General features: G+C 56.4%; 6 protein-coding genes and 1 long non-coding RNA gene across 22 annotated transcripts; 1 reads left to right on the forward strand and 6 right to left on the reverse strand.

The window, feature by feature from the left end:
- Positions 1-978: 978 nt before the first annotated feature.
- EVPL (envoplakin) lies at positions 979-25,007 on the reverse strand. The gene is made up of 22 exons (XM_080560790.1): positions 24,177-25,007; positions 18,470-18,569; positions 17,841-17,995; positions 17,091-17,214; positions 16,323-16,448; positions 16,005-16,043; positions 15,160-15,321; positions 14,457-14,564; positions 13,689-13,784; positions 13,112-13,237; positions 12,040-12,186; positions 11,746-11,900; positions 10,390-10,487; positions 9,491-9,672; positions 8,566-8,744; positions 7,990-8,128; positions 7,206-7,399; positions 6,944-7,094; positions 6,433-6,516; positions 6,234-6,344; positions 5,636-5,728; positions 979-4,792 (listed from the first exon to the last, which is right to left on the reverse strand). The coding sequence occupies exons 1-22, from the start codon at positions 24,248-24,250 to the stop codon at positions 1,343-1,345; spliced, it is 6,093 nt and encodes a 2,030-aa protein (XP_080416916.1). The 5' UTR covers positions 24,251-25,007; the 3' UTR covers positions 979-1,342.
- Positions 25,008-32,513: 7,506 nt separating this feature from the next.
- On the reverse strand, positions 32,514-47,592 carry SRP68 (signal recognition particle 68). Its single transcript, XM_080560858.1, has 16 exons — positions 47,430-47,592; positions 45,140-45,206; positions 44,405-44,518; positions 43,236-43,431; positions 42,371-42,453; positions 42,028-42,137; positions 41,572-41,654; positions 41,170-41,310; positions 37,726-37,824; positions 37,350-37,414; positions 36,912-37,071; positions 36,134-36,228; positions 35,760-35,889; positions 35,245-35,320; positions 34,341-34,393; positions 32,514-33,879 (listed from the first exon to the last, which is right to left on the reverse strand). Exons 1-16 carry the CDS (start codon positions 47,548-47,550, stop codon positions 33,652-33,654), a joined length of 1,821 nt encoding a protein of 606 aa, XP_080416984.1. The 5' UTR covers positions 47,551-47,592; the 3' UTR covers positions 32,514-33,651.
- Positions 47,593-49,626: 2,034 nt separating this feature from the next.
- GALR2 (galanin receptor 2) lies at positions 49,627-59,049 on the forward strand. Its single transcript, XM_080560866.1, has 2 exons — positions 49,627-51,856; positions 52,999-59,049. The coding sequence occupies exons 1-2, from the start codon at positions 51,516-51,518 to the stop codon at positions 53,771-53,773; spliced, it is 1,116 nt and encodes a 371-aa protein (XP_080416992.1). The 5' UTR covers positions 49,627-51,515; the 3' UTR covers positions 53,774-59,049.
- Positions 59,050-59,193: 144 nt separating this feature from the next.
- EXOC7 (exocyst complex component 7) lies at positions 59,194-80,506 on the reverse strand. 12 transcript variants are annotated; one of them, XM_080560853.1, is made up of 22 exons: positions 80,292-80,506; positions 79,727-79,792; positions 78,484-78,668; positions 77,893-77,998; positions 77,130-77,352; positions 75,415-75,582; positions 74,342-74,353; positions 69,687-69,779; positions 68,624-68,692; positions 67,151-67,296; positions 66,666-66,818; positions 66,034-66,132; positions 65,402-65,464; positions 65,001-65,067; positions 63,689-63,727; positions 62,530-62,595; positions 61,688-61,808; positions 61,165-61,260; positions 60,808-60,871; positions 60,219-60,260; positions 59,910-60,043; positions 59,194-59,448 (listed from the first exon to the last, which is right to left on the reverse strand). In XM_080560853.1, exons 1-22 carry the CDS (start codon positions 80,349-80,351, stop codon positions 59,346-59,348), a joined length of 2,175 nt encoding a protein of 724 aa, XP_080416979.1. In that variant the 5' UTR covers positions 80,352-80,506; the 3' UTR covers positions 59,194-59,345. The 12 variants fall into 12 exon arrangements, with proteins under 12 accessions (XP_080416979.1, XP_080416980.1, XP_080416970.1 ...); XM_080560854.1 differs by lacking the exon at positions 74,342-74,353; XM_080560844.1 differs by lacking the exon at positions 68,624-68,692.
- An 826-nt stretch (positions 80,507-81,332) lies between these two features.
- LOC308179700 lies at positions 81,333-89,234 on the reverse strand. Its single transcript, XR_013940499.1, has 3 exons — positions 86,205-89,234; positions 84,592-84,816; positions 81,333-83,930 (listed from the first exon to the last, which is right to left on the reverse strand). It is a non-coding gene; the product is annotated as an uncharacterized lncRNA (long non-coding RNA).
- Positions 89,235-90,032: 798 nt separating this feature from the next.
- Positions 90,033-97,554, reverse strand: FOXJ1 (forkhead box J1). The gene is made up of 4 exons (XM_080560252.1): positions 97,405-97,554; positions 97,228-97,283; positions 95,654-96,216; positions 90,033-92,895 (listed from the first exon to the last, which is right to left on the reverse strand). The coding sequence occupies exons 3-4, from the start codon at positions 96,149-96,151 to the stop codon at positions 92,080-92,082; spliced, it is 1,314 nt and encodes a 437-aa protein (XP_080416378.1). The 5' UTR covers positions 96,152-96,216; positions 97,228-97,283; positions 97,405-97,554; the 3' UTR covers positions 90,033-92,079.
- A 1,261-nt stretch (positions 97,555-98,815) lies between these two features.
- RNF157 (ring finger protein 157) lies at positions 98,816-118,810 on the reverse strand. Of its 5 annotated transcripts, XM_080560250.1 has the most exons (20): positions 118,606-118,808; positions 114,687-114,805; positions 110,714-110,802; positions 110,065-110,211; positions 109,783-109,900; positions 109,492-109,558; positions 109,353-109,396; positions 109,157-109,204; positions 109,000-109,071; positions 108,289-108,448; positions 107,977-108,089; positions 107,412-107,656; positions 107,211-107,319; positions 106,829-106,940; positions 106,532-106,710; positions 106,321-106,386; positions 105,984-106,032; positions 104,340-104,450; positions 101,237-101,277; positions 98,816-100,553 (listed from the first exon to the last, which is right to left on the reverse strand). In XM_080560250.1, the coding sequence occupies exons 1-19, from the start codon at positions 118,691-118,693 to the stop codon at positions 101,237-101,239; spliced, it is 1,977 nt and encodes a 658-aa protein (XP_080416376.1). In that variant the 5' UTR covers positions 118,694-118,808; the 3' UTR covers positions 98,816-100,553. The 5 variants fall into 5 exon arrangements, with proteins under 5 accessions (XP_080416376.1, XP_080416373.1, XP_080416375.1 ...); XM_080560247.1 differs by lacking the exon at positions 101,237-101,277 and having other exon boundaries at positions 110,714-110,775; positions 118,606-118,809; XM_080560249.1 differs by lacking the exon at positions 101,237-101,277 and having other exon boundaries at positions 118,606-118,809.
- Positions 118,811-121,896: the final 3,086 nt, after the last annotated feature.

The following is a 121,896-nucleotide window of genomic DNA, read 5'->3' on the forward strand; positions in this document are numbered from 1 at the left end:
GGATATGCTGCTGCTCTGATGGGGGAAGAAGGGGAAGGATATCTACTGATATGTATCATTTTGGATTGTGTTGAATTTCCCCAGCAGCATCAGCTAAAAGCACCCTTGTTGGAGGTGAGAGCAACCAATGTCAGTAAAAAGTCTTTTTTTTTTCTCATCCCACAAATCCAGGGGACTTTCCAGAACAGGGCAGAGTCTAAGGAAGAACACTTCACCTCTCATCTCAACAGAGACACGTGAGAGATGGGACTTGCTCATTGCAGCAAGGGCTGAGCACTGCAAGTGGCAGGGTGAAAGCTCACCTTAAAAAAATAAAATAAAAATAGTAAATGCAGATTTTCAGGTATTGCTGGGTGGATCCCACAGCCAAGGGCTGCAGAAAGCAGTTTCCATCACTGTGGATTGCAAGCATCAGCAGTCTGCTACTGAAGGTCACTCCTTCCCTTGCAACACATCTGCCTCTGCATGGGTGCAAGACAAGCCCCAGAAACACCTACTTCAATGAGGTTTGGCTTGGTTTTGCTCGAGGCGTGGCTTCATCTGTCAGCAGCTCCATGAACCAGCCCCAGTCATCCTACAACCAACACCGTCACTGGCCCGCAGCCAGAGAGGCACCAGGGACAGGGAGCAGGAGGGCCTATGGGGTCTTTTCCATCGGGTAGTTGCCTGCACTAGTTGTGGATCAAAATAACGTGCAACTGCGCCCTTTGGTGACCAAGTCCCAATTTCAGAGGTGTCCAAATGACCAGGGAGCAAAGTCCCATTGGTTTTCAGTTTGAAAGACAAATGTAGCAAAATCTTTAAAAATATGGACTCACACAAAGAAATTTAGGGTGTTCAGTGCTGTGAGACTGGGGGAGCAAGGAGCAGCGAACCCTCTATAGATGGGGCCTCAGGGCACACGACTGCATGGGGGCACCAGCCTTACCTTTGGCCACTTTGCAGCCTCGGGCTGCAGAGAGAACACAGCCACAGAAACACACTTACTACGTTTATTGCATGCAGAAGAATGACCCAGCCTGAAAACACTCTGCCTCTCCCCCCCTTTCTGGGCACAACCATGTTTAACCTACTGCCAGAAGAAGTTCTTGCAAGCAAACCCCCTCTGCAGTCACAGCATCGCCTCGGGGCGGCGGGGACCCCGCGTGCTCAGGTCCTTCCACGATCACGTTTTTCTTCCTCGCACGGCCAAGCTGCGCTGGGAAGCAGGGATAGCTAAGACAGAAGAATATGCAGCCCTAAATGCTAGACGCTCCGTTCCTGTGATCGCTGCTGTGGGGAGAGGTTTTTCGAAGGGATGAACTCCGGAAGGAACCGGGTCCAGTGCTCGCCTGAATCCCATTCAGTGCCTGAACCGTGAGAGCTTGGGGGAGCGGCTCGCCTGGTGGTAGGGCTGGTAGCCCTCCGAGGCGGCCAGGAGCAGCAGGAGGCTGCCCAGCGAATCCTTCTGGCAGAGAGCCATGGCCTCCTTGTAGTTTATCTTCTCCTTCGTGACAGGATCAATGAGATCTTTCTCGTAGTTGGACTCATCCTGGAGCCTGTTGGCCAGGTCGCCTGTTATCATCCCTGTCTGGGCGGCTTCCAGCACGGGGATGCGACCAGTTTTCTTGGGATCGATGAGTCCTCCGGTTAGATGCTGGACCTCCAAGTAGGGGAAAGCGCTGTCCCTGGTCATCCACCCCTTCTGGACTGCTTCCCCCACGGACAGCCTCCGCTTGGTCACTGGGTCCTCAATCCCCGTGAAGGCTTTCTGGGCGTTGAGCAGTCTCTGCATGTAGGTCCTGTCGATCAGCCCCCTCTCGATTGCCTTGTGGACTGACAACCGGTCCCGAGAAATGAGGTCTATGATGCCCCCCGTGGCAGCCTGGGCTTCCAGGAGCTTCTGAGCTGTCATGGGATCAAGCAGCTTCTTCGCCACAGCAGTCTTGATGTTGTACTTGGTGTCAGTGGTGGTGTCGTACACCCCGGCGATGGGGCACGTGTCATCACAGAAGCCCTTCTGCGAGGGTGAGGGGAAGAAGTTTTGGGTTTGGTGGGTGGTGGGTGACTGGAGCGGGGATTTGGAGATGATGGAGCCGATAGAAAGGGATGACAGAGGCTTAGATTCCCCGGCCACCAGCAAGGCGAATTCAGAGATGGGAATCTTGCCGTCCCGGTACAGCTGGTACTCCTCCTTGGTGATCCTCCTCAGCCTTAGCGCATCGTCGATGGAGTACTGCTTCCCGCTTTTCTTGTCCAGGAGAACCGAGACCTCCCCGTTCGGGCCCAGGGTGGTGACTTCCTCCCAGTCACACTCCAGCTCCTGCAGCTGGATATACTGGCCTCTGTCTATGATACCTCTCTTATAGGCTTCGTAAGGGGACATATCCTTCCCCGTCTCAGGGTCCAGTATGGAGATCTTGGTGGAGAGGTTCGTCTCTCTCATCTGGGTCTCATGATTAATTTCTTCCCGACTGACCCTTGACTGGAGATCTCGGATGAACCTCTCCTTGTTGTAGATCTGGTCCTTCTCCCTCAGGATGTCTGCCTCCAGCAGGGAAAACTCATGCTCCAGCTGCTTCTTCTTCTGCCTGTCACTCTCAGTCCGTTGGTTGAGCAGTTTGGACTCCTCCCGCAGGAAAAGGACTTTCTGCTGTTTCTGCCTCTCCAGCTCCCGCAGTTCGCTCTCCAGGTTGGCTCTCTCCTGGATGGCCAGGTTCCTGGCTTTCTGCAGCTCCGTCTCCTCGCGAGCCCATGTCCTCTTCATGCCTTCAGCTCTCTCAATCTTCTCCCTGAGCCTCCGCACCTCCTCTTCAGCCTTTTGCTTGGCCCCTCTCTCCCTGCTCAGCAGCTCCCAGATGCGTGCGCGTTCACTCTCCAGTGCTCTGTCCTTCTCCACTCGAATCACCTCCTTGTAGATGGTCTTCTCCTGGGATTTTGTTTTCTGCAGGACGTCAATTTGCATCTGCAGGTTCTTGCATTCTCTCTGCAAGTTCAGCACCTCCATCTTCTCACGGTCCAGCTCCAGGCGCAGGTTGCTGGCAGACTGTTCGAGGACTGGGTCCTTCTCCAGCTTTACCACTTCTTCCATAATGATCTTTTCTTGCACCGGGGCTGGGCTCTCCTCCAGCTCCTTTATCCTCAAGGTAATTTGCCTCATATCTTTTTCCAGCGCAAGCCTCTTGCTTCGATCCTCCTGAAAGTTGAGCAGCTTCTCTTGCTCTTCCACCAGCGCACGAAGCTGTTGCACATCACGTTCCATACGGCGCCTGTTGCTCACCTCCTCGTCCAGGCTCCGGCTCAGCCTGTTGTGCTCATCTCGGAGCTTTGGATCCTTTTGAGTAAGAATCACCTCTTGGACAATGACCTTTTCCTCTGGCTTCCTCCTCTCCAGGAGCATGTATTTATTCTGCAGGTCGTAGATAGCGTCCTCTGCAGCTCTCCTCTTTTGAGACATGTTACGCACTTCTTGGCGGAGGCGGTCAGCTTCTTTTTCCAAGAGTGGGTCATTCTCATATCGGATGACTTCCTTGTTGACCAGCTTGGTTTCCACCTTGGATCTCTCCCTCTTCCACTCGTCCCTTTCACCCTGCAGCCTAATGAGCTGCTCTTGGGTCCTGCCATTGGTGTTCACTAGTTCATTCAGCTGTTGTTTTAGCCTGTCGATTTCTCTAAGAATTTCTGGACTCTTCTCATGTTTCACCACCTCCTCTATGACCTCCTTAAGCTCCACCACTGGTTTCTGTGACCTGAGGACATTGAGCTCTGCTAAGGCCTCTTCCACTTCACTGTCAATCTTTGTCCTTTTCAGGGTAACTTCCTGCAGCTCTCTTTTCAGGTGAGCAATTTCCTGCTCTGTTTCAGGATCCACCAGGAAAATTTCATTGACCCTCTCTTTAACTTCTACCCTTGGTTTTCGCTTCTCTGCAATACTGTACTGGCTTTGCAGCTCTCCCAGCTCACCTGTAAGCATTAAATTCTTGCTCCTCTCTTCTTCAATTAGGTTTTTAAGCTTGGTAGACTCTTTCAGTAACTCTGGGTCCTGCTCTACCTGCTTCACCTCCTTCACGATAATTTTGGGTTCTGCTGTTTCAATTAGTCTTTCCACCTCCTCAATCTTATTCTTCACCTTCACTATTGCTTCCTCTGCGGACTTTCTCTTGAAGGATTCCTCATCAATTTGTAGCTGCAGGGTCCTAACAGACTTCAGCATTTCTGGGTTTTTCTCCAGTTTGATCAGCTCCTTCACCACCACTTTCTCTCGGATGTTGGGCTGCTTTCGCTCTAGCTGATGCAGCTCTCTCTTACGCTGCTCGAGTTCAGAAGCAGCAGCCAAGCTTTCCTCCTGGAGACGCTTGATCTCCTGACGAAGACTGGCTGCTTGACTATCCAGGTTTGGATCTTTTTCAATTTTTGTTATCTCTTTGGTGAGGAGCTGGGCAGGAACTGCCTTCTTCTCATTCTCCATCTGTGCAAGCTTCTGGTTCATCGCTTCAATGTCTTCTTGCAGGTTCAGCCTCTTTTTACCTTCCTCTTCAATCTGCTGTGTCATCTTAGACAGGCTGCTCTCCAGCTGTGGGTCTCTGTAGTATTCTACCACCTCCTTTTCTTCCACTCTTTCAACAGGCCTCTGAGTCTTCAACATTAGCAGCTTGCTCCTGTGTTCCTCCAGGTCCTCTTCTATCTTGGCCACTTTTCTCCTTTCCTCCTCCAGCTGCGTTTTCAGCCCCTCAGATTCCCTGCTCGACATGGCTTTGTTTTCAGACTGCTGGGTTTGCTCACGTACAACCTGAATATCCTCATGCACTTCCTTCTGCAAGGAGAAAAGAAAAAAGAATTTAAATAAAAATAATAGCCAGGGAAACCAAGTCACTCTCTGAATCAAGCACGGAAGCCTTTTTTATGACAAGGCATGGCAGGAGGCAGAACTGGTACAGAAACCTGACAGCCTCCAGATGAGGCTGTTTGTAAATGACAGATGAGGACACATTAACACCATCTCAAGCAACTGACATCTTAAAGAGTTTCCACCTGTCAGGGAGATGCTGCAGCAGCCCACAGCGGTGCTTTGTGCTGCCTCGGAGCTGCGGGAGGATAACGTGGCCAGTTCGTGCTGCGCAGCGTGGTGATGGTAACAGCACAGAGCATCCCCATTTAATCTCCTGTCCTTCATGAGCACACTGAATAGAAGCCATCCAGACCGGAGAACTTCCCTACAGGTGAATCAAGCCCTAGAAAGGCATAAAAATCCTACTGCCTGGAAGTGATTCCAGAGGTGTCTGAGCACAAAGTTCCAGCCACATTCACAGATGAATGTGAAATTCTCAACCCATGGATGCTGAATAGGCATGGCTGAAAACAGGAGTTAACATTCCTAGTTTAAGTATTATTTTCTAGCAAAAACTACAGCTTCAGTTAGAGTTTAGGGCCCACAGAAGTGATGAATGTCACAAGCTGAGATCAGCTACAGTGAAACTGTTGTTACTTTAGTCTTTGCTCAGTGGTTTCCATTCCTGTCCTTCTTAACGCCTGGATGTGGAGACCTGGAGAGGGGTGGGGGAGATCCCAGGCTGAGCAGATGGTGACAGCTTTGGAAAGATCATTTCCAACCTCGATCTAGAGTACCCCAACCCTGCCACAAGCTCTTAGCTGGTACCTTCTCAACAATCTTCTTGGCAAACTCCAGCCAGCGGAGCCGCTGTTTATTTTCTGCTGCCAGCTCCATGTAGAGCTTGGTTGCATCATTTTCCTGAAAAAGAAACAGCCGTGAGAGCCTTGTCCCACTCACCCTAGCACAGCCCTGTTGGCTGCTTTTTATTCCCTTTTTATTCGAATACCAAGTTATACCCAAATCTCAGGGGATATACAGCAAAACAGCAATGATCTACATTATTCTTGTTGATTCCAAACAGAGAATGCGTAAATAAAAGGGTTTGGAAGGGACCATCAAATTTGTGTTCATCGAGAGATGCCTGTGCAAGCCCACACACCTACACTGTAACATTTATCTTCATGCACAATATATTAAGAAGGCATCATCGGCAACCTCAGCCAAAGGTACCAGAAACATTCCTAATTCCTGATCTCACTTGCTGCTTTGCCCCATAGACAAAGAAATCGCTGATGACATTTGTCCTTGGGCTTAGAATAATGATCAACTGCGGCTGTAAGAGTGGATTAAGGCCTTGCAGAGCACACAGGGCTTGGGTAAGGAGCTAGAAAATATTTTACATGCCTTTATCTTAACATTTTACCTGGGCCTGGATGCTTTCTTGCAGTGGGGTTACACGCAGCCTCTTTGCAGCAAAGTCTGTCAAGGTAGGGTCCAGAGAAGAGCTGTATTTGCCTGCTTGGAGTTCATAGTCCTGTTCAGAGCAGAAACAGAAGAATCAGCTGGGATCTCTCAGGTGAGATGACGATAAGGGAGTGTTACACGGGAAAACCCAACCATACATTGAGCGTGGACTGCACGTTCCGGGACTGTCTGACCACTGTGTTCTTCTCGGGCTCCTTGCTTTCGATCTCCTCCACCAGCCTCTGCAGGAGAGATGCGTGATGTTAAGAACAGGTTGGAATAGCAGCCAGAGACCCCCACATCTCATCACCTGAGCTAGTCAGCTTAGGATCTGCTCAAGGAGAGAAAGATGCAGGGCCTGGGTGCAACATCGCAGCCCTAGGTAGCATTTCAGATGCTATCTTTCAGGAGCTGAGTGTGCCCTCTCTGTGCAGGGGGTATCAACCTTGGGGTGACTACCACAAATGAGAACACCAGCTCTGTAGATGAACACAGCTGGGCAAGATAAATCATCCGTGTGCTGCAAGCCATTGTCTCCTTTTTCCAGCTCTGGGGCAGGTGCAGCACACAGCGAGGAGCTGGTTGGTACCACTTGGCGTGCCATTCACAAAAGCAAACTCCTCCCGTGCTTGTAATGTTACAGGTTGGGGTGCTTGCCCTGGAACACACCTTCTGTGCCTGCAGCTTGTAATTGATCTGGCTTGGCCCATCCGTGGTCTTCACTTGGTGTTTGGGTAGGTTGTTCATCCAGAACATCAGGTTCTCATTGGAGTTTTGGAACTGCTGGTAGGTGAGGCTGATATTTCTGAGGGTCTTCTCTCTGCATGGCACAGAGGTGAACAGGAACATTAAGGGCAAGGGTAAAGATTCATGTGCAAGTTCCTAAAAAGACACCATGGTGAATTTCACCACCAATGGTGATGTTCCTCACCGCTGGTCCAGCTGGTCTGCCACGGCATGGTAGCGATCGTTGAGGAGCTGCACCTCCCGCTTCTGCCGGGGCAGGTCAGGGCAGTACTCCTGGAAGTTGTTCTGCACGGCGCTGCAGCTGTGCTCAGCGTCCTTCAGCCCCCGGTTGAGCTTCAGCACACACTCCTCTTGGGCCACCAGGTCCCGCTTCATCTTCTGCAGGGGAACGAGATGCCTCCAGGTTTGCACCAGTCAGTGCCCCAAACACCTCCTTAGCACCATCCCTAAGCGTGCAGCACCTGGGGGCTAGCCAGACTCTCCAAGACACACGCACAACGTGGAAGAGATGGAGAAATGAGGCTTAGACAGCAAAGAAGGTGGGAAGCAAGGTGGGTTGGATGGAGCATGGAGCAGAAGGGAGAAGTTTTGGGGAAGTCAAAAAAGGATCACTGCAAGTCAAGGGTGAGAGCTAATGATGGAGCAGGGAGCTTGGGAGCAGGAAAGGGGCAGGATGGATACAGGGCAAAGCAATGGACAACACACAGAAGAAAGGGCAGGCAGGTTAGAAGCTAAGGGGTGCGTAGTGGATTTTAAGGACCACAAATGTAGTCTGGGAGGGACAGAGCATTCTGCAGTGAAGTGAGTGTAGGTCAGCGTACAAAACCAACACAGAGCCTTCCAGGAATGAATCCTTAGAAGGGCTCCATCACCAGTGCCTCAGAGTGCTCAAAGCCCAGCTCTCCCCACAAGTGCTAGCAGGGCTCACCGATCTCCCCTCCCTAACAAAGAGCCCAACGTTCCCCTACCTGCAGGTCATTGGCCCGATCCTGCAGGGCATTGGGGGACGCAGGAATGATGCTATCCTGAGCCAGCTTGGCCTCAAACGTGCTGATGATCTTGTCTGTGTTCTCAATCTGAGTCTCCAGGTTCAGGGCAGCCTTAGCCCTGGGGAAGGGAAAAACGACACAAGGTTAGCAGCAGAAGACCCCTTTCTTTCCCTCTTCTCTCTGATTCCGCAGGTTTAAGCTTATTTACCGACAAAGCTCCTGCAGCATGGCAGGGAACAAGCAATATGCACTCACAACCCCACTCTGCTGCCCACACAGACGCGTTGCACTTCCCTGCACACAGCAGGGCTGGGACACGCACCCGTTGCGGTGGGCGTTCCATGCCTGGGGGGGACCGACCACACATTACACACAGAAAATCCTGTGGGGATGCCTCTGATGATGGACGGAAGCTTCCCAACCTCCCCTGGGCTGGATAGGCCACAGCCAATGCCCACACAGACCACGTGCATTTTCTCTCAAGGCCTTGTGTTGACACATCTGCGTGCCATCTTGTTCCCCTCATCCCCGCCAGGCCTTGCCACCGCCACTCACTTCTCGTTGTACAGGCTGGAGAGCATATTGACATCGCTGTACTTGCTCCTGAGGGCATTCAGCGTGACAGGCAGCTGGGAGGCCGAGGTGCTGGTGGGTTTCTTGGAAAGGAAGCTCTCACACTCCTTCTGCAAGGCATCCTTGGCTGCCCCCAGGGTCTCAAGTTTCTTTGTTGTTTCCTGGCACATCAGATGGGAGCAGAGTCACCCAACGTAGTCATAACAGGGCTGTTGCGAAAAGGTGTCTCCCTCAGGGGTGGATTTTGCTGTGGGGCTAAGGGTGCGGTAGAGCCCTCTCATGAGGTGCCGTCCCTCGGGGCACAGCCCCAGCCAGACAGTGGCTGTCTGGCAATGGCAGGGTGTGCGGAAGAAAGATGGAAGAGCTACCTGCCTGAGCCCATCCTTCTGCCAGGGACAGGTAAATACCCATGGACGAAGATGCAATACATTGAACTACTACAGAACAGAGCTTCTCCCAGAGAAAAGGAAGGGGGCTCCAGGGCACTGTGTCTTTTCCTGTGCCCTTCACATCTACCAGGCTGTATTCGCCATCAGGGGAACCAAAGCCAGCCCTTGGATTAATTCCTTCTATCCCTTTATCTTTCAAGCTACAGACTCGAGAGTGGTGGTGACAGCATCCCCATGGCAAGGTTGGGAACTTCCCAAGACTGTCTGGGTCCACTGCTCTGACACGAATGGGACATCCTGCTTCAGAGCTGAGCCATGGGAAAGGGCCGCATTCCTCTAGGGTCTGCCTTAACCAGCCCCATTCCAAGGGCTCAAGCCAGCCCAAAACTCCTGCAACTGCAGCAAGGTTTTCTCCCCCAGAGCACCAGCTGTGTAATTCCCCTGTCAGCTCTGTTTTGGGTACCAGTTACGGTGCTACCATACTCATCCTGCTCCAGCCTGCCTGCTGCAGCGCCCACCTGCTGGTGTTTGATCCTCCTGGCAAGGTCGTCTGTGGGGTCGCTGTAGCTCACTGGAGACCTCACTCGGTTCAGGACCTCCTTCTCCACCTGGACCAGGTCCTTGCCCACACGATCCAGGCTACCGAGAAGCTGATCAGCTTGGGGATCATCCTGGACTACCGGGGGGCTCCTGGGCAGAGCTAGTGAGAGAGCGCTTGGGTTAAGTCCCTTTTCTCATCTGCCAGCCCAGTCTTGGTACACAGCCCTTTTCCCTGAGCTCTCCCAAGCATGATCCCCAAAGCTCCAGCGACTTCTTCTGACAGCCCTGCTGCAAAGCTCTGCCCTGTGTGGGCTGCAGCTCTGAAACACACAGGGGCTTATCCTGAGAGCGGGGGTTTACGCAGCCATAAATTATTCAGTTAACTTTTCTAACTCACACAGCATGATGCAGATGTGTGTGTCTACCTGTGGTAAAGGCTTGGGAAAACAGCTTTCCCTCTGCACTGACCAGCCAGAGCTCGTGTCCAAGGTAGGGACAAGGACGGCCATGTGCTGCCATGCAGACACAGTCCCTTCAGTGGGAGTTTGGGATTTGCAGCTGTAGGAATAACACAGCTCCCAGGGGTTGGGATTCAGCCACTGCTACCTCCTTATTGCACACCCCCAGCTAGTGAAAAGACCCAGACCCCAAAGATTTAATTAAGGCTTCTGGATAGGCACATCCCCACCTATCCCAGGTGTTTGAGAACAGCAGCAGGGAGCTGAAGTGAATTCCCCAAGACCAGGCAGTGAGCCCTTGGCAGCATCACGACTTGGGTTACCCCTTCCCTGCTCTCTTCAGGATGTAAGGCATCCTAACGCCGACCCGCAGGCTGCCAGCCAGCTCTGCAGCGGGCTCGACCCACGAGCAGACGTACCCTGCTGGCTGGGCTGCACCGTCTCCTTGTGGCTGCGTCTCAGGGTGCTCTGAGCTGCTGCTCGCTTCTGCTTCACTGCACTCAGCTCCCCTTCCAGCCTGCGAGCAAGAAGAATCCACATCAGCCGGCAGCTTGGGAAACCACGGCACGGGGCAAGCCCCAGCAGAGCCTGACCCGGCGCAGTGTGGGAGCTCGCAGCCTTTGCAGCTCAGAGAGACCCCTCAAGAAAGGGGAAAGCAACAAGAGTTGGTTTGATTAGCTAATTTCTCCCAGCAGAGCCAGTGTTTCCCAGCTCTCGCCAGAAGCTAACAAAGCTGGAAATGTAGTTCACTCCACTGCAGTGCTTTGCAGGAAGCAAGCACAGGAGCTGCTTCTGTGGCTGCTGATCTGGAAGTCCGAGTCTCGCCTAGCTGTGGTCAGATGAGCCCCTGCAGAACTCCATGCAGAGGCACAGAGGCTGGGAAATAAGACAAATGTTTTTTTGCAGGAAGAGAAGTAAACACTGGGAAATAAAGCAAGGTGCCAGATGCAGCCTGAAAAGGACAGGAGCTTCGGGACAATACCTGCAGAGCTGATAGCTAGGAGAATATTGCAAAGTTCTCCTTTTCTGTTTTAAAACATGAACATGCATGCAGTCCATAAAAACAAAAAAAAATCAGTAACGTGGGATGTGTGAAGAGGGATTTTTGCTCAGCAAGAGCAGCACAACGCAATAATCATGCCTGCATGACTTGGGAACTAAACTCCCATCACGGGCATGCCCAGTGATGCTGGATTCGGGCTGTGGGCAGAGTTTTGGCAGCACATAAGCAGTGCTGGTTTATCTAAGCACCTGGGGACATGATAAAAATGGAACGCCAAAAGCTCACTGCATTATCCCCCCCCCGTCTGTGGGAACCTCAGAAACCGACTGAGCAAACAGGCAGCAAAGTGCACGGTGGTTCGAGGAATGTTTTCCAGTCTCCAGCTGGGGCTGGCGGAGAGGAGATAGCACAGATAATTCCGTCCTGTTTGGCAAGTCCCAAGCTCCAGACTGATTCTGCAATGAATTTAGTCAAACCTATGCAAGTCACATGTTTGGGTGAAGAAATCAGGCCTGTCTGCCAGAAAGCTCTTTGACAGCAAGATCCGTACGGTGTGCAATGCTGACGAAGGATGGCAGGAAACTGGACAAGACAGTGGGGCTTGGGGAACAAGCCCTCAGCAACAGGACAGCCAGGTGGTGTTTCATACGAGCTGATCAATGGCTCTGTTCCCAGCTACTATATCTCTGCAGTTTAGGCAGTCAGGGGATGGCGAGGACCGAGGAGCAAGCCTGAATGTGTCTCTGGGTCAGGCTCTCCACGGCAGACTCACCTGTTGACCTTGTCAATGGACTCAGGGTCTGGTGGAGGGATGGAGAAGCAAGCAGAAGGTGCCTCCTGGACCATGCCAGTGCTGCTCTGCACCACCCACATCTCGGGGTTGCTGTTGTCCTTCAGAATGTACTTGTCACCTCTGGTCAGCTGCACCTAGGACAGACACAAAACCCAAAGGCTTGGCTTTCCAGTGCTAGCCCAGGACCTCTCGCCATGGAAGGAAGATCTGGAGCACTCAGAGAAGAATCCAGTTGCCTGACACTTCGGAGGGTACCGCTAGCCAAGCCCTCACCTCCCCAGCATCCCAGTCACACAGCGTGTCCAAGGAGAGGGGCTGGGAGGGATGCATCCTGCGCAGTTTCAGCGGGCTGATCTCTTTGCTCCTCCTCTTCAGGTCAGCGATGCTCTTCTCTGCCTGCTTCACTGCCTTCTCCTCGTTCTAGACAAAGCAGGGAAGACAGTGGTTATAATCAGGCTTGGATGAGGAGAAAGGGGATTACACTGCCATGGGTACTTTGGGGCCAGTTGTCTGTCCTTGTGCTGTCATTCCTAGGGTGGAGTCAGGAGTTTCTCTGTTCTTGACCCATCTGTGTCCCTTCCTCTCCCTCTGTTACTAACACTCTCCTCTGTTTTCTTCGCTCACAGGAGATCTGCCCTTGAAAGGACAGCCTGAGTTAACCTTAGGTGATCCCACAGTGTCATATTAAATCTCCCGGGGAAGATTTTCCTTCTCAGATGAGGAGCAGAGACCTGCCAAGAGGTGGCTGCATTCCAGTGTCAGAAGTTACCGAGATCCCAGCACCTCCTGGCAGTGAAACGCATGGGAAGACACCGCACCGAATACGTCCCTTCCCTCTCTCCCAGGCAAACGTTCCTTCCCAACCTGTATCTCGCCCCCGAGGTCAGATTTCTCTATTCCCTCCTCGCTCTTGACTCACGGCAGAGCTGAGGAGATGGCAGGACCTCTCCCTGCTGCTTGGGTGCCAGCAGCTCACACTCTCTGCAGGCCCTCTAACCCAAATACCTCACGTTTAGGACAACACAGCTCCTCCCTGTGCTTCTCCTGTACTCTGACAGTGCCCTGGGGCTTGGATACGTGTCCCTGATGGAGACTGCCTCCCCAGGGGTCACTGCCCCACCGCAGGAGCAGCGAGGCCCTTCTGGGGCCACAGGGATCCAGCACAGTATTGCCATGGGCCTTCCCCTCTTGGCACAGAGGCAGGACGAGCTGTCCCAGGGGGGTTATTTACACACCTCTTCCCCTTCTCCACACTTATTTACCAGCACGGCTGTGAGGGTTGATCTGTGCCTGAGACCCAAGGTCCCCCAGGCCTGGCTGGTGCCACCAGCCCCGAAGACCTCACCTCCAGCTGAAGCAGCAGGTCCGACACCACGCCAGGGCTGTCCTTGTTGAACTTGCTGTATTTGGTGTCCAGGTCAGAGTTCATCTTCGTCAGGGAGAGGCTCACAGCCTCAGCGTCATCCTGGAACTGGAGACACGGGTAGGAAAATGGTTAGAGGTGGGAGGACATTAGTGTGTCCAGGTCTGGTGGCGTGCCTCAGTTCCCAGCCACTCTCCCACAACCTGGGGCTCACAAAACCCTACAGACCACCTCAGAGCGTGACCTTGGACAAGGACTGCACCACAGAAATAATCCCTGTCAGCAGACACGTACCAGGTAACAACAGTGAGCAAACGCTCCCCTGCACCTCCGAGCCAGCGCACCAACTGGTCCCAGCAGCAGGGCTGGGAGCCAGTCGTTCACTGAAGGACCATGTTTTGAGAGGCATTTCCCCAGAATACCCTGACCAGGTGCAAATAAAATACCCTGACAAAGCAAAGGATCCCATATTAATCCTTTTGCTGGCTCTGTTCCCATGCGCAGCCTGCCCACTCTGGCCTGACCGTGCAAGCCCCACGGTCTCCTCACTGCTTTTTACCTTCTTATAGTTCTCCACGCTCTTCAGCTGGCTCTCCTGGCAAATGCAGAGATTCAGAAAATTCTGCCACTCGTTCTTCAAGGCTTCCTGGTGAGCCTGCGGTGGGACAGAGCACAACTCAGTGGGCTCCAGCTGGTCCCACCTACCTTACCCCTGGCCTCCTTTCCCCAGGAGTCCCAGAGGTCAGAGGAGGGATAAAGACCGCTGCTGAGCAGAGGCAGAGCTATTCCCAGGCATCGCCTGATCCTGAATTTGAGCAAGGGCACTGCTCCTCAAGGACCTGGCTCCCACACAGCAGCCACCATTTCTCAAGGGGTTTCTGGTGCAGGGGGTCGCGAGTCCACCTCGGCTGCCCACGGTGTCTGCAGCCCTGGGAGCACAACCTTGGAGGCCAGGAGCTGGTTTCACCTGGGAGATCTCATGCCACATCACACCATGAGTTTCGCAGGGTGAACGTGGCTGCATTTGACCAGATATCTGCGCACCAGCCCAGGAGCTGACAGGCCCCAGCACACAGACGTCAGCCACCGTGCCTTGGAGGTTTCTGAAGGGGGTGAAGACCCTGCACTGCCCCCAACCTCCCCATGGGGCCAAAGCAGACAGAGGGGTGCTGCAGTACAGTTGGTACAATGTGGGGAAAAGTGTAACATAGCAGCTCTGCAGAAGACGTGAAGAGGTCTCCTCCAACCCATCCCCTGGCTCTTGGAGCACAGATTATGTAAAGCACTCTTGTTCTCTTCTAGGGAATCCCCCAACCCCTTTCCCCACCTGGATAGGTTTGACAGCTGGGTGCTTTAGTTCAATCATTCTGTCCCCATCATCCTGAAGGTTGTTCACAAACTCCTCCTGGCTGAGCAGCTCTTTGGACTTGAAATCCTAAAGGGGAAGAGACACTTCATGACAGCGGGAGCACGCAGGGAGCGCGGAGCAGCCTCCTGGGCCTCCAAACCCCACGCAGCAGGGAACAGGCTCCCAAAGCACAGACATCTGTTTTGGTTTGTCTTTTTTTTTTTTTTTTTTAAATAGGAAGGTGCTAAGCATAACTAAAACAAATTAGGCACGCTTGGGCCTATGGAAGCATCAGGGCATTTGTTCAAAGTGCATTTTCCTAGGCAATTAACTCTCAGCTCTTCCTGGTCCCGGCAGAAAGCAGTCACTGGGTGTTGTACTTTGGACACCAAGGCTGACACGACGCCAGACCTCTCCCTCCCCTCTGACCACTGACAGCTCTGCACCCAACATCAGACAGCACTCTCCTGTATGATCCCATGTGCCAGCTCAGGGGACAGGAGGGGACGCACTGCGTGGCTCATCCCAAACCCTGGTTCCTCCCAGAGCATCTCTTCTGCCTCCACTCCTGTGCCACCAGGCTCCAGGCTGGTGGTGACCTCCAGGATGCTGGGATCCATCCTGCAAAGCTTGCACACCAGGCTTGGCCAGCCCGTGACAGCTGCTGTCCCCAGGAGCTCACCTCGTACTCCCGCCGCACGCTCTGGACGTCCATCATTTGGTCGCTCCAGTCCTGCTTCAGGATCCTGGTCTGCTGCTCCGTGAGGTAGCCCAGCTCCTTGGTGCAGCCCTGGAGGTGGTGGTACAGGCTGCCCAGGCTCTGCCCGCGCCAGATGGAAGCTTTCTGCCCGTGCACAGAGGAAAGAGAAGGTGTTGGTGCTCAGGCCGCAGAGCCCCTTCCCCTCCTGCTCCCCAGGACCCTGCTCGCCCTGCTACCCCCTAGGAGATTCCCAGAGACCTGGGTGAGACATTGCTGCCACTCGTTCTTATCTGATGGGGCCTTTCCCTGCCTCACAAACAGGACGTGTTTGTCTAACCAGACTCTCAGGTGTGGGCTGATGCCTCAGGCAGTCTGAAAGCAGGCCCAGCTCCGCTGTATTTCTCACCAAAGGTGTTCTTCAGCACTGAACTTAGGGACCCAGCTGGCTAAACCCAGCACCTTCTTCCTGGCCACCTCCTTTGTTCCAGTTGGTCATTTCCTCTTTGCAGTCCTTGTTGAGGATCAGCGCAAGCCTCAACATTTGCAATCCCACAGGAACATCCTGCGGGCTGGGACGGGGTTCTCTGCAGAGGCACCTCCCAGACCAATGACCCACAAAGGGAAGAGGCGCAGACCTCACCCACAGCGTGCCCCTGTTCTCAGCTTGCACCCAGTCCAAGGTGGGGAGGAGATGGGGAAAGAAAATGAGGGACATGACTTCACTGTGCAACACCAAAGGTAGCTCCTGCCCTGACCTGGGCATTCCCTGCCCACTAGGAAAGGAATTACTTTGCTGTGTGACCCCAGAAAACCACCGAGAAGCTTACCAGCAAGTCCTTGTATTGGCTCTTCAAATCTGCCACATCCTGGGTTATTACACAGGCAAAACCAAGAGGGGAAAAAATGATAATAGAAAAAAACTGTTACCAAAACACCAGCAGTGATAGATGTTGTCAAACTGATTTATGGAAGGTGCTTTAGAAATCGTACAGGAACCACCTGCCTGGCTCTGCCTGAGCTCAGGTCTCCCCATGCCCCCTGCAGAAGGAGGGTGGATGTTCACCATGGGAAGGAGCACGTGGGATGCAGGGGCAGGGGTCCCTGTGAAGCAGACAGGACAAGGGGAGGTCGGAGAGGTGCCTTACCCCGCAGCGGATGTTCTTGATCTGGAGGCCATAGGCTTCGATCTCCTTCTGGAGGATGTTGTGCTCAGCTATTTGCTTTTCCAGCTCCGATATGCCAGGGCCGTACTGTCCCGCGCTGACTTGTTTCTGTGCAAAAGGAGTTAGGCAGAGACTAAAGCAAAATACCATATTTTAGGGAGAAACCACAGTACGTGCTGGCAGGTTAGGAAAGATCTGATACCACCCCAGGAGGAAGGGAGGGGATCTTGTTGCTGTTTGCCATGATTGCTGCGGGCTGCCACTTCCCCAGCTGTACAGAGGGGCAGAGACAACCAGGCCATATACCCCATCGTACAAGTCTAAGCTAAACCAGCCACTTCCCATGGTGATGTGCAGTGGGTGTGCTTAATTACCATCTGGTTTTCAAGGGAATCTAAATTGACTCCAAACTGGGCACTTCATACACAAGACCTTGCAGCGTGAAACCCAATGATGTATGGCTGTGAAGTCCTTGGAGACGTCACCTTCTCCATCCTTTCATTGGGGCATCTCTACTTAATTCTCCTCTGGTAGCTCTTAATCTCAGTGGGTCAGTGCAGAAGGTCTTCCTGAGGCATTTAAGACGTGGAAGGAGAGCCCTTCCTCCTCCCAGCTCAACTGAGTTAGCTCCACCACCGACCCACACCGTTCCTGCATGACACTGGGCACACGATGGCTGGCAGAGCCCTAAAGGCAATGTCTGGCCTTGTAGGAGTGGGGAGAAACACGTAAAAAAACAGCCGCTGTTACCATCTTTTGGTCCAGGATCTTCGCCCAGTCCACCCTGGGCCCCACGTCAGGGATGTTCAGCTTCTCGTAGAGGGCCCGGTACTCCGCACACAGCTGCGTCGTGCGGTCGTGGAGCTGCTGGATGCTGCCGAGGACAAAAGGCAGATTTCACCCATAAAACCCAGGCTACTTTGTTGTCCCTTCATGCCACTGGCCTCCTTCAGCAGCGGAGGCACTTGCCCTGGGGTTCTCCATCACCCAGGAATTACAACCCAGGAGAAAGCTGGGAAGAGCTGCGAGCAGGTCAGGGCTGTCCCTTCCCAGCTAGGAAATAATTCTCCCCTCCCGATTTCCACCTAGAGGGGCTGGAGAGAGAAGGGGAGCCAAGCCCCAGGCGCCAGCTGAAGATCTCACACCTGAACACCCACCTCTGATTCTCTCTGCTTGCCTGAGGACAGGTCTCCATTTCACGAAAGGCAGGGGAAACAGGGATTTGCCTTGGGCTTGGGGAGCCTGGGAGCGGGGCCGCCTTTTAGCTCTGCATTTTTCTGGCAGCTTTTACAAGAGCTCCCTGACAAGAGCGGGGGTCTCCTGGGAGATGGCTCTGGCAGCCACAGCACACACCATCTTTACAACATGCTGGCAAAAACCCAATTTTAAGGCTGATGGGTGAAGCTCTGCCTTTTCATGGCACTGACCGGAGCTCAGCTTAGATCCCAGCTCTGGGATGGGGTCTCCCGATCCCATCACAGCTCCTCCCGCTGCACTCACTCTTTCTCTATCTCATTAGCCTGAGGGTGCTTCAGCCGCTTGGCACGGTCCACGTCCAGGAAGAGGTCCTTCAGCAGGGTCTCCGCCTCCTTCAGATTCCTGGCATTCTCCGCCTGGAACTCAAAGGCCTTATTCTTCTGCTGATTGCTGACATCCTGGGGACCAGGGAAGACAGAGGAAAAAAAAGCCTTGGACCACAGAGACCTCACAACACGGACGGCCTCGATGCTCAGCACGCCGACCACGGAGGAACCCAGTGCAAGGGGATGGCTGGGGAGCTTGCATCCAGCCAAGCTTCAGCATCCCTCCCAGCCAGGGACCAGCATGGGACAGGCTGGCTGCCCTCGTGGGGCTGCTGGGAGCCACCAGGCTGGGACGTGGCACTGCAGATGTAGGTGGTGCAGCCCCCCGAGGCGCTGAGCGTAGCGCACCAAGGGTAACATTTTGGAGGCCCTGGCATGCAGCCCTAGGGGCTGGGAGGCTCTGCAGGGTGCCTGGTTCCTCCCCAGCCCCGGGTCAGCCCCCAGCCCTGCTCCAGCAAGCTGATGCGCAGAGCAGACACCTCATCTGTTATTCTAGGCGCTGCATCTCTAGGCAAAGCCTTGCACCTTCCCTCCGCCACAGCTCACCTGCGTGAGCCTGGCCTGCGTCTCCAGGATGTCCTTCTCCACCTGGTCGGCGTTTGTCTGCATGCGGGTGATGAGCACGGCCAGATCATTTGTGGAGGACCTGAGGGTGGGAGCAGCAAAGCAGAGGGTGGGCGAGGGCAAGTCTCACCCCCCTTCATCACTGCCCAGGGCCTGATAACAGCGGTGCGTTCACAGCAGGTAGGTGGTGGATTTTTGCACAGCACAGCTCCTTGCTGCAGGACACTGCAGATGCTCCAGAGTTCGGGAGGATTCAAAAAGCAGTGGAGGGAAGGGGAAAAAAAAAAAAAAAAAGAAAACCCTGGAGGGCTCCCAAAAGCACCAACACCACATCTGGCTTGGGGAGACCTGGCGCTGCAGACAGCTGGAGGCCGGGAGAGCACCCCGCAGAGGCAGCATGACGTGCCTGCCCTGCTTGGAGGCACTGCTCTGCTTGGCCGCCCTTAGCAGCTGGCAGAGGTAGGCAAGACGGTCCTTCAGCCTGGCCCGGAGCTGCAAAGTGCTCTGCGTTTCGGCCCCATGTGGTGCTGCGGAGCCCAGCGCCCCCCAGGATGGGGACATGGTGGGCGAGGAGCTGCAGCACAGGCTACGAGCCCCTCTGGGCACTGCGTCAGCTGCTGCAGTCACATTGCTTTCTGGGCTTGGGAACAAGTTTCCTAAGGCCGTAGCACAAGTACAGCCCTCCTACGCCCCAGTGGAGGTTCACTGGATGTCCCGGGGACCATCCCCTGTTGTCTCTCACCTCAATGCCATCACACGGTACCACAATCCATCACCTTTACTGTGAATAAGCACCCAGAGCCCTGCCAAAACGGCTGGATCCAGAGCCCCCAGCAGGGCATGGGGTGGTTCCCAGCCACGTAGCTGCAGCCCTAAAGCTCCCCGCGGACAAGGAAGCACAAGGCTCGGTGCCACCTTTGTCCTCGTGTCCTGTGGCTTCTGATAGCGCTGCCCTTGGGGATGGAGCTGGCCCTGGCCTCCAGGCAGGGAGGTGCAGAGCTGCCAGGATGTGGGCGAGCAGGGGTGCGGACCGATAGCATCATCCAGGGACTTAGGCCCATGAGTGACTAAGGTCAGCGGAGGCTGAGTTCGGTTACCTGCTGTCATCTGAGACCTGAGCGAAAGAATTGGAGCAGCAACAGTGGGACCAGATGAGAGTAGGGGGACACTTCTTCAGGACCAGCTGGTACAACCTAGCTCACGTCTTTTGAGGAGGAGGAAGGTAGGAGAGAGGCGCTGCCCTACTGCGGAGCCACCCACATCTGCCCTCCAGCCAGCTCGTTTCCTTCCCAGTCCCTGCACCCAGCCAAGTGAAGCTCTGCCCTTAACGGCCCCAGCAGGCTCCAGCCATTCCGTGGTTCATACCCAAGGTGAGAGCAGATGCTGGACGTTCACTTATTACAGCCTCGAGTGATGACAAAGTGCCCGTTAATGTTATAGTTGCGTCCAGCCAGGCTGGTGTCTAAGTCACAGCCCACACTGACCGTAGCCGAGCCCGTGCAGCTCCAGGGAGGCGCAGCCCAGCGCTCCTGCTCTCAGCATCCTCCTCTCCCCTTTCTCCAGCTCCTCCCTTGTTTGCGATTGCCCAAGAGGGCGGCGTGGGCCTGAGACACAGCAGCTTCCAGCTCCCTCGGGAGCTTTGGGCTGGCAGCGTCAGCCGGCCGTGCCCCAGCCTCTCTGCCTGCAAAGCGCACGGGGTGCCTTGCTCCGGCAGTGCCCTCCTGCACGGGGTCTAATCCCAGTGGAGACAGCCCAAATTGGACATTCATCACCTGCAAAGCATCACTGCTTGCTACAATCCATCTTCTCCATCCCTTAAACATCCTTCCCACCCTATCTGTGGCCCACGGATGGGTTTTCTGGGACAAGCTGCAGTGCTTTTGGCCCAAACCACACAAGAGGGTGGTTGGGAGCAGCACGGAGCAGGGCTCAGTGCCTGTGAGCCTGAGCACACGGCCGGCTGGGGCACCAGGAGGTTCCCCCCTCCCCAGGAGCTTACACAACATCCCACTCATCCCCGACACGCCTGGAATGAGGTGGTGTCCCATGAGCAAATACTCGAGCACCACCCAGGTTTCCTGCCCAGACTCCGCGCAGGGAGGAGCGACTGAGTCACGGGCTGGCTGCCGGCCCGGGGGACGGGCGCCTCTCTCCAGCGTGCCCCGAGACACCCGGGTGAATTCAGCTCCCACGTGGGGTGCCCACATTGATCCCCGTTGTGACAGGACCCTGGATTGATGCCTCTGTGCCTCTCGGAGCAGGGAGAAGCGAGGCTGCAGCCTTCCTGCAGAGGGGAGATGCCCAACAAAGCCTTTTCCTACCTGTACACCCTCCCTGGCCGACGGACACGCTGGGACGCCCCATCCCTCAGCTCACAAGGATAAATGCACGGAGCAGCTTGGTTTAGACCAAGCCGCAGCAAAACTACAGACTGGAAAGACCTCAACAACCTCCTGGTCATAGGGTGGGAACGATGTGTCTCCTACTGGTCCCGAAGCAGCAGGGGCCCAGCTGTGCCCACCCCAGCCTTGGCTCTGCGTGGTGCACTCGAGGTTAGACACGAGGCCGTTCTTAGAAATGACCCGACCTTCGGGGAGGAAGCGATGCTCCCCAGAGAGCACCACCTCAGCAGGACAGGGGGTCTCCTCTACGTGTCCGGGAGATGCCTGTGCCCACCAAGGAAGGAAGCCTGGAGGAGGAGGAAGCTGAGAGCCTTCAGCCAGCGGCTGGGCTGGATCTCCAGCCTGCAAGCAGCTGAACAACCTCAGGGCCCACAGGAGGGCAGGCTGGTTGTTTGGGGAGTGCTGAAGCTGAGGAGAAGTCCTGGGAGGAGCAGGGTGTCTGCATGCTGTCCTGGTGGCCTGCGAAGACCTAATGCATGCCTGGCCAAGTCAGCCGTCCTGAGCTGAGACCAAGCGGGTTCCTCAGGAGGCTGTGCGTGCTTGGAGAAGGGGCCAAACCACCACAGACCCTCCTGTCTCAACCACAGGCTACGCTGAGAGGAAAGCTAGCCTCTTCCATCCACCCATGCAGCCCGTAGGCCATGTCACCATCCTTCAGGGCCTTGTCACCATCCTGTGGGGCCATGCCACCGTCCTTCGGGGCCGTCCCTCCCATCCCACATACCAGGCCCTTCTATCCCAAGAAGCCCTCACACAACGGGAGCTGACCACAGCCCAGGCCCACATTTCAGAGTGAAGATGCTGAAACCTGGGCCACAAGGAGACAACTTGTCATGGGGCAGGATGCGAGGCGCCACGAGCTCCCCGTGCTCGCAGCGGGCCCAGGCGTGGTAGGCGGCCGCAGCCACGGGCCTGCCGGGATCGCTGCGGACACAGCTCCCGCTGCGGAGCCAGGGCAGGCCTCCTCCCTAGGGCTATCTCCCGCCTGGAAGAGGCAGAGCACCGTCATTATCGTTATTAATTGCTTCATTTCTCATACCACTTTCTGCCTCCCGGACAGCCCAGCTGCACGCAAGGGACGGTGCCTCAGTGGGCAGAGGACGTGTCGGTGGGGCCACGGCGCCCACCCATCCCTGCACCCTGCCCCTCCTCTCCTTCTTCCCAAGGGATTTGGGCTGCAAGCGACACCCCAGAGCTGGGGCTGTGCTCCCCAACTTGCACAAGTCCTCACTCTACCCCTCCAGCCCCATCTGGTCACAGCAGAGAGGTCCCCAAGCCCCTGCTCCCCCCCCAGGACTGCACGGCTTTGGGCTGCAGAGGAAGAAGCAGAGGCAGGCGGTGGCTGAAGCGGCCATCCTGGGAGAAGATTTGCCAGCCACCTCCGAAGCCACCCACCCGGAGCCTTTGCAGAGATCACACCCAGGCACCCAGTCCAGCCAGATCTGATTCGGTTCCACCTATGCATGAATTTTCCCTTTCAGCCCTGCAGTGTGACTCTTCCCAGGGCTGGGCACAAACCAGAGGTGGCTACGGGCTCCCCGGGATGCATCCACCGAACAGAGGGCCCCGGGAGCTCAGCACCACTGCCTCTAGGATGGAGATGAGGTCCTGCTCCAGAGGTCCCTGCCAGGAGCTGCAAACTGGGAGTCCCGGAGGCAGGGAACCTCGGCTGCTGCTGAGCCTCTGGGCCACCAAGAGCAGCTATGGGCCACCAAAGTTTTCTTGGGGCCATCTGCAGAGCATGTGCTGGTCCTGAGACAACTCATCCACCTTCATTTTCTCAGCTAGTGGTGGCAGGATGGTGCTGACCGAGCCCCAGGCTGTGGCCAAACCAATTAGCCATCATCTGATGGTCAGTGCCTCCAAAAACAAGCACGACCAGCTCGGTAATTGCTCTGGCTCCAGCCTCCATCCTGCACAAGGAAGAGGTGCAGGACTTTGCTAGGGTGCGATGCCCATAGAGGGAGAGAACCTGGCCCAAAGCCCCCAGTGGCGCGCTGGGGACTGCAGCGAGCTGTCCAGCAAAGCTGCACAAGAAATCCCCAGCCTGGTTTAGGAAGCCGACAAGCAGCATAGGCTGGGGAGGTGGATGGATTGCACTGGACGGACTGAAAACAAGAGGCTTGGAGCTCTGAGAGGCCCCAGGCCTGCCTCTGCATCGAGTTTGAGAGCGCTCAGCTCCACTGGGGCAGAATTGTGGGGCACCAGCTTCCAGGTCACACCAGGAAACCTCAGCCTTTGCCAGAAGCCCCCTTTTCCCCAGGTCCCTGCCCATCCAGCAGCACCGAGCCACCACCCTCCTCCACAGCTGTTTGCTGATGTTGGGTTTGGCCCCACAAACCCCACACTGCCAGCACCACGCTGCGCCCACCCAGGCAGCTGCAGCCGCAGCGTCCCAGGCAGCTGGTGCCGGTGGCCCCTCTTCCTGCAGGCTCCCTCCTCCTTCTCCTCCGAGCCACCCCTTCACAGCTTTCCTGGCCTTTTACCCTGGGATTCCTGCAGAACTAGTCTGCTGACACTGGGAAATGCAAAATTGCTGAAGGAAGGTGGAAAATAACCCCGAGTTAGGACCTGCAGCACAAGGGAGGGATGAGCGCGCTCCAGAAGCTCCCCGGGCAGCATCTCCTCCCCTCCTGGTCCCACATCTCCCTCCCCAAAGCTTACAGGGTCTGCTCAGAGCAGGATGTGGCCATCGGATCCTTTTGGTGCTACCTCAGCCTGGTCTGAACGAGGCCACCTCAGTGACTTGGCCCGCAGAGACCCCATCTGTCACCAGGATGGATGAGACCAGCACCAGCAAACCCGTCCCTCGCCCATCCCCACCCGAGCATCCCTGTCCCAGGAGCGCCCTTCCCAGGGCAGCACCCCACCAGCCTCACCCAACAGGCACGGCTCAAACCCAGGACCTCAGATCCAGGCGTCCGTCTGCCTCGCCATCGAGCCGAGCCTGCTCCACCCAAACAACAAGGTCGTGCTTGTTCTCGCTGCTCCTGCCTGCCAAAAAGGGGCTCTGCGCCTCCCCGCTCAGTGCTCTAAGCTCATGCTCAGGCCCTGCGCATCCCAGGGGTGCACGGATGCACCTGGGCTGGAGCACGAAGCCCACCAAATTTGAGGAAAACACAGTCAGCCCCCAGAGAGCCCTGGCTTTCTGGCTGCTCCACAAAGAGGGACATTCTTGGGGTAAATCCCAAAAGCTCCGAAGCGCTCGTAGACATCAAGAGCCCTCCCCTCGTCCCCAACTCCAGGTTCACAGGGCGGCTTTCAGAGAGAAAAGGGGCTGCACTTACTTGCTCGGCTTGGCGGGGGAACCTTTGCTGGGGGAGCTTCTGCTCGGGGAGCCTTTGCCCACCCCCTTGAACATGTCGGCGAGGTCCCGGCTGGTCTCGCGGAGGCGGCGGCGGCGCGGCGGGCGCTGGCGTCCTGCTGGGCTCTGCGGGGATGGAGTGCCAAGGCTCAGCAGGGGAAGGCGGCAGCCCTAAAGAGCCCTTTCTGGGAGGCTCCTCCCCGAGCGCAGGTGAGCAGCTGCGGAGATGGAGGCACGCTGGAAAAAAATCGACTCGAAAAACCAGTTTGGGGTGGAAAGAGCAGAGCCCCAGAGGGAGAACGGGGAGACCTCGCCCTGGCTCGCAGAGCGTTTCGGCACTCACGGCCCCAGCCGTGCAGCAGTTCCCAGCGGAGGGGCAGAGAGGGCGGCCTCTGCAGAGCAAAAGTCTGGAAATGTGACTTAGAGGGAGATGGCTGAGACTACTGACATGGTTTAAAACATCTTATGCGAGCAATTTCACATGCTGGAGAAGCAGCAGAGGTGCTGTAGCAGAACTACAGACAGCCAACCAAGAGTTTTCCAAAGCAGCAGCATCAGTTTGGGAAGCTCCAACTCCCAGAATGCGATACTCGCTTGTAATCCAGGGAGTAGGGACACTGCCCAGAGCAGGAGCAGGGAGGGAGGGCAGAGGATGGGGGAGAAAAGGGCCGGGAGCAGATGGGGACCACAGCACCCACATAAACACCCGCCACCCACGATGCTGGCGCAGGTTTGGGGCTGTTCTTCCCCATTTCCTGCAGCCCGAGACCAACCCAAGGGCAGAGGCAAAAGCCAGGAGTCACTCATCGCTTCCCAGGTGAGCTCGTTGTCCTCGTCAAATCGGCACAGAACAGATCACGCTCGTCTCAGGAGAGGGGGAAAGACACGCATGGGACAAGGCTCTTTGCAAGGAGATCCTTCCACTGTGGATTTGCGATTCTACAAGCTGCAGGGTGCCTTCTTGGGGTGGTATCATGATGCTGCTGGTGAGCATGGTCCCCTGCTTGGGCCATGCCCTCACACCAAGCCCTCAGAAGGCGGACAGGAGGTCCCAGCCGGTGCTTGAAGCACTGGGAGAGGCCAGAAGGAGGACAGACATCTCCCCCAGGCAGCCTGGAGCTAACGGGGACCTGGTGCAGGGCCTGGCTTTGCTGCCTGCAGGCCCACAGGCAGGGTGGAAAGGGGTGGCTGAGAGATCACCCCCTGACACCCAGGTGGCCGATGACAGCAGCGATGCTCTTGGATCAGAATAAAACCACAGCTGATGGGGGTCCCGGGGAGGAGGACCCCATACAGCTCCAGACCTGCAGCCCGCAGCACCAGACCCTGCTGCACTCACATTCAGGAGCTTAAAGAAAGGTGGGAACTTGCCAGGGAGAAGAATGGAAAGCATTTAAGATCTCGGCCACGGCTGGTGCCCACACACAAGAGGAGCGCAGGGGACCCCTGAGCACAGGACAAGCCCTCCTCCTGCTGCTTGTACAGCCAGGAGAGAACTGACGCCCTTTGACTTCAAAGCAGCAAAACTAAATCAAGCCAGACTGACTGCTGATAATCCCATGGAAGACGGCGTGCTGGCACGCGGAGGAACTTTCAAGCAACACAAAAAGCAGAACAAGCACACACCAACCCCCCCGTCCCAAAGCTGCTTCCAAGCAATCCATCACCCGGAGCCCAGAGCTCCCGGCCTGCAGAGCCTTACAGCAGCGCCTCCTGACAGAGCCGTGATCCTTCCCCCGCCCCGTCCTCACCTGGCGAGGATTCCCCTGGGAGGTGTTTGGGAGCTGACACGCTTTGATCCATCCCCGTCCCGCCCGGCGGAGCAGCACCCGGCCACATCCCCGCCGGCAATCCCTGCGCGTGTTTTTTGGGGGCTGGAGCAGGGGGAGAGCAAAGTGGAAGGAGCAGCCCCCAGCCACGCTGCTGAGCAAGAGAGCGATGGTGCACGTTGGGCTGGGTTCGTTTAATAGCTGCTTTCCTTTCCTGAAGCTTTGGTAGGGCTGCCCAGGTCCAGGACAAAGCCCCCTGCAGAGGCTCTCCCAAGATCAGCCACCACATGAAGTGGGCCAGGGCCACGCAGCCCCTGCTTCTTCCCAGCCCGACCGTGCTCCAAGTAACGCTGCCGACCTCCGGACAAAGCCACCAGACGAGGAGGCTGCGTGTCACCCAGCGGGTGCCCAGCAGTGGGACCAAGGCGTCGCTGCTGGGCTCCCGGCTGGCTGCGCGAGCACCGCTGCAGGCACAGCATCACCCTTTTATTCACTGCCCCGAGCAGGATTTGGGGATTCACCCCGGTGCTATGGAGATGAGCCAGAACGCAGACGTCTCACTTCTCCGAGCACCGCACAAGCTTCTTTCTTGCTGCTGACACGAGTAGCTGCCTGCCGGGGCAGACACCAGGCACAGCAGCACAGAGGATCTCAGGGAACATTTCGGGGAAGATTTCAGCGTGGCTTAGAGGACAGTCTTCAGCAGAACAGGGACATCTCTGACCAGCTTCGTGCTCCTCCTCGGGAAGAAAAATCCCCCTTGAGGGCATGGTGGGCTGCAGAAGCAGCAGCGGTGCACGTGGAGACGATGTTCTGGGCTCTGGCTCCTGGTTTGAAAGAGCAACCACGGTGCTGGAGTCATCTCCTCCCCGAAGCAACGCAGCGCCAGTGCCGGGGGGCTGCAGGGTGCCGGGGGGCAGCTGCAGGCAGCCCCAACTGAGACTTTCTGCCAAAAACTTGTGTCTGCAGTCTTGGGGTTCCTCAGCTGAAGGAAAAGCCCCCGGCAGCCCCAAAGCTGGCTCTGAACAGCAGACACCTGAGTCAGGAGCCAGGGGACCCCGCTCAGACCCCACCACGCACAAGGCAACCTCCTTTCTTTGCAGACCCCAACAACAGCATCTTCTCAGATCATTTTCCCCCAGCCCTTTTTCCTCCTTGGGGAGCAGTTTTCACACGAGCCAAAGCGCAGCACCGAAGTCTCTGAGGAGCCCGTCTATTCTAAACAATTGCCACCCTGCTAAGAAAACAGGATGCCCGCTTTTCTTAAACCTAAAATCACTCCGTCCCCAAGCCTCGTTTTGCTTTGCTTTATCGTGACCGATTCACGAGCAGAGCGGCGACAGCACCACGAGTGAAGGAGGCAGCTGGGAGACGGCTGCCAGAGCCGTGGATGCGGCCGTGCCGGTGTGGGCACGGACCCTGGGCTGGCACACGGCCGTGGCGCAGCCTCGTGGGGCTGGCACAGCCAAGACCCAGTCCTGGGGGTGCTCAGCCCCCACAGATGAGGCTGAGGACCCATTAAAGAAAATCTTCCCGGGGCTGGGCTGGACTCAGCTTGCTGCCAGTGCCGGGACGCAGAAGGGACCGCGACCTTGGGCCCGAGGGGCCTCTCCCCAGGAGGCCGGAGGCCGGCCCCAGCGCGCCGCAGCCTCACCTGCGCCGGGGGGCGAGCGGGGCCGCGTGCCTGGGCCATGGCCCCCGAGCTCGGGGTCTGGGGAACCACAGCCCGATGGGGAGCAGGAGCTGCTGCTGCTGGACGTTCCTCCTCTTCTCCAGGTCTCGGGTGGACGGAAAGCCCGAGCCTCACTCCTCTGTCTCTCCCTAAATAGAGGCTGCTCGCCCCACGCCATCTCACCCGCTCATTAACAGCTCAGTCCCAGGGCAGGGCTCATCCCCGGACCCTTCCGACATCAAAAGGACCCGTCGGCTCTCGGGGCATCCCGCAGTTTGCTCCGACTTTCAGCCCTCGAGCCAGCGAGCAGGACATCACGGCCATTCCCCACAGCAGCCCGAGCATTACCCCGATTTTCCTCTCCCCAGAGGACGAGCAAAGCTGTAATAGCGCTAAATAAATTCACTGATGGCCTGTTCTCAGGACATCTCGTCTGGAAAACTCATTTGTAACTCACAGGACACAGCCTGCAAATGTTGAGTTATTATCCAGGGACACTGCTGGAGCAAAGGGCTCCACAAACTGGGTCTGGGCAAGGTCTGTCCTAGATCAGGCAACCGAGCAATGAGAGGGAATGAAGCCCCTGGGACGAGCACACCTGCCTGGGACGCCGACCTTCCCTCCCAGCAGCACAGCTGGGGAAGCGCCCTTGGACCCCACCCGGGGGATGGGAGTGTTTTGGGAAGGTTTCTTCAAAAAAGCTGCTTGGGTGAAACGGCAGCACCCTGGAGAAGGAAGCGCCCTGCACACGCGCCGGGCTGAGGCACGAGACATTCGGCCCATTTCAGGGCGATGGGGAGTTAAACGCAAGGCCAGGCTTGCTCCTGTCCGCGCCTCCACGCAAGTGATGCCGAGGCCCTGGGATGCACAAACCCACCTGCAGGATGCTGCCGTGTGGGCGGTGGGAGGCAGAGACACGTGCCTGGGACAGTTTGAGGAGCGTCTGCCAGGAGAAAACCTCCCAGCCCCAGCAGGACCAGCTGCGAGCAGGAAAATCAGCAGAGCGGGACCCAGGCACCTCGTTCGGCACCAGGAAGGATGCTCACGCACGCCAGCAGGCGAGCATCCTATTTTCAGATCCCCTCAACCCAACCGAGCCCCTGCGAGGGCTCACGGCCCTGAGCTGGGCAGCTCGCGCCGCCCCAGGTGCTGCCTGCCTGCTCCCAGCCGGGATCTCTTCACCTTGGACGTGGATCTCCTGCAAAGCTGCAGCGGCGAACATTTTTGTGGCCCAGGCAGACCCGAACGGGACGCATCCGTCCGCCAGAACTAATTCTGAGCGGCCAGACTGCCCCGAGTTAATTTGACGCTCCGAGAAAATTAGAAGTTCTCCCTGCTTCTGCAGAAAAAAAAAAAAAAAAAGTGAACATTGAAGGCAGTTCAGAGGCTTTGATGCTGCTCTTTAGTCATTCGGGCACCACAGGCACAGCATTGCTCCCCGCGCTGACCACGGCTGGGGAGGAGAGTCGCTCCTTCCAGTTCGCAGCGTGGGGGCCCGGGGCAAATTGCTGCGTCTCGGCGGTGCGCGCGGCCAGCCCCAGCAGTCAGCCCGGCAGGGGAGTGGCGAGAAAACTATTTCTAGAGCACCCATTTTGATTTTAATAACCCTGACACTACGGGTGCCCGGCAGTGGAGAAGTTTGCCCAAGATCACAGCGCAGCAGTGCCTGGAAATGCTAAGTACGCGCCGGGGCCCGGTCCCAATGGGAATTCCAGGGAATGGGAGCACATGAAAGCTGCGCCCGAGGCCACGTGCGCACAACAGACATGCAAAGCGCCCTTTGAAAGTGGTTTCAAGCTTCCCCCTCGGAGGAAGCGCTGCTTCGCAGGCCGCAGGTGGGGAGGTTTTCACCCCGCGTTACTCGCGCCAGCCCGGGGAAGGCGGCGGGGGGCCGACAGCAGCCTCCATCGCACACCAATCGCCCTTTAGGCGGGGTAAAGCAGTGATCGTTCCCTCTCCAGCACACAAAAATAACCCCCAAAGCAAGCAAACCCCCAACTAGCACTCTAGAACCCCATGACCCGCTTCTGCAGGAGATGCGATCGCAGCAGCAGCGATCCGACTCGTGCTCCGGTCGCCCCGTGCCCAAAGCCCCAGACCTCTCCTCGCCAGACACAAAGCAGCACCCTGCGGCCGAGGAGACCTCGCCCGAAGGGAGAGGGTCGGGGACAGGCTGCCCTTCAACCTCCTTACCCTCCGCATGTCTTGAGTGAGCCCGAAGCGCCCGGCACTACAGCAAGCACCCGGCACCCTGCGTGTGAGCGGACGAACCTTGGCTGTAGGGGCGTCCCTCGGCTCCACTGCGCGAGCAGCTCCCAGCACCGAGCTGTTCCGTGCCAAACCCTCCGTGCCAGGACCGGGGCGGCCGGTGCGGGTCGCGGGACGAAGAGGGGCCTGACCGAGGTCTCTGGGGCCAGAGGCAGCTGCAGCAGGAGCGCCGCCTGATTCGGAGCGGGGAGAGGGAGCAGAGGGCAGGAGTCGGAGCTGGGAACCCAGCAGCGCTATTGCAGCTGCACCGAGCTGCTCGGGACCAGTTTGCTTCCTCCTGGAGCTTCCTGCTACACACTGGGGGCACCTGCCACCCGTTTTCCCCACCCTGGTCAGAAAGGGCTCTTCCCCTTTGGTTCTTCGCAAGGCAAGCCTACCTCCACCTGTTCTTATACGCCTGAAAACAGCAATACAGTCAAAAACCCTCCGGATCACGTCAAACCACTCCTTTAAGCAAAAAAGCTCCCAATTTACACCCTGAGCTGAACACCACCGGGTGTTTGTGCTCATAGCTCAGAGGGGGCGGCTGACAAGAGCTACTCAGCAGCAGGCATCTCCCAGAGGATGCATCTGCTCCCAGGAACCAGCTCTCCCCGCTCCTGCTGTGGCTGGACAAGGACTTCCCCTGCCTAAATTTGAGGGACCGCAGCCCTTTATGGCCAGGTGCGGGCAATACACTGATTTTTTTCTAGTAACACAATACATTTGGTTTAAAAGACCCCAAATTCCTCGTTTTAAAGGAGGTGGAGGCTATGATTTAGGAGCTCCCAGTCCAGAGTATTCCGATCCCACACCACACTCAGCTCTTTTACCTGCCTGTTCTGCCCCACGCCAGTCATTTCCTACAAGCACACCCCAGGAGTCTCTCACTACCTACCCACCGTCCCCAGACCTCCTGCAGTGGAGGACCAGGCGTGAACACGGCGTAAGACACGCGCGTACCACTGACGTGGGGGCCAAGGGCCATCATGCACCTCTCTTATTTAGATTGATGCCCTGATACTCGGCACGGCTCGCTCAGCCTGTAATTAAAATTCCAGCGTGAAGACCAAAGATGCTGCGCTCCGTACGAAGAGCTGGCTGAAGGCAATCATCCTGACCACTCCGCTGGAGCTTCCTGTCTGAGGGCAGTCCTGGGGACTCCCTGCCACCTAATTCATGGAAAGAGAGCAAACCCTTTAAAGCCAACACTGCAGCCTAATGAAAGAGCAGCGCAATAAGGAAGCGCCTTTCTAGGCATCAGCCTGGTATTCCGCACCTCGCTCCGGCTGCTCCAGTTTGGAGGCCCGGCAGCTGGTGGCACAGCTACGTGCCCGCCGGTCCCAGGGGAAGCAGTTTGCTCTGTATTTTACACCTCACACTTCAGGCTTGCCTACGCTGCTCCCTTGCTGCCTGTGCCTTCCTTTTGCCATCCCAAGCTCTCCCAAGCAGGGTTAAGAGTCTCAAAAAACATCACAAGTCTGGTTTTCATCATAAAGGTGACTTAAACGTTTTTCTACCTTCCTCCCTGCCCCGCTTTCAGATGTTTTCCAAGTGCCCGACCTGAAGACATGATAAAACACAAAAAATGCAATGTGCCATTCTCAGAGGTAGCTCATCCGAGCCTTCATGCAGAAATCCTCCTCCCAAACTGAGTGGCCACTCTCCAAGGTAAGTAGCCCCAGACGAGGGTACGGCCTTGTTCATCTGATTGCTGCGGAGGCAAAGAGCACCCGGCGTTCTCAACGCTCACCATAAACTACACGCCTCAGAGGACAGGAATAAGACTTTATTGTTTTCAGATTCCTTATCGGTGTTCAATGAATCAGTTATCTTTTAAAAGACGTTTAAGAGAGAGGCCAATTCCTCTCAGCTGTCTGTAACAGCAACAAATCAGGAAGTGGCTGCGCTACGACTTCCACTGGAATCAATCCAGGCACCACACAGCCTTTGCAGACAGGAGTTTGGTTTGCAGACCAAACAGGGTAACGCTTCTCCAACTGACTTGATAGAAAGGCTGAGAAGGAGAGAGCAGCTCCGGAGGCACCTAGAAAGAGGTACCGCAGAGCTATCAACCACCTAGTGCCGGGACAGTTATTGCATGATCTTTCCCTGTAAATAAGGAAACTGGCTTTACGGCGAAGAGAAACCGGTCATCCACGACCATGTTTTCTAAAAGTTATCACCTGATGCAGACCTCAATGTTTCGTTCTGTTCCACAATTCCCCTCTCTCTTGTAAAAATCCCCTGGCAACCAGAGGCAAACGGATAGCTACAATACCAGAACTTCCCATATTGTTTCCACGTTGCAAAAGTTAAACAGTAAGTTCCTCCTGCTCCTCTTGAAAGCTGCTTCGTATTTTGAGAACTCCCAAATCAGATCAACTTGGAACAAAGTAGCAAACATTCAACTTAAAATCATTGGAATCGTTAATTCCCCCCATACTCCTGACATGCACCTTGCATGGAAAATCCCCACATCAGTCAAACCACTTGGTCCTGTTCCCACCCCATTAACTCCAATGCCTAAAAATGGAGAAACAGCGCAGGGTCGGGACGACCAGCGCAGAAGAGGTAAGGCAGGTAGGACTGCTGTGCCAGCTTCCAGCAACAGACTGAGTAAAAACCCGTGCAAACTTCCAAACGCTTTATTAGGAACAGTTCTGCCCACGTGCTGTTTTTATTTCCCCTCCTTAATGAACGCGATCGTGGAATTACCCGCCTTTTTTAAGTGCCTATCACCACACCACGTGGGTGCTTTATAAAAATGCTGCCTGGCACGACAGAGAACCATCGCTGCTGGCATCCTGTTGCTTATTTCTCACGTCAGGTTTATCTACTAACCAAGGATGAGGAAAAAGCAACAGATGAACTCCAGAAAAAATTTTTTTTTTTTTTTTTTTTTAAAAGAGAAGGTTTAGATCAGAGACAAAAGGAACAGTGACAGCCCCAACTTCCCGTGAAGATCAAGAAGCCACCCATGAAGCTCGTTTCCCAGGAAAAGCCTTGTAGGATTAGGTTCTATGCTGCATTACGTGTTTAACAAAACACGTACCAACGAAGAAGGATCTCATCAGCCCAGAGTACAAATTCAGGTTATACTCCAACACATGTGGGGCAACCATTAACATTTGGTAAGGTGTTTGCCATCCTTATTGATAAGGAAAGAGGCTCCGTTTTGTCATTTCTGAACGTCAATGTTTTTTAAAAATAAAGAGACTTCTCTTTACATAACTACATATGCTTCTCAGCAGGGACCGGGAGTCGAAAGGCAAGGAGCAGCCCCCCCGCCTATTGTTTCACACCCTTTGCGTGGGCACCCTCACCTCGCTGTTTCAGTTCTGCATCTAATTCTGCCTGTTTCCCCATCATACCCAAATTTCTGAAACAAAATACCAAATTAGTGTCAAATAATGGGGCAGGGGAGGAATCAAGTTATGTCTATGCCCTGGTCCGTGGTAAGTAAACGTGTACCAGCCCCGAACAGGCCACTGGTCACAAAGCACGCTCCAACTTCTCCGAGCGGAATGGAATTTCTCTGTGCTCCAAATTATTTTCAGCTATTTATAGAGTACATATGTTTCTGAAGAAATTGCTTGTCTTTAATACACCGGGAGAGAACGTAAGTGCACAGACACACACAGAACATAGGGAAGAAGATGGTAAAACCTCCCTTTGTCGGTTTCGGTTGCAGTTATTTATGTCCTAGAACCTCTTGGAGCTTTTCCTTCAATACAGGATAAAACCTCTGTTCCTCAGAGGGGTCCTGGTTAACTTTTGAATCCAAAGATGCCCTTTATATATCCTGTGAGGCCACTCTTGGCCTTTTGCTCCACCTTGTCTTCCAGAGGTGGGAAAGCGACATGGTTAAGGGCCAGGTCAAAGAACAAGGGTTTGCATGGAATGGGCTGGAAGCCCGGAGGGAAGTGCACGAGGCTGACTTGCTTGCTGACAAGAGAAGGATCCAGACAGAAAGTCTCGAACCGTTCTGAGAGTGGCTGGAAGAGACCAATGCAGAGACAAAAGTTAAACACATGTCAAAACGCAGCTGACAAACCAAACAAGCAAAGAGGAACTAGCAGCACTGAGCTGACAGAAGATGGAAATCCCACGTGTGGTATCTTTGGCCCATGAAAATGGTTTGATCTCCTGTCAAAGATTTACTGCAGGATCCACAGATCTTCCCAAATGCAGGGAGAAAGCTTAAGAAAAAAAGATGCCACACTAGAAGCTGCAAACAGCATCCTAGTTCCTACCCAAGGAACTCCACCCTGCCAGCAACTTTCAGGACTCGCAGAAGGAAAACTAAAATCCTCCTAAAATTTCTCAAATACACTAATCGTGACAGAACTCCAATTAACCTGATATTTCTCGAGTTGAAGGAAACACTCACGTAACAGGTTAAATGCAGTATTCATTACGAACGAGTCTATAGTATGACCAAGCTCTTAGCTCTTACCTTGCCATCCTTGACCTGAGATGGAGACTCAGTCTCATGATTATCATTTGCATCTGCAAAATTAAAGAAAAGGTGGTAAGAATAACAGACTAGACCTTGGCGTATGCTAAGAGTGTCTCAGGAATCAGCTGCCCCCTAGGCTGAGCTATGAAAGCAAGTTCCTGGGATTTGTAAGAATATTTTCAGTTGAAGCAGCTCGCTTTCTAGATCTCATATGTGGAGTTACAGCTTTTCAGTGACGGAGAGCTTCTCCATCACATGGCTGTGAGAAGCTCCTGAAAGCAGCACAAATGTTGAGTTAAGAACAAAGATGATGAAAAGACCAAGCGGGGTCTGTTAAAACAACATCAAGGCAATAAAAGACAAGGCAATCCATTAGTTACCTTGGGTTTCCAGCAGCAGGCACAGCAACAAGAGCAGCCCAAGAAATCACGAAGTTCAACCATTTCCCTAAAGCTCCCCTAACCTGGTCAGCACCAACAATGAGCAGAACAACACTTCTCTTCCCTTTTTCAGCAGTTCAGGTAGGCCAACATAAAACAAGTGAGGCCACTAAGAACAGTGCTATTACCAAGGAGGTGGTACACACTGAATTCAACTTGTTTGCAGGAGGAAAGTTAAACACTAAAAAGTGTTCTGTGCAAGTTCCCAAAATAGGTGCACGTCCTTAGAAAGCACTTTTGCAAGTACAGGCTGGGAGCACGATGCCAAGTATCTAGTCAATAGTTGCCTAGCTGCATTACACACAGCTAGAAAAAGCTAGAACGGGGAAGAAAAAGTTTAAGAGCCTCCATAAGTCACAGCTGATGTGGAAAAACATCTGGAAGTTCAAAAATAAAATAAATGAAATAGCAGCAGAGGCATTTAAGAGAAGTTAGAACTCCAGCATAATTATAGAACTCACCTAATATAGCTGCTGCTTGCAAGGAGTATTTCTCTGCATTGACTTGAGTGATCAGATCCTGAACATCAGGCAGCTCCTAGGGCATTACAGAAAGTTGCATGAGAGCCCAAAATATGCCAGTTTAAGAGTTAGAGCAAAAGTAAAATCTGACAAAGAACTAAAAATTAAGTCCTAGTGCTGAAAAGCCTTCCCAGGAGAGGACAAGCTACAGCACAGTCCCTCACGCACTAAAGTACTAGTACGGCAGAAAACAGATGTGAGAAAACAAGGAAAAGTGGTACGGAGATCTTGCAGCAAGGCCACCTCACCTCCAAAGCAGGCAGCCAGCTGAAACATTTCCACATGATTAGACGGTCTCTAGTATAACGTGTGAAGAAGTCACACTTTTATTATACTTCTCGCCACTTCAAGACCAGCCTTGAATTTTAACGGCCTGATGTCTAATGGACATGAAATACTGGGGCCAGAGCTTTTTTAACTTCAGCTCCTCTCTGCTCACAGGATCGGGTTCCTACCTTCAGGCTGTTTGTAAAAGCTCCAGCCTCCGATTGAACTTCACCAGCGTATTTCAGCACTCTTTCATACAAAACGAGAGCTTCGCTCCACTTCTTTACCAGGACATAGGACTGTGCAATGAAGAAACACCTGCAACAGTAATCAGTCGATCCCTGATATGGCCATATTTGTAACCCATGGCTTTTACAGCTCAAATCACTAATAACACGAGATATTAAGTAGGTCTGGCCAGCTTCCCCTTAGCATCCACTCTTCCCTTCACAAAAGGACAGAGGAAACTGCATCAAAGTCCTGTACAGTGCTTAGAGCTTTGGGACAATAACCTTTGAAAATGTAATGCCCGCTAAGGAACACCTGGCTGTTTCTCAGTCACCTGTAAGCTTTGTACACAAGCGTCTTCAATCCAATCTCTTTTTGGAAGTTCTTGTCCTCTTCTAGGCCAGGAAGCTGTGTCAGTTCCACAAGGTTCTGTGCAAAAGAGTCAAAGTAACAAATTCAGGCAAGTGCTATTTTCCTCTGGAATCCAGAAAGCTGCCCCTTTTAATAGCCAACACTACACTCCCATGAAAATAGCTCCCAGTTTTCTAATTATCAGTATGCTAACCTTGTGAAGGACAGCCACTGAAACTTGTGCAAGTTCACCCTCAGGACAGATTTCCTGACACAAACAGGAATTAGGACAAAGACTCCTCAAATTTCACAGGGAGTAATGCTTTCGTAAGACATTACTTTCCCCATTCATAACTTCTCCAGCCACAGGCTCCCACAGTTAATTGAAAATTTATGTGAGAAATTGAGAAACCGCTTATGAAGCACAAGTACAGGGTGTTTTTTCAGCTGCTACTTTCTCTAGCCAGCAGAAGCTAAGGCAGCTGCTAGGGTGCTGTACAAAACAGTCCGAAAAACTGCATTAGAGTGTAAAAACAAGCAAACCCATTCTAGCAGCATTTTCTGCTCACAACTAAAGGCTGTGGTTTTTTTCCACATTCCATGCAGATGCTGAACATCTCCAACACGGTTACTGGATGTACCAAGTTGCTCTTTAGATTTCACAGGCAGTTCATTTGCACTTCTCCATTTTATACAGGATCTTTTTGTAACAAAGTTCACCAGTTAGTAAAACGATTTAGATCTGCTTTCCCTAGCATTACCTGCAAAATGATATCATAAAGGCGGATCAGGTCCTGAGGCCGCGCAGCGCGCTTTCCATCCTCTTCTGATCGCTGCTGCTGCAGCAGTGCCTTCTGCAGAGACTTCGCCATGCTCTCGTTGCGCTTGATGGCTGTCGACAACTTGATGTAAGTCAAATAACTAAAAAGATACACCATTAGCAGACTGTCAGAACTACTCAGACATTACTCTGTTCCGGAAAGAAAAAACAAGTCCTCCCCCAAGTCCACGCTATTACCAGCGGGGAAAAAACACCTGAGAGGTCAACATGAAAGTCTTAAGTACTTCGAAAGCCACATGAATCAGACCCTTATCCATACAGTCACCCTTTGAGATCTGAGAGCTCCAAGACAAAAAAAACCTTGACATAAGAGCATGACTTCTTCACACTAGTAGAGGCAGCAATGTTTGCCTATTACCTGTGTAAGTACTGTATGTTGGACACCTTCCCGGAATCACTTTCCAGAGAGTGTTCCCGTTGCTTCTGTGAAAAGTGGGGACAAAACACTGCATGATTCACTTAAAGGGGCTTCTGGCAGAAGAAAACATCAGAAACAACTCATAGTTTAGGTAAATCAGGAAGTTATAATAAACTTTTGGGCAATGAATGAGGGCTTCTACATTACTGTTCACCCTCACCAACTCTGAAGAGAATCAGATCATAGGTGGTAAGCTATTTTGTAGCATTTCTTTAACAAAATCCAAAAAGACACTTCTGCCATTACGCAAGTTAGACAATAACAAGAAGTCCCAAAGAAACACTACCTTGTGGAAACACTGATGTTTGGTGCTTACCTGGTCCGGTTTCAGATCTTCCCGAACAGCCTGAATGGCATCTCTACACTCACTGAGTAGAGATTCAAACAAACGTTCCTTTGTCTCCTCATTTTCTGCCTAAGAGCAAAGCAAAATTAAGACATCTGTTAGACATTTTTGTATCCCATAATGCAAGAGTCAACAAAGGAGATTACACCAAGTTTCTCCCAAATTATGACTTGAGCATCCATGGGTAGCTAGAACTCTGATCTGTACCCATCTGCAATATAGTTTAGGGGGCAAACTGCCAGAAATTGGGACAAAAAAAGTGCAGGGAATGTGATCAGTACTTCAGAGCTGCTTGTGCTGGGCCTCCAGTGCTGTGATCACCTCATCCCTGCAGCTGCTGCCATCCCAGCAACTCCCCTGCCGTCCAGGATGGCACCCGCACTGCCCTGAGAACCGCTGGGGCTGGACTGCGCTGTGGGAAAGGCCCAACAACACAAGAGCTGAGCATTACCAAACTGGCAAACTACCAATGCAGACTGCTCTTGTTATGCTGATTTAGCTCTTCTCTTGTGGTAAGCACACGTAGATGACTATCTTTTCTACACTCCCACTCCAGCAATGCTCTCGGTGGCAATAATTAGTTTGTTTGAATCATTTTTTTAAATATAATTCTGTATCTCAGCAGCAGGAGTGAGTAGCCTTCTGCTGTCACCACAAATTTGGTCAAAACATGAAGCAGTTTTTGTCTTTCTGCCCCAATACCAAAATTTGAAACACCTTTGGAAAGCAAAAACAAGTTGAAGCCTGATCTTCACCTAATGGACTTGCATACCAGGTACCCAATTAAACAATACACCCAAAATCACTCTTACTGATTCAGTATGAGCAAACTGCTCAGAAACTAAATCCCAACCTTAACAATCAAAGGAGAGGTTAATCTGGTAAAAGCAAAGCACGTCAGCACTGTTATACCAATTCCAAGTCATGTAACAGCCTACGATGAACATTTGCTGCAACAAACTTGAAATTTTTCCAAATAAACAAGAAACGGTCTAGAACATAATTGCTTTTATTATCTTCAGTGGAGCTCTACAGTCTCCTCTTTCAGAAGCTAAAACTTCTGTGAAAAGCTGCTGAGCTCTACCAATTCAAAGCCTTTCCTCTTTTCAGGTTTGCAAACCCAGGAAGGAATGTTATGTTTACTCCCCCACAAAGCCTCAGGTATCTTGACCTAAGATGAAGATGTGTGGTTTTTTGATTCCTTTTTTCTGCTGCAAGAATTTTTAAGGTGGGACTAACTACTGAGAAAAACCAGAGACGAGTCTGGCAGCATTCTCAACCTCACCCAGCGGAGCACGGCCATTTCACTGTGCGCACAAAAATGAAAACAGACGGAGCTAAATCATCAGTCAAGCACAAACAGGGAAAGGGCTGGGCCACGCAACGAAACAAAGGCTTTCCTTTCCAAGCAAAATCTCTTAAGGTTAAACAGATCGTGAGTGTGTAAATACTTGTATGTTCTGATTTGTGAGATACGGTCCATAAAACCGAGATGCAGTGCTATGGCTTGGGATTAAAGCGCTCTGACAGAACAGCACAGTTTAGACTTAAAGGAATCAAGGGAATCAGTCCAACTGAACACAGTTTTGAAAGTCTAGGAGTGTTCACGTCTATTTTTTCTTTATTTTAAAACTTCATATATCATTTCTGAATTATTACCACCTTTTCTTGCTACAATCCCAGTTACTAAAGATGATCACAGCATCCTTGAGGCAATAACAGTTACGAGCACGCTTTTATTGCTCTGTCCTGAGGCCCTTGAAGAAACACATTCAAGCCTACAAAAGGGATGGCATAAATATTTCAAGCGTGGATTCGTATTTCAGTTCGGCTTATTTGTTCCGTTTCTCCAGTTACCATTAAGACACTGCAGGCAATGAGACAGCGTACTGAGAAGTTCCATCTTTACTCAAAACACACACATTTGTGTTTGTTTCTAATCAAACCTTGAACACTGCTGTTATGTTAGTATTTCTGCTAGTCTTCACCGAGTTGAAAGGCGCCAAAGATCCCAGGAATCACCACAACGTGTTTAGCTGTAGCTGAACTGCCCATCACAACTGACACACCAACTGCAAAACTGCTCTCAAAAAGCCAAGTTTCAGCCCGCCGGGAGGGTAAACACTGCTGCTGTGTGCTCAGCTCTCACCACCACTAGCTGCGGTCTGGTACCACACAGCTCCTGTTTAGTCAGAGGTTCCAAGGAACACAAAGCAAGATTTAAAATTTCAGATCGCTGTTCTGCCCCTGCTTTAGGGAACAAACTGGGTAACTTAACTGAAGAGCTCCACCTGCTACCCTTGCAGGATAGAAATTAAACGAGGGAACGCTCAACTCTGAACTGTACTTCCACCTGCTGGCCGTATCAATGTACTACCTACTAAAAACCAAAAAAAAAAACAACTCAGCAACATACTATTCATAATATTCTGGTATGACAAGTTAATACTAATGTTTCCTACCCAGCCATATCTCATTTATCCTATTAGACTTAGACTGTCTTCTTAATACCATCTTCTACTCTTGCCCACTTGCCTTACACCTTTGTAGGATTTTCATTTTATCACTTAAAATGCTATTTATCCTCATTTTTCTCCTGGTGTTAAACAGTTCTTGTTGACGCAAAAAGCCCATCTTTAGAGGCAAGAATTGTTAGTCAAGATCCTTTTACTACCTTTTCAAGGATGCTGTATGCAGAATTCAGAAGAATACAGCACCTGCGCACCATACCCAAGAAAAAATCCCCAAAGGGAACTCTTGGCTGCAACACTAAAGGCATGCACAGCGTGCGCCACTGGAGGCGTTTCAGAACTGATACATTTGAGATGAATTTACCTCCTGACATTTAGCAATTCTCTTACTTTTGAAGCTTTGCATATGTCAACAAGAGAATGTTCTAAGCCTCAGAGCAGCTGCTTCACTTGGCAAAACTGCTTTTCATTGCTGAAAAAAAAGTGATCCTTACAAATCTTTTTCTTCTGGTTGCTCTTAAGTCTGAGCATTTCATCAAGATAACTTAGGACAGTAATTCAAAAGCAGTTGCTCTTTAAATTGTAACCTTCACTTCCAAGTGATTTACAAACAGTAATGGCTATCGCTCTGCTACTGAAGGGCGACACTTCCAGGCAGGATGAAGCATTCAAAGGAGCAGTAACACTCGCTGCCTCAGTAGAACAGTTCTCCCAAACCACCACTGAGGACACTACACGAGCTAGCCCTGGCTGCCACTTAAGCTTCGCGTTACAGGCAGTACTCCCATTTTAACTTTCAGCCTTCTGACCACAAGTTTGAGAAGAGATTTAAAAGCTTGAGAAGAGATTTAAAAGCTGATGCCCAGGCATCAAACTTTTAACTTGCACATTGAAATAAAGAGGACAATTAGAACATAGACATTGGAGATGGCTTCTGAGTTACCTGAACAATAGCAGCCTCGTTGTCGGCCAGCCCCAGCAAGAAGATCCTCACTTTATCGATCTTCACTGGAACAGTTCTTCCTCTCCACTCCACCTCACTCATCGTGGCTGCCTGCTTTGCTCGAGTTTGGGTAATCAGCGCCTGTGGAGAATGGACTGAAGTTACGATCCCAACCTTAAAGAATCCGTAACTGATTACTTTGAAATCAAAGATGTGTTGCTTTTCTTTCGATTGATTTTCTTTTTTTTTTTTTTTTTTAAAGGAATGAGTAGCTTCCTATAGAGCCCGGGCTCAATTAAGCTCTTCTCATACGCACTGGTTCTTAAATGGTGTACTGCAGCAAGATTTATGCTCAAAAAAGTGGTATTTGCATGCTTCAAGTCAAAACATTTGGTAAGTTACCTCCAGTTTTTCTGCAAGAAGACCTTCAGTGCCACCAGACCTCAGTCTCATCTGCATCAACTCATTCATAGCAGACTGGTCACCTGAGGGAATTAACAAATCAAGACAATATTTCCATCTGAATTCAGAAATCATTCTAATATAGGAAAACTGTAAATCAATAGATTTTATACTGAGAATTCTGGGTGAGAAGGATAAATATACAACTTCATTCTGACTTCACACACAAACAACTGCAAACCGGTATTTTGTCTTTTTACACCAAAAAAATGCAGTGTTGCAAAATTAATCTATTTCTCCGCAGCTAAACTGACACTGAACATACGTAGTATTTACTCACAGTAACAAGGACCCCCTCCTGTGTCACTTACATCAGATTTAAATATCAAGTCAATATTCACTTCTCATATGCAAGCCTTGCTTTTTGCTGCCCATTAGACACCCCGCTTTCCTTACCGATGTTATAGGCACAGTAACGAATGTTGGGAGAAATCTCTTCCACGCGCTGATTATAGAGCACGGCTTGTTCTTCTGTGAAAGCATTGGCCAGTTTTTCATATATGGTCCTACAGGAAAGGATACATATTAACAATGTAGAATACATATTAACACTGTATTTTGTGAAATGCTGTCTTAAAGAGTTTATGCCCATAATCTGGAGGATGCTACTTCTTCAGCAGCACCTCTCAGTTAGATGCACAGTTAGCTAAACAACTCACAGCTGTTGTGCGCACATAACATGTAGCAAACTGATCTCCTACCATTTACTAAGTGAAGCTGGAGAAGTGAGGAAACTCACTTGCATTTGTTGAAAGCTTCCATTGCTGCCTTCCACTCCTGGTGTTCGAAACGAAGCATTCCCGTGAGGTAAGCCATGTATGCCTGCAGACAACACAAGGATAATCGAGCTGATTTTCCCGGGACTGACAGCCTAGTTTGTACAACTTTTGGCACGAAGGCTGCTGTGGCATCTAGAATAAGTGACTATGCCTCGCCCTTCTTGTTTGGTCTTCCCACAGAAAACAATCGATTTGGATTACACGTTACTACCTAAGAAACCTTTTTCTGTTTTAAACTGACATTTCTGCATTTCCAAGGACGTGGAAGCAAACACATTTCTTGCTTGTTATGCAGTCAAAACGGCCCACTCATGTCACAAGACATTTGTTTCCAACAGTAAACCACAAAATGACAATTTTAGCCGAGTACCATTGCAGCCCTTATTCACATTCTGGTGGTGTCACAACACAGCTGCTTTGTGTTCCAGGAACTGGAGCCACAAGACTTGTGTTCTAGATGGCTACTTCAGTATATTAAACAACTCTAAAGGTAAGTACAGTTTCTTAGGCTGTGTTGCATCATCTTACTTCTTCCCAATTCTTTTTAGTTCCGTTAAATGTACAGCTTTTTAAATTAAAGATACACTTGATACACTTAAACAATTTCAACTGCCAGATCCTCATCTTGGCTGGTGTCACTTATTTTTGCAATCCTAGCGGCTGCCTTAACAGTGAATCCAAGCTATTTAAAGCGAGCCTTTAGCCAATTCAAAAAATCAGCCAAATTTGATCATCTATTGCTAGATCAGAATAACCTCTTCACCTAAAACCCTAAAGCTTTCTTCAGCTTTTGCTGTAAAGCAAGACTAAAGTATCAGAGGTTACCTGGGCCTCCAGCTTTGTTTTGGCATCGACTCGATTACTTTCGCACAGTCGCTCCAGCTCCTCAGCGTGCTTCACGGCTTTGCGCAGGCGGGACAGCAAGTGAAACCGCTTGCGAGGCTCCGTGTTCGCTTCCTGCTTGAGCTGCATGGCGTAACTCCAGGCTCTCTCCGCATCCATCAGTATCAACAGCAAATACCTGCAGGGCAGATGAAGATTAATGACAAAATGATGGTGCTCAAGCAAGCGCTACTGTAGTTCTTTGCTGAGCAAGCTGAAAAGTTTGGTAACAAAACTTTAGCTTGGTTAATAAGAAGTATACATTTTTATTTCTTAACTTTAAGAGAATGTGAAGTTGTGCTACCCCTAACTCATACTTTATTTCACTTTATCAAAGTGCAATTACTCAAATAAGGAAGACAATTTGGTAATAATGCTATAGCATAACAAATACTATTAAAAAAAAGGTATCTCTGATTTTAGGTTGCTTTTCAAACTGGTTCGATATGGGTAAACACAGCTGCGTTCCCCACAGCTAATGCTGTAATCTATCTGGCTTCTTAACACAGGTGAAGATAGCATCTTGTTTTCTTTCCCCTATGAGAAAAAAAAAAAACTGAGACAGCAGACAATTTAAATGTTTCTAAAAGCTAGGAAATGAGCCCAAGACCCTGGCTGTTCTCCACACATCAGACGAGTATTCTGCCAGATTTTGAAAGTCTATGTGAAACCGGCAAGCCGATGTTTTTGTTCAAAGGGAAGAGATTCTATCTCCAATCACATCCTTGCTGGCTACAGCACATCCATGTGGCTACCTTGCAACACTTCTGAATAAGCGTTTCCTCTTTAAGACCTAAATAATCTTTACTAATTATGAAAAGAACCCATTTCAGTGACTGCAAGGGAGAACAGGAACTGGCTGTTGCTGCTCCTTTTCTTCTCCCATTTATTCACAAGATAAAGCAGTATCTGGGCAGTGTTTCTGCCCCCTACATAGCAGCCTGAACTTTGATCTTTTATTAAAATCAACAACACACATTTCTAAAGAGCAACGTCTGCATATACTGTACAGAACAATTTTCTACCTCACCCACAAGAAAATAAATTCCTGAAATGAAAACAGCTCTTTACTGACACACAGCAGCCCGATTCCATCCTGTTCCATTCCATACCTGTTGTCTGAGAGAATCTCTTCAGTCACCTTCTTCCCAGTGAACTTGTGCCTGTTTCCCATCTTGAAGTTGAGAGTTTTTCGGAGCCGCCGTAGCCTACGGGAGCAATAACCCCTAAGGAAAGCAAAAGGAAAGGATGGTCATTTTGGTCACAGGACAACTTTGTTTCTGTTTGCTGATCTCTCCAACCAGGAAGAAATAAAAACAGCACTAAGAGCTGTGACAGCCAATGTTTTTACAAGTAAGAGCTCCAAGTATGACATACAGTGCGAGGTACTTCAGAAATTGTGTGTAAACCAGTGGTTAACAGAATAAAATCGGGAAGACGACACGCAATAATTCTTGATCTTGAAAAATCAGAGCAATGCTCTCCTTACTTTTTATTGCTTTATGTACGTTTATTGAAAATTAAGTTTTGGAAGAATACAGTGATTGGAAGAGTACAGTGCTCATCAGTTCAGCGTTAACAAGCCCTAAAGGGGCAACAGAAAAAGAAGAGGCAGTTTGTGTCCTCCTCAATGGAATAGTCACAGCACATGACATCTAATGAGTAAAAATCATGTACATCAATTCACATGAAGCAACTTGTCAAGAGGTATTTACTTGGGAGATCGTTTTTGTTGGCTGCTGCAGGGGGGTTACATTTTAAATGTGCTCGTGCTAATTAATCAGGTAAGCCACGTCACGCCGGCTGTGTGACAGACCAACCCCACGACATCCCTGCAGCTTACTGACCTGTACCTCTGGAAGTCTCCGTGACGCAAACCGTGCTGCTGCTGAGATTCCTTCACGATCTGAAGGACTGGGATTCGCGTTAAGGCAGACTGACAGTACAGCGTGTTGTCAGCTCATCACCCTACCCCAAAATAACGAAGGAACTCTACAGGTTCCATTAAGCGAGTACTCTTTGAAGAGACATTGGTGAGGGGCGCCCAAAAGCCTCCTAAAGACCCACGGCTAGAACTGATGGGGCTAAAAGAAATCCTACCTCCAGAGCTTATTTCAGAGCTTTTATGACTGTCAAAGCCAGGACTACAGCATACCACGAGCATCTCCTCTCTTACGCAGCGCGCCCTAATCCCGGCAGAGCTCGTTTCTGAATAAAAAGACGCACTGGCAAAAGTATCTAGGCTAAAATCGCCGCCTGCCCCAGCTGCAGCGTGCCACCCCCACAGCCAGCACCGTGACACAGTTACGCTGACACAACTGGAGCGCTGAGAGCCACCTTCCTGCCCTTAAACATCCCAGCTCTCAGGAAAAGGAGGCAAGCGTTGTACTACACAGAGGAGAATCACTGCTGCCTTCCTCGCACAGCCTTCCACAAGGAAACTGCTTTCTGAATGCTAAAATCTCATAAAAATGAGCTTATCTGAAGCATTCGGGGGGGTATTTTCTACTCAAGTTTTCCAGCGCACTTCTAAGTTGACTGCACAAAACTGTAACAAATACTCCGTGACGGAATGCACCAGCCTGTGATTTCCTACAGCACCATTTATTTCATGACTTCCATCAAACCTTTGCATTCTTTAGTACGTTTGCTGATTTCTATGCATCCTGTACTTTACTTCACTCGCCTGCCCTAACACACACAATCATACTGTATTCTAGTAAATTTGGCAAATGTTATTCCTTGAATTTATGTGGCAAAGTTTTCATTTTGGGAAAGGCAAGCTCTATCGCAAGCAAGAAATCTCTGTGCAGTACTTATTTATACAAAAAAAAAATCTCTTTTAAGCATTATCAATAAGCCTTTAAAAAAATAACAACAACCCGCACCAGACTGTACAACAAGCCCATCAAACCGATACTGTTATTGCAACTGGAGAAACAGAGGCCACCAAACTTTTCAAGTTTAAAAGGGCAGGCCTCTATCTATTTTCTTGTAATTACACCTGAAAGAAAGTCTCCGCAATTTAAGCGTTGAGAACCTACATCAATAACTATTACATTAATTAGGCTGCATTAGAGAAACAAGTCAAACTGTAATGCCTGAACGTGGCTCTGGGCACACGCTCCTCATCTTTGCTGTCTACCTTGTTATTTTCGGCCTGTGCAGTTACTTGCTGAAGTCGTATCCTTTATTTTATTCACATTTTTGCTGTCTTTGGTATCACTCCTAACATTACCAGGGCAGTTACCAGGGCTGCCAGTTACTCCAGTTTCTAGCCTCGCGACACCTGCCATATGCTAAGCTGCAAACTGCAGCCTTGTTTCGCTTGGACGAAAAGCGAAACCTTCTCTCACCCAGCAGGTAAAGCTCAGCCCTACCACAGCTGTGCAGCTGAAGCTGTCTCACATGAAAGTCCAGGCAGAAAAAAAGCCCAGAGCTCCACGTGCCACATCAGACTTCAGAAGCGCTAAACCTGGAGAAGCCGGTCTGCCATCGAGTACACCTGTTAGACTTATTTTATCCACTATCACCCACTCCAAGCATTAATATTACCCCCAAAAAAAGCCTACTGACTGCCTCCTCTTAAAGCACACAGTTCTACCTTGTTGGCTGCCACGTGGCTGGGACGAAGCTGCAAAGGCACGGCACAAAGCCACAGAACAAAGCTCAGGAAGGTGAAGCTGACTGCCCCTCTTCCTCCCACCAAACCCAAACTCTGCCAGGGCTGGCGGGGGGGTTCTGGGGCCAACCCCAGCTGTACAGCGACCCATTTCCCTCACTCCTTCCTCCCCTCCAGCCCCCCTCAGCCTTTCCCCCCGGCTCCCTTCAGCCTCTCCCTCCCGCTCCCCTCAGCCTTTCCTCCCCTCCAGCTCCATTCAGCCTCTCCCTCCCGTTCCCTTCACCCCTTCCTTGCCGTTCCCTTCATCCCTTCTTCCCCTCCAGCTCCCTTCAGCCCTCCCTTCCCCTCGCAGACACCCACCCCAGCGCCCCCCCGGCTCCCCTCAGGCCTCCCCCCACGATCCGCCACGTCCCCCTCCCTCCACCTCCCAGGGCCGGGCCTGCCACGTCCCCCATTCCCCCGTCCTCCCCCCCACCCCCCACCCCACCGCCTCTCTCTCTCTCCCCGCAGGATGCTCTCCAGCCCCAGGCTGTCCCCGAGGCTGCCGGCCCGGGACCCCGGCGGCCTCTCGTTCTCCTTGTTCTCCTCAGAGCCGCCTCCCGCCCCGCCGCGGCCTCCCTGCCGCTCCGCCGCCATCTTGTGCGCGGGCCGCCGCCGCCGCGCGGCATCATGGGCCGGGAGGGGAGGGGGGGCGGGCGGCAGCGGGGGGGGGGGACCCGCTGAGGGGGGACCCGCTGAGGGGGGCTCAGGGCTCATGGAGGACTGGGGGGGTGGGTTTAGGGCGGCCCCAAGCGGGGGTCGGAGCCCGTAGCGATGTGTAAACGCCGCCGTGAGCGCCCAGTGCCCAGGTCTGGGCTCCTCAGTCGCTGCCCCGCGCGGTGGTGCCACACACACGGGGCTGCCATCGTTGTCATCGTCACGGCCACGGTGCCTCTCCCTCAGCGCCCGCCTTGTGCTGGGCGGCCGCCCCACGTCCCCCTCCGATCCATGTCCACCTCCTGCGGCTCCCCTCGTGTTGGTAGCTAGAGAAACGGGGGCCCTGCCCTGCCCCAGCACCCCTCGGCAGCTGGAGCTTCAGCAAACCCTGTCCTGCTGAGTGTGATTTGGGGTCCTAAGGAGCTGCCCCAAGGAGGTGGCGCTGAGGTGTTTGGCTCCACAAGGGCCCGTCAAACAAACCAGAGGAGGCTCAAGGGCCGGAGAGCATCTGGCTGCAATAGTTCCTTCACTAATGCCCCTCATTAACCATTAATGCCCTTCATTAACCAGAACATCCCAAGGGAGGACCACGGACAGGTCTGTGGCTACCAGGCTGGCCCTAGCCCCAGGTAACCAGGGCGTTCTCCCCACAGCCCTCAAAGCCCCCCCATGCCCGTTTCGGGCAGTAGCAGTGCTTGTAGGGCATCTGCGGGACCAGCCCCATGGTGCTATCCTGGCCTGCACAGTGCCCTGTGTGTCTGCATTCTCTGGACTCTTCCATTCACATCTGCACTGCATCAATCCAGGGCAGCCTCTCCTTCCCTTACCACGGTCTCGGGACATGTTCGAGGTCCTCAGACACCTTTGAACATCACGGTCCGGGTAGCACTTGAGGGAAGTGGGTTTAGACTCCCCCAGGCCAAGCACTAGCCAGAATCTCCCACCTCCAGCCCCAGCATGTGCAGGGGACACCTTTACTCTGTCTGATCATGCATCCGGTAAAAGGAGAGACCCTCTATTATCTAAAAACCTCAAACACACCCAAATCCAGAAGCACTTCCCTGCAGCCATTTAAAGGTATGAACCTCAGGAGAAGCAGTTAAGATCAGGTCCTCTTCCTCAAGGGCTTTGAGTATTCGAAGCAAGCTTAAGGATACCTCTTCAGGGCCAAACACCAACTGTTTTCCAAATTCCTGCTGCCCTAAATCTTTTTGCAGACAAAGCCATTACCACTGAGCATTACAAGCTGCTCCCTTTGCTGCTCCCGCAGATCTCCCTTCCAGCCTAAGGCTCTGCTGCAGTGACAGAACCAGCAGCAGTTTTTGCACATCTGCCCTCCACTGGGCTCGGCTCTGACCTCTTATTGCTGATTTCAAAGCTCTCACTCCCTCTTTCGGACATTAAAGCTCAAAGAGGAAAAAAACAAAACCAAATCCTCAGTCTGTCGCTTTCCATTGCAAATCTCTTAAACTGTTTCTGTCTGCTCTTGGTTTTTACCACATCTCCCTGTGATCCATTCCCTACCTAAACCAAACTGCTTCGGGACAATGCTCAGTCCAGCAGACATGTATCAATAAAACCATTTTACAAATGACTTCTCTTGCATCTGCGGTGGCTCATACAGACGTGTGTAAGGCTGGCACTGCAGTACTCATGTTGAAAAGCCCCAGCACAAACACACACACAATGCACACCGAGGAAACCGCTCCAATTGCCAAACAGACCCTGTGTTTAACATGGGCACATTTCTGCCATGCTGCTTTCCTCGTATGCTGGCTCGAAGCTTTGCCTTTGCTGCTCCTCTGGCATCTGTAAGAGTGAGGATGAAACTGTCTTGGTGCATGGATTCCTGCTACAGACCTGGTCCTGCTCCTCCTCCAGGGCAGAGGAAGAGGAGGACAACACAAACCTGGCAGCCTGCAGGTGCTCTGCGTTGGCAGCAGTGCAGTGTGCCTGTTGCTCCTGGTTTTGGCCGCCCTTGGAGGCTAGAGACCTGGTCTGCGAACGACAGCCCAAATAACGCACCTACATCTCAGGTCAGGGGAAGAATTTATTCTGAAGTTTCTCAGTGGGGGAATCTTGTTAATCTTGTTATGATTTTTTTCACAGAATCACAGAATCATCTAGGTTGGAGGAGACCTCCAAGATCACCCAGTCCAACCTCTGACCTAACACTAACAAGTCCTCCACTAAACCACATCACTAAGCTCTACGTCTAAACGTCTTTTAAAGACCTCCAAGGATGGTGACTCAACCACTTCCCTGGGCAGCCTATTCCAACGCCTAACAACCCTTTCAGTAAAGAAATTCTTCCTTTTGTTAATCTTGCAAATGATTTTTGCATACGAGGCTGCAGGTTGCAAAGTGCACCAAAGTTTGGGAAGATTTGGGGAGAAACTGGGTGTTTTCTCGTAATCTCTGTGGTGTGAGCAGAGACGTGACCTTTCTCTGAGCTGACCCTAGGTACAAAGACGCACCACCAGGGCTGATAAAAACAAATGCCACGGCCCCGCTGCGGGGTTTTTAGGGCACTCCCGGCAGGGTGGCAGTGCCCTGGGGCCAGGCTGTCCCCATGAGCTGGCCACGCAGCCTCCAGCACGTGGCTGAGGAGGCAGCACAGCCCTCACCTGGGGCAGGATCGACTCCCCGAGGGCTTGTGGCCAGTCTGGGGCTGCGAGAAGGAGGCAGAGCTGCGCTGCTGCGCCTCAGCACCCGCCGTGCCCTGCAGGACGGCTGGCTTTCCTCTGAGCTGCTCCTAATCGCCTGCTTTTCCTGCATGATAACGCCTGGAGCAGGGCATCCTCTCACACCAAAGGCTGAGCTGAATTCATTTCCCCACGCAGCTTGGCTGTTTGGTGGGGCTGCTCACAAGTTTTGGGGTCCTGAGCATGACGCAGGCTCTGTGTGCTGTGCAGTGATGTCTCGGGGCGGTGAGCATCCCCTGGCCTCGCAGCGCTAGATCTGAACGTCCATAAAGACGATGGAGATTCTGTGGGGTTAGTTACTGGATTAACTGATGCCTTAAATATTTCTCTCCACAGGAACAAAGCAAGGCAGCCTGGGGGCCAGGTGAAGTGTCCTCGGAGAGCTGATCGCACCGAGCAAACTGAGACTTCCACTTGTGAACACTCTGAAGTAACAAAACCCAGCAATTTCACGGGCAGGAAAAGAAGAGACATTAAAAAGATTTGTTCTTGCTGCGGTGAATTAGCCTGATCCCCCACACTCTAGAGATGAAAAAAAGATTCTTTACTCATCCCTGCAGTGTTCTTGTGCAGGGCTTTAGCTGCGTGCTGGACAATTTACATGTTTGCAGTCCGAGAGGACCCCTGTTCCTAAACCCCTCTGCTCTAGGCAGGCAGCTCTGGCAATAACCAGCTCTCATGCCACTGTGGGGATGAGCAGGAAGGGAAAGCACCCGGCCACCCCACTGCTCTCACGTCGGGGTACTCACCCCCATCTCCCCCAGCCCCTTCCCAGGGGGTCGCCGCATCCCTGAGCATTTTTTACCCCACTAAATCCAGCTCCCCCTGTCCATCCAGGGCAGGAGGCAGTGCTGGGGTTGGGGGGGGGAGAGGGGGACAGATTTCAGTGCTCATTCCAATAAAACAGCCAGCGAGGGGCTGGGCAGGAGCCGCCACCGCCCCGTAGCCCTCCTCCTCCTTCTCCTCCTCTTCAGCAGGAGGGAAAGCACAGAGCAGCACGGAGCAGCACGGAGCAGCTGCGGGCTCCCGACCGACCCAGAGGAGGCAAAGCTCGCCCCTTCCCCTTGAACCATCCCCGTGCGTCCCCCCCCGGCACCTCCTGCGTGCTCTCCGTGCATCCCGGTGCATCACCCCGCACGCCCCGCTGCGCTTTCCGTGCACCCCCTTCCCCCTGCGCCCCCTTCCCCGCGCGCCCCAGCCATGAACGGGTCGGCGCTGGGCTCCGAGGGGGGCTGGCAGCCCGAGGCGGTGCTGATCCCGCTGGCGTACCTCCTCATCTTCCTCGTGGGCACCGTGGGCAACTGCCTGGTCCTGGCGGTGCTGCTGCGCAACGGGCAGGTGAACAACACCACCAACCTCTTCATCCTCAACCTGGGGGTGGCCGACCTCTGCTTCATCCTCTTCTGCGTCCCCTTCCAAGCCACCATCTACACGCTGGAGGGCTGGGTCTTCGGGCCCTTTCTGTGCAAGGCCGTCCACTTCTTCATCTACCTCACCATGTACGCCAGCAGCTTCACCCTGGCCACCGTCTCCCTCGACAGGTAGGAAAGGGGCTGGGGGGCTCCTCCGCAAAGCCGCCCAGGCGGGAGAGGGGACAGACACCCCTGGGGAGCGATGGAGCACCTCTGGGGGCTCGGAGGGGACCAGGGGCATTTCCCAGCTCGTGGGTGCAAGGAGATGGGAGCACTGGGGACCTGCTGCAGGACGGGAGAAGGTTGGGTAGGGAGCCCCTGGCTCTTGCCGGGCTTTCAGACCCCAAAGCTGCAGGATCAGGGTTTAGGCAGGCTCTGGCAGTTGAAGAGGGGACAGAAGACCGGAGAGAAACCAAGCTCCGTCCCTGCGCAGCCCTGCCTCTTACCGGGGCTCTAGGAGAGAGCAGCTGCCCTCCAGAGAGCCCACAGCAAAGCAGGAAAACATCGAGAAAGCTCAGGGACGTTTCAGCTTGGGCACTGCTTTTTCTCACCTTCCCCTTTCAGTAGCAAAAAGCCAATTTCTGTCCCAGCGGTGTCCCTCGCTGCAGTGACCTCCCCAGCCGGGTCTGAGCAGGGAAGCCCCGTACAAAGGGAACCTGCTGCTCTGCCTGCGCCTCACCCCGCGCTGTCTCAGCCCCTGCAACGGCTCCCGTCTCGTAACAGCGAGCGTGAAATGATCCGGGGCTGCTCTGCTGGGCGTGCGAGGGGGTGCACCAAGCCCCCGGGGAGTGCCCTGTGTCCTGGGGGAGGGAGCAGGAGCTTGCCGAAGCTCCTAGACCTGGGTGTAATTAAGGACCCAGCTAATTGCAGACCCAAAAGCGGGGCAGCGTGTGCTTTCGCATGTGCCAGCGTGAGGCATGTGCCGTCTGGGGATCCTGGGGGCTCGCTTCTGCCTTCATATCCCTGCTGCCACTGTCACCGGTGCCAGACAGGTCAATGATCAGGTGTGGGGCTGCTGGGCTGGGGAGAGGGACGGGATGGGGCCAGCTCTGCCCGACCCCAGGGCAGAGAGCGGGGTGGGACAGGGCTGGGGACTCACCCCGCTGTGCTGCAGAGACCCCTAGGGACAGTGGGGGATTCCTTATGGGACCGATGGCCCTGGAAAGCTGAAATCCATCACTTTCAGCCTTCCTCCAGTCTGCTCCTAGAGCAGATCTCCCCCCGTGCCGTGCCCAGAACCACAGTCGTGTCCCCCTCCCCTTCCCACGCAGGTATTTGGCCATCCGCTACCCCCTGCACTCGCGGGAGCTGAGGACGCCCCGGAACGCCCTCACGGCCATCTGCCTCATCTGGGGGCTCTCCTTCGTTTTCTCGGGCCCTTACCTGAGCTACTACCAGCAGTTCCAGCTGGCCAACCTGACCGTCTGCCACCCCATCTGGGACATCTCCCGCCGCAAGGCCATGGACCTCTGCACCTTCGTCTTCAGCTACCTCGTCCCGGTGCTGATCCTCAGCCTCACCTACACGCGGACCATCCGCTACCTGTGGAGGTCCGTGGACCCCCTCCAGGACATGTCGGAGTCCAAGGCGGCCAAGAGGAAGGTCACCAGGATGATCATCATCGTCGCCGTCCTGTTCTGCCTCTGCTGGCTGCCCCATCACCTGCTCATCCTCTGCGTCTGGTTCGGGTACTTCCCCCTCAACCACGCCACCTACGTGCTCCGCGTCCTCTCGCACCTCGTCTCCTACGCCAACTCCTGCGTCAACCCCATCGTCTACGCCCTCGTCTCCAAGCACTTCCGCAAGGGCTTCAAGAAGATCTTCATCTGCCTCCTGCAGAAGAGGGCGGCCAACAAGGTGCACGCGGCCCAAGCGACCAACACGGTGAGCACGCTGGAGGCAGAGCTCAGCGAGGTGACCCAGGCCCTGCCCCGCCGCTGCTCCGCGCGCTGCGAGGTCCCGGCTGGGCCCTGGGGGGAGGCCGAGGCGGCGGAGGGACGGCAGCAGGGAGCAGACGGCTCCTTCGTCACCTTCAACGTCACCTAGCGGAGCTGCTCCCCGTCCCGTGGCTTCGCAGAGCTCCCGCGGTGTCACAGGTTTGGGGATGGACCGCGCTTCGGGTTTAATCGCACCAAATCTTCCCCTTTTCCCTTCGAACGCTCCCAGATCTAGAACTGCTGCAACGATGCTGCTTGCTGTGGGCTCGGCCAAGCGAAGGACTGAGGAGCCGAGCGCAGGATTCGTTTCTGCCCAACGCCTGCTGAGAGCAGAGAGATCGAAACCCCAGATCGGTTCTTGTGTTTGATCCCCTGCCCCCCTGCCAGGGGCAGACTGACACCCTGCCGCGTCCGCGCCTGGCCCCTTGCGAGAGCTCCGATCCCCCCGAGCACAGCAGCCTTTGGCTCTCACTTTGGTGCGTGCGAGGCTCTGCAGAGCACCTGGAGGTCACCCAGGAGCACGGCCACAGCCCCACGGGGCCTCCTGGGAGAGGTCAGGGTGCCGGCGGAAGCCAGACGGGACATCAGGGGGACAGACAGCCCGGGCAGGGCTCAGCACCTCGCCCCAGGCGAAGCCCTCGCAGCAGAGAGCAGCGCACGCAGCCCTGGTGCTGGCCATGGGGCGAGGCGGCAGCGAGAGGAGCAGCTCCGTGCGCTCTCCTCACGGCCGTACCCACGCGCGAGAGGCCAATGTGACTCATGCCAGCGCTCTTAGCGCTGCAAAGGCTCCGCGAGCAGCTGAACCCTGCTACGGCCAGCAGCCGAGGGCTTTATTTAAAAGCCCGTCGCTCTCCGCACCGGAAGGAGAGCGTCACGGGGACGGGATCAGCTAGCTCTTTTGAAAAAGCACCAGGGCACGGCCGTAGGAGGTGGTGAAACGGTGCGGGAATGGGACCGGCTGTGCCGAGCATCCCCAGAGCTTCCCAGGGCAGCACCACAGCACGGACACCCGCAAGGTCAGGTCCCTGCCCGTCACCGTTACCTGCCCGGCTCGGTGGCGCGCAGGTCCCGCAGCAGTGGGATGCCCTGCAGGAGGTTTTTAGGGCCAGGACCCTGCAGCTCCGCTCCCGGAGCCGGGTTGGGCGCAGCCCCCTTGGCACGCCGCTGCTCCCCCCCCCGCCCCCAGCACGTGGCCTTCCCTCCCGGCGAGCTTTTGGCTGTCAAACACTTTGCTTTCCCCTGCCGAGTGTTATGATAAGCAGAGCTTCCTGTCCCCGCGCAGCGAGCCATAAATCGGCCGCTGCCTCCTATCAATGACCATTATATTTAGTCTGGGCCTGCTCACGGCGTAAGTCACGGAGAGGGATTATATAAACAGCCCCATTACTTATCTCCGTATTTACCTCCCCTGCTGAACCCTTCCCAGCCTGGGAAAACATTGCATCAGCCGCGCAAACACGGCTAAAAGCCTTACCCGCTCCTCCTGACCTTGGCCCCAGAGAGCTGCCCCCTGCGCTGGGGAGCAATCCTCACCCCTACACCCAGCTCCCCAGTGCCAGTGGGGACGGGGACGCTGCCCTGCCGCCTCCTTACCCCAGAGCAAGTCCCCAGAAAGGCCAGCAGTCACCCAGCCCCGGCACCTTCCTAAGCACAACGGCCACGCGTCCTTCCCCTTCCCTGCCCTATGGTCTGCCGGCGTCTTCCCAAGCACAGGCAAGGGGAGAGGGCAAAGGAAGAAGCAAGCGAAGTGGTAACGAAGCGAAGCCATCCCCAGAGCTCGGCAGAGCTGGGCTGCTCAATTCAGGAACCTTCTTCAGCCGGAGAGCCAAGCAAGCAGCGCTGTGATGCCGCAGCCGAACACGGGATCAATACACGTATGTACGTGGAGATGAGAGAAAAACAGCAAAGAAAGGGCAAGCAATTTTTTAGCATAACAAGAAATGATTTTGTGAGCAAGGAGAGTGGTTTGCAGAGCCTTCCAGCCCATCCACTAACCATATTCAACAGAGACGCCCCAAAACTTGACTGCAGTCACTCACTGCCACCCAGCTCGTCCCACTGGCAAGGACCAGGGGCACCAGCACAGCCGGGGACCGGGCGCACGGAGAAGGGAGCAGCACCCAGAGCACAGCACATCCCCGCCGCTTCCATCACTGCTCCAGAGAACAAACCCCACCGCTCACAGGGAGATGGAAACCGGTGCCGGCTGCCGGCTCGTTACGCCCCTTACGGGGTGGTGCAGAAACAGAGCGGCCCCCCCACAGCAGCCCCCACCGCCTCCGTGTCTGCTGCTGGGACCTTAAACGCGGCACGAGCCCGGAGAGATGGGAGAGCTCAGCGTGGGGAGCTGGGCTGCCCCGAGCAGAGGAGGAGGAGGAAGAGATGCAAGATGCTGAGCCACAGCACCTTGAAGTTTAATAAAATTTGAAGGTTAAAGTTGAATAAAAGCAGATTGAACTGGGAGAGGGAAATAAACAAGCTAAATTCAGCTTCCACCAAGTCCAGTGGTGTTCAAGGAGACAAGGAGCGTTCAGCTGAAACCCCAGGTTAATGTGAGCTTTCCAGAGCACGGTTTTAACACCAATGTTAAAGGATTTTTTTTTTTTTTAAACATTTATTCTGCCAAATTCGCTCCCTAGCATGAGCCCCTGCCCTGGTCTCTGCTGTACCCAACCTCCAGCTGCAGGCTGCACCAGCAGGGAGCCTGCAGGGACCCCGTCCCAGGTTCCTGCCCCTGTTGGGTTCGTGACAAATGCCTTCTGCTGCCCCAAAGAACCAGCCAGGCACAGAGGAGGCTGGGGGAGCCAGTAGCACCCCCTGACCTTATCACATCCCTCCAACCTGCCCCCCTGCGGCAAAAACAAAACAAAAAAAAGAGAGAAATGGGTCTCCAGCCCCCAAACCCCAAACCCCAGGAAGCAGAAACTTGCCTAAGCGTGCCAGGGGATGCACGGGCAGCAAGAGCAGGACCTAGGGGCGCAGAGAAGGAAAGGGAAGGGCGTTAAAACCAGCATGAGCCTTGGAGGAAGCAAGGGGGTAAGGGGGGTGTCAGCACCAGCAGCACAGGGCAGCCCTCGCCTCTGCCAACAGTCTGGGCTGGAGCTGCTGTATCGCTGGCATGATTGCTCTTAATTAACGTGTTGCGCAGACATTCCTTACCATAAAAAGCCAAAGAGCGTGCGGTGCTGGTCCCAAGCGCAGTGCAGCGTTTGGCCCTGGCTTGAACCCTCGAGGCAGCCCGGAGGGGCAAGCGCTCCCCCTGCTCCCACCTCGAAGCCGAGCGCGCTGCGGGCTGGGAGCCCGTCCACGTCCACCTCCCCACGCTCCTTCCCTGCGCAGGGGAGAGGCAGGAGGTGCAGGAGGGGTCAGAGCCGGGGCGAGGGGGCTGGCTGGGTTTAGGAGAGGGGAACCGGGTGGCTCCGCTTTCCCCTCAGCTCAGGGGAAGAAAGGTTGTTGGACTCGCACTTACATCTGTACAGCCGGGAGCAGCAGAAGCCGCCACCTCCCCGGTACACGCCGCCTCCTCCCTGCTGCACAGCCGCTGCTGAGCTGGGCCCTCAGCCCCCAGCGGCCTCTCGCCCCCTTTCCTTCCCCCAGACACAGCCAGGGCATCCCCAGGGCACACGGCAACCCAGCCAGAGTCTGCTGCTGGTAACCGGGAGACCAGGACGGAGCAGGACATTTCGCGCCCCGTAATGCGACTGCGTTTCACCTCCTCCCAGCTGAGCTGCCCCAGATTCTCCTCAACCCCAGACCAGAACAGCTTTCCAGGCTGACAGCGAAGCCCAGAAACGCCTCGTCCAGTGTAGACCATGCAAAGGCATTTGTTCCCAGAGCCTCCAGAGAGCAGGTGGTGGCTCCATCCCAGACTCTAAGGGCCCTCGCACATTTCTACAAGCTTTGGTTAGCCCCAGAGCATCAGCACAGGCATAATATCCACCCCTGCTCTGAAGCTCAGATGCTCCAGAAGGGCCACAGGCAAAATTCCCCTCTTCCCTCCCCCAGCTTTGCTTGCAAGCGTTCCAGGTGAACTGCCTTGTCCTGGAATCGGCTGCAATAAAACGTGTGTTTTATAGCCTCAGCCTGAGCGCATCAACGAATTCCACCCGCTCTCCTGGAGAAAGAAGCTCAGATCAGAGCACTGCTGCAGCAGAAACAGCTCCAAAAAGATGGAATCCAGCTCCTTCTGGTGAATGTCAGCGTGTGTATCCAGCGCGCCCGACACCACACGTAACGCGAGCCAGCAGCGCGTTGCTTATGCTTCAAAACACTCCGTCCAGGGCCTGCCAGCCTCCAAGAGGCTCTCAGAGCTGGCAGAGGAAAAACAACTGGCACCGAAGCCTCAGATCTCCTCAAGCTTTTGAGATCAGAAAGCAGGGGGAAAGGCCCCTGCCAGGGAGGGCTCTCAGGTTGGTACTGAGAGCCCAAACAGCCAGGCAGACCCATGAAACACAGCCAGGCAGGTGAGGTCAAGATTTGACACTCCAGGGTGGACCAGATCTGGGCTGGACTGGCCTGTAAAAGGTGGTGGTTTGTTTTGTTTTGTTTCTCCAGGTTTTCTACACCTCTAAAATACCCGAGTGCTTCAGGCCACACTCAGCTCTAGGCTCAGGAGGAGGTCAGGGGTTCAGAAAGGCCAAGAGTTACCTGGAAAACAGCTCTGTGCAGCAGCTGCGTCTGCCGCGGCAGGATCTGCGTTCTCACCCAGGCTCTAACATTCAACTCCTGCGTGACACGGGGCGAGATGTGCTCTTGGCCACAGACACCTGGGGCAGAGCGTTCCTAGGATGTGCAGCCCCGACTCTCCCAGGGAGCAGCCTCACAGCTCTGAGGCTCCCTGGGTGGAGGAGCCTCCTCTGCTAGGAAAAGAAAAGGCAGAGCTGGTGGATAGGCAGCAGCAGAAGGTTTAAAACACAGCTCCCTACCTTTCTACATCTGTTCTCACTCTCTGTTTCACGCCGAGGTCTGCCTCGTCCCCTCCCCTTCCCCACCTCCCCGTGCGCTGCTTGCAGTGCTCTGGGTGGTGACACAAAGGCTCTCCCATCGCTGGGCTAATTAGGTGCCAGCACACACTCACTGCTGTAAATACGGGCTAGGTGAATAATGGATTTGCTCCAAATTGCAAAGCAGCAGCTATTGTGAGCGCTCCCAGCTCTATGGAAACCCTACATTTCAAGTGTTACCATGGGCAGACAATGGCTAAGACCCCACAATAGAGCGAGCAGCAAGGTGGGAGCAAGAGGTGCCTGGACTGAGACCACAGAAACACACCACACATGCCCCAAGCTCTCAAAGGCCTTGGTGTGAAGATGGCCAAGTCCGGCTCCTGCAGCAAAGCCTCTAAGTATCGCCCCAAGGCATGCTGCTGCCACAAGGATTCACACACGCAGTGTGTCAGCCGCGCAAAGCATAAACGCTTATACACAAGCCTGAAAATATCTAAGTGTAAGATCCCAAGACACAGAACTGCAGTGCGCATCTGGAGTCTTTGCTCAGGATCCACAGAAGGAGGCAAAGACAGCCAGGAGGTAGTGTTTGCACGGGTTTATAAATCTGATAAATACAAGTATAACGCCCTGCCCGCCACAACGGGGCAGGGGAGGAGGGAGGGGAGTCACAAAAGTTGCTGAGAGAACAGTGACTTGTACTTGGCAGCTGGAGAGTACAAGAGGGCTGCGGATTTACGCTGATGTGTCAAACAGCTTTTCGATCATCTCTCCCACTTGGTCGACCTGGTACTTGATGTACTTCTCAGGGTTCTTGGTGAAGGGCACGTTGCCATATCTGCAAAGGAAGACAAGCCGCAGGTGGCAAGCAACTGAGACGCAGCAAAAGACCCAGCAAAAGACCCTTCTCCATACTGAGAGACGCTGTTCCCACCTGTATCCTTCCTCTGCCGGATAAGTGAGCTCTGCTCCAGCAGGTCTCACTTGAATCTGATGGGGTGTCTCGGAGGGAGCAAGTGACCTTGCTAGTTACAATGGGTCTCCTGAGGTTTACGTGGGTAAACCCAGGGTGGCCCAGAGCCCTGTGCTAGCTAGAACATCTGCACTCACCCTGAACAAGGAATCGGGGCGACAAGCAGATGTTCACAACTAGTAGAGCTCAGCTAAAACGTCCTTGTTTTAGTGTGCAAGATGGAAAAGCTACGTCAGGACAGTAGAAAAATGCCAAAGCTCCGGCTGAGGTCCCAAAGACCTCAGTAAATCCAAGGAAGAGATGACAACGATGCAAGAGGTTCTCACCTGTTCAGGAAGGCACCGTAGGTCTCTTTCACAATGGTTTTCTGCGCCCGGCGAATTTTGTCCCGTTGCTCCATGTCTGGAATTGCCCAGGCCTTCTGGATCTTACACAGCTCCTCCAGCCCATCATTAAAACCCTGTCCAAAATAAAATTTGGAGAGTGCTCTGATGGCAAACATCTCTATACCAGTGCTATTTTCACCCACTAGTGATCACCACTGGACAGGTGTTCTCCTTAGGCAGATCTTTTTCCTGTCCCTGTTTCTCTCAGTCAACTAGGGGACGTTCTTCTACCATCCATCATCTTCTTACCTTAAAGCGCTCCTTAATCATCTGCCTCTCCTTATCCTTGAGCTGCAATAAGGAGAGAAAAATTTTTATTTCATTGCCAGAAATAAAATCCCAACATCACTGTTTGCCCACAAATTCCCCACCCAACCTAAGTGATATCCTACCTACTTGGCTCGAATTCCTTCTCCCAAAGCAGGGAGGAGAGAAGGCTGCAGTGAGCAGCACACACTACATACAGCAATTGGCTTTCATCTGAAGTACATTTAACGAGGGTAATTTTCAGCCAGAACAGGCATAAAAATAGACTTCTTTATGCTTTGAGCCCTTTCTTAGGGAAGGTCTCCAGGTTTTGCAAATCCAAAATAGCAGCATTTGCTCAGGTGAAAAGAGAAGAATGGAGGCTGAAATTAAAAGACTTGTGTGAATCTGGGGCAAGGGAGATTAGAAGGCAGTGTCATTCTCCATCTTGTCCTAGCCACAGTATTCACGCCACAGAGCAATACTGGCATAAGTTATAAAGGTGATTTCTGGGAATCTTTGATTATGACAAGGGACAGGACGTTTCTGGCAGTTTCTATCACCTTAAAATCATCCTTGCCTGCCCTCTCACCTTCACTCCTGGTTGAAAGACGGGCAGATTTCTCTCCAGGATGTAATCTGTCACCTTCAACCAGCTGCATTTGAAATGATATGGGAGAGGAGCAAAAAGGAGTTATTTATGTCTCACTAGAGCATGTACGCCCTCACCCGTTACCCAAAGGCCAACCTAAACAACACACACCCCAAAACTTTCCACAGTGACCATTTTCCAAGATTAATCACTTGGGAACCAGAATACTTGGTTTTGGGTTTAAACTAGTTTGTGTTTAAGGCTAACCTCTCCCACTCTCCACCAGCACCGGCCATGAATCTCCCAAGCTCTCAAACTCTGACAGAAATAAGGGAAGAGCAGAGGATGGCACCTGACCTGCGCTGGTAGGTCTGGATCTGCTGTTCAATGAGCTCCCGGTAAGACCTCTCAGCTGTCTTCTGTGTCACGGCTACCAGCTGGATCAGCTCAGACCTGAAAGGAGAAGAAGAAAACACAAGGAAGCCTGTGAGCCAGGTGCTCTCAGGGCTACTACTAGCAAGACAGCAACATTTCATGCCCCTATCAACATGATCTTTTGTGCCCTTTACAATAAAAAGGGACCTTGAAATGCTTGAACAGGGAGACAGAAGCCACTCCAAGCTGCTTTCCAAAGCCACATCCTCAATCCTCCCAAGATGAAAGGGTTCTCTGAAACCTAAGGTATCTCTGATGCTTTTATCTCCCCCCCTCATGTAATGCAGTGTCTATAAATAGGGCAAAGGTTTCAATAGGGCAGTCTCAAGAATGGAAGAAATAGCAGAGAAGAGACAGGCCTACAAGTAAACACACTCAGTACACCAGAGACTGCTTGAAAACTGCGCTTAGCATCAGCTTGGACTTCAAAGAGATGCACACTTACTTCTCCAGAGACTTCAGAATGTAGTTGTAGTTGTTGTGCAGAAAAATGGCACTCAAAGCCGGGTCTTCATAAACCTTGGATTTACTAAGAAGGTTAAGCTGCAAGTTGCCCAATACTTTGCCTTAAAGGGGGAACAACAGAGGACAAAAAGATTTGCACTAAAACTTCTTGTAACTGGCAATCCAAACCGAGGACTACGTGCTGTCACCGTGAACCCACAGCAAAGCGGAGAGCGCAGCCCCAAATGCACGTACAGAGAAGGGTACGATCACGTGCCCTCAGCGATCCTACAAGCCTTATGCAGATCTTTCCTCGGCAAGTAACCAGAAGTGCCCCGTGAACTATTGCCTCTGCTGCAACTGGCAGCACAGGCTCAGAGTAAGTCCCAGGGCCAGCACGAGTGATCAGACTCAGCCCGAGCACAGCACAGGCTCATCTCGAGGAACCTGATGGACCTGAGCACCATGATAACAGACCACCACAAGGCAGTCCCATGAACTCATCTCAACATTTTACTCTTAAATACAGAACTGGGATTTTACAGAGCCCCTCTGGCAGCTGGGAGCCCCTAGAGGGTTGAAGGCTTAAAGTCCAGCGTGAGAATGGTTTAAGGCAACCGATGACAACAACAAAACAACCTGCTGCATCGCGCTTTGTCCTGTCTAACTGTATCTCCGAAACTCCCAGACTGATCCTTTTTCTCCATCCCTTCCATCAGGCTCCAGATTGAACAGAGAAAGATTGCATGGAGTAAGAGACACAGCCCGTGCTTTTCACTCAAGAACGAGCCAAGGGAAGAACAGCCAAGGGGGTAGAAATGAGAAGGTGCACAGCGTACTCACAGATGTAGGTGCTCAGCAGCCGTCTGCTAAACTCCGAGCTGTAACTACTAGCTGAAGAGCTGGTCTCTGCAAGGAAAAGAGTCTTCAGCCAGTTAACATGCCATGAGGAAGGGCAGGGTTCGTGTGGTCAGCCTGCCTCTGTTCAAACAAGCCCCTTCCCTGTTGCTATGGAATTAGTACAGAGCTCCCGTCGACAGTGAAATTAGCTCCCTGCTTCAGCGCCGCCTGTCAGTGGATTCTCCAGGGTGAGGGAGAAAAAGCTCTGCACCCTGTGATCCTTGCGGCTGCATCGGGTGCTGAGCACCGTGGCAGAAACCTCTCCTTTCCTTCCTAGTGCTCAGAGGACATCCACTTGATCAGAAATCAAATCGTTAAGCGTATCCTCCCCACGTCCTTTCCCCACCACCCAAAAAGGGGTTTTAAGCACTAGAAATTTGCAGGCGGAGAACAAATGAGCTGCAGCTGTTACCAGCAGGCACACAACAGTGAAAGAGACAAGCAGAAGGGCTCTGGAAAGTTTCAGCTTTCCCCGTGGCTGCTGACAAGGCCTGCTTGGCTCTGCGCGAGGGCCCGCACCAGCACCGTCGCCTGCCCGTATGCAAGCAGCGGCTGTGGGCTGCAACGTGTCCCTCCGTGCGCCAGAGGGATGGCTTTCTGCCCTCCAGGGCTTGTCACCCCTGGGACACGCGGGGTAGCCACCTTCTTCTCCCCCTGCCAGCGAGTTTGGCAGCCAGGCCTAACTGGGGTGGTCTGAGTTCAGAAGCACCCCATGGGAAAGGCCTCGAGGCTCCCGTTGCCGGGAGTTGGACAATGAGGAGCTGGGGGCGCTTGGGATGAAGCACGATACCAGCCGGGCCAATTTGCTGCCCGTGCCAAGCAGACTCGGTGCCATCGGAGTGCCTTTGGCCTGTTTCAGCTCATGTGGCATCCCTCTTTGTCTGCAGGTGACAAGCCCTCGCTATTCTCTCCAGCCCACTGGCAAGAGTTACTCACCCTCCCCTTTTTCCCCTTTCAGTTATGTGTCTCCCCCCCCACTTTTTTTTTTTTCCCTTTTCAGTTACATGTTAATTTATTTACCACTCCTGGAGGACAAAGAATTAACATACATCACAAGAGCCCAACGCAGTATGAGCGGGTATGTGGGGGTAAGGCGGCTTACCTCTGGGATCTAAAGGAATATTGTATGTGTCCCCAAGAACTAAAAAGATTAAGGCAGAGCAGAGAGAAAAGGGAAGGGAGGAGAGAGAAAGAGAAATGCAAAGTGCAAAAACACAGGTTAGAGACCGCCATCCCTTTGAGAACAAAGCAGATATTAACACAAAGCAGCCACAGACAGCTACACAGGACAGCAGGCAGGAGTCCCTCCAAGGCCACAAACGGAGCTGGAGATCACGGAGGAAAGGCTGAGTAACCTCCTTCCCCTGCTAGTGACTTGTTTGTGTTGCCGTTATTTGCATTCAGCGAGTCACCTCGCTCCAAGTCAGTTCAAACTATTTTCAAGACAAAAGAAAGCCTTCTCTCACATCCTCAGCAGCAGTTCACCAGTCCTTGAAATGAATGCACGGCTCATGTAACCTTCCCAAGACACTAAGCAAAGCCATTTCACTCTCACTCTGCACTTTAGCATCTCTGCACGGGTGTATAGGGCCCTACAAAGCTGCTCTGTGGGCACCAAGAGCAAGGGATTGGCATTTAACTGATAAGCTTTGCTTTTGCTACCACTCGAGGGGAGCACTGCAGAAAAAAAATGCATGCATTTCCCATCACTTGGGACCACTATGGGACTTTTCTAATCCAACTCCAGACACCTACATGCCAACTAACTGCTGGAAGGTGTTATCAGAGAGGCACCTTTGGGTGCAATTCATCCCAAAGCAGGCACCTCTATTAGCACTACAGAACTGGGAGGTGCTGCTCTGTAAAGAACCGTGTTCTCCCTCTGTTCTGGCACGTGGCACACAACTAGCTCAGGAGTCCCAGCTTGACCACGTCTGGATGCTGAGGAGAATGTCCTTGCCGCTGCTGTTGTACTCTGACTAGAGGATCTGACAGAGGAAGAAGGCAATTCACCACTACACAGCCCAGCTACAGCTAACTCGGCCGGACCAACCATCCTCACTCCAATACAGTCACGGGGAACCAGTACAGTGTCAGATTTGGAGCTACGTGGCTAAGGCATCCTCACTTGACACCATAATGCGCACCAGCAACAAACGCCATCCCAAGAATACCTGATAGGATCAAATGTGGAAGGCCAGCAGGGAAACTCTCTGCATCCCTTGGAGCTCTCCAGACAACCAACTACATAGTCAGGGCAGATGGGAGGACAAAACAAACCACAGGGTAAAGAACAGGAGAAGAACAAGCTAACGGTGCGCGTTGAGGTTTGATCTTTTTAGGGAAGATGTCCAGACAATTTGGGGAAGGTTTTGGGAAGGAACTGCATGCCCAAATAAGCTCCATGCATGTACCTTGAGATGCCAGCATGGCACCTGCAGTCTCCTGGAAATCCAACAACTGCTGTAGGAAAAGGATGGCCTGGAAGAGAACGAGAGAGAGAGGGAAGTTAGGAGACGCAACACCAGTTGCTTTTATGCTCCACTATTAAGGATCGTGAAGGACCACGTCTTGCCATATTCAAAAGCCTTCAAGAAACAGACTGCTATACTCCTCTGAGTAGCTGGGTTTTACCCACACAGTCACACCACAGCTTTGCAAGGGAAACCAGCTAATGTCTCCAGGGAAGCCAGTTAAGCGCCCTCCCAATACAAACACACAGGTTAATCTAAGAAAATAAATTTCCCTACTGCTCTAAAACCTCTTCTGAGGCTGTTATTTACAAAGGACAATACAAATCATCATCTTCACGTACATTGCTGGTGAGTTCGTGAACTGTCCCGTCTTTTGGCATGTTATATTCCTTGTCTGGATCATTCTAAGAAGGAAGAAAGAGACATAAGGTGAGCATGTTAGAAAATTCAAGGCATCTACAATACAGCTGCTGCTGCAAGTGAGCCGTAGCCTTGTTTATCCAGCCTCAGCATCCTCAGACTCGTCTCTCACAGTGCCATCTCCTGGTGCTCAGAAACCATAGCTTCTGTGCACTGGCAGCTCAGGACCACAGGGGCTTTGCTCAGCATGTGACCATCAAAAGTGCGTCTCACCTATGGGGCAGCGCATTCACAGAGCCCACCTTACAGAGGGACAGTTTATCCCGAGTCCTCCGCAGTTTTTCAAGTCAGCAATTTTCCTTTCTTTTTACATGGAGTTAAGTTCTGAGATTAACTTTGGTATCTACAGAGGCCTCCTGTGTTTGAGACCAGCATCCGGTGTTCAGTATTTGCAGCTGACCCTCCAATGCTATCCAGCAGGCACAGCCCTGCTTTGCAGTCAAGAAGTATGTGGTCTCACGGAAAGCAGAAAGCTAAACTGGGAGTTCTGCTCAGAAAACCCCTTTTCTAAACCTGCTGGCCTTGCTGGAGAGAACGGTGATGGTAAACCTACCTTAATGTTGTCAGCGAACTCTTCCAATGCCTTTGCACCTGTAGTTTCCATGGAAGTGATCAACCCTGGCAATTTGTTCTTTGTGCCTGCCGCAGTTCCCTGGAATAGTCCCGTAACAGATCAGAGAAAGAAAACGAGCAGCATCTAACCATTCGTCCAGCACCTACCCTCCTTTCTCCCCCATCCCAGCATCTCATTCTCAGTTCTCCATGTATCAGAAGAATATTTATAGCATTATCAATAGTGAGCGAAACCTTGCATTCTTTGGCCTGCCAGGAGGGAGAAGATGCTGCAACCCTAACAATGACCAGGACTTGTTCTGCCATATTTCCTCTTGTGCGGTACCTGATCTAAGAGGTTGGTGCATCAGTCACCAGCTCCAGCTGGAAGCAGATGGAAAGGAGCCTGAAAAACCTTGCGTCATAGTCCAAGCAGGCTCTCCTCAGAGGAGATGATCTTCTAGATGACAGGGAGCACAGCCCAAACTAAGCTCGAGCTGCACCTGTCGCTCCCAGTCCATGCTGAGGGACAGAGGTGACATTGCTTTGTTCAAAGTCACCGTCGTCGTCCCTTTCAAAAAGTTCTCCCCGCAACCCAAGCCGCAGGACACTCTCCAATCCCATCAAACTCACCTGCAAGACCTGGTCAAATTCTGGCTTCATCTGCTTGAGGTGCTTGAGGATGGGGAAGATTGTGAGCACCGCCGAATAGTCGTGGCGGATGATGGCTTTCCGGGCCGCTGACACAATGTTATCCCCCTCCATGATCAAGTTATCCAGCGACTCCTGCAGCAAAGCCAGTCGGTCAGAAGGAAGCAGCATGACTCCTGCCCACGTAGCACAAGGGGCTTAACGCAGGATCCCCGTTAAAGATGACAATTTAGCTGACGGGTCATTGCTGGTACCCGCAGTGCGACAAGGCGAGTGAACAAAGCACGTGTTCTCCAGGGCCACCTGCCCCGGTTCCCTGCCCAGGTCCTGGAGAGCAACCCCAGCGGTGGTGGCGCTCTAGGGCACCCACAGCACGTGGCGTAATCCACGTCCTCATAATGAAAAAGAAAAGGAAAGGAATTTTTATGTCCTTTACAAGAGAAACCAAGGGGAAAGGCTCAACTGACCTGGATGAGGGAATCAAAAGTCTTCTTCTGGTGGTGCTCCGGGACGATTTCTGTCAGGAGCTGGTATTCGCTCTGGGCCAGTTTGACAAAGGCACTCACACAGTGAATGTAGGCGTCAATCTCGATGTCGAACACATCATCCCTCCCTGTAAAGGCAAGATGTCTTTAAGAGAGAACCAAATTCGCGCCGAGCTTCCAGCAGCTCTGCCCCCTGCGAGGCCTCGGATTACGCAGAGAGCACAAGGTTCCTCCTGAACAGGCGGCTCTGGCTTTGTGCCCGTCCTGCTGCGAGACCAAGAGCTATCTTCTCACCACGCCTGCCCCCTTGGTTTGCCCGTGGGAGGCACGCGAAGTCAGCTGCAGCTCAGGAAACGGACACATCAGCACAACACCAGCTCTTCCCAGCCTCGTGACAGAAGGCAAGTTTGAAGCTCTTCTGGGATACAAACTAAATTTAATCAAGGGCTCGAACACGGAGTACTAAACTAGGGAAGGTCTGAGGTGAATTATTCAACATCTCTGCTCGTATTTTTAGGATTCCTTATCTCCATCCATCATGCAGATGAAGAACTGCCATGTTGCATCAACATTTCTTGGAAATGGAGGCTCTCCTGGAAGGCAGCCTCTTCCTACAGGCAGTAACCAAAGATAATAACAGGCGGATGAACTACTACATCCTACAAAGCAGGACTATCAGCACACTTAGGTGAGGCATCTGCCACAAAATGCTGCATACAAATGTGCGTTTTTGAGTTCTAGCACATGAATGTCTCAAAGACATAGTGAGGAACCTACGTGGTAGGCGTAAGAAGTGCCAGGAAGATACGGGGGCACCCACCAACTGATGCCAGCCACGAGCTGGATGTGTCAGCAGGACAGACACAAATGGGCTCGCATCACCCTGCATTGCTCAGACCCCTGCAGTAACCACTAGAAAAGAGCAAAATGATGCAGAGAGGCCTTCCCTAAGCTACGGCTGCTGCTGCTACCCTCCTCCCAGCAGCATCTGCAACTTCTGATGGAGAAAGACCCAATTCTTCCCTACGCCGACAGGCCCCTCGGAGCGATCTTTTAGAAGCTGTGGTCAGCACGTGGCACACAAACGTGACGTGGTTTTACACGCGGCCTGCAGCGGAGAGCGGCCCACCAAACGGCGTGCCACATGTAAGCCTTCCCTGTTTGCTTCACTTCAGCGCCGACAAGCCCGTGGCTCCCTATAGGAAGGGCCCCTCAGCACGGTGGCCTCCAGGTTCGGTTAGACAAAACTGGGGTCCCTTGTTTTTAGGGCTTGGGGTTGTGCGATTAGTAGGAGTGAACTCTACTGAGAGGAGCCAGAGCTTCACAGCCAGAGAAGGCCCATGCTCCAGGGCTACCCACGCAGACGAACGGCCACTGGCTACGCCACGAGTGTGAAGCATGCTGCAAAGAAGGGATGTTAGGCAGCTCGTTACGAAGTGACAACACGGTACTTACCAGCAGCCGGCCCATGCTTGTCGCTCAGGGTATCGGAAAGATGTTTAACTCGTAAATCATGCTCATGACCTAGTGAGATGTCAGCCGGCACAAACAGAAGGCGCAATTTATCCAGGGTGGTTACAGCATGGATGCTCACACTGGCTGGAAGCCGCTTCAAGCTTGGCTTATTTGATCTGATGGACTTTTTTTTTTTTTTCCCTACGCAGTCCCGGGAACGCTACCTAACCAAATCCCTTTATGGGGTTATGTAGCAGTAGCAACCCTTTGAAACCTGATGAGAAGTGAGTTAAATCGTTTCCTGGGCCACAGGTGTCACTTGAACCTCCTGCCATAAGCTCTGAATGGGACAGCAGGCACCGTAAACCCAATTTGTACCCACAACTATTACAGATTCAAACTCAAAGTCCATCTCCTGCTCAGCACTGAGATTTTTTTTCCCCCAGTAAGTGATGTTAGTCACTATCTGGGATTCAGTAGACTAGAATGTAGGTGCTGAAGAAATCTACTTTGGATGAATACGTAGCAGAAGGGAAAAAGGTCTGATAGATGCTTTGAAGCAAATGAAGTCTCTCCTCTGTCTGGTACAACCTCTGTGAGCAGAGGAGGTTGGAACACGGAAGGAGGCCCTTTAGGTCAGTCTGCACAGAGATGTGCAGGCATGAAGCACTGGGCTCGCTGTGGCCTGACACTTCTGCATCAGGTTTGGAAAGGTCACTAGGAAACTGAACGTCTCAAAGACCAGGCAAAACAAGAAAAGAGAACAGAAACACCACAGGAAGATGTCATCAGAGCAGAGCTTCCGTTAGCCACGTGCCTATGGTGGACCGACTGCTTTATCATAAGATTCCTTTCCACCTGTATTTTGTCTACAGAGCCTTTGAAATTCAGACACGAAATTCAGATCAGTAGTTTGGGCCGCCAGCATCTCCCAGGCTGCCCAAGGACAGCTATATTTACCTGACCCTGCCCACCAAGCACTCGGCTAACGGAAGCCCCACCTGGAAAAGCAAGGCTGATACACAGAGAAGCTCAAAGGTGAAGTAGCTGGAGCTGTGATTACCTTCCATAGGAATGAGGTTAGAGGCCCCCTTTTTCCCATCTAGACCATGCTGAGAGTACTGTTTCAGAAGGTTCTGAGCCTTACGGATCGTGCCTGTCACCAGAGCCAGAGAGAAGAGACAAGAAGACCTAGAAAATGAGTGAAAGAAAACAAACCCAGAACACCAGCCCTTCACCAGCAGCTGTCACCTGGGCCCAGCAGGAGGGTGCTGGGCACCAATGAGCATGCTCAGCACAGGCCCGGCAAGAACCCAAAACTCGTGTCCGAGCGTGCGGATGCCACGGTTGTTTTCAGGTTGTCTCCCTTCTTCAAGGGGAGGACGTGAAGTCCGGCCACGGCTACAGAACCAGGGAGCGCTCGGCTCAGTTTGCTGAGCTGCTACGGCTGGCTGGGAAAATCTGACCCCAGCTTCCTTCCCCGTGATGTTTTTCTTTAAGCTGGTACGCTGCATCCAAGCGCAAAAGCCTTCCCTGAGCTGGGGTACGGACAATTTACACCCAGCAACGCACTGCCTGCTCCCCAGAGCCACAATCGCAGCTCCTCCCTTGCAGGTGCCGAAAAAAGGTGCCATTCCAGGGCATTTCCTGAGCATGCTCAATATAGATCCCCACAGCCAAGGCATCGAACGATCTCCGGCATTGCAGGAAGCGATCAAAGGGTGACAACCTCGGGACTTCAGAGAGCAATGTTGCAGCAGCAGTCCCCACCCCAGGAATCGCAGCACAATGGACGCTGCCCACCCACGTCTAACTCGCATTAAGTCACCCTAATCCCCAAGACACTTTTCTTCTAAGGAACTGCAAATCAATTAAAACCATGGAAAAAAAAAAAACAAACACGGGGTTAAAAGATTTATACTTAACACACACAAAAAAACAGACAGGACTGAACAAAAGCCGATGCTGGATATACAGCTAGGAAGCACACAAAAAAAAAAAGCATTAACGGGACAACTGAAAACTAAGCGCTGTTTCCACATTAAAAGGTTAGTGGTCATGCAACAAGCTGCAATTATCACAAGCACATGGACACACTCTCACAGCAGAGCTTTGCCGTTGCCTGCACAACAGGGAACAGAGAGTTTTAGGAAGGCAGAAGGACTCTCCATAGAAAACCCAGACGGAACAGAATTGGGCTGAGTAAACGAAGAAAAAGATCCAAGAAATAAAAACGCGGCTGCCAACGCTAAGAGTCAGTCCTCCATTTTAAAGCAATAAATACTTCAAACGCGCAGAAAATCCCTCCGTCCACCAGCAAACATCAGCCACAGCACGGCCAGGAAACGAGCGCTGACTGCCAGAAGCTGAGGACAGCCGACCCCGGGGGAAGCACCACGCTGCAGGACGGCGCCCTGGGGCACGGGGACGGCCTCGCAGCAGGGCTCTGAGCTCTCTCCAAACCCCAACCCCAGGCACCAAGCAGCTCCAGCACCCACCTGGGGTCACCTCAAGAAGGGCCCTACAGTGAAACCTTTAAGGCATACCTCTGGCAGCCCCTCCGTGACCCCACTCGCAATGGGGCGCTGCACTTCCTCCCTCCCCAGACCCTAATCCTAACCCTACACAGCAACCAGGTTCGGGGCAGGCTGAAGGAATCTTCCTGTCTTGCAGACAGCACACCTCTAGCTGGGGAGCACAGGGAAGTGACAGAGCTTCCCCCCGAATCACCACCGTGCCCCAACGTGGCTTACTGTTTATTAACACGAGAATGGAGAACGTGCAGCTCCAACTCTAAGCTTTCATGGGCCACATTTTTCAGCCATCAGCTCAGATCACTCTTAACCACTTACTAAAGAAAAAAAAAATCGTATTTGTAAGCCACATTCGTCTGGCAGGAAAACCCTTCCCCCTAGACCCACACTAGGCAGGCGGGAAGACCCGTGCCCTTGTGCTGATGGATTCGTTCCGAGCTTCTTCCGTGTTCTTCCTGCTCACTTGATCCCAGAATCACTTCCTCCAGGTTTCCTGATGCTTTCCATCCCCAACACAAGCATTAGCTGCTTTCAGAAACCTTCAGTGTTTGGGCACAACATTAAATTCCTCTGAGCGAGCAGGGCTGCAGAAAGCCCTGAAGAGATGCACTAAGCTATTTTTTTTACTATTATTGCTGATACCATGGCCCAGCTGACATGCTGGAGCTCAACCCAGCTGCCGTTCTTCTACCCGTTTTGATCTTTCCTACTTGCCTTCAGAAAAAAAAAACCTGGGTAAATTGGTGTAAAAATGAAGCAGAGTGCAACTGCTGCTGCTGCCCAGAGGCTCTCACTTCACAGGGATGCAGCGCACACCTCCACAGCTCACCCCGATGGTTTCCTCTGCCTCTGCTGCCCTGCATTTGCATAAACCTGCGTTTACACCAACACACACACACCTCATGTGTTTGTGGACATCACCTGAGCGCTGCTGTATCCCCTTCACTTAGTGCTGCAATTAGGCTTTAATGAATTCTAGTGAAAACCAAAGGCTTTTGTTCCGTGCTTGTTTTCCCTCCTTAGGCAGCTCGCAGACCAAATGGGATCGTTTCAGCTGCTGCTGAAAGCATCATGTTCCAGCTCGGCAGCGATCAACAGGGGAAGCTGAAAAGGGGAACAGGCTCTTCGTTCTGCCCCACACAGCCCGTCTTCAGGTAGCACCTCACTGCTGGGTAAAATTAAACTGCTAGGAAGCAATAAATAAACTGGAAACGGCTCCCCTGTAGCTTGTAGAGCCCCCCAAAAAACCTAAAATTCACACAACACCTGAGATTTTTGCTCCTGGGCCTGTTTAAATAAAGTGGTTTGGGGGCATACATGAGGCAGTTCTCCAATTCTACATCGTTCTCCTGTTTTTCTCTTCCACTACTCAGCTTCCTAGCCAAGCAGAAGAGCAGCGCACCCTCTTTTCTTTAGCACCAACCACAGGAGTCTGCACAAAACTGGCTGAAGCTCTGTGGCTTTTGCGTATAGGTACCCTGCGCTCTGTCCTTCCCAAGCTTCTGGCAGCTCAGAGAGCTTCTGAGCTACCTCCTGCTCTCAAGGCAACCCAGCGCTGCATCCACAGGCCTCACCGAGAAGCAATCCCTTCAGGATTTTACGAGCAGATGTTTGTAACGGGACAATTTGGGAACCTGAATACGCTTGTCCTCTGAGACAGACTGCTGACATTTCAAACAGCAAAGTGCTTTAAAAAAAAAAAAAGCCACAGACTGCTTCTCCTTGACTTGGCAAGCTGCAGTCAAGAGGAGACGATTTGGCTTTAGAAGCATCTCCAGCAGTCAAAGTTTTAATTGCACGCTGGAACAAGAGGAAACAGAACAGGGTGCACCAACAACTGCAGCAGTGATGGAGAGATGAAGACTCAGACAAAGCACGGATGTGGAATATGTTCTCCAGAACCCAGCACAGTGGCTGGGGGAGGGAGGGTGGGGGTCTCTGCCTGGTGAGCTTGTCCCTGCTAGCTTACCTTCCCTTCAGCTGCAACCTCCCTTCCATTTTGCTTTGTAAAAAGGTTATAGCACATCAGATTTAGTTGGTTATTTATCCCCTGCAAGAGGTTAAAGTGTGCGCTGGGGTGTGCGCTGGGATATTCTTCCTGAAGGAATAAGGAAACCAACTCCCTTGTTGAAACGGCGAGAAAACCGCTCGTCTGAAACAGTTTTGTGGGAATTCCCTTACCGAAGGGAATGCACAAAAAAAAAAATCTTTGTCCATAACTGAACAAAGGCTAAAACCAGGTGAGCCAAATGCCACCAGAGGAATACTGTTATGAAGAGTGCCACCGTGCCAGTGTGGAGAGAGCTCCACATCAGGAGCTGTCCTTGAAAGCTGACAGAACTGCAGAAAAACTGGTGAACCTCTGCTCGAAGATTATTCTTCCCTCCTCTTTAATTTCATTTCAGTACAATTCCGCAGCCGTAAGAGATGGCTGCTGTGTAAGGTTTAACCACCCCCATCCTTCAAGAGCTACAGTCCGGTTCTGTGTCCTTGTTCACAGATGACTGGAGACAAATTAGCCATTATTTTTTCCTTGAGACTGCAATACCCCAATAGATCACCTGAAATCCTTTCCTTCATACACCGTGGGCTCTGTGAGAGCATTCAGACTGCGCTCACTGCCTGATACCTGGCCCGTCTCACAAACCGATTAAATTTGGCCAAAAGATGCCAAAATCTCCTGGCAAATTTACAGCTGAGACATTCATCACGACAAGCGATTTTGGATGCCCAAACGCATCCATTTTGGATGAGATAGAGAACAAATGCTTCTCAAACACGTGGGCTGTTTTCTCTCTCTGTGGGCATCCAAGATCCAAGACTCATTAAAAAAACCATTCCTAGTGATTTTTTTTAATCTTCCTATGAAAAAAAAAAAAAAATCTCCTCTATTTCTGACTACCTAAAGCGTAAGAGCCGTTCACCAGAGAGTTCACCAGCTGCAACTCACACTTCAGCTCTCAGGAACAGCTCCGGGGCACAGCAGCAGGGGCACAGATTGATTTTAAAAGCCCAGGGGGGCGATCGCTGGCTGTCACAGCCTTCCCCGGGCAGCCTGCCCTCTCCAAATATCCCAGGCACACCCTCTGCTGTAGCACGAAGAGGCCCACCAAAGCCCCTCCATTCAGAAGTGAAGAGAGCGAGCACCAGGGCCAGCACACACACACACATAGACGCACGTTACCTGGGATGAGGACTGCATTCACATCAGGATTATAAAAATAAACACAACACAATTAAAATGGGTACTGCTTTCCCTCCCGTTCCCCATCCCATCAATTCCCAGTCCCTACCCGCAGTTCTTAAGTTAGTGTTTTCCTGAACTCACGAAAGGATTTGGACAACGCAGGAAAAATACTGGGGTGGGAAAGAGTTTTTGCCAGGCAAACCCCCAGAAATCCGAACTTCTGACTTCCATCACTATTACACAGGAGACAACAGGGCGCTGGGAGACACAGGGACAGCATCACTGCTCTGCTGTCAGGCCCACGCCAGCTGTGGCTGGCCCTCCTTCTGGCCGTTTTCCCACTAGGTGGCACATTTCAGAGGCCAGGACGCCAGCTCCACGCTCGAGCAGGAGCAGCCCAGGGGAGGGACCGGCCTCCCAGCTGCAGAAAATGCAGCAAAACTCCATTACGAGGAGAGGTGGAATAACTCCCCAGCCACATTCACGTCTCTTCCAGAGACAGGCTGAGACAAAAGCTTTAACAGCTCTTCCAAAATCTGATTAGGACAACTTTGGATCTGTAGGCAAATTCCCAGACCCTCTTTCAATTTCTGAGAGATTCTCGGTTTCCTAGCCCAATAATTATTTACACGTAAGTAGTGATTAAAGTGATGTGCTTTATCAGGTCTCAGTTTTCCATTTTGCTGTAACACTGGATATAATCCATGTTCCAAGGCTGAGGACAAATGTTCTCAAACCATATTCATCTCCTCCTCTCTCAGGTCTCTTTTTGCTGATCTCCTTCGTTAAGGTAACGGCCTTTTCCTTCTCTGTTTACAGACCCCATCCTGCCCGTCCCACTTCTTTACGGTGCCCAGAGAACAGATCTGATGATTTGAGAAATGGAAACAAGGTCTGTAACCTCTGCCCTGGCTTCAACACCGAGAAGAGTTGCTTCTCTCTGAAATCCCACCCTGCTCCTGCCCTGTAAGCAGGCAGAGGCCACCTCAGCAGCGAGAAGCCCTGCAGAAGTGTGTCAGATACCCAGGCGAGAAGATAACGCTGTACAGGGATCCCTGACTCGGACTCACCTGGTCTCTTGACTGGCTTTTTGGTGGGGGTGTCCTTCCTCTTGTTCTGAATGGCAGGGGAATACGGCACCCCCGTGGAGGAGCTGTTCTTACGAAAATGGTCTTTCAGCCCCTTGATGGAGCGGTCAAGCTGGACAGAGCGGATTTGGAAGTACACTGTCATGAAATCTAAAGGGATGAGGTAGAAACGAGATTATAAATAAACAGAAAACACTATAAGGAAAAACAAACCTTTCCTGAAACACAGTGGCCCAAAGACAACTTAGCGGTGTTCATGGGAGACCCCAGATAAGCGTTTTTCCCTACCAAAATACCAAATCCAGCAGTGCTAAATCCAGAAAGAAACCAAAATACAAACAGACTCAACAGAAAAAGCAAAAATGTAGTACAGAGGAGACAGGTGTTTCTCTATTTCACAATAGAGAAACCAAAGCACCCAAACAATCTAACAGACAAAAAGACAGCGAAACCTGAAACAGAATCCAGGCAACCGCTCTGAATCTTCCATTCCCGCAGGCAACTTTTCCTGTTCTGCCGCAGCCCTGAGATGTTGACTTTGAAACCAAGAAGCCATAAAGTGTCCTGTCACACCTTCCACACCAGGCCCAACCATTTCACCTCCAGGCCTTTCTTCCAAACAGAACCCTCAGAGGACGAGCCGATTAACCCACAGTTCAGTACACCGCTCTCCCCCCCCATCTCCTGTTCACCTTTCTTGCATTTCCACCCCCTTCCCTTCCTTTCCTCATGTGAACGCCACACCCTGAACCTGCCTCTTCTCCAGCCCGGGTCCCTCAGAACTTTCCTTAAGACTCTCGCATTTGATTCCAGCACGCAGACCGCCTCCCACACTGCAGGGTCAGCTCCTGTCCTGTTTGTACCCTAAAGCTGGAAAAATCTCCTGTTTTCTTCCAAACCCAGCTTCCTTCCCCTGCAGTGTTCACTCCTGCCCTCCCACCACACCCAACAGCAAGTCCACACGCTACTACCAAGAGCGCATCAGTTTTGGAAGCGATGGGGAGTCAATAAAGGGGTATAAAGGTGTAGGTAGATTCTGGTGCTGCAGAACAGGAAAGAAGAGCTGTGTATTGACTGAAAAAAAAAATCCTGTGCTGCTTTTATACCCCTCTTTGGTCACATTTAACACACAAGGTTTCGTTCATAAACAGTTCCCCCAGGGGAGTTAAGTCAGTGTCTTGTACAGCTGTAGCACCTGGGCACTAGGTGACTGCAGCTCCAACAGGAGGTGTTGCAGGTGCACGTTAAATAACAGGCTCCTGGCACGGATTTCTGCTGCAGGCCAGGCTATGCTTTAAGATGATTTGTGCTTTACTTACGCAGCTTTTGCTCTCATCAGATCACTGTTCAACTGACAGAGCGCATTTCAGCCCTACTACAAACAGCATAAGGAAGCAGGCTCTTAAGAAGGGAATTGAAAGGAGACTGAACTCCTACCCTAGAAGGTGCCGCTAAAGCTTTTTCTCGTTTTGCTCGTGCTGCTAGCTACCAGCGGCAGCGTGACCCTCGCTTTGTCAGTCCCGACCTCACCTGAGCAGAGGCTTCGTGGCTGGAGGTGTGTGATCTGCAAACTCACCTGCACAGTGCTAATAACAACCCTCACCACTCCGCTTCTGCTCTCAACCAGGAGCGACAGTCAGCTGGAGAGCACTGACCTGACACAGAACCACAGGGGAACAACGCACAGCGCTGCCCACCTTGGTTCCTGCCGTTCTCCACCAGCCAGCCAGAAATGCGGATGATATCGTGCAGGACGCTCTCCGGGAGGTGCTCCAGCGACATCTCCTCCTGTGTCTCCATTTCATCATCTCCGCTGATCAGGTCCAGGATGAGGATGGGCGGGACTGGCTTGGTGTGCCGTGTCATCAAGCTGCGGAACTCCGACTCCAAGGACTCTTTCCCCCTCTCAAAAAGGGATTTCTGGCACAAAAGAGAGAGGGATAGAAGAAGCACAGGGTTCCTGTAATCACTCACGGGTCTTTCTGCATGAGGTCTCATTTTCTGTAGTGTTTCTAACCACTGTCAAGTACCGCATGCTTCGAGCTCCGACAACGCCTGTAACTAAGAGACTTTTAAGGTGAATTAAATACAAAAATGCCTGGGAGCTGCTCAGTTTACAAGTGGAATTACAACAGATCTCACATTCTGCTCAAGCAATTGAAGGATGGACAAGAGGTACGCAGGGGGAAGTTCAATCAACTCCACCACATGTGCAAGATAGGCTTTCACAAGTCCGAACGGCACAAAGCATGAAGAGAGCACCACAAGCAGAAACACTGCTGGGCTCGGACTTAAAAAGAAGCCAAAGAAACCATTTTTTAGCTGTTCCCAAACACCTTTTTCGCCAGGCAGCAAGCCCACCAGCCTCTCACAGCAGGAGGGCAAGCAGCACATGTCTGTCTGTCTGTCTGTCTGTCCGTCCCTCTCCCGCCCCTGCCAGCTTCCAGATCCGCGACCTACCACACGGTTCAGCTCTGGGCTGTCCGGACTGTTGTCCTGGAAGTATTCCACTGCCTTCTGGATTTTGTCCATGCAATTCAAGTATTCCTCCAGCCTCCCGGTGGGGCTAAAAATAAAAGCAAAAATAAAAAACGGTGCCCCAAAGACCAAAGGAAGAAAACACCAAGTAAGCACCAGACCAAACTCAGGATGAAAGTAATACAGAAAATTCCAATTTACTTTCTGTGTAAGAGAAGATCATGAACTCTGTTTCGACTGCACTCATTGCCACAACTGTGCAGTTCCTGCCAGGGCAGAAAGAAACTTTAGGAAAAGGGCAGAGGAAAGAAGAGAAGCCACCAATGCTCATGAGCTTCATATGGCACCATGGGTGTAAAATCTGGAAGAGACATCAGTACAGTCTGAGCAGACTTTGCCCTCTGGGGATTGCTGATATTCAAGCCAGGAAGCTTTCTGGATGACTGGTGGGGGGGGAAGAACGTGGGAAGTATATTAGGAACATTAAAATAAGTGTGCAGAGTCGGCTCCTACCTCTGTCCCAAAAGACCAATAGGATGAAGCTCCCCAGCAAGATCCAGCTGCTGAACTCACCCTTCCTTTATGATCTTCTCCGTGTCTTTAGCCACGTGGTAGTAACTGATGACATGATCCAAGCAGGACAAGGTCTTCTCCACGTTCTCCTGCAAGCGCTGCAGATTCTCTGTCTGTTTATGGACTGGGATGATCGAGTTCTCCAGTTTCATCAAACGGCTTTCAAAGGAGGATAGGATAGAAACCTACAGAGAAACGAAGAGAGCTGAGGACATCCTTTCACAAGGATCCACGCAGTAGGTTAGTAGTTAGATTGGGGCAGTCCGGGACCTTCAGATTCCAGCTTCTATGCTGGGCTCCTTAGGACATAGAAGATTTAAACAGCCTGCCTTTCCATCAATTTCCATCAATAATTACAAAACAAATCATCTGCCATCAAAGATAGGCCAGCTTTGAATTAAATGTTTGAAAAGCACACAAACAGTACGCCGAAACAGTACCAAGGAAGAGAAAATTTTACCTGACAGCACAAAACAAAGCCACAGGAAAAGCCTGGAGGCATCCTTGGTAAACGGAGCAACAAAAGTAAAGCCTGGCAGCCACTTTGCTCTGTACCACTAAGATCTAAAACCGGAACATACAATGCGAAGACACACTATAGCATGAACCTTCTTTTGCACTGTGGACATTTGTTTTTTAAAAAGCGACTACGGTATCACTTCTGAATGGTGAAAAGCCTTAGCAAGCACATAAAGGGTGCCTTAATGTCATCTTTTCTAGGACAAAATGCAGTTCTTTCAAGACGCACTCCTATGCTATGCTTTCCAGATTTCTCTAGTGATGCTTCTATGCCTTTCTTAAGTCACTGAACCCAAAACTGGACACAGTATGCCAGTTGAGGGCTTACTAGCACCACTTAGAGTGCAATAATTACATTCTACCTCTTTAGCAAAAAATTTTCAAAATAAACCCCAAACGAGACCTGCCTTTATGAAGCAACGATGGGATGCTGTTGCACAAATTAGTTTGGGGTTTGTTAATATCTCTTCCCATGAGAAAGCACAAACTGTAAAGCCAACAGCGCATTTACACCCACATCTTCCCAGGAAAGAGGCTTAGGTTTTAAACATTCACCAGCCTTTCCTTTTGCCCAACCACCAAAGTATAAAACAGAGATGCCGAGCAAGTGGCTTATTACCGTATATTCTTCAGACAGGCACAATGAGGCTCTAAAAAATTGATTTTCCTACGGGTGAGCAGCCCTAGACCCAGCCATAAGCCTGAACCTCAAGGACCTCCTTACCATGTTCTTCGTGAGCTGGTCACTCTTCTCAAGACTCTCTTTGATAAAGGACAGAGTTTCTTCTTCCTGCCATCAGGGTGAAAAAGTAGTTAGTTTTCACTGCAGAGCACCGAGCATTTAGCTCACTCAACTCCACATGTAGGGTTTCACAAGCCCTGCTAAACACAGCAGCGAGCCACCTTTGGTCTGATGCTGAGGCCACTTTTTAACATACCACCTCCTAACAGATATCAGGACATTTAACCCAAGGCGAGAAACACAACATAATGAGAGTGTTTTTTTACAGATTGCTCCTTTCCCCCCAACACGCCGACCCCTCGAGCCTTAGCACACTTTGCGGACACCCTTACCCCCCCCGATTTACACCGCACACCCCCGCCCACCACAGGCGTGGTGCAGCCACCCCGACCCCCACAGACCCGACCCCCGCAGACCCCCAGCCCCTCACAGCAGGCCCTGAGGGGGAGCCCCGGGCCCGTCTCCACGGCAACGCGCGGGGGCTGCGGGCCCGGCCCCGCGCCCAGGCCCCGCCAGGCCCCGCCGCAGGCCCCCGGCCCGGCCCCACCTGCTTGAGCTTGCCCTCGATCTCCCTCCTGCGGGCCGACACCTCCTCGCTCGGGATCATCGTGCCGCGGGGCGCCGAGGCCGCGCTCCACCGGGAAGCCGCCGCCGCTGCTCCCCCCGGCTCCGTCCCGTCACTGCCGCGGCGCCATCTTGGGAGCGGCGGGGGCACTGCGCATGCGCAGGAGTGGCGGGCGCCATCTTGGGAGTGGCATTTCAGAGAGGGAGACGGAAGGGCAGCGGGGCTGGGGCGCATGCGCGCTGCGGGTCTTGGCGGCCAGCTTGGGAGTGGCGGGCGGGCCGCGCGGCCATCTTGAGAGTGGCGGGGGGTGTCTGCTGCTGTGGGCCAAGATGCAACCATCACAGTGTCACCCACTGAGACATGTCCCCAAGCACCACGTTAAACACCCCAGGGATAAACCATGTCCCCAAGCACCACATCCAGCCTTTCCCTGAACACCCCCAGGGACGGTGACTCCACCACCTCCCTGGGCAACCCGTCCCAACACCTGACCGCTCTTTCTGAGGAGAAATGTCTCCTCATTTCCAACCTGAACCTCTCCTGGCACAACTTGAGGCCATTCCCTCTAGTCCTACCACTAGTTACCTGTGAGAAGAGGCCGACCCCCAGCTCCCCACACCTTCCTTTCAGGCAGTTGCAGAGAGCAATGAGGCCTCCCCTGAGCCTCCTCTTCCCCAGACCAAACACCCCCAGCTCCCTCAGCCGCTCCTCACAGGACTTGTGCTCCAGGCCCTTCACCAGCTTTGTAGCCCTTCTCTGGACACGCTCCAGGCCCTCAATGTCCTTCTTGTAGTGAGGGCCCGAAGCTGAACACAGCACTCGAGGTGTGGCCTCACCAGAGCTGAGTACAGGGGGACGATCACCTCCCTGCTCTTGCTGGCCACACTATTCCTGACACAACCAGGATGCCGTTGGCCTTCTTGGCCACCTGGGCACACTGCTGGCTCGTGTTCAGACGAGCATTGACCAACACCCCCAGAACCTTGTCCTCTGCACAGCTTGGAGGAGAGCAGGGCCATGGGAACAGTGCCAGCACAGGGGAGCTGAGGGACACGTGGAGGCAAACACGTCCCGGGCTCCCCACCACCCCCCTCGCACCGCACCCAGCTTGGGGTCACACACCAGGGCTGCCCGCGGAAGGAGGAAACAGGGCGCCTTGGCAGGTCACGGCCATTGTTTGCCTCTGGAAAGGAGCTGCACCCTTTCCTGAAAGGTGATGCGAGGCAAGGCATTGCCCAAGATTGCCCTTTCCCCCACGGGCTGGAGCTGGTCCTGCCAAAGTCACAGCCAGGTAATCTATCAGATTGGAGATCTGGGTAGGAATGGGGGAAAAAAGTCAATATTGTCATTCATTACATTAAGCATATATTAGCCATACTAAGCACAGGGCAACTCTGCTTGGAAAGATCTCCCTGAGGCTCACGAGGTCCAGCTGTGGTGGGATTTACCAGCCCCATGGCACTGGGGGGAGAACCAAGGTGTGCAGGAAGGTCACAGAGGCTTAGCCCCAGGGTAGACGATGAATTGCAGAAATAGAGGCATTTGCAGGAGTGTAGAGCCCTCTACCCCCGTCCTGTATCTTCTCCAGAGAGAAAGGCTCCCACCACGAGAAGGCTGCCGCCACCTCCCTGCTGCAGCAGTGTGGCTGGGTTTGTCGGGAATGGGGGCGGTCATGGGGCTGCACAGCCTCAAAAACCACGTCCAGCCTAGGGCAAGAGCTGATGCTACCGCCGCAGACAGCCCCAGCCTCCCTGCCTTGTGCTGCTCCGAGGCAAGGGCAGCCTCCCGCCGCGTGAAGGGACCGCCGTGTTCCCATCCATCTTCTGCTTGTCAGCCCACCCCGGGCTCTGGAAAGGAGCTGAAACAGCCCAACGGGCCTCTTTTGTTCAACAACTTTGGCACATTTCATAACCTACCTTATCATGCTGCAAACAGCTGTGCGCTGGCTCTGGCCACCACGAAGGGCAACGCGCAGGCAGAGCGCTGTATTTTCTGTATGTGACATTGCCTGGCCGTGACTGCCCACCCAGGGTTTATGGGGACATCTGCTAGAGGGGATTGTGTCCTGTGAATGCGAAGAGACAAGCTAGCTCCCTCTCCGGGTTGAGCACCCGATGCTTCTCATGCTTTTCCCTGCTGAGCTGGCAAGGTTGGGAAGGATTTTTTTCCTGTATAGCAGAGCCATCTCTTTTTTTTATAGTAATCCGTACCCATTCTGCTATTGCTCACCCCACTCGTCAAGGGGCAGCCAGAGCCAAAAGGAAATTTACCTCTCCCTGAGCCCAAGGAATGATCATCCCCACCAGAGTCATCCACCCCTGTGAGCTACAGTGCTGGAGGTATGGGGACATGAGAGCCGTGACATGCCCCTGTTGTGCTACTCCCCCGAATTTAATATATCTCCTTAAAAAAAATGCAGAAAGGTCCCTCACCCCCTCGTGGGATGAATGAGCAAAGAGGGGGAGCTGGGCTAGATGCACCCGGGCCACATTCCAGCTGGGGTGTAAAGGGTGAATGCATGCACCAGTAAAGCCAGGCTGCCAAAAAAACGTAAAAACTGCAGGTATCTGTAAAAATATAACGTGCAACGCCACATCCGAGGGGAGACAGCGGGCAAAAACAGGCTTGCAGCTCAACTGCAAAGAGTCAAAGCAGCAGGGGGCATTTCTGTTAAAACGAGAAAGACGGAGCAGAAACAGAATAAGTCTGAGCTTGCGCTAACACGGTGCGAAAGGGCGCCCAGCACACCGGGACCTCCAGGCGGCTGCTCCCGCAGCGGGGGCAGCCAGCAGCAGGACAGCCCCATCCCGCCGGTGCCGCCGCGTTCCCGCTGCTCGTGCCTGCCTTCCCGCCCCGCCAAGCGCCCGGCCCGCCAGCGATCGCTTTCCGCGCCGCGGCGGCCGATGAAAGGCAGCCACGGTGACCCAGCGACGGCCGGAGGAATGCTGCGTCGCCCCTTGCTTCTTCCCCCTGGGAAGGAGGGGAGAGAAAAAGCCCCCTTTTTTCTCCCTGGGAGGCTGTCACCGTCGGCACGGGCATGGCCGAGCCGGCATCGCTTCGCCAGCGCAATGTTTGGTTGGGGCTGCGATGTGCTAATAAAACAGTTAACGAGTCTGTTTTGCAGCATTTGCTGGGGAAAGCTGGCTGTGCCGCTCCGAAAACCAAGCACAGGATCCCGTCAGAGCCCCTTAGGGTGTTCGGACCCGGGGTTGGAACAACGTCACGGCCCCGTCGTTCAGCAACGGGAGCTTTCTCCGCCACAGGCACGAGGAAGTGGCTGCCACTGGCGGGGCCGTGCCGGCCGTTTCGCTCCAGGTGTGGGGTGTTTGGGGCGGTGGTCTCCCAAAACGCTGGGGACAAGAGACCGGACCTGATGGGCACAGGGGGAAACTGAGGCAGGAGGTGCCTGGCTTTGCCTTGCACGCTCAGGGGCTGGTGCCAAGCCGCTGGAGAGACCCAAATGCCCCCCAGATCCACACTTCTGTCAGCTGCCTTCATGATGGCAAGTGTTATTGCACGGAAGGTGTAATCTCGACAAGATTGGGATAAATTCAATTGATAACAGCTCTCAAAGCGAGGACTTTCTGCCACCTGCACTGTCGTTCACCCCAGGAAGAGTTCCTGTTTTAAAAAAAACCAGTCATTTAGTTTCAAAAATGAATTATGCTCGTACCCTCCTCCCACAGATGGGATTAATCCAGCTCCTGCACGGAGGGGACAGAGGGGACGTGGCAGCGACCTGTCACTCCACACGCTGCAGGAGCACGCGGCGGTGAGGGAATAACAAGATTAATGCAGCCAGGAGCCTCCAGAGGGGCTCTGCATTTGATGTGAGGGAGGAGAGAGATCAGAGCGTGGAGGAGCTGGGATTAACATAAAATTACAAAACTTTCATTATGGGCCGAGGGGCGTCCCAGACACGTGCCCCCACGGGGTGACCCGGGCCACAGGGACGCATGGGAACACCGTTCCTGGTGGCACTGCCATCGCCTCCTCCCCAGACACAGCCTCTTATGTCTCCCCTTGGGTCAGCCAGATTGAAAAGACGATTAATCTTTAGCCAGATTAATCTTCATCCAGAAAAGCCAGGGGCTGGCCGAGAAGTCCCTGACTTTCCCTTCCAGGTGGGGTCAGGACGGGAGAGCCACCGAAAGAGAGCACGAGCGTGTTCAGACAGCACCCAGGCACGCGCCGCCACTCTTAGGATGCCCGTGAACTTGAGGGGAGACAAGGGAAGCGAACCCAAAGGACTTTGCCTCCCCGGTGATATCTCAAGCCCTACCAGCTTCGCTTTGATCCGTGACACACCTTAGAGATGCTCAGTGTGCTGGAAAAGTGGGTCCACATGGGAGAGGGGGTGCTGTTGGGCTCCTGCGGCTCCCCAGTCCTTCCAGTACGGCACTGGGGAGGACCAGACTGCTCAGGGCTGGACCACCCCAAGGGAAGGATGCAGCACAGCAGCGGCTGCACCAAAACAGTGCTCGAGCAGTCGGCTGATGCGGAGTCCCTAAAAAACAAAGCAAAACAGGCAAGCAGAGCTCCCAGGCTCGTTGCAGGAACAGGGTGGTGGGGATCAGCCCCTTGAGGGCTGGCCCCAAAAGTCCCCCAGGTCCCCATCCGCTGCCCCAGCCCCGCTGCAGACACAGGCTGTGCTGTCCCTCCAGCTTTATTTGCCGAGGGAATTAAGGTCCTGCTGGGAAAACCTCCCTGGTGCTCTGATAAGTGCCTGCGTAGCCAGCTCTAAATGGCTTTTTGTAAATGAACGGTCAGGATTAATGAGGCTCCCCCATCGCTGTTTACTGAGTTCTCCCACCACGGAGGGCTGTGGGAGGGGACGGGACAAGGCGCAGCCCCCCTCCTCCAGGCAAGCCCCTCGGGCCACGGGGGAGCTGGCACACAGAGACCACCACGACGCCACCCCACTCACGCCCAAGCCTTTCCTCTCCTTAGACCAGGAGCTGAGCTTCCTATGGGGTTTCTTTTGGGGCGGGGGGCATCAGCCCCAGCGCAGAGGAGCTGCAGGGCACCGTGTTCCAGGGGCTGGGGCCAGCCTGGGGGCGATGCTCATTTTCTCTCTCGGCCACGTTGCTGGGGGAGGCGGGGGGTGTTTGCCGTGCGGGTCGGCAGCGGGTGTGCATCCCTTCATGTGATGGGGCTGGGGAGGAGGCGAGGGGCTGCAGCTGGACCCGTCCCCCCCGGCAGGAATGTGCTTGGTGACCCCGGGGTGGCAAGGAGACAGCCGGACAGGCCAAGGGGACAGCAATCGGTGGGGGTTCGAGGAGCCCCGTGCCCGGGGGACCCTCCTCTGTCATCCCTCTCGGGGTCCTGCCTTCGCCTGCTCCGCTCCCAGGGGCTGCAGCAGCTGCCTTGCCACCGACCTTTGGATGTTTGCACATTCCTGCTTGTTAATGTGTCTCGTAACCAAAAGCTGCGGGATGGAGCGTTGTGTCCCCGCTGCCCGTTCTGCTCTCTTCCCCGGCTGGAAATCGGCACCCACGCCGGGTGGGCACACACACACGCTCCCCAGCAGCTGCCTCGCCGCACCCCAGCGTCCCGACAGCGCAGGAGGGCTCCGAAAGCTCCCGGAGCTCCCTGGGCAGATGGCAGTCACCTCTCCCGGCCATGCACAGGGAAACCAGGCACCATTTGGGAGCAGAGCCGTGCCTCCCTCGGCCGCCAGGCTGGCACGCTGCCCACCAGCACGACGCCAGGCCAAATTCTTTGCGATTCCTAGGTTAACGCCCGCCGCTCGTGGTGCCCCCGCGTCCTCCTGCCGCCTGCCTCCAGCCCAGCGGCCCCGCGCACGGGACAGGAGCATCCCAGGGGATCTGCACCCAGCGTCCCCATGCTGCTCAGCCTGGCCCCATCTGTAACCCCTGCCTGTTTGGGACTTACACACACACTGCCTCAAATTGGGCCGTTCTCCAAAATCACCTGCTTGCCCCCACGCTGTCCCTGCCTGCAGCAGCACCCGTGGGCGAGCAAGGTCTGCAGGGCGCAGAGCCGGCAGCCTGCCCGCCCTTCTGCCGTTTCTGGGGTGGGTGGGTTAAAGCCCGTCCCCTGGGGACAGACACCAAAGGAGGGTGTTTGCTTTGGGTTTCTAAAACAAGCGTCTCATCATCCTGAAAAAAAAAATAAAATAAAAATCTCAGGACGTGGGATGACCCTAACGCTCCGAATCTGGAAATAAATCACCTGGAGAGGAGAAAAAAAAAAAAAAAAAAGGCTTTGTAAAGAAATCCCCGTGGCCCCAACGCTTCTTTGCACGGTGGCCAAGTTTCAACCTCGGCATGACGTGGTTTCCCAAAGGAGGAGGCGAGGCTGGCGCTTCCCTGCGGCTCAGCCCCGCCGTGGGGGGGCTGGATGCGTCCCCCCCCAATTTCCCGCTGCGGCAGCGCGGGCTGGGCTGGAGGAGCCCCGTGGGGCTGCAGCCACCCACCCGGGCACGCGTCAGGGGCACAGCGGGGAAGAGGAGGAGGAGGAGGAAGGGGCAGCGTGCCTCGCATCTCCTCGTGACAGCACTTACACAGGGGCCGTTGCGCGGCGCTCCCCCCGCTGCAGGGCAAGCCCCAGCCTGCCGGAGCATTGTGCTGGCCCTGCCGCGGGGAACGGCTGCTGGCAACAGCCCCTGACCCTCCCAGGCACCCTGGGGCGCGGAGGGAAGCGGGTGATGGAGGGGAGATTTGCTGGGGGGGGGCTCTGGGGCACTGGCAGGTGCACCCCCCCCGTGCACGGTCCAACAACACGACCGAAAATATGAGGACAGAAGCATGTTCCCAAAGCGCTGCCCGAGCGTTGCTGTGGGGTATAAGCAGCCCCCAACAGAGCCCCGCACCCTGCAAAACCACAATAGGACCTAAAGCAGCGTCTGCAGCAGGAAAGAGGAGCAGAACTGGGGTGGGCACAATGAGCACAGAACGCAGGGGCAGCACTGCAGGGGGCTCTGCTTTCCCCACCGGGCACTTTGTGCCCAACAGTGGGGTTTGGGTTCAGGTCCACGTCAAGGCACCTCCTCGCCCTGCCTCAGTTTCCCCATCGGGCTGTTGCGCCAGTTGTCCAAGCTGTGTGAGTGCCACAGGTCCTGCTGGGCTCTGAACGCAGTGCAAGGGCATGGCTGGAAGAGCAGAAAAGGGGCTTTGCCCCTCTTTGCTTTCAGAGATGCATTTCCCAGAGCCCTGGGGGCACCAAGGACTGGGAAGCTTGGAGCAGGAAGGTGTTTGCATCCAGCCCAAACCCTCCAAGCAGAAACATCGGGGTCCATCCCCATCACAGTTTTCCCACCGTTCAGCCAGTCCGGGTGTTGCCCCGACACCTCCACCCCCTTGGGTACAAACCCCTCCGAAACCAGTGTCACAGGAGCAGGGAGTCCCCAGGCTGTCCCCAGACTGATCCATTTTCCTTGCCGCCTGGTGCCGTCCCCATCCCGTCCCACCCAGGGTCCTGCCAGCCCTGCCCAAAGCCCTTCCCATGAGATTTCTCACCCACGTGAACCCCTGGGAGCACGTTTAGGAACCTGGGTTTTTCTTTTTCACCCAAACTTGGGAAGTTTGTTCATTGCTATGCAAGGCAAATCCATTCCCTACCCTCCTCCATCCTGCCTCCCCCTTCTCTCCCCTGCCACTCCGGCCCGTCCCAGCCTGGGAAGTGAAAGTGGGCTGAATTTTTCACGACGAGGAGAAAATAATAATAATAATAAAAATCCGGGGGTAGGGGAAGAAACCAAGAGCTGTGACCTCCTCCAAAACGGCACCAAATCCACACAAGGAAAACAAAAGGCAGCGAGATTAGCATTTCCAAACGGAGCAGAGATGGCCCCAATCTTTGAGCTGTTTATTCTAGGCGTTGATTTTCAATATTTAGGATGATTAGCAAGTGAAAGCCGGCTGTTGCCAGAATGGCTCCGCGCCAGCCCCGCACTCAATGGAGGAGAAAGAAAGACACGGCAAGAAAAGGAGAGAAAAGAAGGGCTTATGTGTATATTTCTTCCCCCCTCCGTGAACGGGGAGATTGGTTTGATGTGTCAACGTTTGCCCATCCGGGGAGGGTGACGGATGAGGGGACGGCTGCGGGGGAACGGGAGCAATAACTAATAACGGGACGGCCGCCATGGGTTTAACAACACCGCTGGGCTGGGGCAGGAGGAAGGAGCCGGGCACTTCCAAGCTCGGCAAGCCCGGGCAGGCCGGGCCCCGGTGCCCCTGGCATGGCCGCGCCGCAGCCCAGGCCTAGGCCCCGGCCTGGTGCCGAAACCCCAGCGCCAGCCGCCCCCTCGTAGGGAGGGGGGAAATAAAAATAACAAAGAAATCCACGTCCAAGTTTGTTGTGTTGCTTTCAGGCGCTGAACAAAACGAGGTTGTTCCAGGCCTCGCCTGGTGCCTCCTTTATATTCGCCCTTTTTCGCTTTACAGCCCTCGGCTGGCTCAGGCAGGGAGGAATGTTTTTCTCCTGGCAGAACCCTCTTTTTGGTCCCCCCCCCCGGCAGGGCTCTGCTTTTTGCAGGGGGCTGAAGCAGAAACTATGTGGTCGTGGCCAGCAAAACACAGTAAACCAGAGAAGCGAGGGGGCTGCCAGCTTTTCCCAGCCCTGCCGCTAACCCCGTTAATGTGGAGAAATGGCTGCCAAAGGGGAACGAACAGGAGGAAGAGCCACTGCTGGGGTTTAGTCACAGAATCGTGGAAACGTCTAGGCTGGAAAAGACCCCCAAGATCACCAAACCCAACCATCGACCTGACCGCCCAAGTCCCATTGCTAAGCTGTGTCCCTTAGTGCCACATCCTGAATATACCCCCAGGGACGGGGACTCCACCACCTACCCACATGGCCCATTCCAATGCTTGACCGCCTCCAATTCCCCATTGCCCTTTGGGGTTCCCAAGGTGAAAGGAGAGCCGAGATTTGCCCCTGGAAGACCCCAAAGGCATCAAAGCACAAAGACAACCCTACCTCATCCAGATGACTGCATCCCAACCTTCCAGCACAAGCTAAGGCCACTGCCAGCAGTGAGCCCAGCCTTTATTTTGGGTTGAGATTGGCTGGATTGAGACCAGCTGTGACCGCTGTCGAGCTAACCGGCAGCCCTGCTCTTGGGGATCCAGCAGATCACCAGGGAGGTGTTAGGGCCTGAGGGCTGTGATGTCCTGGAGCGGGTCCAGCTGAAGCTCCGAGCTGGATGAGCCCGATGCAAGGTCCAGAGGGGACATCTCTGCCCCGAGGATGCTGATGTATGACCAGAAGCCCCTTCCAGCCCCTTCCTCCCACCACCCCCAGCAGCATCGCTGCCCCATGGATGTGGCCATGGACACCCCCAGCCCACCTGGCGTTGCACTGAGCCCTGGTCCCCAAGCCAGCCCAGCACCCCCTTGCCCTCCCCGAGCCTCCTGCTCCCCACCCACGCGCAGGCTCGCTTTGCTGCCGCTGCTTTGCTTCCCTGTCCTCGCAGAGCCCAACTGCTCCTCGGCATAATTGGTCTCACGAGGGCTCAGCTATTCCTGAGGCTTTTGTGCAGCTCCTCTCGCCGCCCCGCACCCAGGAGGGCTCCCAAACCACTTGTGTTTCTGCAGGGTGAGGTGGGGACAGGGCACAAGCAGGAGAGAAACAGCGCCAGGCACCTGCACCATCACCCCCAGGAGCAGGGAAGGATGCTCCAGGGCACCTCTCAGCACCTGGGACACCAGGCACAGCCACCCTTGTGCCCCATAGATGGTGTGTAACAAGTGCCACACATCGGGTGGTTCGTGCCTCACTTTCCCTATGGGAAGGGGCTGAGAGCACCAACACTGCTCCCTCCTTGTACTGGGCTGAACTGTGACAGCGAGATACCCCCTGCTTACACGGGAGAGCCTCAGACAGAGCCAGGCTGTGCTGGAGGGAAACAAGGAGACAAAGTATTTTTTTCCCTCTCTCCCATTTTCTTTTTTTTTTTTTTCTCTTTTCCTATAAAAAAAAATCTTAAAGTAACTTTCCATGAAAAAAGGTTAAATTGCACATGTATCTTTGCACTTCTCCAGCATCAGTCTGGAGGCCCAAAAACAGGAAAACATGAAGAAAAATAAAAACCATCACCAGTACTGGTATATACATCTACACTGGCCCCCAAAGCTACCCGGAGACACAGCCCTCGTTCCCCACCCCAGGGACACCACCCCTGGCTGGGTGGTGGCATCCCAGTGGGCTTCAGCTGCTGGCCCCAGCCCCAGCCCTGCTTCCATGAGCTGAAGTTGTCGGGCTCACAGAGCAATTGGGTCAGATCCTGGGGAGGGATCTGCCAGGTGAAAACCCCCCAGCAGCCCCCCATCCAAATCTAGGGGTGCCACCAGCCTGTCCCACGCAGGACTGGTGCTCCCATCACTGCAGCTCCGACTTCAGTGCCTGACGCCCCCTCACGCAGCACTATGTGTGCAGATTTGAGTGCAAATTACTCCAAGGGTAATTTTAATTTTATTTTTAAGGCTGGTTTATTGACTCTTAAACTACAACTATATTCCCGCTAAGTTATGTTGCTCACATCAAAAGTCCTAAGTGCTTTTGTTAAGATTTTCTTTTTTTTGGTTGCAATCTTCCATTTTTCAGCAAGTCTAAGACACACCACCAACACTACAGCTTTTCCTTACTCCTATCTAGCAGCTACCATCACCTAAATCTCCTACAGCGAAGGGAAGGTGAAGAATCCAGTTCCCGAGAGCTTCAAGTCGAGTTTCGGCACAGTTTGGCTCCGCTCCCCAGATGTCTCAACTTTGCCTGGAGCTCCTCCACAGGCACTGGGAACGGTGGTGATGCTGAAACACAGGGAAGGGTTATGCTGGTCTAGGCCCTTGGGCAATCGCGGCGAGGATTCTGGGTGTAAAAGATATGAAAGTCACTTCTGGGAGCGACCCAGTCCCCTCTGCTCCTCTCCTGCCGTGGCCGAATCCTGGATCCTGAACGAAACTGCCGCTGCAGGAAGCCTCCCTGGCGCGCACTCAAAGCGGACGTGCAGGACGCTGCGGTCTCGGTTTGCAGAGTGACGAACACGAGCTTTTACTCAGCAAAAATACAAAACAACCCCCAAACTGCATTTCCCCTATCCCCTCTAAAAAGACATTCTAATGCTAAAAAATAGGTTTCTTTGAATATATAATATATAATAGATTATATAAAAACATCTAAAGAGACGGATTTGCATCTGACTTTACAGACCTTTTCTTCTTCCCTAGGCACAATTCAGGAGGGAGGTTGAACTTGGAGAATCCAGAAGGGACCTCTATTTGCCTACTAGCTAATTATCGCCTTACACCTACAAACTACCCTGGACAGAAAGAAAGAGATAAACGGAGAGAAGAAGGGGTGAGGAAATTGCACGTAGTCTATCGAGTCCTAAGCCACCAGGAATCTCCTCTCTTGGATCCATTTAGCAGGTGCTCTCCTTTAGCCCAGGAGGAGTGTGTGCCGTGTCCATTTCCACGGAAAAAAAAATGTAATTCACATTTCTTTCTTTAAAAAGTAAAAAAATAAGTACTGCTATATCCCTTTCTTGAGCAAACTCATGGACCACAGACTTCTGGTGTGTCCTTTAAAGATATTTCAAACAATTTCTGTGTTAATGTGTCATTCCCCACCCCCCACCTTCCCACCCTCACCCGTCAGCATGTCTGTGAATAACCCTACGATGAAGCTACAGAAGTTGCTGTGGATGTCTGCCTCTAGAAAATCTTGTCCCCCGTGTGAGTTCCAGCAGCACAGGGGGAGCACCCTAAAGTCTCTGTGGGCTTGGTTGAGTCTTTCAAGTGGCCGCTTATAAAAAGGATCCCACACTGCTCCAGTCGTTCACATCCGCAGGCAAAGCGGTGTCGCTGAGCTCTAACAACTGCTCCACGCCGACGGAGCTGGAGAGGTAATCGTTCCTGCCTTCGTCCCAGGGGTGCTGCAGGAAAGAAGTGGCCATGAAGGTCTCGTCAAAGTCCAGGTTGTTCTGGCTGGATTCGCTGAGGACCTGCTCGTGCCCAGTGGTGCACCACTCCTGGGGACAGTCGTTGTGGCACCCGTGCACCGTCAAGTCCACGTCGCGCCTTATCGGGCTGATGGGAGGCGTGAGCTCCAGGTCCTCGAAAGTGGAGAAGTCTCCGTTCAAGCTGGTGTCGAAGATGGCCTCCCAGTCAAAGTCACCCTTCAGCGATCCCAGCTCGGTCTGCTCCTCCTGGGTGAGCAAGGCAGGGTTGGAAAGCCGAGATGACTTGGCCGTACGCTTGGGCAAGGGCTGCTTGCGCTTGTGGCCTGCCTTTCTGTCCGCCGGGTTCCAGTTCTGGTCAGCGGTGACTTCTTCGAACTCCTTCAGCAGCTGCTGGGACTCCATGTTGACGTTGAGGACGTTACCGTTGGTCCAAGTGGAAGCCGCAGGGCTGGCGACGCAGCGCACTTTTTGCTGGGCTCTGCTGGTGAAGGCCGGGTGGATCTGCACCGGGGGCATCCTCCGTTTCTTGAAGGCGCCGTTCATCAGCCGGTCGGCGTACTGGGGGTCGATCTTCCAAAACCCACCTTTCCCTGGCTCGTCCTTCTCCCGAGGCACCTTGATGAAGCACTTGTTCAAGGAGAGGTTGTGCCGGATGGAGTTCTAGACCCAAAAGAGAAGAGAGGGGGGTTGAGCGCCTGCCTCCTGCTGCAGCACCTACCTGCTGGGGAGCCGGGTGGGAAGGCGTGTCGTCAGCAGGCAGCTTTGGGGGAAAAAGAAGGCAGAAATGGCAATGTCAAAACATCCCAGGCTACGTGCCCAGCAGAAACTCCCCTGCCCCAGGCAGTTTTCCTGCCCCTCATCTAGAAGCAGCAGGAGTCAAAGGATCGAGCTAGGACTTGCCAACCAACGGGAAGCGTTTGGGAAACTCTCCTTGGCTGTACACCGGGGCCACGGGGCTTTGGTGATGCAGAGCACTGGGAGAAACCGGCCAGACCTGCTGCAGGAGCTCAGGTCCTGCACAGCAGATAAGGAGGAAGAGGAGGGACTTCACACCGCCGTGGCCACAGCCACGTTGCAAGTGGCAATGCGTGGCAGCGCTGCGGGGGACAGCATCATCCTTCCTCGCATCCCCCAGTTCTCCTGAGCTGATTGCTAGCAGCAAGGGGGAAATATTTCTCCCCAAACCAGCCACCGTGCCTCCCTGCAGCCAGGCTGACGCAAAGGAGCTGGGCAAAGCCAAAGGGGCCCCCAGCTGTCCCACCGCAGCCCCGGGCACAGCCAGAGCTCGCCCGGGCTATCTGCCCCCAGAGGTGCCTCCTGGCCCAGGAAGTCTGGTGTGAAATTGCCACATCTTCATCAGCCATGGCTCAGAGTAGCTGGAGGGGGAAAAAAGGAAAAAAAAAAGAAAAGAGAAGAGTTTCTGCTCCCGTCGAGCTGTTCTGAAGCCCTGAATGTGCCTAGAGTGATGTGAATAATCAGAAAGGAAACTCAGTTATTGGGTAAATAACACAGCGTCGGACTCCACAAAGCCAAGACTGTATTAAGAGATTGGATATGGTAGAGGGTTGGTTTCTTTTTTTTTTTTTTTTAAATGTTGCCTGGATATCTTTATGCTTATTCATCCATAATCCGTAGTGCCGAGTAGGAAAAAACAAGGCTTGAATGCTCAGAGCTGTTGAAAAACACGCACACACACACACACGCACAACAAAACCCTGCTCTGGGCTGAAGCTCCTCGGGTGCGTTGGCTCCTCTCCAAAGCACTCAGCTCCCACAGGAATAGATCCATCTGCCCCCGGAGTACGGGTGGCATGACCTTTCGAGGCTGTCTTCACATACGGGAATTGGGATAGTGGATGAGAACACAGCCTCGGAGAGAAAAAAGGAAGGGAAAAAAAAAAGAAAATGAAAGAAGGGGAAAAAAAAAAAAAGAAGAAGCGGGAACCGCAGATATCCCTGCGAACACTGCAGGCTGTGGCGATTCCAAGTTTACAGTTTAATGAAATTTTACAAGGGTCAGAGCCTTGCAAGCTGAATTCTCTGCTGTCTCCCCTCCCCTCCCCAAATTTCATTCAGCCTGGGCTGCCCTTCGTTATTCCCCAGCCAGTTAACATATTTATCATTCCTCCCTGCAACAATCCCGTGAGCCCCCTGCATGTCTGCAGAGAGGGATTGAAAACTTCTTTTCTTTTTTAATAAACACATTTAATTAAAAACACGGTGATTAGCTGGCCATGAGTTTGCAGGAGAAAGCCAACATGCTGGCACACCACTCCTCCCCCCAAAAAGCTCCCGGACCCACCGGTAAAGCGGTTCAGGCTGACCGTCCCCGAGGGCTCCCGGTTGCTGGACCCCAGGCCCCCTTGTCCCTGGGGTCCCCCTGGGGACAGCGTGGGGACGATGGTCCCCGTGCACCCCGTGGCTGTGCCCCAACCCCGGCAATGCCATCGGGGAGCTTCTGCTTCACACCCCAGAGGCTTGAGGGGGCCCAGATCCTAAGGGAGGATGCAGGTCCCACGTGGCCCCAAAGAAGGATGGGGGTTCCCTTTTCTGGGATGGGCTTATGGGATGCTGGAGACCCTCCTGCCTGGGGAGGAGGTGGCCAGGGGGGTTGCAGCGGCTTTGCCTCGTGCTGCCCAGCTCGGCACCCGCTGTGACGGGTGTTGTGCTGCGGATTGTGGCTGGGAACGACCCGAGGAGAGGGGTGAGCCACCCCGCTGCCATCCCTCCCGCCCCACTGCATCCTAAAAGCCTCACGGAGACCTCGCGTGGGGAGGGAGGGCACCGAGCTGGGAAAAGGCCCTGGGCTCGGGCTGTCCCCAGAGCCGATGAGCCTGTGGGGGGGGGGCTGTCCCCTACCCCTGGGGACAGGTTTGCGCAAGCTGGGGGACAGCAGCCCTGCCCGGCCTCCCTCTGAGGCCTCACCAGCTCGGCACAGCGATGGGGCCTCCTCCCCCTGCGGCGGCGTTTCTGCTCTGAGCCTCCCCAGCGAGGGATTTGCCCAACAAGCAGCACCTCCATCCCTCTCCTCGGGGACACCTGATTCAGCGATTTCCCACGTGCTGAGCCCCGAGGGGAGCCACCAGGGCCCCAGAAAGGTGGGGCTGAGGGCAGACACCAAGCATGCGCCTCCCTGCTCCTAAAATGGCCCTGGGCTCTCCCCCGTAATGGCTCCTTCCCTCTGCCGCCCTCGTGGCTGCATCATCCCTGCGTGCCCAAGCCCGAAGCTCCTTCTCTCCATCCTTCCTCCCTCTCCAAGCACGGGGCCGGAATTTGGGGTCTCTCCATCCCTGGGGACACCCGAGCTATCCACAACCTCCCCAGGAGCAAATTCCCCTTTACACCGAGGATTATCCCCACCGCAGACCCGGCACCCCGCACATGTTGGGGGTCTGCAGGCCCACCCCAACACACCCACCTGCCAGGTGGGGTCGGCGTGTCGGAAGTAGCAGAAGTTATCGGTAATCCACTTGTAGATGGCCGAGAGGGTGATTTTGGTCTTCTTGCTGGCCTCCATCGCCATGCAGATGAGGGTGGCGTATGAGTAGGGCGGCTTGACGTGCGGGTTGCTCTTGTAGTCGATGTCCTCGGCGGGGGGCTGCACGCCCACGGCCGGGTGGGCCGTCCGCGAGGTGGAGGACGAGGTGGGCTTGCCGGGGGTGTGGGGCATCCCCATGCACGCCGGGTCGGCGGCCAGGGGCGAGCACGGGGCGGCGAAACCGGGGATGCGGTGGTAATCGTGGGGGTCCGGGCCGCTGGGGCACGAGGACGACTTGCCCACGTTGGCGTTGATGATGGAGAACTCCTGCAGCCACTGCAGGCTGGTCAGGCTGTCGTCCAGGTTGCTCGAGTCGCCCATGCCGCCCTCCTGGCCTCGGGCCTCGGCCGCCCGCAGGCTCGGCCACCCCTCAGCCATGCCGGGGCGCCCCGGCAGCTCCAGCGTCCGCGGGGGGCGGCGCAGGGAAAGGGACGGGGCCGATCCTGCAACGGTAACGGGGAGGGGATCAGGGTCCCCGAGGGTGACACCCGGCCCCGGGGGGGATGCGTGACGGAGCCACCGCCGTGCCCCCCCCCGGGGGGTTAGGGGAGCCCTGAATTTTGGGGAAATTCCATTAGAGGCCTGCACCCTGCCAGCTCTCAGACCCCGTGTGCTGGTGATGCCCGGCAAGGCAGAAGAAAAGGGGAAAATAAGGAAACAAACCAAAAAAAAAAAAACCACAACAGAAAATCCCCACAACCAAACAAAACCCAGGCTCGCAGTCCCACAAAATGAGGATGCTTCTCCCCAAGGGGCAGGGATGCTTCTCCCCAGGGGGTCACCCACCCTTTTTGCCCCCCTTTTTTCCCCCTTTGCCTTAACGGGGTGAGAATCTCAGCACCCAAGGTGCCAGTAAACCCCCTTAAACTCCCCCCTGCTACCGACTTCCCTCGGCAGTTGGCTGTTCCCTCCACCTCGCACCCCTACAAACGACCGCAGGGAACACAAACCCACCCCAAAAACACCCTCGGGGCCAGCGGGGGGGGGGTTCAGGCCGCGTTAATCGTTGTGGGGACGGTGTTTGGTGTCCCAGCCCGGCTGTAGGGCCGCCGGAGAGCCCCCGAGCCCAGCCGGGGACGGCAGCCCGTGGGGGTCGGAGCTGCGGGTTCCGAGTTCCGCCGTTCAAATAAAGCGGCTGTAACAGCTGGGGGGGGGACCCAAAAACCCCATCCCGCTCCCCAAAATCGGGGTCATCCCCCAAAAAGGGGCTGAGGGCGGTGAGAGCCCTTTAGGACGCCTGCTCCCCGGGTCATGCAGCCAGGCCCTACAGACTCTGGAGGGGGAAATCCCAGAGCCCTTCGCTGTGGAGGGGATGGGGGGGAATAATAAAGGAAAATAAACGTCCCCCCCCCCAAACAGCCGTCCCCAATGGCCACAGCTGTGGGATCCCCTCGGCGGAGCCACCCCACGGGCCCGTCCCGCACCCACCCCGCTACCCCAAACTACTGCCTTACCCCGTCCCGGCGACGTTCCCCCGCTCCCAAACTCGACGGGAGTGCGCAGGGAGCTTCTGGAATTTAAAATTTAAACAACAAAAATCAAAAAAATAGAAGAAAATATTTAACAAATTAGAAAAAAATAGGAAAAAATGGAAAAAAAAACGGAAAAAGGGGCGCCAAAAAGAAACCAACCAAGCACCCCCGGCCCTGGGGCAGCCGGAGGAGGGGTGTGGGGGGGCAGCGGGGGTTAATTTTGGTTTAATTTCCCCCGTTTTTGGGTAAATGACGCCCCGGGCGCTGCCCGCCGTGATTTGCCGCCGGCCGCTGGGCGGCCATTAAGTAGCGGCTCCGAGAGGCTTCGCGCGTTGCCATGGCGACGCCCCGCCCCGTAAACAGCTTCGCGCCCCGCCATTGGTCGCCGAGTTGCCATGGTGATGGGAGGGGGGGGGGGGGGGGAGCCTGCCCGCCCCTGGCGGCGGCCCCGGGAAGGGGAGGGGGCGGCCCTGAGGGGTTTGGGCTCAAATCGGGGGGTTTTGGGGTGCTCCGTGGGGTCTGGGGGGGTGCGCCCCCACCAAGGGGGTGTGGGGCATGGCTTTCTGCCCGAATGGGGGCTGAATGGGGCCTCGCATGGCCAAAGGGGGCCCCAAACAGCCAAATGGGGTCCCAAAAAGCACCGGGAGCACCCCAAAACCTAAACCCCGTGCCCCAGCCCTCTGTGGGGTCTGTGTGGGGCAAGCCCGGCCCTTTCCTCCCCATCTGCGTCCCCAGAGGGAGCAAACACAGCACTTTCCTCCTCACCTGTGACCCCAGAACGAGCTGGAGGGGAAAGGGGGGGCTGCCAGATCCCCCCCTTATTTAATTAACGTGATTAACACCGCTGGCCCTACAGGTGCCCCTGACCCCACACACCACCCCAAAGGCTGTCCTTTGCCACAGGACTGGTTGGGGGGAGGATTAAACCCCATACATTACCCTGCCCCGCAGGGGAAGGGGCTGGGTGCCGCTCCCTGTGTGGAAAGGGGGCCGCCCGCCTGGAAGGTTTTATTGCCCCTTTTTTACAGGCCAGTCCCATAAAGAGCCCCAGATCTGGCTGGTTTCTACCCTTTCACAGCAGCTCTCTCAGCAGCGGGACATGTCCCTGCAAAAAAAACCCTCCTAAGGCAGCGAGGGCTGGGGGGCAGCCAGCCCTTAGCCCACCGTGGGGTTTCCTGAGCGGCCCCATGGAGCATTTTAGGGTTGGCTTCTCCCATCCCCATCCCTTGGCGGGATCCCTTACCCTGCTCTCGGTGCCCCCACCTCCCCCTTCCCCTCCAGGGAGGGTCCCTCTGGCCGTGCCCTCGCCCACCCCAAAGCCCCCAGCCCGGGCTCTTCCCCTGTGGGGTTTGTGTTTCGTGCCTTCTCCGGCCCAGCCAGGCCGGCAGAGCTGGGAGGAGGCCGGGAAATTGGGGTCGGAGGGGAGCTGAGGACGTGGGGAAGGACCTTTGAAGCACCTGGGCTGATTGCGGGGTGGTACCGGGGTGGTGGAGAAGGGTTTGCCCCCACCGAGCCCCGGACACCCCGATTGTGCTCGCCTCGCAGCCACAAAGGGATTCTGGATGCTCCGTCGACGTAAGATACCCTTTATTAAACATACTCTTAAAACCCGAAACATGCTCGAAGCAGAGTCGTAAGCAGCAGTCTGGTTTCCTTCCTTCAGTCCCTGACGGGTGGGTGGCTGGAACAGGGGGCTGCCCCGCGGGGAAAGGGGCTGCCGCCCTCGCCCCGCGCTGCCGGGGCTGGTGCCGGGGGGGGTCCGGGGGACGCAGCTCGGGGACACGCGGCTCGCAGCAGCCCCAGCACCCCGCTGCTCACCTCCTGGCACCCCCCCGGGGCCAGGACCTGCCTGCTGTCCCCCAACCTCCCCGAGCACCGCGGCAGCCCCGTGCCACGGTGCCTGGGGAGCTCTCCTCGTCCCTGCTGGAGCCGGGAGGGATGCAGGGACACCCCGCAGCATCTCCCTCGTTTTCCCCGCGCACACGGGGAGCCGGGCGGCAGGAACGCCCCTAAAGGGCTTTGTTCCCTTTCAGAACCCACCTTTCCGTCCTGAAGTAGCTCTGAAATGCAGTTTCCTCCTGAAAGGAGGAGGGGGGGCTTTGCTCTCACATCTGCTTCGGGGGCTCTCGCCCAGCTCGTGCTGCTGAGAAAACCGTGGGGAAGGGGCTCAGCAGCCCCTCCGGGGGGGCAAAGCTCACTGCGTTGGGGTGCTGGTCCCCGAGGAGGCTTTTGATGGATCCTCGTGCTCTTCAGTGTGGAGCCTGGCCTCTGACAACGGCCCCATGAGGTCCCCGAGGTCTGGGGCTGCATCCCTGCCCCACGGGTCCCTGAGCGCCCGTCCCCCTGAGCAAACCCCACTAACGCTGCCAGCCCAGTGCTGGAGGGATGGGGATGGAGGGATGGGGATGGAGGGGTGGGGGGCAGCTCCCCGCCCTCGTCCAGCCCCTGCTACGAAGTGCGATGGACACACAGAGCAGGACAGGGTGGCAGGGGTGACAATTTTGGCACTTGTTCCAGAGAGAGGGCACAGCCCCGAGCCCCGAGCTCGCAGCGGGGCGGAAGACAGTGAGGTTAAACTGGCGATGCCCCGGGGCGCTGGTGACGGTGGGGACCAGGTCCCCTGCCACCCCCCTCCGTCCCTGGGGACAAGCCACCTTGCGGAGCTCGCATGCTGCCCAGGAGGAGAAAGGGGGTGCAGGGGGCCGGGGAGGGGCAGTGCCATCACCGCCAGTGCACCGGTGGGGACATCCCACGGCACGGCACGGGGACGTGCCAGCAAACCGGGGGGGCCAGCCCCCCACGGAGGTCACCAGCTCGTGCACTGAGGATGCCACTGCTGCCACCTGTCCGCAACCCGTGGGCACCCTCCTGCCATCGTCCCCCTGCGGCCGTGCCCCGGGACCCCCTTTTCGGGGTGACCCTGTCCCGTCCCGCTGTGTGCTGCATGGGGGGCAGGAGGGGGACCCCAGGCTGTCCCCATCGGTGCTGGGGGACAGAAAGGTGCTGACGGGGGGGCTGCGAGGTGACACAGCTCTCACCACCCCCCCCCCACTCTGAGCTCCCAGCTGTGGCCACCCCGTCCTTCCACTGCGGCAGGGGACAGGAAGGGAAATACGAGGTTATCGGCTTTTCTTTCAGAAATAATCAGTTCCGCTACAGCCCAGGGGTGGAGGTGGCGGTGCCCGGGTCCCTCTGTGTGTGTGGGGGGGGTGCGTGCGCCCCCCGGGCTGAGCCCTGGCACGGGCAGCGCTCCCACGGCCGCCGCCTGCTCCGCGGGAGCCGCACGTTGTTTTTGGCTGCCTCCAGGCCTGGGGGAGAAAAACGGGGGGTTAGGGGCTGTGGGAGGGGGGCTCGGGGCTGAGAACATGACGCTGTACCCGAACACCCCCAGGGGAGCAGGGGCTCGTGAGGGGGGGAGACCTGGGGGGAGCACGGTGCCGCTTGGGGCTGCCAGTTTGGGCAGCTCAGCTGGGAAACCCCAAATCTCCGCTCCTGTGCCAAAATATCAGTTCTGGCAGGGGGTTCCCTTCCAGCACCATCCGGTCACCCGAAACTCGAGGTTTTTACAGGGCTGTCCGGCGATGCAAACTGCTCCGGCCTCAGCCCGCTGGGGCTGGGAGCTCGGCCAGGGGCAGGGCAGGGTGCGGGGTCCCCAGCCCTGGGGTGCGGGATAGGGCCAGGGCACTGGGCTCTGCGCCCTCCCCGAGAGGAGGGAGAAGTGCTCACACCCCCAGCCCCGCGTGCTGCGCACCCAGGTCACGTCCCCCCCCCGTGGGAAATGGCTCGGGAGAGGGACAAACACGAAGCGCCGTGCGGCACGGCCAGGTTTCACCAACCCCAACTGAAGGGGGCTGCCTCTGCCCCCGCCGTGCACGGGGAGGGGGGGCCCAACGCCGACCCCCTGCGGCCCCGCAGGCGCTCAGGGAACCTCACCCAGGACCGCGCGGGGACCGCCAGCAACGCCGGAGCGCGGGCTCTGCAGGTCTCCTACCTATTCGTCAATGTCTATGGGGCAGGAGTCCGGCACCGCGGCTGCGTGGCGGGGAGAGAGCAGAAGGCACGTGGTGAGCCCCGCGGGTTATGGGCAGTATTCGCACGGCGAGGGGCAGCGGCACGGCGGCACACGAGGGACGGGCGCCGGGGCTGCTCCCGTCACGGGAACGGTCGGGGAGAAGGAGCCGCGGGCACCGGGCACGGTCGATATCGCTTGTAATGACCCGGGGAGGGGGGACAGGCAGAGCCTGGGACCCGCTCACCGCCACCCCAGACACCAAGGTCACTCACGGTGGTGTGCTGGGTTTGATGACCCCCAAACCATGCTCCCACCGTCGAGGTTCAGCCCCGTGCCCAGGGCAGCTCTGAGCCCCGGGGGCTGCGTGGGGGCACCTCAAGGTGAGGCTGAGGACAAGCGCTGAGGTTTTTTCAGAGGAAGCAACGAAAACCCGCTGTGTGATGTACGGAAGGGGACGGCTGCCACTTCGAGTGGCTTTTCGCAGCAAGCTCAGGCTGGAGAGGGAGGCAGGTGAAGCCTGCGGGTCCCAGAGGGCCTGGGTAATTAAACAGGACCACACGCACGCACGCACGCACGCAGAAATCACATTTAGAGCTCGCTATTGCCTACGTCGCTCCAGCGCCACGGTGCCTTTGCGCAGATCCAGGGTGTCCTGGAAAGGCTCCCGAGGCTCGGGGCGGGACGCGGGGACACGGCCACGCACACACACACACACATCTTCCCTGGGGAGACAGGGACGGGCTCCCCCCGTCCTGCACAGACCGGCTCCCAAGGAGCAGCGAGGCAAAACCCGAGCAGCTCACGCAGCCCACGGCTCAGAGAATCCATGGGGTCACACCAGTAAAAGCTCCTGCGGGATTTCAGCTCTTCCCAGGGCAGCGGAGCTGCCTCCACGCACTCCCCACCTCGCTGCTGTTATTTCCAGCACGTGCCTGCCCCCGGCTGCCCTTCCGTCCCCAGCAGAGGCAGTGGCCAGAGGCTGCTCGGCCCCAGGAACCCTCCTGCACACCCCCAAGGCTCCAGGAACTGCCTGAGGATGCGGGTCTGGGTTTTTTCCTTAAGCCCTGTACCCTAAATCCCCACGATGGGGCCTGTCAACTCCTCCCGAACCATTCTCCCACCAGATTTAGATCCGCAGAGATTTCACAGCAGTGCTAGGGACGAACAGACATTTCCACGCTGAAGAACCACGTCCTGCGCCTTCCCTCGTTACAGAGAGGGCAAAAACCCACCCGTGGGTCTAACCACGGCTGAATGTCCCCACGAGAGAAACCAGGGGAGGAATATTTAAAAAAAAACAATAATCCCTGGTCAAGGTGACGTTAAGCATTCAAGGCACGAGGCCCCAAATTAAAAACCTCCGTTCCTCATGCCTGCCTTGTGGATGCGGTCACATCCGAACCTGTAAGAGCCGGGTGGGAAACTCCGTCCCCAGCTCCCCACTGGGAACTTCCACCTCCTCCAGCCCCCCCCCGGCACCGGCCCAGCCCCGTGGATCGCAGCCCAGCACCGCCGACACGAATATCAAATCGTGGCTGCTCCAGTGCCGGGCTCCCACTGGGAGCTGCTTGCACCTCTCCGCCCCTGCCAGCGCAGAGCCCCCGCGCCCCTCCAGCCGTGCTCTCCCCCTGCAGGCCAGGCACCCAAAGCCCCCTCCCCAATTTTTCGGAGGGGGGGGGGGGGGATGGCAAGCAGCGCAGCCGCCGGGCGCGCGGAGAAGTGCCGGGGGGGGGCAAAGGATGGCGGCCGCATCCTTCGCTGCCAGCCCATCGCTCGGGCTGCAAAGCTCGCCCCTCTCCCTCATCCTCCCCCTGGCACGACCGAGGGGGATGCAGGCAGGGGTGTCTTCAGCACTGCCCGGGGCACCCAAGGGACACCCAAGGGGCACCCAAGGGGCACCCAGGCAGCTGCCTGATGCTGGAGGGGGACGGGGCAGCTGGGGCAGGCGCCTGTTCCTCCGCCAGAGCCTCGCCGTGGTTCCCCAGAGCAGAAAACCACCGGGAACAGGGCAGCCGGCAGGCGAAGCTTTCCCAGAGGGGAAGGGGGGAGAAAGGACCCCGGACTGGGAGGGGGGTCCGGGTGCTTTCAGCCCCCAGCCCGGCTCTCCAAGCGCCCACCGCAGCTTGTGCCGAAGGGGAAAGGCTGGGGGGGGCGGGGATTGCTTTCAGCTTGTCCACAAATGTATTGACGCAGAGCTGAGCGAGAGCTCCGGGCTCGCAGAGGGCTCTTTTTGGCTTTTTTGGCCCCATTTTTGCCCCCCCCCCCGGGGCTGATGGAGAGGACGCGAGTCCCCTGCCCTCGCCCCCCCCGTCACCAATACATTTGTCACCTCTCCGCAGCTCCGGGCAGGGAGGGGGCACAAGCACGGGCTGAAAAAACCGTGTTGGCACAGAGTGAACATGAACTTCCACGTGGACGGAGGGGCCGCGGGGCGGGAGAAAGAAGAGGGAAAAAAAAGGATGGAGAGAGGGTGGGGGGAAACAGAAGAGAGGCAGAAGGAGGGGGGGAGAAAAGGTACGAAGGGATGGAGGAGAGGGATGAGCCTTTGGGGCTGTGCTGGAGGACAGCCGGACCTGGAGATCCTCATCTCCCTGGGCCTGGAGGAAGAGGAGGGGGAGGCAGGCAGCTCCCTCCTGCTGTCCCGACGCTGCGGGGCCAAGGCTGGAGCACCTCTGGGTCCCGTCCTGACCCAAAATATCACTAAATACACCGTGGGCTCCGGTTACGCCACACGGCCACTCGTGGGGAGGCCGGTGCCCGTGCTGGCATCCAGGGCCGACGTCCCCCAAGACCCTGGCCAAGGGACAAAGCGTCCCATCCACGGTCCCCGGGCACCACGGCGGGGACAGGAGGACGCTTGGACATATGGCCGGGGGGGGGCACGTGCCTGGTGCTCAGCCTCGTGGCAGAACGGGCGGTGAGGAGCTGGTGGTGGGGCTGGGGATGGAGGGGGATGAGGATGGGAGGTGAGGAAGAGGAAGGGGGGGGTGGGATCCGAAGGGCAGGGGCGATGCGGGGAGGAGTGGAAGCACACCCGCCCCCCCCCCAGCCCCAAGTTCATGTTCAGCAGGCGGCCACTCACCAGGTAAGCGGGCCTCAGAGCACAGCTTATTGTCCAGCGCTTTCACGTGTGCGATGCCCAAGTCATTGTTATTGTCACACCTCAGACCGAGGAACGCGCCTGTCCTCCGGCCTGGAAGGGAGTTAACGCGGTTAGCCGGGGGCGTGCGGCCGGGGAGGGGGGCGCTGCGGGTTTTCCTCTCCCCACCCCCTTTAAAAACAAAGCGGGTAGGTTAAAAATATCGCTTTTAAACCAGGAAGAGAGCGGAGAGGGCCAAGAGCGGACAATAACGCCTGGGCTGGGCGCGGGGGGGGGCACGGTCCGAGCCGCTCCTTTCCCTTGTGCCGGGGGGGGGTCCACGGGGGCACCTCCCTCGGGCACCAGCAGCGCGGGTGCGGGGGTGCCGGGAGGAGGCAGCGACCGGCGCGTGGGGCGAAAGAAGCCGTAGCCAAGCTTTGCACGGAGGGAGGAGGGTGTGTTTTTTTTTGGGGGGGTGAGAGGTAACCCCGCTTCTTAGAGCGTCACGCGCACGCCGAGAGGCCAGCGCCCCGGTGGCGCGCGTCCCTTGGATGCGGGAGGGACGTTCCCAACCGCCAGCGGCCCTGCTGGGAACGGGCGTCAGAGCTGGAGGCTTCCCCCAGACACCTCATTTCCCGGTGTTGGACCCAGCAGGCTTGCACCCGAGCTGAGCTCCCCACGAAGGAAGGGCGGCCTCAGCCTCTGGGGGGCCCAGGGGATGCCAGGAACGGCCCCCGCTCGCTCCTCACCACGAGCCGGAGCCTCCCCGCGGGGCTGGGACAACCCTCTGCTCTTTTTGCCGGTGAAAACCCGGCGCTGAGCCAGGCTCCTGCTCTCCAGCTGGGCTGATTGTCCAGGTTGGACAGGGGGGAGAGGCTCGGGGCCTTTTCATTATTTAGAGACTCGCAAGCAGGGGAGGGGACGCACGGGGGGCCTCCCCACGTCCCGAAAGAAACCCAAGCCGCCTGGCAGCTGGTGGCACGGGGGTGACACCACCTTTCCTCGGCTACCTGAGCGCGTGGCAGGGGGCAGGAGGAGCGCTCAGCGCGCACGTGGCGGCTTGTGAAAGCACGCCGGGGGCGGGGGGAAAAAGAGAAGGAGGAAAACAGCCCGAGGGGAACAGCTTCGCACCCCCTTCCTACGGAAACCAACGTGGGGATAGCGCAGGGAGAGGTTTTCGGAGATGTAGAGAGAGACCTTCTTGGCAGGTTGGGGGAAAAACAATGAAAAAAAAACCATCGGGAAGCCTCCTTTCCTCTTGGAAATGGCTCCGGCTGCGTCCCGCGGAGGGGCAGCAGGATGCGGCCAGGAGCAGAGCATCGCCCCGCCTGCGGCACCCGGCCCCCGGGGAGCCCCACTGGGACCCCCCCGTCCACCACCTCGGCAGGGATACAGTCCCCGAGCACCAGTCGTCGCCTGCTGCCTGCCCCGGTGTCCCCACAGCCACCTGGCCGTCCCCGTCCCCCTGCTGTCCAACCCACCCGGGGACAGCCCCGCCGTGACGGACGTGCCCCCAGCCCCGGTGCCACCAAGACCCCCCGCACTCTCCCCGTGGCAGCCGGGAGAGCTGGGGACAGCACGGCATCGGCCACCCGCGGTGACACCAAACCAAAAGCAAAGGGGACAAGAGCGACCCGGGCCTTTTACCGTCGTCCTGCGTGGGCGACGCGTCCTCGTCCTCCAGCACGGCGTTGCCCTGCGGCACAGAGAGGCGGCGCTGAGCGGCAGCCACCCCGCGGCACCCGCCCCTGCACGTGTCCAGGTCCCTTCTGGGCAACGTCCCCCGGCCCCGGGGGTGTCGGGAGGTTGAGCCCAGATGCGGCACCTCCGGGTGCTGCGGGGAACGGCCCCACCGCCCCGTGTGTCCCCAGGGAAGCGCCCTCAGCGTGTTGGGGATGCTCAGCCCTCTGTGTGCACCCCGTAACTGGGCACAGCCGGGGTCCCCACGGTGCCGGGAGCGCCGTTTCCCCACGCCACGCGTTACCTCGGCGTCATGCTCCTCGGCCGAGATGCTGACGAAGTTTATATCCAGGGACCCCACAGGCGTCGACTGCAAAAAAAAGGCGAGAAAGAGGGGGAAAAAAAAAAATAAATGAATTAAAAACGCCCATAAAAGCAGGGTGCTGGTGGGTTTGGAGGAGCCCCCTCCCACCCCATTGCAGGCAGCCGGCCGCGGGGGGCTGCCAGCCCCGTACCTCTCCGTCGGAGGCGGTGGCGGCCGCGGGCGAGGGCAGCGTGTCCCCTTCCTCCTCCGTGCCGGGGGCCACGTAGGAGCCGGACATGGAGGAGACGGTGTCGGTGCTGAGCTGCGAGTGCTGGCTCTGCGAGGACGCCATGGACATGACGGACTGGGCCAGGCTGCTGCTGACGGGCTCTGCGGGGAGCACAGCGGCGGGTAATTAACGGCAGGGCTAACGAGGAGGAGCGGGACGTGGGACGAGGACCCGGGAAACCCTCCGAGGCTGTGGAGGGGGGGTCTCCGGCGGCCGCACCTTCTGGAGAGGAGATGGTGGAGGACAGCGGGGTGCCGGTGCACGAGGACTGCTCGATGGCGCCCGACGAGGACAGGGTGAGGTTCTCGCTCTCCGGTGTGACGCCGCACTCCTGGGAGAAGGGACGGCGAGCTGGAGGGAGACGCCTCCGTGGGGAGGGCGGGATGGGGCGTCTGGGGCAGGGCTGGGGCCTCTCGCCCCTTGGGACAGCACCCGGCGTGGACCCCGATCTTGAGTCTTCATCCAAAGCACGCCCAGGAGGGGAAGTCCCCACCCAGACCCTGTGTTCCCTGAGAGGCTGCTTGGGCCCCCCAAAAACCCCGTGTCCCCCCCCCCCCCAGAACATCCTCACCGGCTCACCACGGTCACGGCAAGCTCTCACCTCCTCCAGCCGGGCAGGAGATTTCCTCCTGGTGCCCCTCAGCTCCGACTCGGTGCCCGACTTCTCGTCCTCCTCCTCGGGCAGCACGGAGGAGTTCTGCGAGACGGACCTGCGGGGATTTGGGGCGGGGGGATTCGGGGACCTGCACCCCCTCCCCGGGGACCCCCACCCACCGCCGTTTTGGGGGGGGGGGGCACTCACTTGGAGATGCTTTTCTTCAGCTTGAGCCCCGGCGGGGCGCAGTCCGACAGGCGCTCGAGGGGCGAGAGGGCGCGCAGGGGGGGCAGGCGGCCGTCGCTGCCGTAGGGGGGCAGCGGCCCCGTGCCGGGGGGGGCCGCGTCCCCCAGCGCCCGCAGCCGCACCGCGCCCGGCGAGGGCGTCAGCGGCCCGTTGAGGGCCTCCAGCAGCGACACCACCTCGTAGCCCGGGGGGATGTTCTCCGAGGACTGGGGAGGGGGAGACGGGGTGAGGGTTCCCCCCGCCCCATCCTCCTTCTTTGCCCCCCCCCTCCACGCCCTTTTGCTCCCAGGGGACGCCTGAAAACCAGGGCTGGGACAAACCCTCCGCACCCGTGAAAGCCCCAAATCTGTCCACCGAAGCAGACGCACGCGGGCAATGCTTTCTCCCAATATCTCCCCCCCCCCCTCCCCGATTTCCAGCTCGCGTTTTTGTGCTTCCCGGCTTTACAAACCCCGCAGGGCACGTCCATCCCCAGCCCTTCCCCACCCACCCCCGCGGGGCACCCGAAGCCCTCCCGAGCGCTGACCGAGTGCTCCTCGGAGTCGGAGGTCTGCGAGGCGATGATGGGGTTGAAGCCGGTGGGCGAGAGGGGCCCCAGCTTCTTCCTCATGGCTCGGATTTGAAGCAAGGCTCGGAAAGCTGGAAGAGAGGGGGGAAAAAGGGAAGGAGAAAGGGCGGGCTGGGAACCGGGACGGGAGCACCCCAAAGAAGCCCAAAACCCCATTTTTTTTTTTTTAGGAGGGTCACCCCCGCATCACCCAGCCTCGTGCATCACCGAGGCTCTCCCCGGGCCGAGGGACCCCAAAACGGGGGTGGGAGCTGCCGGCCCCCCCCTTACGCAGCCTGCAGATGGGGCAGTTGTTGGCCTGGTAGCGCAGGGTGTCGGCGCACGTGTTGCAGAGGCAGAGGTGGCGGCAGGGCAGGATGAGCGTGTCGCGGACGTCCGAGAGGCAGACGACGCACTCGGCGCTGTTATCGCTCACCTCGTCCTCGGCGACCTGCCCGGAGGAGACACGACGACGGCTGCTCTGCACCCCTGGCAATAGGCAGGGTTGCCCCCAAAATATCCCCCTCCCACACCCCGAGCGCCCTGAGCTCGCTGCAGGACCCTGCTTCTCCTCCGGGTTTGGCTCCTCTTAAAATGCAGCCCCGGGACCTTGAACCTCCCCTGCTGGGAGCTGGGTCTGGAGGCGGCTGGCCCCACGCGGGGGGACGCAGGAGATGTGGCAGAGCAGCAACAGATCCCACACCCCGAGCCCCACCGCCCCTCCTGAGCCATCGAGACCCAGCCGCCGCCACCCCAGGGCACCACGCAAGGCGGGGACGCGGGGACAAGCCTTCGAGGGGACAAGCCTTCAGCTTCCAGCCTCTGGCAGCTCCTCTGTGCCCCTCCGTGCCACCAGGTGCCCCAGCCCCGCACCGCCCCGGGCGGCTCCGTGCCGTGCTGCCACCCCCGTCCCACGGGAGCGACGTGATCGGGGGCTTCGGGAAGCGGAGGGGGACGAGGGCAGGTCCAGGGCGGTTCTGGATGCGCCCATCAGGCGCCTACCTTGGAGTCCTGCGTGTTGTACTTGTTCTCTATGCCGTAGATCTCCTGCAGGAGGTAGCTCACCCCGTCCACCTGCAACGGCGCGGGGAGGACGAGGAGGTGGCACCCCGGGTGCCGCTGCTGTCCCCGGGGACACCAGGGGACGTGGCGCACTCACCACTTGCTTCTGCTTGAGGGGCTTCACGCAGAAGGTGCCGTCGGCGTGCTGGGGAGGGGAAAACAAGGGGGTGAGCGCCGGGGCTGAGCCCTCGAGCCTGGGGGCCACCCCAAAACAGCCCCAAGCACCTTCCCGAGCTCCCTCAGCACCCGCTGGGTGCCGGGAGGGGGCAGGAGGGCCCCAGCCCCGCTCTCACCTTCTCGAAGGTGGCCAGCAGCACGTGGCTGTGCCCGGCGTGCTCTGCAAGAAAACAACGCGCGGGGGGGGGGGCTCAGGGCACACCGAGCCACGGCGGCACCCCGTGCAGCCGGGAAAATGGGTGTCCCCTCCCTCACCGTCGCCTTCATCCACCACCGCGTGCACCACCATGGGGAACACCTCCCGGTCCAGGTCGAAGCCCAGCTGCGGGGGGGGGACCGGAGGAAAGGCTCGGTCAAGAGGAGCGAGGTTTCGTCTCCCACCCGCTGAGCCGCAGCCCCCCGGACACCCCCGGGTTTGCTCACCCCAAGGGGGATGAGCTCCCGCGGGTGCTCCCAGCCAGCTGGGAGCGTTTCAGGGCCATTCCCCAGCCGGTTTCAGACCTCGGGGGTCTCGCACCCGACCCCGTCCCGTCTGATGCCGCTCACCTCCTCCTCGGTCCACTCGGAGGGGTCGACGGTGTGGGAGGGCACGCAGAACTGCTGGCACACGCCCCGCTTGTAGCGCACCGTCTCCGACTGCAGGCTGCTGTCCCTGGGGACGTAGCTGTCCCTCGGGCAGAGGGCAGCGTCAGTAGGGGAGCAGGAGGAGCCGGTGCTCTGCTTCCCTAGGGGACGCGTCTCGGGGCCGGGGCAAAAAGTCCTAAAAAGGGCTAAAATAATTCCACGGGGGGGGGGGGGGGACACACAACGCCAGGCTGGGCTCCTCACCTCGCCACCCCGTTGTGAAACTCCTCGCTCGCCTGGTAGTAGATGGTTATGGCCACGCGGGCGTCCGTGTCGAAGGTGAACTCCACGTTGTAGTGCACCTTGGCTTTGCTCACTTCTTCCCCCGGGGTCTTCACCTCCTCCGAACACCTGGGGGGGGCACGGAGGGTGCGGGCACCCCGTGGGGACGGCTCAGGGACCCCGCAGGGACGGCTCCCCCGGCTGTTGGGGTGCCACGGGGCGTGCCACCGAGGTCACCACCCCGTTTGTGTCCCCTCCTCACCGACGGCCCCAAAAGGCTCTCAGGGCCTGACCCCCTCCATCAGGGGAAACTGAGGCACGCCAGGAGCGTGCAGCCCGCCCGAGATCCAGGCAGCTTCCAGCCCTAATCCCAAACCAACCCCCGCTCAGCCGCAATCCCCGGCCTCCCTCCGATAAAGCCTTTTTGGGGGAAGAAAAAGCAAAAACCACTTCAAAGGCAGCGCTGAGCTCCGCTTAATCCCCTCGCCCCGAGAGGCGCGGGCTGGCGCGGGAAGCTCGCCCATGCCGGGACTTGGGGAGGGGGCACCCGCATGGGGCCGGCTCCGTCCCCCTGCGGACAGCGGGGACGGGAGCACCCCCCCCTCGCGGGGAGCACCCCCCCGGGACTCACCTGACGAGGCGCAGGGTGTCCTTGCGGATGTTGATCAGGCTCCTGAGGGTCTTGACGGGTTCCTGGGGAGGTGGAGCAGCGTAAGGGAACTAGGACGAGAGAGACACCGATGAGAGCGGGCGTAGGCTCCCCTGTCCCACCGCGATGGCAGAGCCCCCCAAAACCCTGACGGGAGCCCCCCCCAGAAGCCCCCCAGGCCGGGGCAGTGCCGTGGGGACACCCAAATCCCCTCCCAGGCTGGGCAAAGCCGCGCTGAAGGGAACCTCTCCCCTACAGCCACCTCCCCAAAAGCCCCCCCCACACCGGCACCCCACACCGGCCTCCTAAATGCTCCCACTCCCTGGGGGCCGATCAGTTCTTTCTTTAAGGACCCTACCCTGGGGGCTCCTTTCCTTAAGGCCCCCACCGCAACAGGGCAGAGCCAGCCCCCAGCACCCCCCAGCCACGCTCCCCGACCCCAAAACGAGCTCTGCATCCACCCCAGGTAGCAGGCGGCGTGACAACGGGGACATCACCCTGCTGGGGACAGTTTATGGGGTCTGGCACGCAGAGAGGGGGGTGCCTCAAGGACAAAGGGGAAGCGGGGCCGAGGTGCCCGAGCCCCCCCCCCATAGATCCCACGGCGCCGCGGGCGGCCGCTGCTGTATTTTTAGACCGCTGCTGCAGCACGGAGCTGGGGGAGGAGGCTGGGCAGGGGGAGCACGGAGCCAGCTCGGTGCCCGGCGGCAAAGGAACGGCCACAAATCCCCCGGTTTTGACCCCAAGGTGGATGGGGTTCGGGCTGTGGGGTCCCCATCAGCCCCGGTGCAGCAGGGGCAGCCGATGGGGACGGCAGCGTCGCTGCGAGGGGGAGAGCAGAGGTGCGCCACCCTCCAAGGTGACCTTGTCCCTCCCGTGTCACCTGCAGCCACCACGGGGGCTGCGGGGCTTGTAGAGGACGGGGGACACCGCGGCAGACCGAGGGCATCAGGAGGGACCCAGGGGGACACCTCCCCCCAGTTTCTGCCCCTCCTTCGGGGGTCCCCGAGGCGTGCTGAGCCCCGGGGCGCGCTCAGCCTCCCCGGGGGACGATGGAAACGTGATGGAGAGACAGAGCCGGGGGGCAGCTCATGCTGGGATTAACGCCCGGCTCGGTGGCAAGCTGTCACCGTCCCAAGGGGACATCAGGCTGCCGGGCGGGCAGCGGGTGCCAAGGGGACAGCAGGCACCGGCAAAAATCGAAGGGTTTGGGGCTGAGCTGGTGCCTGGGGAGCGGGACCCGTCACCAAAGGGAGCTGCTCGGGTCCCTTCGCCCCTCCCGGTGCCCGTCCACCACGTCCCTGGCGTCCTCGCGTGGGAAAGCCACGGTCACCTTCCCCCGGCCATGGGGCTCGGTGAGGCAGGGGACGGGCAGGGGATGGGCAGGGGACGGTTCCAGCACCCACACGTGGGTTGAACCTGGGCTGGAGCCGCTCAGCCCGCAGGTGGTGGTGGCAGTGGGCCCTTTGAAGATTAATCCACGGCACCTGGAAATTGTCACCTTTTCCTTGGGGACGGAGAGAAGGGCTGCTGAGTCATTAAGCCGTGCTAACGAGCTCTGCCAGGAGCCTCGGGCACCCACAGAGTGCCCGGTGCGGCTGGGAGGGAGCAAGCACCCGCGAGCCGAGCACAACCCGCAGCCACAACCCACGCCACGGGACGACCCATCCTCACTACTCTAATTAACGAAGCAATCCAATCAGCTCACTCATTTACACCTCACCATGCCCTAAACACCCCACGGACCCCAAAAGCCACCCGTCACCCATGGGCGCAGGACCCCTCCACGTGCAACGACCCCGGCGCAGCAGCCGCGGCAGCCAGCAGCGTGCCATGGGGCACAGCTCCCCCCACGGCCCCTCGGGGGCCCTTTTGGGCCCCCCCGGGAATTTGGGGTCGGGGCAGGCAGCAGCAGTTGGGCTGGGTGGAATGGGGAAGTGCCGGGGGTAAATTTCTTGCTGCAGGAACCGTTCGGTTGCCACCGTTGGGCTCTCTCGCGCCCAGCTGCGGGCCCTTTTCTGGTGCCTTTTTTTTTTTTTTTTAATGAAATTTTGCAAGCCAGATTTGCACAATCACAAAGGGGCCATTTAGAGGACTTCTTTCCGTCCCCTTGACTTAAATCAAGCCGAAAAACAACAGCGAACAATCCTCGCTCCGACCACTATCCCTCTGGGAACGCCGTGCGTGCGCCTGCAGCGATGTTTGGTCCTGGCCAGCTCCTGACGAGGCCAAAAAACCCCCAAATATCCCCGGGGTTTGTCCACGAGCAGGCCCGGGCTGGTTTCTGTGGCTCTGAGGAGCCCCCAGGCCCTTCCCCACCCGCTGCATGGCTGCAGAAGCACCCTGCACCGAGGACATCGGGGAGGAGCGGGCAGGGTCCCGCGGGCAGGATGCGGCCACCCCCGGCCAAACCTCTGCGCCTGCCCAGCCCCGTCACCGCCCTGCAGCTGATATTTAACAGCTCACCCCGAGCCGCTCGGCTTAGAGAGGATTTAGGGCAGCATTTCCCAGACATCAACCCCCCAGCTCTTTGGGGACATCTGAAGGAACCCAAAATAAATCTCCCGGCGAAAAGCACCGGCGGCCTCTGACATTTCCAGCCCCGCCACGTCTCTGTAACAGCAGCCCGAAACAAAACAACAGCCACGGAGCATCAGAAAAGGGCTGGGGGCAGCACCAGGGATGCTTAAATGGGGCCTGGACACAGCATCGGGCCGGAACCAATGCGGGTCCTCCAGCCCCAGCCCTCAGATTCCCGCTGTGACCCCAAAATCTCCGAAGCTCAGCCGCTCAGCGCCCCCGGTAATTAAGCCCGAGCGATGCAATTCGGTTTGCAACGCCGTGTTAATTCCTTCTGCTGCTTCCAAGCTGGTCGTCTGCCTCCCCTGCTGCTCCCGGCGGGCTGCTGGCAGGGTTTGTGCCCCCAGAAGCGCACGGGGGCAGCTGGGAGGCTTTCACTGGCGTCAAGGGGATTTCTCAAGGGAGAGGAGGTGAATGCTGGCCTCTGGTTTCGGGGAAAGCAGGCGGGATGGAGAGAAACGTTCGGAAGCTGAGCTGTCCAGGGCGGGCACGCTCATCTTGATCCACCAGAAAAGCTTGGGTGCCTTCTAATTCCTCACCTCGAGGCTTTTTACTGCCTGACCCCACCCAGAAACGAAACCCCACTGCCAGGACGGTCCTGGTGCCACTTCCTTGCTTTCTAAATGCATCAGGAGCGAACCCCAGCCCCAGGAGCGGGCGCACAGGGACCGTCCCCGGGGAACTGCGGCAGCCGGGCTTCCCCCTGGCTGGCACCCAGCACCCTGCTCGCACACGCACAAGAAGCAAACTGGCCCCAAATCCCTTTCGTCTGGGTAGAAATCCATTTAATAAAAATAACACCGGATTCGGAGAAGCTAGAAAAGGGGCAGAACAGCTCCTGCTCCAACCCCGCAGCTGCCTTTGCCCTTCAGCCGCACGCGAAGCAGCAGGAGCAGAACCGCCCGCGTCCCCCGGGGCAGAGCTCGGGCTCGGCTCGGCCACGGCTCGCGGCTGCGTGGTGAGAGGCGGCAGGAGAAAGCTCTCCAAGAGGGAGAGGGAAAGGAGCCGCGATAAACCAGCCCCTCGCCCCTCACCGTCTCCAAACCACGCGTGCCAGCAGCCCGTGCGCACCCCGGCCAGGCAGGGCGGGTAGGAAAACGCACACGGGCGCGACGGGGGTGATGCTCGTGCCTTAGGGTGGCACCCGAGGGGAGATGTCACCCACCACGCTGCCCCGGGGCGCGCCTACAGAGCCGGTGAGCACGGGGGGGCAGCCCAGGAGGGGACACGGACCAGTCCCCTGCGGGGGGTGGCAAGCGGCCAACCTCTGTATCAGACAGCAGAGAATCCACTCGGCCCGCCCCGGTGCGCTCGGCCGGCTCTGCCCTCGCGAGCAGACGGACAGACGGACACGCGCAATCCCCCCGGTGCCTACCAGGACGGGCCGGTTCCCCAGGAAGTTGAGGTCGCTGTTCTCGCCGAAGAGGTAACCCTCGGGGTGCGTGGAGTCGAACTTCTCCCCTCCCATGATGAAGTGGTTGGCGAAGTAGCTCCCTGGGGAGGAAGGACGGACGGACAGACTGAGCGGAGGGGGCATCACGGGGGGGCCGCTGCCGGCGGGGCCAGCGGGTGGCTCGGGGTGGCTTTGTCCCCAGGGCGGCTTCGTCCCCAGGGTGGCTTTGTCCCCAAGGCCACCTCACCCAAAGCCTTTCGGACTGGGGCTCGCGGGACGGGAACGTGCAGGGGTGAAGGAGCGACCCTTTTGGTAGCCCTTCTCCCACCCGTTTTGCCCTTTCCCCTACAGCCGGGAGAGCCCCGGGGAGCAGGGGACGAGGCAGCCTCGTGGCGCAGACCTGCTCCCACGGCCCCATCGCTCGTCACGGGTAAGGAGCCGCTGCCGGCTCTGATTTATCGCCCGGAGCAGCCGCGCAGGCAGAGCCGAGATGGAAATCGGCTGGTGCAGGGGCACGGCCCCGTCGCAGCGCCCGGGAGGCGTCTGCTTGGTCCAGCAGGATTTAATCCGAGTGGATTCACCCCGAGCTTTAGCCACGGCCCCTGAAAAAAACACCCACGGCCCCTGGTTGCTTCCGTGAGGCCACACGGCTACACAAACATCCCCAGCTCCTCTAGGGAAATGCTCCAGGAGGAAAATGTTTGGGGTCTGCAGCTCCAAGTGGCCGGGCTTTGGGCACTGGAGGCAGAGGCTGCAGCTGGCTCCCAGCCGACGCAGCTCCTGCTCGGGCCTTAACATCCCACGGAAAACCCCAAAACGAAGCCCAAAGCCTGGCGAGGCGCAGGGAGAACAGACCCAGGCTCATCCCAAGGCTGCGGCGCCCCCCTGAGAAGCCGCCCGTCGGTTCTTGCCGCCCGCCGCTTTCTGCCCCCGTTTCCACGGCCGTAATGCCCAGGCGGCTCCCCAGGGAAGGACGCGGCCGGGTGGAAAAGCCCAGGAGCAAAGCAGCACAGCCAAGGGGGACTGCGGTTATCCCGAGCTTTTCCTGACGCGGACTTTGCACAAAAGGAAGAGATGGAAAAAAAAAAAATGTTTAAACCCACAGGAGAGCTCCCAGGCACCGGGGAGAAGCCAAAAAATGGAGCCCAGGCTCTGCGCGACGACCCCGGCCGTGGCTTGCTGGCACAGACCATCACCCAGCCTCCCCGCCGGAGGCTGCGAGCACCCTTGGGTGCTGCAGGTCCCCGTGGCACGGCCCAGGACCCTCAGCTCCCCCTTTGTGTGTCCTGGCGGGGCCGGGGGCTCCTGGCTGCGCTCGGCTGCGCCTTCGCCCTCCCGTGGGACTCGCCGCCGCGCAGAGAGCTGCATCAATCGTACACGGGCTGAGCGCTGCAGCCGGCAGCAAGGGAGGTTAAAGAGGCAGGAGATTAAAAAAATGATGGTGTTGGCTTGGGCAGGACGCTGCCAGCCCCGCCGGGTGACCGTGGGCACGGCCGGGCCCCACCGAGGGGCAGACAGGGAAGCACCAGTGCTCTTATTACGGGCTAATTGTAATTAATTCCTCACCCGAGAGCTGCCCCGGGGGGAGGAGAGCCCGACAAGGACGGTCACAGCGCCCGGGGACAGCCGGGCCTTAACGAGAGCTTCGCCTTCAGAGCCCGGAGAGCGCGAGCCGAAGGGACGGAGCGGCTGCTTCAAAGGGCGAACAAAACCCAACTGCTGCTGCACGTTCCCAGCAAACAAACCCCACGCGGCCGCCAGCACCTCGCTGCAGGACGTCCCCAGGCACCAGCTGACGCCATCGGCCCCTTTTCTCCACGAGCACCTCCCTGCACAGCACCCGGGGAAGATAAGGGGGTCCCCCAGGACCTGCGGGGACCCCACGGACGCAGACCTTGGTGCCCGCAGCCCTGAGCCAGCGCTGCCCTCGCGGGGCTGAGCCCTGCGGCTCTCCAACACCAGGGCCCAGCTTTTAGCACGGCCACAGTCCCCTTCTCCAAAGCGGCCAAAACGGTGCTGCTTTGCTGGGTCTCAGCCCGGCCGGGTGCTGACGGCAGGGTGCTGTGCCTTGGGAGCCCCCCGGCCCCGCCGCGCACCCACCCCGGCGGCAGCGGGGAGCTGGCGCGCTGCGGGCTGTTGAATTGAACGCTCCGGAGAGGGAGAAAAAGCCAAGCCCTGGCCGAGGAGCTGCTGCGTCAGCCCTCGCCCCGCAGCCCCAGGAGCCCTCGGGGTGCCCCCAGGACTTGGGGTGTCCCCACTTGGCCGCCCCCCTTTGCTCCTGTCCCCATGCTTGCGTGGCCCCAGCCTCAGCCAGGGTCTCGGGCTGAAATAAGGATCCTGCCCCCAACCGGGGACCCCGCAGCCGGCCCCACAGCCCCTGGGGCGGAGACCCCCAGGACGAGGAGATGCTCGATGGGGGCAAGAGGTGGCTGCAGCGGCCCCCCCGAGCAAGCCACAGCCGTGTCTGCAGAGGGGGCAATGTCCCACGGCCCCGTGCCCCAGGGGGGCATTTCCAGGCTCGATGCGGGCGAGGTGCTGCTGCTGTGCGGGATCCGGCCCCGCTGCCTCCTCCTCTTCCTCCCGCTCAGCCGCCGAAGGCAAATCCCTCCGGGATTAGAGGCAGAGCAGCCGTAATCTCCCGGGGCCACCAGCCCGCGCTCGGCGCAGCTGGCCGCGTCCCTCCCTGCCACCCGGGCACCTCCCGCCCCTCTCGGTGGGGATGCAGCCCCGAGGAGGGGTCCCAGCTCCGCTGGATGAGCCCCGAAAGCCCCCAGTTCCCCCCAAAATCAGGGGGTCAGCCCCAGCCTGACCTCTGCCAGCTGAGAGGACCCCAGGAGCCCCCCAGCTGGGCACAGTCCCTACCGCAGGGCAGGGGCAGCGCTCCCCCGGCACCCAAGACACCCCCCCTAAAAACACACACCAGCAGAGTTCAAACAAAATAAAACCAAAACGAGGTGAGCGCGGCTTTTCGGGACGAGGAGAGGCTCTGGGCCGGCTGCAATTCTTCCCGACGAGGTCTTTATTCATAACGAGCAAGTAATTTGTCCCGGCGCTAACGACCCAAGCGCTTACCTTATCCTATTAACCCCCAAAATAGTCACCTATTAATAACAGCCGGTGCCGCAAGGATGCTGTGGCGATCCCCGGGCACGCGCGGGCACCGGCCACGGATATTTATTCGCCTTTTTTTGTGCCGCTTCGATGCGGGAACCCCCCCCAGGACCCAGCTCCGTTACCTCTTGGCGTGTGACCCCCCCCTCCCAGGATATCCCCGCGCCCCCCCCCCAGCCACCAGCTCAGCCCAGCCCCGTGGCACGGAGGGGAGGGCCCCGATTTTCCAAGGTCACGCACAAGGTTTGAGGCAGGGCCGGAGTCGGAAAGGGAGAGACATCGCCACCGGGGATGGGGACAGGAGCCTGGGGGGGGGGGGGGGTGACAGCAGAGGTTGGGGTGCTGCTGGGGGGCAGAGCACGGGGGGGAAGGAGGGGTCCCCTGCGATCCCTCCCACCCCAAGCATCCTCCCGGGAATTTAAAGCCGGCTTTGCCCGAGTGGCAGCGTTCAGCAGCCCCCAGGTGCGAATAAAAAGGGGATTAAAGTACCAAAAACTCGGCCAAGTTTCACAGCTGGTAAGGGGACCCCCGGAGACGGGGCACCCCCGGGGGTCACCCCGGCCCCAGCCCGGCCCCGCGGCACCCAGCACCGCACCCCAAGTTTTGGGGTCCCCCCCCCCCGAGGGGTGCGGGTGGGCGTTGGGGTGGGCGCAGGAGCATCCCCGACCCCACTGAGCCCCCGGAGCGGGCCGGGGCTTTTTGGGGACACCTTCCCCTGCCGGAACAAGGCGATGCCTCGTGTGTGTCCCCCCCCCCCTGCGGGATGGGGGTGCCCCCCCTAAGCGCTTACCGGATTTCGGGGGGTACCTATAGACGGAGTTAGCGGGGACGTCCACCTCCTCCACCCCCGCGTTCTGCCGGCTGCTCAGCGCCCCCATGGCCGGGCCGGGGGGGGGGCTGCAGAGGGGCACCCACCCGCCCGGCACCGGCACCGGCACCGGCACCGGGGCTGGCAGCGGCGGCGCCCCCCCCGCAGCATCCCCCGCGCTGCGCCGCGCCCGGCACCGCCCCCGCGCTAGCGCCGGGGCTGCGCCAATGCGGGGCCGGCCCGGGTCGCCCCGCCCGCCTGGCACGGCTCGGCTCGGCACGGGGATGCCGCAGGGCGAGGCGCTGCCCCCGGTGCCAGCCGCCTGCCATCCCCCCCCCCCCCCCCCCCCCAAGTTGCCCCCCGGCTGTCCCCGGTGCTGGCACCTGCCCCCAGCAGCCCCCGCCTGGCACCCCCGGTGTCACCCAGCTGCTCCCGGTGCCACGCGCTGGTCCCAGTCGGTGCCACCTGCCTGCCCCAGCACCACTCTCCTGGCCCCCCATCACCCACCCCAGGGACCCCCCCCCCCCCGCCCCCAGCAGCCCGCCCACCCCCCCCCTCCCACCCAGCCGGGGTGACCCCAGCAGCCCCCGCACCCCCGGGACCCCCAGCGCAGGGCTGGGGCCACCCTGACCCACCCCTGCCTTCCCCCCGGGGTGTCCCCTGGCAGGAGCCAAGCCCCCCCCTTGCACCCAGAGGCCACCAGGCGCAGGGGCACGGAGCCGGAGCCGCCGTTGGGGTGTCCTCGAGCACCCCAGCGGGTTTCCCCCACCCTTGGGTGCCCAGTGCGGAGCTGCCAGGGGGGCACTGGGCGGCCTGGGGGCTTCCCTTCGGAAGGACGGGCGCTCGCACGCACACACGGGCGGCGGATGAATCCTGCGGGTTAGCCGAGCGTCGCCTGATTTTGATGCGAGCCGATAAGGCGCACGCCATAAATACCAACCCGGAGATGTGCAGCCGGGCAGATCAGCGCCTCGATGGCCTCAGCTCCTCGGCGGTGCTGAGCGAGGGCCGTCCCCACGGCTCCCTGCGGTGTGCCCCCCCCGTACCGGCACGTACGCATCCCCCCCCCCCTTCCTCGCCCACTTTTGCTCTCCTTTTTTCCAGCACAAAGCCCCGGCACGGCGGGCACGGGGAGGGTGGTGAGGCCGTGCTGGCGGGCACGGGGTGCTGCCGGGGGGTCTGCAGCGGGGTGGGTACAGCCTGGTGCTGGTGCTGAGACCCTCGCACCAGGAATCGCGGCCCCAGATCCCGCACGCACCCGGGATCAAGCAGGGAACGTTTGCACAAGAGAAGCCGAGGCTGGATCCAGCCTCTCCCGAGACCTGGGAAAAATGGGTCAGGTCCTGGCTCGGATTGCCCAAAGCAAAGCAGCCCCCAAACCTCGACGGCCCCACGCTTGGGCACCAGCCGAGAGCCCAGGGGAGGCCTCGGGGCCGCATCCAGCCCCGGTCCCGGCTCTGGAGCCGTCGCGTTCCAGCAGCAGCAGCCGGCAGCCCGCGGGGCTCCAGTGCAGACGATAACTCCGAGTTGTCCCCGCGCGGAGCCAGAAAGCAGCCGGCGTTACGGGCAGGGCCGCTGCGTGCACGCACGGCTCGGCTGGCTGTTGTTTTTTTTCCAGCCGTGCGTTACTGCAGCAGAGGGTTTTGTAGGACGGTGCCGCAGCGGAGCGAGGGAGCGCGGGCAGGAGCGGGGACAGCACAGCTCGGGGGCGTTTCGCCTCCCTCCCGTGTTTGCCAGATCCCTCCCGGATCCCGGCACACGAAAAGCTGGGACAGACCCCAAAAGGGTCGGTGCCGTGCAGGAAGAGGGAAGGGGAAGCTGAAAAAGCAGTGTTTAACCCCAAAACGCACCTGCTGCTGGGCGGGACGTAGGGGCAAAGCATCCCTGCTGCGCGGTCGGGGGAGCTGGTGTGTGGGCAGGGGAAGGGGAAGGGGAAGGGGAAGGGGAAGGGGAAGGGGACCCTGCTCCTGCCTACGAGCTGCAGTGCTCGAGGTGGCTGCTGGCCTGCGGGGGGGGGGGACAGAGCTGGGCTGTCGGGACCAGGCCTGCGGTGAGCGGACACCAAGGGGTGATGCAGGGAAGGGGCTGGCTGTGCCCTGACCCCACAGCGCTTCCCAGGGGAGGCACGGCACGTCCCCGCGTGCAGGGAGGGAAACTCGCCTGGAGCAGAGCTGGAGGTGACCCACCACCAATTCCCATCCCATCCCCTCCCCTCCATCCCGTCCCATCCCATCCTTTTCTCCTTCTGCTGCTTATTCAGGATCTGCAGGCTCACCCCCCCCCCCCCACAGCTCCGTGTCCCCACCACCGTCCCCTGCCCTTCCTGGGGCTCCGTCCTCCCAGCCTCCAACACCCCTCATCCCTTTGTGTCCCCCCCGCCAGCTCCCAGCCCTCCCCACGCAGCCCTGCAAGCTGGGGGGCAGCCGGGCCCCTCGTTAGCGGGCGCTGACCTAACGAGGGCCGCGGGCGGGCGCAGCGGGGCGCTGGGGGTCCCTGCCCTGCCCCGGGGGGGCTGACACCACAGCCCCAAGGGGCAGCGCGTCCCCAGAGCCAGCCGGTGCCGGGACGGGACAGCATCTCTGGCGGGGGCAGCAGGAAGGGCGATGGGTCCTGCTGCTGCAAGGCTGCCCCAGGAAGGCTTCTTTGCCACGGGGGGGTTTTGCTCCACGCCGAGGCCAGACACGGAGCTTGGTTACGAAGGGCTGAGGCACGGGCTGCTCGTGCAGACGGGACGGGCGCTGTGCTCCAGCACATTCCCGTGCGAGGTCCAGGCAGGTTGCCAGGGCTGACGGCTCCGCTCACCCAGCGGGATGGCGCGGTGTGCAGGCGGCAGGTCCCCAGCCGCCCCGTGCAGAGGGGCTGCAGGCAGCTGGGGGGGTTCAGAGCCCCCCCGTTCCCCCTGGGCCCCCTCCTCTGCTCCCTCTGTAGGGCTGGCCTTGGCCCAGGGAGGAGGATGAGGGCTGCCAACATCAGCCGATGGGGGGGGGTCTCCACCCAGCTGCGGATGTTTGGGGGGGGCTCCTCTCACCAGCCCCCACCGTGGGACCCTGGGGGGGAGTTGCAATGATCCCCGGCGGGGCCTCAGCACCCGGTGCTGGGGCCAGTGGGGGCTGAGGCTGCCTCCAGCTTCTTCAGCTCCTCTTCCTCAGCTTGCCACATCCAAACCCCCAAGGGCCTTTTCCAGCCCTCCCTACTCCCTCCCAGCCCTCCCTATTCCATCCCAGCTGACCCTATTCCCATCCAGCCCACCCTACTCCCTCCCAGCCCACCCTA

Source organism: Anser brachyrhynchus (genome assembly GCF_964034855.1).
Source record: "Anser brachyrhynchus genome assembly, chromosome: 18".
NCBI classification, from domain to species: domain Eukaryota; kingdom Metazoa; phylum Chordata; class Aves; order Anseriformes; family Anatidae; genus Anser; species Anser brachyrhynchus.

Bases quoted from the DNA above. Each gene is read 5' to 3' on its own strand.
- EVPL (XM_080560790.1), bottom strand. From the start codon at position 24,250: ATGTTCAAGGGGGTGGGCAAAGGCTCCCCGAGCAGAAGCTCCCCCAGC. The intron at 18,570-24,176 runs GTAAGTGCAGCC...TCCCACCCTCAG, and splicing joins TCCCCCGCCAAGCCGAGCAA to GTCCTCCACAAATGATCTGG. The intron at 13,785-14,456 runs GTGGGGAAAGGG...GTCCCACCGCAG, and splicing joins CAGCTGTCAAACCTATCCAG to GCTCACCAGGAAGCCTTGAA.
- SRP68 (XM_080560858.1), bottom strand. From the start codon at position 47,550: ATGGCGGCGGAGCGGCAGGGAGGCCGCGGCGGGGCGGGAGGCGGCTCT. The intron at 36,229-36,911 runs GTAATGCTAGGG...TCTTTTGCACAG, and splicing joins TTTATGATATCATTTTGCAG to AACCTTGTGGAACTGACACA. The intron at 35,321-35,759 runs GTAGGAACCCGA...GTAATGCCCTAG, and splicing joins CTTTTACAAACAGCCTGAAG to GAGCTGCCTGATGTTCAGGA.
- GALR2 (XM_080560866.1), top strand. From the start codon at position 51,516: ATGAACGGGTCGGCGCTGGGCTCCGAGGGGGGCTGGCAGCCCGAGGCG. The intron at 51,857-52,998 runs GTAGGAAAGGGG...CTTCCCACGCAG, and splicing joins GCCACCGTCTCCCTCGACAG to GTATTTGGCCATCCGCTACC.
- EXOC7 (XM_080560853.1), bottom strand. From the start codon at position 80,351: ATGATCCCGAGCGAGGAGGTGTCGGCCCGCAGGAGGGAGATCGAGGGC. The intron at 66,819-67,150 runs GTCAGTTGAGCC...GCTTTGCTGCAG, and splicing joins CTTTTGATTCCCTCATCCAG to GAGTCGCTGGATAACTTGAT. The intron at 60,261-60,807 runs GTGAGAGGGCAG...TCCTTATTGCAG, and splicing joins TCTTTCAACCAGGAGTGAAG to CTCAAGGATAAGGAGAGGCA.
- FOXJ1 (XM_080560252.1), bottom strand. From the start codon at position 96,151: ATGGCTGAGGGGTGGCCGAGCCTGCGGGCGGCCGAGGCCCGAGGCCAG. The intron at 92,896-95,653 runs GTGGGTGTGTTG...TTTTGGGTCTAG, and splicing joins ACGCCGACCCCACCTGGCAG to AACTCCATCCGGCACAACCT.
- RNF157 (XM_080560251.1), bottom strand. From the start codon at position 118,693: ATGGGGGCGCTGAGCAGCCGGCAGAACGCGGGGGTGGAGGAGGTGGAC. The intron at 109,901-110,064 runs GTGAGGAGCCCA...CCCGAGGGACAG, and splicing joins TTTCACAACGGGGTGGCGAG to CTACGTCCCCAGGGACAGCA. The intron at 109,205-109,352 runs GTGAGAGCGGGG...TCCCCTCCCCAG, and splicing joins TGCTGGCCACCTTCGAGAAG to CACGCCGACGGCACCTTCTG.